This window comes from Terrapene carolina, unplaced genomic scaffold (assembly GCF_002925995.2).
Source record: "Terrapene carolina triunguis isolate 2854851 unplaced genomic scaffold, T_m_triunguis-2.0 Scaffold88, whole genome shotgun sequence".
NCBI lineage: Eukaryota > Metazoa > Chordata > Testudines > Emydidae > Terrapene > Terrapene triunguis.
In genome coordinates this window covers 47,635,859-47,780,037 of record NW_020664439.1, presented here as the reverse complement: position 1 = coordinate 47,780,037, position 144,179 = coordinate 47,635,859, and the positions used below count along the sequence as shown (strand labels likewise).

The window sequence follows — 144,179 nt, the reverse complement described above, 5'->3', positions numbered from 1 at the left end:
AGATCCTGGAAGGGGGACCTAGCAGGATGTTTCTTCCTTATAAAACTTTTGTTAGCTGAACCCAGGAGACTGGGAGGGGTGATAAAGGGGAGGGAAGTACCCCGTTGTCAGCACCACTGGGCTGATCGGCTATTGCTCCCCACTCAGAATTATCACCCATTTCCTACCGTACGTGAAAGAAGCTGATGAGCAATATGTCGTATGCTGGTAAATTCCAAAATCTTGGTGACAACTTCCTCTAGGTTTCAGTAACTGAGGGAGTTCGAATACCACCACCCAGCCAAGCAAACTGAGCAACGCATGCTGCAATGGCTATCAGCACAAGCTAAAAACTACTAGCAGTCTAGTGTTTTAGTATTAGTAACCTAGTAATAGTGAAGAATTCTGTGCTCAGGTCTAGGAGAGACGGGCCAAAGCCATCTGTAGCAAACTGGCCCTGGAAGGGAGATAAGAGATGGCACACTTGGTTATTCATGAAATTCCAGATTCCCGGAAATGTACAAATGCGTTAACACTTCTGAAATTCAGGAATTAATTTTCCATGGGTGTAACGACATGCCGCTTATCTGCTTCTGAATTTAATGAGCACAAAATGATGTTTATTATAGTTAGGAGGATGGGGCGGGGGAGAAAACACTTTAAGGCCCTTGGGTGAACAGAGCTATATAAAGCGCTTTACAAACCTTGATTAATTACCAGTCGGTTTCACATCACCTTGCTCTCGGCTTCATCCCGCCATCACTGACGCCCAGACAGAGGCCCTCGGAGCTCAGTGGGACTCTGTGCAAGAGGAATTACACTTGGGAGGGTGTCTGGGCAACTACCGGTGAGATCACACACTAGGTTGGTTTGGCTATAGGCACGTTACTGATGGGGAAACCGAGGCACAGAAAAGTGACACAGCTTTCCGAAAGGTCATACGGGGAGTCAGCGACAGACAGGCCCCGCCGACAGCAATTCCGGGCCCCAGGGCAGAACAGTCAATGGTCTCCCACGCACGCACAAGCCGCGCCCCCGCGGACATGGTCCGCCTGACATGTGGGCGGTGCTGCGCCTGCCCTGCTGGTGCCCAGCGAGCTGCCAGCTACGCTGCTGGGCACGCTTTTCCGGCACAGCCAGAGCTTCCACATGCCCGCCTGGTAGGGTTGCCAACTGTAATTGCACAAACTCAAAGACCATTGCCCCACCCCCTGCCCTGCCCCTTCCTTGAGGCCACACCCCTGTCTTGCCCCTTCTCTGAGGCCCCCCCGATCATTCCATCCCCACTCCCTCCCTCTGTCTCTTGCTCTCCCCCTCCCTCCCTCACTTTCACCAGGCTGGGGCAGAGAGTTTGGGTGCTGGGTGCAGGCTTTGGGCTGGGGTAGGGGGTTGGGGTGCAGGAGGGAGTTAGGGGGGTCAGCGCTTATCTCAGGTGGCTTTCGAAAGCGACCAGAACACCCCTCTGGCAGCAGCTCCTAGGCGGGGGGCCCAGGGGGGTCTCTGCGCACCGCTGCCAGCAGGCACTGCCCCTGCAGCACCCATTGGCTGCAGTTCTCGGCCAATGGCAGCTGTGGAGTCGGTGCTCGTGGCGGGGGCAGCACCCGGAGAACCCCCTGTTCCCCCAGCGGCCATAGGGTCATTCTGGCCACTTCTGGGAGCGACGTGGAGTGAGGGCGGGCAGGAAGCCGCCTTAGCCCTGCTTGGGGGCCCCCGGGCCCTTTTAAATCACCTGGGCCCCTGGGCAATTGCCCCCTTTACACCCCCTCCCCCCCCGCCTCGGTGGGCCTGGCGACAGAGATGGAAATAGAATCCAGGAGTCCCAGCTCTCTGCTCTGACCACACTTCCTTCGGGTTTTCCTTTGAGGAATGCAGCCCGTGGCTCCTTGGAAACGCGGATTCTTCCCAGCGAATAGCAATCCTGTAGCCTGTTCTGACTGCTGAGGATTGCCATGTATGCTAGAGATAGCACAGGGACTGCCATTGCAAGCACGCTGGTTAGAATACAAGAATAAGCAGGTTCGACATCCATCAAAGGGAGTCTCTCCGATCATAGCACATTACACCCGTCCCTTCTCTTCTCATTTAGAAGCTTTAGAGGATTTGGTGTTTGATTTTTTGGTTGAAAGGAAAATTCAACTAAAATGGGAGTGTTACAATAAGAAGTTATATTTAGAGAGCAACTTTCATCCAAGGGTCTCCAGATAATTCAGAGTACATAGGCACAAGGGAATCACTCATTCCCCATGGAAATGCAGCCACCTCTGGGGTGGAATGTGGCAGCCATTGTGCACACAATAATTTTTAGGAAGGGACTAATAGCTTCCCCAGCTGAAACCACAGGGTGAATTTAGTAATTATACCAGCGCTGACACCTTTCCTTTTCCAAAAGGAGCTAAAGGATCTTTAGTGACCATGAATGGTCAGGATTTTGGTTTTATAGATCCTGTGAACAGCAGCTGCTCCGACAAGGCACTGTCTCCTAGCACCAAGTTCATAGGTGCTGCAGATGCTCTACTCTTCTGAAAAATTGGGCCACCTATATTTAGGCTTCATTGGACACCCACCCTTTGAAAATTTCAGTCTAAATGTAGGGTCTGATCTACTTGGTATCATCTCTCTAAAAATCAAACACGAAGCAAAGTTTAGGTGAAAGAACCAGTCATTCCCATGCAGCAAGGGAACACTCCGCTGTCCTGCCTTCTGCGCGGTGCAATTTTCTGCTTGTACCACAGTAAACTTCACCCTCATTTTAGTCTCCACCCTTTTTTCTGGTCATATTTAAGAAGAGTCTAGTTCTTAGGAAGAGGCAACATGCTCGAACATTCATATCCAGTGCGTCACTAACTAGACTTATGGAGTCTGGAAAACACTGGGGGTGGACTCGCCCCGGTAGAAGGAATAATGTTTTTCCTAATTCGCACTAACAATTCCTTGGCTTTACGCTCACTACCTAGGCTCCACCTCAGGGCTTTCTGCTTCAAAAATACATAGAAGTTAAAATCTCCCTTAGGCAATGTCTACACGACGAGCTAGGGGTGTGATTCCCCGGCTCGCGTACACGTCCTCATGCACGGCAGCCTGGGAAAGGACAGAGAAGTGCCAGCTTGGCCACGCTGAGTGGGTCTGTACTCGGCCTGGCTCAGCCATGCCCCCACTGCTAGTACCCAGACCGCTCCAGCTATACTGCTATTTACATTCATGATAGATCAGTGAGCGCTAGTGCGAGGACGCGTACACCAGCAAGGGAATCACACCCCTAGCTTGTAGTGTAGACGTGGCCGTAGTAGTAGTAGTAATAGGGCTTACCGCCTGTATAGGTTGCAGCCACTAGGGGGCGAAAGGTACTCCAATTTGACACTCCATCCAGTAGAGGGCAGTAGGACACCCCCAGCCTGTACATACGGCACGTTAAAATTGCAATTTTGAATGGAAGGCGCTCCCAATAGTGTGCTGCAGCTACAGGCATAGGGTGAACTGCTCTCGCAGCAGATGGGGCAGCTTCGGAGACCCTGAATGCCCTCTGCTATTAACCAAGATGTCTGGCTTCCCGTGGGCCCACTGTCATGGAGGGGATAGCTAGCGCATGCATCAGCAAGATACAGATGAGCAGTATGCACGGACTAGGTCAGAAAAATATCTGCTTCACGCTAAGCATGCAAGTCATAACAGAAAACCATCTTGCAAAGTCTTGCATCTGAAGAAGTGAGGTTCTTACCCACGAAAGCTTATGCTCCCAATACTTCTGTTAGTCTTAAAGGTGCCACAGGACCCTCTGTTGCTTTTAACAGAAAACCAGACACCCTCAAACGCTACTAGACCCTAAACTAGTCTGAACTTTGCAGCTCGGGCCCCTCCCTTGATCAGTTTTGGATCTGCATGTGCTGCAAAGCTTTCCTGTCCTCCCTCTGTGAAGTCTGGGGTTTGGCTTGGAGCCACGCTTCGTTTGATCACTAGTAAAATACGAGCCACTGGGCCGTCTTTATTTTAAATTTGCATTACATCAAAACCTTTAAAAAGAAGGTGTCGTTAGGCCAGAGAAGTTGGCTCAGCAACATGCCTCTTAGGTAACAATATCTTTCATATTCTGTAACTTCTGAAATATAGTGATGACATAAACCCCCAGAGTCTCATATTCAGTCACCAAGATACTGCTAGCTGCCATCCCGCAGCCGCCCTGATTGGGCAGAGAGGGAAGACCCTGTGGCCAATGGCACTCCAATAGTAAGCAAAGATGCTATGTTCAGAAGTCCAGCTTGGATCCATATCCTGCCTTCCGTAACGCTAGAAAGGGTACCCTGGCAGTTTGGGCACTAGATACATTATAAAAATATCCCACCTAATAAATACAGAGCTATGATCCCTGCACAAAGGACACGGAGGGCGGAAGTGAAGCCCTCGCTCTGCTCTGCAGAGGACGTTGGGTCAAAACCGAAGTCAGTACAGCATATGGAAACAGGCCGATGGCAGGGTGGGAGGAAGGACAGAGTAGCCTAGGAGCTGGCGACCTGCATTCAGATCCCTGCTTTGCTATGGACTTCCTTTGGGACCTCTGGCAAGTCACCTCAGCTCAGCTCCCCACCTTACCATGGGGATAAAAACCCTTCCCTAGCTCAGAGGGACGTTGCAAGGGGAAACACATGACAGACTCTGTGGTGTTCAGATACGACAATAAAGGGGGGGGGGGCGGCCCTAGACACCCCCATAAGTGCTGGAACTAGGAATGCTGGGTGTGTGGCCGCATCCCCCAACTTGAAGTGGTTTCCGGCATACGCAGGTTTACAGTTTGGTTCAATGGCTCTCAGCACCCCCACTATACACCTTGTTCCAACCCCGGCACACCACTGCAATAATATTTGTACAAAACATGCCCTGTGAGGTACCACATGAAAGCTAACATGCCCAGGCCTTTCGTATCACTGTAAAATTCACGGGTAAATCTTATAGGTGAAGTTCTGAATTCCCTGTGCATGAGGTTACTCGAACTGTGTCTTAAACATGACAGCCAAGCCTAGGTAAAGGGGATCAGTTGGTCTGTCCTAGACAAAGGAATGGGGGGTTACCTCAGTTCACATAAACAAAGCTATCAAGGGTCATCTTGAGTCTGAACTTGAGAGACAGGGAATTAACATGGCTCCTGCACCGCGGAGAGACACAGGAGACTGAATCTCCAAGGAGGCCTTTTAGGACAAAGCCAATTCCCTTGGGAATATAGAGGGGCAGAGAGAAACTCCACCTTTGTCTTTCTCCAGAGACGACAAGGGAAACCAGCACCTCATACTTCTGTGGAAAGTCCTGACTAAGAGACAGTCAGCTGGACTGCTTGAAGACCAATTGGTGGGAGAAACCATCTTAAACCAAGACCGCACCTTGCTAGATTAAGTTTTGGTATTTAGAGGTGTGTTTTCACTTTTATTTGCTTGTAACCATCTCTACCTTTATTTCTTTTACTTGGCATCGCTTACCCTACATCCTTTCATTAACCAACTTCTTTCACTTTTAATCTAAACCAATCCGGTGCTGTGCTTGAATGGAAGTAACTGTTAACGCCGGTTAATATGGCAAGCTGCTGGGTATTGTCTCTTTAAAGGAGCAAACAAACCTTAGGATTTCCCTGCGTGGGCCAGGAGGGGCCTGGACACTTCAGGACAGATGGTTTGGGGGAAATGCAGGACTGGGGGTGTGTTGGGGCCACTTGGCCAGTAGTAACCAAGCCTGGTGGAAACCAGAGTGGAGCTGCGATGCAACAAGCAGGCTGCTGGGGTCAGAATCGCTGAACGAGGGCTGCTTAACATGCAGACACGCAGCGCAGGCTTGGACGCCGGCTTGGAGCATCCAGACAGGAAGCAACAGCAGCAAAGCATTTTAAGGCACCCAGGGTTACAGGACAAGCACAACGCAGCCCCCGACTGGTCTGGTTGCACCCCAGAACGTGACAGGAGGCACAAAAGGATCAAAGAGAGGTAGATGGTCTATTTATTTCCTGAAATGGCCAATACTTCATGATTCAGTCTTTAAAAAAATAACTATAAGAAAGCACAGACCACAAGCAAGGTGGCAGGTCTAGACTGGACAGCTATTCCAATTCTAGAAAACGTATGGATGCTGCTTACTTTGTGCCAGGGCTCAGCCCTGGCACCTCTAGGGTTGGCATGTGAGCTATTAAAGTAAAAAAATTACTTGAGCCCCGGCACCTCTTTCCTTCCAAATTAAGCCCTGTGTACAGACCAAACATCCCTGTGTTGGGACATTAAAGCAACCAAAGCAGGCTGGGAAAAGAGTTGCTCTGTTTGATTTTGAAAAGGGAAGTTCTCTTTAGACCCTTTCAGCTAGAGACCTTCTGAAAACTGTATCCGGTGAAAGTCTTTTTGAATTACACATACCAGCATCTTTCCCAATCATTCTGGCATTGGGGTTGTAGGTCTAGTGATTAGAGCTTCGAACGGGGAGCCAGGCAAGGGGTTTGTTGTAACTCCAGCTGAGTTGCTGAGTCTGTGTGTGACCTTGAGCAAAGGAACACGACTTCCAGGAAGCTGAGTCAAGACCATCTGGAAAGCTGGGTATGTAACAGCAGGCTAGGACATCCAGCTGCAGCTCCTCCCCCAAGTTAATACAGGTAGTTATAACACTAAAGACTCCCTCAAAATTTAAAACCGAGAATGAACAAAATGGAGTGATATTTCTAACACAGGCAGCCCCAGAGCAGACCACAACACAGATCCAGCTAGTCTGCAATTTTGTCTCCTGCTGTGGCAAGTCCCTGGTGTTTCAGAAGAAGAAACCACAGAGTTCAGTGCTAACAACCCGCAGAGGCACTTTGGTAAATCCGACTCGACACTGTTCTGCATTGTTAGCTACCTAAAGAGCTTTGAAATCCTGTCCAAGGTGGAATCGTGCAAAAATAATAATGGTGAACACTTGCTGGAGGATTCTCTGCACTTTGAGGTCTTTAAACCACAATTTGAGGACTTCAATAACTCAGACATAGGTTAGGGGTTTGTTACAGGAGAGAGTGGGTGAGATTCTGTGGCCTGCGTTGTGCAGGAGGTCAGACTAGATGATCATAATGGTCCCTTCTGATCTTAAAGTCTATGAGTCTATGATCAAGCCACAGCTCTGGTGCAACGGTATTTGAGACCCCTGGGCATTTTCTTTGAGTGAGCATTTGGTAAGTGAGGTTTTCTCTTGCAAAACCAGTGGGGGAAGAGAGGAAAGGTCACAAAACACTCATGCCATGATGCATTCATACCGAAAGTGTTTTTGCGGCAATCCTAAAAACTGTGTCGACTTGGGCGTCAGGCAGTCAGAGAGCAGAAACAATCCCATGTGAGGTAGGTGACCAGTCATATACATCTCTAGCAGCAGCTTCGGACTAGTGAACACTCAAAACCAGAGTTGTGGCGAGCAGTTTATGAGTAACCAGCAGGCTGGGGTTTGCCCAACAAAGGCTTTGATGAATAATTTCAAACAAAACACATTTGTAAAACTCAGTCTGCCACAGGTGATTCGTGAAGAGATAAAGGGGCTAAATTAGACTTTTTTCCCCCCCCCCCCCGGGACTAGCTGACCCAACTGGAGAGGACCGTCCATGATGGAGGCTTCCAGAGCTTCTCCAGCCTGCGGCCTACACCTTAAAAGAAACGGGGAGAGATCTCATCTCATGGGTTCAGCATCCCAGAGTTCTCAGCACGTTTTTTCCTGCCCACCTCCAGGACGTGCAGACCACTAGCAGTCCACGGACCACAGAAGAACCACCGCGTGCTTCATCATATAAAACGGGGCAATGATATACCACTCAGGGTGCTTCAGAGTTGGTGCAGCTTGGACTGTGTTGCAGTGCATTGGTTCTGCCACAGAGCAAGGCAAATTTCCCTTTACGCAGCCTTAGCAGGACCTGGGAAATGCCTCTTGAGCAGATCCAAAAAAATCCTACGAACTTCATGGAAATTCTGGATCTAGATCCAGATCTCACTGCTCGTCCTAAGCCCAGAGGAGGTCAAGGATCCAAATACTCACAAACTCTGTAGCTGACTCTGGATCCAGACTTTGTGGCTCACACCATTATACCATTAGGTGGGTTGTGAAGCTTGATTTAATGCTGTTTGTATTATTAATCATTATTATACACTATTTGCCTTTTGGGAGCACCTAGTGGCATCACTTATGGACCAGGACTTCATTGTGCTAGGCTCTGTACAGACACAGAACAAAAAGATGGTCCCTCCCCCAAAGAGCTGACGATGGATGAATAAGACAAGAGACAGCCAGACAGATGGAAAGAACGCACGGAAGCAAGGAGACAGACCAGCTTAGCAGGATCAGCAGTGGCCATTGTAGCAGTTTGTAGAAACATGCTGTGTAAGAAAGGCTACATACACAACTCAGACATTGCGCCGTGTGAAATAAAAACTCGTAAGCAGGGAAGAACTTTTCCCTGTATCAGGTCTATAAGTGCTAGGGTGACCCTCACGCTTACACTCGGGGGTAGCAGTAAGGAAGGGCAGCTTTGAGTGCAGTAACCACTGGCAGCTTAATGATTCGTTTGTAATGGTTTGTATTCCCTTCCGTTGGTCTGAATATCACCAGTCTATTTTCCCACTTGTCAGCTTCTGTAAACTCCCCGGGGGGGATATTTCCCCTTCACCGTGTTTGGGTGTTAGGTGCAATCCCTTAAAGCTCCTTCCAGGTGGTTATTATTAATTATTGTTGTTGTTTCCTCCCCAGATGATTAAAAAAATCGGTTTTCACCTTAGACAAAAGCCCCCTCCCAAGCCTGTGGCTGGCAGGGGGCTGGCCCCTGCTCTCACACAGTAAAGTTTTCCAGCCTTGACATTTATAAAAAACCCCAAACCTGTTCACAAAGACAATAGATGCAGCTGCTTTATCCTCCTCTGCTGGGTGCCAGAAGAAACACAATTAGCAAAGAAGTCACTAACTGCTCAACAGCATAGTAAACAACAAAAAGACAGCTACAATGGACCTCTATCACTTGCGCCAAAGGAGCAACTCCCATTAGCTAGCAGCAATGGTAGGTTGTTAACTTCTATGTGGTGCAACCACTGTGGGGGCACACAAAACATTGGTATTGTGTTACATTTGAAGACATGGAAAGTCCAAACAAAATCTCACTAACCCTACTGCCTTACCTAGACTCTGCTGACAAAAGTTAACCCATCTACAAAACGTTACACACAGCCAAAATGGGGCAGCTGAAAACTACAATCCTCAAGGCTGAGCATTTCTTCTGGGCTGTGGGCGATTTTCTGCCCACTGGGTGAATTGCATTGACTAGGACTGAGTACCTGTAAGAGAGACACCCTCTCTTTTTCCACGTAGGTGGAAGTAAACCTCCAAAACTTTACAGCCAAGGAGGTCTCCACAGCCAGTTTAGAATCAGACACAGACAGCAATACAAAAGGTTAACTATCAAAGATTTGTTAAGTCTTCCCCCCACCCATCATCACTCTGCACCCCACAATGTAACATACAGAGCTAGATTTTAAAGTGAAACAAAAACAGGCATTGGACTTGGAACCCAGCTCTGGATTTTGAACAGATCAGACTTTGGGAGTGTTCGTAACCCAGGGCTCAGGTGGGCCAGATGTAAAACCAGGGCTGGATGGGAGAGAGAGTACTTGCAAAATTTAGATCTGGGCTGGGACGTCAAACACCCCCTACCTTCACGATCATTTAGATCCATGGCTTTGGTTTAGGTTAGTCTCTAACAGACACATAATCCAGCCACATCTCAGTGATGAAGAAAGAAAGTTACAGAAGACCTGACACAAAAGACCAAAGGGGAAATAAATCTGTGCACTTCCTACAAACTCATAGTCAGCCCCTGGGGACCAGGAGCAGGAGCGTCAATCAGAAGCGGCCCTTTGGAGAGGGAACCTTGGCCGAAGGCTGCGCTGCCTTTTGGTGACTGCACTGTAATCTGTGCATCTTCTGCTGTTGTTTTATCCCTAACCCCAGAAACCACCAACTCTCGGATCCTGCAACTTTGCCCCCCTGAGCCGCAATAGGAGACACGTTACAGCCCTGGAGCGCCTTGCACGGTCACATAGAGTGAGAGGACGGATGCATGGAGAGGCGACCAGCCGAGGGGCTACATGCCCAAACCAGGGCAGCTGCTCACGGCCCTCCAGCCGGTGCTGCAAGCAGAACCGTGACACGCCACCGAGCAGCAGCTAAAGGAGCATGCCGCCAGCAGGAGAAACACACTCCATGCTCCCCCGGCAGCCTGGTGTTAATTACATCAGTATCTTTTACTGTCCAGCAGCCTCCCAACCTCTTTAACGAGCTTGTAAAAAAAGCACCCGAGCCAGGAAATGTGAATTCTGGAGGGAGGCAGGTTTCACCGGGGCCAACAGGCCTTTTCGCACGCCGAAGAGTGACTGTAACGGCTTCACTGGCTCTTTTGCCAAGGCTGCTGTTTCCAGGAGGGTCATGCAGGGAACACGTGCAGTGACAGCAGGGGGTGAAAGATGAGAGGAAGGGGAGGAGGGTACGTGGAGGTGCCTGGGCAAGATTGCCATCTGTCAGTCAAGGGGAACAGCTGCAGTTCCCCCCCCACCTACCCCTCCCCCCCGAGTGCAAATGAAAGGGAGCTTGGGTAATTCGTTTGTGTTGCTCTCACCACATTCCTCGTGCAGGCTGTCATGGGCCTAGGATTGTGGTGCCCTCATCACCAGGGAGTTCGTTCGCCAGCGCGTCCCGAGTCCCTGCTTCCAGGCGGCTTTGTCCCTTCCGCCCCCCCTCAGGGGGACGGATTCAGAGCACCCCTCGCAGCAACACAAACACCCATAGGAGCCTCTGGCCAGGCCTGGCGGGAGGAGAGCCATGGAGACCCTGGGGAGGGGTCAGCTTTACTAATGGACTCACTGTACCATGCCAACAACACTGCCTGGCTCTTCTTGGACGCAGAGGATCCCAGCGTGCCTTTAAACGGGGGCCTGATCCTGCAGCCCTTGCAGTCAATGAGTTGAGTTAGAGAAGTACCATGGGGCTGCAGGATTGGGTGCATCACGCATACAGCTCCGGGGGCAGGAGGAGGGAATCAGCTGGTTCATACCACACTGAACAAAAAGAGGAAGGGGAGGAAATGGGGTCCAAGGAGACAAGGGCTTTTCTGGAAAGGGTCATAGGGACAGATTGCCTCCTTCCATGCCAAGACCTACGGAAGGGTGGGAAAACTCAGCAAGGGAGGAAATGCTGATCATAGGGGTGGGGTTTGCCTCCCGTGCAATCATAGGACTGGAAGGAATCTCAAGAGGTCATCTAGTCCAGTCCCCTGCACTCATGGCAGGACTAAGTATTATCTAGACCATCCCTGACGGGTGTTTGTCCAACCTGCTCTTAAAAATCTCCAATGATGGAGATTCCACAACCTCCCCAGGCAATTTATTCCAGTGCTTAACCACCCTGAGTTAGAAAAATGTTCCTAATGTCCAACCTAAACCTCCCTTGCTGCAATTTAAGCCCATTGCTTCTTGTGCCATCCTCAGAGGTTAATAACAATTTTTCTCCCTCCTCCTTGTAACAACAGTTTTCAAGTACATAAAAGATTATGTCCCTTCTCGGTCTTCTCTTTTCCAGACTAAACAAACCAATTTTTTCAATCTTCCCTCATAGGTCAAGTTTTCTAGACCTTGAATCATTTTTGTTGCTCTTCTCTGGACTTTCTCCAATTTGTCCACCTCTTTCCTGAAATGTGGCGCCCAGAACTGGATACAATATTCCAGTTGAGGGGGTTCCACCTTAAAGCTAGATAGATTCCCCAGAGACTTCAGGCCAGCGCCATTGGCACAGAGGCCAGCTTGGTGGCTAGAGCCATCAGAGATACACAGGGCCACGTTCAGAAGGGATGTGCCAGGTGGTCTGAGTTGTAGGTGAAAGCGAAGACTCAGAGATACACCCAACAGCTGGGAGGAAGGAAAGGCACAGTGGTCAGGCATGTTTTAATTTGCACCTCATTACGCCCCGCCTTCTATGCTTTTCCAGTTCCACTTTTCTCCTTGGGCTTTTTGAGATTTTGGGCCAGTGCTCAGGGCAGATTTCCAAGCGCTCAGCACTCACAGACTTTCCAGAGATCTCAACGTGCGCGCTCGGCTGAAATATCCGGCCACTTAGTTAGGTGTCTAACGAGCCGAGCTCTGGAAAAGTGCGACAGCAGGTCAGATGCTCTCCCTTAGGCCTGCGTACCGCTGGGTGCACGACCCATCACCTCGGAGTCTGGTACTCTTCATCTGTCAGTTAGCATGGGGGAAGAAGGAGAAATCTCCCCTCTGCCCCTTTAGATGAATCCAGACGCATGTACTGCACACGTATCCTTTTCTACTCCCAGACTCTGGTCCTTAGTCCCCTCCCATAACCCTTCCTGAAGCCAGGTAACTCAGCAAAGCAGGAAATGCCTCAGGGTTAGGAGCTGGGGCTGTCAAGCAAGAGAAAATCCATGTTTTGTTCTAGGGACCATAAGAGCTGTGAAATGGTCACTGGTCACCATTTTCCTCTCCCTGCTCCCTGCCAGGTTCTGCCCACAGACCTCCCACGAACCTCTCCAGGAGTCCCTGAGGTGGGATGGCCCCAGCTTGCAGTCAGTCTGGAGCTGGCCCGTGTTTCTTCTTATCGCAGCTAGCGTAACTGCAGGGGCTATTCTTACAGAAAGCCACAAACAAGGTTTGCAGAAGAACTTGGTGTCGATCTCCTGGAATCGATGGGGCTTTTATCAGTCATCAATGGGAGAGAGTGAAACCCACACTTAACTCCACCTTAAACATTTTTTAAGCACTCTGAGCCATTCGCCTCGTGTCCTGCATCGGGCTATATAGTTCCACAGGCTAGTCATGCTGGGCCAGATGCTGTGCCCTGCCCCACAAGTGGCCCCACTGGCTATTCATGGAATAAAGCCCTATTCGCCATGAGTCAGTGCATCAGAATCCAGCCCCACTGTACAGGCTCAAGCATTTCCTTTGATCTGTATGAAATGTGTTGCCTTTCAGTTCACCAAGTAGCCTTTTATTCTTGTATTACGCCACTTCCACCCAGACTGATTCCTTGGGCGATACAAGAAACAGGAAATGATTTGCGTACGTGGGCAGAGACAGGACAAGACAGACAACCAAGCTGTAGGTGGGAGTTTTCCCATCTATGCCACAGGGGAGCACCAGCATTCCCATTTTCACGTTCCAGATGCTGAAGCATCGCAGTCCCCCAGCACCTCCGCTCCCCCCAAAGTTACTGATCTCACCAGCCCGCTGCAGCCTTCAGCATGGAACTTCCAGAGACTGAGAACTGAGAGCTACCAGGGGCTGAAAGCACAGTGGGGCCCCTCCTGTTATGACTAGAGCTGGTTGGGAATTTCTCAATGACCCCCTCCTCCCCCGTTGGAAAATGCTGATTCGCCAAACCAAACTTTGTGCACAAATGTAGCTCTTTGGATTACACTTTTGTCTGGAAGGTTTCTTAGGTCCAGGATGGAATTTCTGGTCAAAACCAGGGTTGTGGGGGGAAAAGAGATACCCCTCCCCCCATAGCCAATAGTTTGGCAGCGATGCTAATCAGATGGGATACAGAAAACCCCCACTGCTACTCCTGCTCTGCATCAAGCAGTTTAGGATTTGAACTGGGGGCTTCCACAACCCAGCAGGTGTCCTACCCACCAGGCCCTACAGACAGCCTCTCTCAGCCTCTCCTGTTGGAACTGTTCCACTTCATATACATATTCATTGGGCCAGCAATCGCAAGGCAGGCTCCATAGCCTGGGGCTTAAAGCATTTACCCGGCACATGGGAAGAAAAGAGGCTTGAACCTGGGTTTCCCGAGAGCCTGTGTCTTGCATTCCTCCCCCGCCACCAAAAGACATTTTTGGAAGGTCTCGTTTTTTGTTCCCCTGAGGAGCAAAAACAGATTTTGAAACCTTGACATTTTCCCCAAACCTGAATTCTTGTTTCCTAGCCAGCCCCAGTTGTGGCTGGATTCCAGGAAAACACTGAATTCCCAAGGGGTGCGGTAGTAGTGATGAGTCCATGGTACATCCTTTAATCTAAAATGGAGATATACCTATCTTGTTGAACTGAAAGGGACCTTGAAAGGTCATTGAGTCAAGTCTAGTCCCCTGACTTCATAGCAGGACCAAGTACCATCCCTGACAGATTTTTGCCCCATATCCCTAAATGGCCCCCTCAAGGATTGAGCTCACAACCCTGGGTTTAGCCAGCCAATGTTCAAACCACTGAGCTATCCCTCCCACCAGCAAAAGCAGCAGCAGCAGCAGAAGCAGGTAAATTACACAGCTGTCCTAAGCTAGGGCAGCTGGTAACCACGGCACAGAAGACTGTTTGCTAAATACTGGCCGTGGAAGGGAAAGTAAATGTGAGAAGCTCACAGAATGCAGGATATGGTACACATTGCTAGGTATCATAGACCAGTAACGCGTTATGTACTGCATGGCGGTGATGGCATAGGCCACAACGGGCATGTGACTCAGATCCTTACCATGAAAACAGAGAGAGCGAGAGAGCGCACACACTGCACATGAGAAATAGCCCTTGAAGGCAGGTAAAATAGCTTTTAAAGAGCTTTCCCCACTTGTTAGGACTAAATTTGAACTGAACCTTTTAAAATGTGTTGCTCCATTTCCTCCCCACACCACTTCTGGGTCATGCCAGAAAATATACTTCAATTGAATTCAATTCAGAAGGAGAGAGGGGGAGAAGGGACTGTTCTCAGGAGATGGGTCAACCTCACTTTACAAGTTGAGGATGCTTGGCCACATGGAACCAGGAATTTTTGAGTCTGCCCATCACTAGGTACCATTATTATTATCTGTAGTAATATAATAATAATACTAATACCACCACCCAGCTCTGGTATAACTAGTTCTTTTTATCAGCAGCTCGCAAAATGATTTACAAACAGGGTCAGAGTCATTCTCTTCAGTTCACAGATGGGGAAACTGAGGCACAGAGAGGGGAAGTGACTTGCTCAAGATCACCCAGAATCCCAGTGGGAGAGCTGGGACTAGAACCTGGGGCTCCTGCACCCCAGTTACTAGTATTATTAAGATCCCAGTGGGATCAGGGTCCCATTGTGATAGACACTGTACAAACACACAGTAAGGCTGGCCCTAGGTAAAATGGACAACAGTGCTTCAGGAGTCTAAATCTCATTGATTTTCAATATGACCTAGGCTCCTAAGTCACTTGGGTGCTTTGAAAATTTTACAAATCCCCTCCCCCCTTTCCATTCCAAAGAATTTACAATCTGAATGGACGAAAGGTGAGAGGAGAAGCAGTGGAAAAGGAAGTGACCTGGCCAATGTTATACAGCAGGTCAACGGCCAAGCCAGGAAAAGAACCCAGGCCTACCGAAGTGCTACCCCAGGGGCCGAGCCACTGGCCCACGCTCCCTCTCTAAACTCGATGACTTGCATAGCCTTTCCCTGCTCTACGCCCTTCTTTCCTTCCATGGCACCCCACCGCTGTACTCCGTGCGCTGAGGAGTGCTGCAGAGCCCTGTATGCATTTGCAGCCACTAAGCCACGCGTGTGGTTGTTACACAACGTCGCCATTTACCCATGGCGAGCGACTAGCGGGATGGACAGACACACCAGTCGGGTTAGGGTGCATGGACGCATCCTGCCAAATTATTTTAAATCGGCAGATACCGGCTGCCTGGGCTCACTTGCCCCATCTGAACGGAGACAAGTGGCTGTTGTGAAAACAAGGGAGGACCTAGAAAGAATATGATCAGACCTGTGATCCTGGCAGGTTTAGCCTGGCAGATGCTAAGGCTGCCCCTGAAACGCCTGCGCACCCTTGCAGCCCTCTTGTTTGTGGCTGGCCCCTGCACTGGTGCATGAGGGGGAGAAAGCACATGGAAAGCTCACCCTCCCCTCCCCCCAAGTTGTGCTTCCTCCACCCCTGCCTGTCCACACTCAGGGGCTGGCCAGAACCGGAGTCTTTGCATTCCCTTGAGTGCAAGGCTACTGCCTAGCGGGGTCTGCCCGTCTGCCAGCTGCAAACACAGACCTCTCTGGGCCTTCCCCACCAGTGCCCCGTACTCCAGAATTGGCCTCCTTGAACTGAGCAGAAAGGCCCTTCCCCTCCCTTCTTTCTAGTCTCTCCTCAGGGCCTAGCTCTGCCAGGATGCCTATGAGAAGCCGGCCAGTTAACCAGGGCTTGAGGGGCAAATGGGGACAGGTGGCACTTACTGTACGTGTGCATGTGAAAACTGGCTATATGTCAGTGCCTCTCTCTCCCCCCTCCATCACCCTGGGTACATCACTTGTCTTCTTTGACCGCAAGATCTTGGGGGCAGGGCCTCAGCCTGGGGGCCCAGCACAATGGTGGCCCAATCCTGGCGCGACCACGATATCTAACAACAAATGCCCTGACAATAGAGATTATTGGATCCAACCCTGCTTGGGTTCTCCACTGAAGTCAATGGGAGCTTGGCCAGGCTCTGGCCCGAACACAGTACATTTTTCTTTATCCACGCAAGCTCTTCTAAAAAGCATCCTACACGAGGCAGCACACGACAAGCTCACTGTGTCACCTTGTTTGAGATCTGTTCGGCTAATCCTTCTGGAAAGTCCCCTCCAGTCCCCTGAAGTCACTGCAACATACACGTGAGCATGTGTGTGTGTGTGTGTGTGTGTATAAATAAAAAAATGCGTCATTGATCTCAGCCACCACATAGGGCCTTATTTGTCAGCGTTCCCCTCCCAGCAGCCTTTTCTAGCCTTGACATGGTGGAGAGGGGAAAGGCATCACCTGTTGGTGCCCTTGACAGACGTAAGTGCGGGCACACGTGGGTGGGAAGAGGGAAGGAGGGGGGGGAGTTGCTTTCTCGGCAGTGGTGAAGTCTCCTTAAGAGTAGGGTGACCAGAGAGCAAGTGTGAAAAATCGGGACAGGGAATGGCGCCTATAAAAGACAAAGCCCCAAATATCAGGACTGTCCCTATAAAAATGGGGACATCTGGTCACCCTACTTAAGAGCCGTCGCAACCCCCCTTGACGAAGAGCCTGCCACTGAGCTGGCATTAGACAAAAATAAAGCCGCTTTGGCTGAAAGAGGAATGGAGACATGGGAGGAACTGCGCTGAGCAACAATGCGGTGACATCAGTTGTGCGCATAGCTAGTCTCCATGGAAACCTGCTTGTATTAACAGGCTCTAGAGCTGGCTGAAATCTCTTCATCAAAGCACAAAGAACAAGGACTTTTTGACCTCCCAATTTTTTCCCCTATGGAAAATGTGAAATATTTCAAAGGGACAATTTTCAATTTTCCAATTTTTTAATTAAAAAAAAAAAAAAAAAATCAAAAAATGTTTCAGGTAAGAATTTGTGGTTAAAATTTTCAGTTTGGGTTTTCTGAGACACTGAAAATTTCTGTTGAAAAATAGTTTTTTTGTTTCAATTTTTCTATTGAAAATCTGAAAATTTTCCTACTAGAAATTTTGAAAAGAAAAAATTTTTTTTTTTAAAATTCTGGCACGTTTCTATCATCTCTACCATGAGCTCCGTCTGCTTCTCCACCATCTAGACCCCCGACACCCATTTCATCCACTTCTTGTTAGCGTCGATCGAGAACTCCTTAAAGCCAGTGCAGTCTCTTTACCACTTGTGGCATCAAGCACAAAAAAGGCCCCAATATGTGCTCTAGACACTGCTGCAATACAAATAAATACTACTACTAAATGTGGTTGAACATCTGATGCAGCCTCTATTCAGGACACCAGACTGGTCTGGCAAGGGGGAGTGAATCTATGACTTAACATAGAAACATAGAAAATACCTACTATCCTCTAAAAAACCAACAAGGAGTCTGGTGGCACCTTAAAGACTAACAGATTTATTTGGGCATAAGCTTTCGTGGGTAAAAACCTCAGTTCTTCAGATGCTATCCTCTAGTTACTGTGATCCTACAACTTCACTTCTCAGGCAAGAACTAATCTTTTTAAGCGCAATTGAAGGGGAATTGAGAGGATATATAAAAATGTGTGCGTGTATACACAGTTATTTGCATCGAAGGCCTTTCTAACTTATCTACAGAAAAAACGGAGCTGCCAGAGTTGCTAGGAGGCCAGAAGTGAGACAGGTTTTCCAGTCTTTGAGGGAGCAGCTTCCAGGATCTGACATCATCATTTCCGCAGTCAGCTCGGGCAACTTCTGACAGTTTTACAGTGGCAACGTCCGATGGCCAATTCCGAGCCGACAGAAGCTCTCTTTGGACTTTTATGGAGGCTGCTTATGGGCCGTACTGGAACTGCATTTCAGAATTTGAGCTGTGTCACCGTTTGTTGGCATTTTTGCAGGATAGGGACATTTTGCAGGCTGGCAGCTCTTCCTGCAAAGTGCTACTTCCAAAGACTTCAAAGGGAGCCCTGAGCACTGAAAAGAGTAGTCAATTGTTGTTGGTCAAACCGTGGTTCTTCTTTGAACAGTGGCTCTGTCACAGAGTTCTGATTCCTGGGGTTTCACGTGTCGGTTTCTCAACAGCTTCTAAGTTCTGCAGACCAACGAGGCCTCCCACAGTCTTCAAATTATGCCCTCAGTGACACTCCCCTGCCTCATTACGATCAAAGGGATTGCACAGCTGTAACCGGGCCCATGTTGGGCGCTTCATAAAGAGTTCTGTGGATGATGCGCAAGGAGGCATAGAATCCAATCCAATTCACTCTATCTCCACTGTGTTAGCAATGGGGGTGGGGATAGCTTCTATAAAACCTTGGATCTGCCTAGACCCCACTGCTCAGTGGAGGAGCTATCTCCATTGACCAGCCTAAGCTTAAGCAGCCGGCCACTGGTGCAGCTCTGTTTGGGGGGCTGCCTTCTTCCAGCCAGGCACAAAACCTCTCCGAGAAGCATGCAGCAAACAGGTAATGAGAGCGAGGAACAATGTATAGATAGGACAGGGCACAGCTATGGAACAGCTTCAGGGCAAAAGCCCTCGGGAAGTTCTGCAGTGACACCTGCATTGGCAACTCCTAGCAAACTGGAGAACAGGGAAACAAGAGAAGGGGTTAGATGTGGAGGGATGGAGGCCTGGAAGCGGCCACCAGGGGACAGAGAAGAGGAGCATCTATTTCTGTCTCAGAAGCAGGGGGGCGCTCCGAAGCGCCTAATACCTTATTATTGACTAGAGCTCTTAGGCCAGTCTGCCTGGTGCGTTTCACAGGGAGCAAGCTTACACAGGAGAGTGCTAAGTTATCCCAATACAAGGGACGCCTCTCTCTCTGTTAGCATGTAGCTGCACTCCTAAGGCCGTATAAGGGGGGGGGGGGGGGGGGAATCATAACATATTAATGAGGCACGTCTGAGAGTACAGTTTAGCTTTCTGTCGTGCACTGATGGAGGGGTAAGAGAGGAGGAGGAAGATGACAACAGATGAAAAGAACTTGCTTGGCCAATTCTCTGTTGCCTGTAGCTACTGCAATGGTCCTGAAAGGAAAGATGCAGTTTAGCAAGTTAACCTGCCTGAAATTGGAAGGTTTCAGTTTAAAGGGGACCCTGCCAAGTAGCATGCGGCCTAAAGTGTTTAAAAAACTCTACGGCATCGTGGGATGTAGTACACCTCTACCGCGATATAACGCTGTCCTCGGGAGCCAAAGAATCTTACCGCGTTATAGGTGAAACCGCGTTATATCGAACTTGCTTTGATCCACCGGAGTGCGCAGCCCCGCCCCCCTGGAGCACTGCTTTACCGCATTATATCCGAATTTGTGTTATATCGGGTCGCGTTATATTGGGGTAGAGGTGTATTTGTTCATCAAAATGTTCAAAAAAGTTTCAGCTAGGGATTTTCACCTGGCTCAGAAAACTGAACAAAGAAGCAAATCTGGCCAGTCTAGTTTCACCATCCAATAACATGCAAACAGACCCTTAAAAATCTAATTCACAATTCCCCATTATGCAGGAGATCAGATGAGCTGAGCACACTGCTCTCTTCTGGCCTTAAAATGCAAGGGGCCATTTCTAGGAAGTGCTGATCCCCCTCTCAGAATAGAAATCGCCACATCTTCCAGAAAGTTACATTTCTTTGCAAAGAGGGGGTTTTTTTTTGGGGCGGGGGGGGAGGAAGGGGGGGTGAAAAATATCTCTCAAAAACAAAAAACTTTTGGCAAAAACTCATCAACATCTTCTGAAAAGATGTCCAGGACATGTTTGAAATTAATGATTTCAATTAAAAAAAAAAAACAAAAAAAAAAAACAATCATAATAATCTTTGCTTATTTAACAAAAACTCAATTTTTAGTAAGAAAAATGTGGTTTTTGGTAAAGTAAAAATTCCAATAATTTCAACAATTTCAGTTAAAAATTTCACAAACTCTGTTCATTTTGAACCCTCTGACATGGCAACAGCTTGAAATATTTCACAAAATCTTTCCCCATTTTTCATCCCGCTCCTATTATATTCTTAACTGCGCAGCAAAGCAAACAAAACAAAAACAAAAAAAACCTGCCCCCAAACCCCCAGAATCAGAACAATTACACAGCAACATACATCATACTAAATTCCTACGGAAACCTGTGCGCCTAGGGCACAAATCCAAGGTTTTAATTATTTGCATCTCACCAGTGTCCCTTTAGGAGATTTCCAAATTCCACAATGGGCCCAACTCCCCTTGTAAGTCAACATGAGTTGGGGGCTAAATTCCCATTTCTAATGTTGTCAGCGTTGTAACTTGAAATGCCAGGAGTCACTTCAGCATGTTCTAAGGCCAGGCCTGTGTCTGTGTGCAGGTCTACACTGCCGCTGGGAGGTGTCATTTGCAGCTCAGATGTACGTGTCCTAGCCCTGCTCAAGCTAGGGCGAGCGCTAAAATAGCATCTAGGATCTTGTTCTCTGAAGGCCAGCCCGAGCCACACCGCTATTTTTAGCGCACGGAGCTAGCACATGCCATTCATCTGCTTTTAAACCGGACAGTCCTTTTTTGGAGTGGTTTGTTCCTTGTCTGATAACGAGACAAAACAGACGTGGTTCTGTCTAGTATCAGAGGGGGGGGGGGGGGGGGGGGGGGAGGGAGAGAATCATTTTGCTCCACAGTGCAGGCAAGGTGACGCCGGCCGGGACGAAGCAGCACAATCTTCAATATGGCATCCGCCACGCATGCCAGGTCCCGCTGGTGGGCCCACACCATTCCCAGGAATAGCTGAGGGCATGCACAATAGCCAGACTGGTGCTGTAGTGCTGCCACAAGACATGGAAAGTATTAGACCAATTCACGCTGGCTTCTGACAGGCGAATCATCTGACCTTTCCCTTCGGAGGCCTCTGGTTCAAGCCCTCCTGCTGTCCACAGGGCCAGTGTTTTGTCTGCGATGTTGATCGGAGCCGACCCCTGCCGACATATCCCTAGCAAGACACGGTCAGTGTCCTTGCTGACTAGGCAGAGGAGCAGGGACAGTCAATCTATTGCATGGTGTAACAAATGAGTTATGGCTAAATCCAACACAGCCGTTGTTCCAGTGCGCCCTCGCTAGCCGGGCCGACAGGAATTCCAGTGCGTTGAGTCAAAGAGAAGGAGTGGGGGATGGGTTTTTTTTTTTTTTTTTAAATAAAGTCTCCTGTTCGGGAAGCATATTAAGATTTACAATTCTGTAGAAATTTGTTAAGGTAAGAACAAGAAATACCGCCCTAGCCAGCCCTCGAGGCAACCAACCAATCAATCTTCACTGCATTGGCTGCTTCTCAATCCCATTTTAGCCTTCAGCAATTTTAAAGATCTAAGCAACACAGCAGCCGTAACTTCCTCCCTGCCTGGCCCACTGATAACCCTGGCGGGGGGGGGGGGGGAAGGCTGAGAACAGCGCTGGATGGGGACCCAGGTGTTTCCCAGGGCCTGATTCTCTTCTGACTTAAGGTCTGATCTTCACTAAGTCCAGAGGGAGCCGTAGATAAATTATCCAGTCCTCATCAGCCAATCCCAAAGCACTTTACAAAGGAGGTCAGTATCATTATCCCCATTTTACAGATAGGGAAACTGAGGCACCGAGTGGGGACATGACTTGCCCAAGGTCACCAAGGAGACTACTGGCAGAGCTGGGACAAGAACCCAGCCCTCCTGAGCCCCAGGCCAATGTGCTATCCACTAGGTTACACTGCATCTCGTCACCTTCTTACTTCAATGTAACTCCATGGAGTCACTCGCGATTTACACTAAGGTGCATGAGGACAACCCGGCCCAGTGGTTTTTTTTTTTATTAACAACTATAATTTTAAAATTACAAAATACAAGTGTGTTGTCTAACAGAGCTGGTCAGGGAAGATGTCTCCCCCATAAAAAAAATCTTGACACAATTTCAATGAAACTGACAAATTTAGTGTTTTTTTTTTTATTAAATACTGAGTTTCAGCCAATCAGATGAAAGCTTTCAATTAAAAAAAAAAAAAAAAAAAAAATTTTTTGCCCAGCCAGTAAAAATTTTTTATTGCCCATTGCCTAAAAATTCTCTCAAAAATTACTATTTCAACAAAATAGCCTTTATTTATTACTAAGCTCTGTTGCTTAGTAACTATTAGACTTTAATGTGCTAAGCTGTTCAGTGTATTTAATGAAAAGAAATGGTTTAGGATAGCTGTGTATTTTTCTAGGACACCTGCAAGCACTCAGCACCTCTGAAAATCTGGAGAAAACTATTTCAAGTTGGGCACCCCAAAAGTAATCGGATCTCAAAAATGGGTGTCCATTTGGAAAATTTTGGCCCAGATCCACTGGATTTTAAAATCTTCCGCAACTGTACATGTCACCACAAAGTTGGACTGGCTCCTGAATGGCATATGAAAGAGGAAATATAGATTGCAGCAGGTTCTTCGGAGAAATCAAAGCCAAGTCTCATTGAGCAATTAAGGAAAACACCTATGGTACATTCCATAATGTACATCAGTTAACATATTAAAAGAGAGAGAGAGACACACACACACACACTCCACACAATGTCTCGCTTTTCATCCTGAATGAACTTCCCAACTTTCGGAAGGTCCCTGAGATGCAGAGTTTGCATCTAGAGTCTAGCTTCAACGTCAGCGTATTGGAGGCGTTTGAACCAGAGGCTTGGATTCATCCGATCGGCTGGATTCGAAGCAGACTGGTCTTAATGCTTAAAATGATCAAAGGTGGCTCTCTCTGCCTGTCTGGTAAATGGCCTGTATCTTTGTCTAGCTGAGCTCACTTTTTAATGATATGCAATCAACTAGCCAAAAAAAGTTCATGAAGCAGCACATGAAGAGACTAGAACGGGTGGTGGTGAGGGGGAACCTATTGGAGAGGAGGTGGGTTTGGGGCAAAAGTACAATCGGCACAGAGGACATACGGCTCATGACACAGCTGTTGACGATCCCTAAAGTACAGAGGTGTTTGACTCTGGAATATTGGGTTGGGCCAGTCGTTAGGCTTTCCTCCTTGCAGGGGTAACCGTAGAGGCAATTCCTCTTCAAAAGACAGGACTAAGGATAATAAAAACACAGGTGCTTGCACCACTAAACACACTGCTGCCAAGTCACCCAGGATAGCAAACGCATGCTTTTCAGCCTCAGAGCTCCCTTTGCTTACACTGCTGTAGAAGCCAGCTGAGACCTGCGCGTGAACAGCACACACGTCCTACAGCAGCTTGTATAAATGCCGGCATCCAAAGTTTGGCAGTTTGAGCTACACTCAGGAGGAAATTTTCTGCAACGCCATCCTTGCAGCCATTGGAGCTGAGCTCTCATTGTTGAACCTGGGAGTTTCCAGGGCCTGTGCCTCGAAAGCCTGTCCAAAAAGCAGCAAATTCACATGATACAAAGGGAAGAGAGTACCCCCAGGGACTTACATTTAGAGCCTCGTGACAGAGCAACAGCCTGCAGCAAAGTAAGGGCCTGATCCTCAGCTGATGTAAACAGGCACAGTTTAATTGCAGTCAATGTATGCCGGCCGACACCCACTGAATACCTAGCCCTCAATATTTGTCAGAAGTGGCACTACATTGAAGTGTGCTATGGAACGTCCAGTGCTTGGTAGCAGGGTCCAGACGGTGCACGGCCAGTGAGTGCGCTGCAGATTCGCACCTTGGCTCGTTGCCCCCAAAATCTCCATGCCCGTAGAGCAGGGGTGGGCAACCTTTCAGAAGTGGTGTGCCAAGTCTTCATTTATTCACTCTAATTTAAGGTTTTGCGTGCCAGTCATACATTTTAACGTTTTTAGAAGGTCTCTTTCTAGAAGTCTAGAATATATAACTAAACTATTGTTGTCTGTAAAGTAAATAAGGTTTTTAAAATGTTTAAGAAGCTTCATTTAAAATTAAATTAAAATGCAGAGCCCCCTGGACCGGTGGCCAGGACCTGGGCAGTGTGAGCGCCACTGAAAATCAGCTCGTGTGCCGCCTTTGGCACGCGTGCCATAGGTTGCCTACCCCTGCCGTAGAGGATCCTGGCAGAACCCCTGCAAAGAGGGCTTTGTTCCACCCCTCGTTTCAGCATGAGAGAGGCAGATCTGAACCCCACGGAGCCCATTACAGAGGCCGGGGTCACTGAGCTCAAGTGGCTAAGTGCCCCTCACGGACATCAGAGGGATGTCACCGCCCTGCAGAATCAGGCCCTGAATTACTTACATTAATTCAAGGGAAACAATTGGATTTAAAATAATAACTGCCATAGGAAAGGACACCCATTCAGGAATCTGCCCCTCGTCGGATGCTATCCCTCGTCCTCGGGTCTCTCTGGGAACCTTACACAATAGCAAGCACTGTAGCTGATTCACAGAAGCTAGAGCTGGAAAGTGATAGCGTTGGATTTATTGGTTTTAGAGGAAGTGATATACCAAGATTTATGGGGAGAGATTTAAAAATGGCTTGGTGTCAGATTTCTGGTGGGAAAACAAAACAAAGATACCAAGGTCTTCAACACACAAGAAAGGAACTCAGAGATGCTACAGAAAGGGGAGCCATATAAATACCTAGATAGTGTGTGTGTGTGTGTGTGTGTGTGTGTGTGTGTGGTCGGAGTGAGCACACACGTCTATTCTCCACAAAGCTTGTCCCACGAGAGGAATTGCCACATTGCATTAAACCAAATGGTACATCTGGGTCCAACAGTGGCCAGCAACAGCTGCTTCAGAGGAAGGTACAAGGCAGCCCCATAATGATGCCTAATTATGGAATAACCTGCCTAGCAGGGACAAGTGTTCTCAAAACTCCCCACCCCCCAACAGTTCGAGATTGCCTTTTGCCCTGAAGCACAAGGATTTGTAACCCTTAGGATTCTCTCATACCATCCAGTTTTACTGTGGCTGTAGCTCTAATTCATATCAATACAAATTATTTGTTGTCAATCCTGCTAAGCTCTTGGCCTTATTCAAATCCTGTGGCCAAGAGTTCCATGGGTTAACTGAGGCTAAAGAAATCAGGTTTCCTTGGGCAATCAAAGGCAGTTTGAAGAACCTACTATTAGCAGGGTGTGGACCTTCCAAGAGTAATGTTTGTAGAGTTTGGTAAGTCTCAAGAGCGGGTATGTGGATTCCTTTCTGCTAACTGTGGCTCTGCCCTACATCCGGGTAAGAGGAGGATGAAAGATCTGAGATCCTGCTTAGAGCCTTGAATTTAAGGAACATGGGGTTTTTCTCCTGGATCTCCCTTTGGTTGCGTTGATCTCTTCTTCTTCTTCTACACATTGCAGGACATCCTCCATTAGTGCAATGTCTGTCGCTTGGGAGGCAGGGCAGGCAGCTTGCCCTCTGCTGGGCACGTTCCCTCCATTCTGGTGTGTACAGCATTCCCAGCCTCCCCAGTTCAGCTCCTACTGCTCCCCGTTGTTGCAGAATCACCCTGGTTCTTTTCTCAGCATTTGTTTTGTGCGCCCCGTTTCTGAGTCCAGTGCTCCTTCTGCAGCCTCCTCTGGGACTTCATTGCATGCCACACTTAGGGACTGGGTTGGTTTGTACTGTGCCTTTCAGATTCAGTCTCAACATATTTTAGCTGCTGCTTCTCAGAGCCTGAGCTGCATTTCCCATGGGGCCTTTAACCACATCGGCCCCCCAAAAAGTCAGTGTGCATTTTGGCATTGCTTTATTCTCAGCATGGAGCTGACCTCAGGACAAGCCCTTGGCTCTGCTCTATGCAGGGGTGCTTTGCCCAGCCAAGCAGCCACAGATCCCCTTGTCTCAACCCCTCCCCGGGGCATTGCCATGGAAAGGACCTTGTAGATCACAACTCTACAGGTGCGTTTTGCAGCTGCCGTGTACGTTCTCCCACCCTGCCAGGTTCTTTGCGGCTTGCCTCTGCCTGTGTTCTCTTACGGGTGGTCCAGGTCTGTAGGGAGAGGGCAGGGATGGCAGAAACTGCCCTACAGCAAATAGAAATCTGTATGAAAACAGAGAAACAAGACTCCAACTCAAAGGCCTTCCGATATCTGAGAGAAACCCTGCTGAGTTCACCCGAAGGGGGCGCCGCTCCACAAGTCACGCCAGTGAACACGAGCCCCTGGTGACAACTTAGGGCTTTGCACTCAATCGCCATGTGGACGGATGAATACACTCAGCAGTTTGGATGGCATTTTGGAGTCCGTTTGAACCACTGACTCCCAGGGCAGCTTGGGTTGGGCCAGCCCAGAGGACGTTTCCTCACATGCTCCGTCAGACTGAGCCGACAGTTTCATATGGCTCTGATTAGCCTTTCGGAAGCAGAGAGGAGGCCACAAACCAGATTTGACCAGCTCTGAACTTTATAGGGCTCTCTGCCTCGGGCCCATCTCTATGAAATCACTACCCTCTTTAACTCAAATGCCAACATTTATGGTATTAACTAGACCAAGCCAACAACCTCAGGATTCAGTTCCTCCCACTGGCTGCAGGTGTCTCTGCTAATTGCCCCAAGACCTCATCTGTGCTGTAAACGTAACCAAGCGTGGGTAACCAGAGCGCGCTCTCATCTGAGCAGCTCACCACAGATCAGTGGAGTTGTGTCCACAAAGCAGCTTTCCTCACAGCGCACTCAGGTTTGCACACCCACACCTATCACCCGGCCTCCCCCGCCATTGCATTCTGGGAAAACTCCGGCCAGCAATCCCACAGTAGCCCAGCACAAGACATTCTTGGGGCAGCATAGGCTAAACCAGCAGGATGTGGAGCAATGCACTGCAGGATACCCTATGCAGAAACAGCTGGGAAGGAAGACGACCAACCACCCTACTGCCCCGGACACTCCTCAGGGGTCTTGTCTTCCCTGATGTAACAACCTCTTTACAGGATCATGCGTTAGTTTAGGTTGCTGGGGAAAGATGGCATGTGGTTAGTTGCCGTAATTACTAATTGACTATGCGTGGATACCAGCTAGGTTTTGACCCAGCCATGCTGGTTACACACAGACACAGTAAAAAGGGACCGTGGACAAGCCCTTAGGGCAGCGAATACTAGTTCCAGAGCTTTGATACAGGCTGGCAGAGGAAGTGTATGCACCGCCCCACTCTGGTTCTCCTGATCTTATGCCAAGGCATTTGGGAAACTAAAATATTTGCTTCTCAGGCAAGTTTGAACAGTAGCCATTGTGGTCTGGCTTCTTGCGGTAACTGAGTGTCTTTAAGCCACTGACAACATTTAGATGGAGCTTCTTGAAGTTGCTAAGGGGTTAAAGCTGGGACATCTGGTGAAATACAAGACTCAGCTGTTGCTCAAATGACATCTTCTTGGGTCAAATTGATCTCTTCTTGCCAGTCCGTCTGCTCGCAGCTTGTCAACGGTAAACACTGGAGAGTTGCAAAGCAAGAGAGAGAACACACAGCAGGAAAGGACAGCATCTTAGAGTTCACCTAGATCATGAGACGCAAGCAAAAGTAGCCCCTCCCTCCTTAACCCCACCATCCTCTTCCTCCCTCTGTGGATCACAGCTACATTCCCCTGCCAGGGTCAGACCAGGGCTAGGAACCCACAGCTACCACTGACGTAGAGCGGTTATGAAGCAGGCCGCCCAAGGGCTAAGCAGCATGGAGTTATTTGTTCCCTCGGGCAATAAGAAAAAAAAAAAAAAACAAAAACACACACCGACAACTTGCTACTGTACTTGCTCATGTTTCGAATGCCCCGGGGGAGCGGCTCACACCCTTATTGCCATCTGGTGAATGGACATTTCTTTCAGCAAGGGACAAGCTTCAATTCCTGCTCTTCCCTTTCACTTCTTTTGCAGCTGGGATAGCGTAACCCCTCTCCCGACTCGACTGTTTGTTAGCGCTGTACAGGGAGTCCCTGCCCCCAAAGAGGGGACAGCCAAAGAGTTGGGTGTTTAAAGGACGGGGAGCTTACCGCCTGGCTCTCCGAGGTGCTGAGCAGCCCAGAAAAAACAGCATCAGGCAGGCAGCGTATTTAACATTTAACGAGACATTTGCTGAGCACAAATCCGTGTTCCTAGCACACTGGGTATCCCTAGCCTCACACTTGCAGTTCCTGCAATGAGCTTTCATGACACCAGGAGATTGTTCTTGTGAACTATGTTATCCACCTGATTTGCAGATCCCCTGGGTTTGCAGCCCATGCTGGGTAACCTGAGAGCAGATGGAGCGCTCTATGCCCCGGCTTCTCTAACCATCTGAAGCAGAGATCCTTTTTCCAGTTCTTTATTGGAGGCTCATGGCAAACCAAACACACCGAGCACAAAGTCAGGGGAAATCCAGGCTTTCTGGAAACCCACCCGAACGTATTCTGCAGACTTAGATGTGCAACCAGCAAGGCCACAGGTTCCCCCATGGGCTGTTAGCAAGGGGAGGTTTCAGGATTTAAACACCACCCTCTGCTGTTGCCTTTTGTTATCGCAGAGGCCAATGCGCTGATAGCTTGTAATTAAAGAGGCTGTTTTGAGTTGGCTCATTTCCCCAGGAAGACAAATCCCTACAATGCGTCACCAGGGCACTTGCACGACCATGTTATGGCATTGTATCAGAGCATCCCGGAGCATCCCGCCCATGGGCTGATGCCACATTAAATTAAAACACTGAGTCACAACTTGATGCTGTTTCAGGGGCTTTCTACGAACAGTCTAGAAGAAAAAACCCCTAACACATAACTGATGCTCTGGAATTGTTACAGCCTTTACACCAGCCGTCGGACTACGGTAAAAGCATTTGCAAGTATTTGCTTTCTTGCCTCCAGACCAACCCTCACCTCCAGTTGAAATATTTTAGCACAATAAACAAACGCCCCTGCAGCATACTGGCGATTGGCACAACACACGGTGCAAGACGTATTTGACGCATGGCTGTTCAAAGGATCAGGAGAAAGGAAGGTCGGCCTGCGCCCCCCCCCCCCCCCCCATTTCCCTCTCCTACAGCCTGGTCCTGACGGCGTGCTCATGGCAGAGCCGAGAGCGCAGCTGTAGTTTTCGGTGTCAAACATTAAGGCGCTGTCCTGACGGGACTGTGCTCAGGAGAGGACAGCTCTGGGCTCATCTTTGGCTCCAGAAGTATGCTTTAAAATCAGAACCTTTGCTTCTTGAGGGACATGGCCCTAGTTTCTCTCCATTCATACATTGGAAGATCGGTAAGACCTTGTCACTCACATTACAAAGTTACTGGCTGCCTGTGGTCATGGCACCCTGTACAAGCTGGCAAAGGCCATGAAAGGATGTTTAACCCGAGAACTCTTGGTTGGATGGATTAGTCTAGAAAACAGACAGAGAAAGGGCATTGCATCCCTGGGTACGATGGATTGGGCCGGGGAACAGCTGGAGGACCGAACAGGGATGGGCAATCTATAGAGGTCTTCATTCATGAAGTGATGTTAGACTCCATTCTGCAGCCCATGTAGCCAAAATCGGGTCCTTGAGTTTGGGCTCTATATTACGTCCGGGAGCGGGGAGAGATAAAGAATGAACTAGTGAGTGAGCTTGTGAACACTGTCCAGGATCAGGAGAGGCACCATGGTACAGAGGGCATCCAACAGGCAGTCCGGAGGGGGCTGGATGATATTCCCAGCTCTGGCACTGACCTCGAGTAAGTCCCTTCCTCTCTCTGCACCTCTGTTTTCTCACCCACCCTTTGTCTGCCTCGGCCAGTCAGTCCAGACGTTCTGGGGGGCAGCGAGCGTGTGTGACTATCTGTTTGTACAGCGCCCAGCAGAACAGGACTCCGATCTCAGCGGGTGCTACCCTCAGACAAGTCAATCATTATAACCCTCTCCGCCACTGGAAGGAATCAGATTGGCTCATATTTTTAATTGTGCTGCCCTCTAGTGGCTAACTCTGTTCTATTTAAGTTCAGATACCATTCTCTTCACTGTGCAGTCTTACTGATGATTGGCCTTTATACAGGTAACAGAGATTGCTACTGCATGAAAGCTATTTTAAAATATTAATGTGCATTAGTATAGGGAGTTGAGCAGTGGACTGGGCCACCCAAAGATTAGACACAACATAGAGAACGCTGCAGTTGTCAGTCTCCAGTTTGATCCCAGCCTAGGCTGGCATTAACAAAGACATTCCACCTCCCCTGCTCCCCTTAGCCGCGGTTCACCAGCACTGTCCGTTTAGTCACGGAACCGGAACGCTCTTCCATGTGGCCATAAAAATCGTTAGCATTCAAGGTACGTCCAAGTAATTACAGAGGTAATTGCTACATTTCAGAACCAAATGTTACTTAAAAGCACTCAATTATCTCGTGGCCGAGCCAGCGTTGGCAGCAACTAATTGCTTAACTAAAGACTTTCTTGTTTCCAACCTGTGTCGGCATGTGAAGGGTAAGCCACCAGTGAGGGGATGGAGCAAGGTATCTTTTACATGAAGAAGGGCCAACTGGCAGCCCATGGCGGTTCGTGGCACATCAGGACAGGACAGTTTGATCTAGATGTTGTAAACATGGGAAATGGAGGCTGCTGGGGCCAGGAAGGAGAGAGAGCAAGGAGAGAGTTACCTGGATACAGTCATTGCTTCCTGCCTTTGAATCAGAGCCCCAAATAGTTGCATAGCATCACCAGTGCCATTGTAACCACTGCCACATTCCCTCCCCAGATTCAGCTGCATTTCAGTGGGGGGTGAAGTGACCTGTATATACGTACATCTTGTCATTCTGGAAAACACCCGGATGCTTGTAAAAAGGGCAGTATACATCAGGGATAACAGTGAATCTGCACCATAAAGAAGGACCATGGAAGTAGAAAATATTTCTTGGGAAATGCCATTCCACAGCAGAATAGTGTCTCTGTAGTCCAGTACCTCGTCTCTTAAAGGGGCAAGGAACAGCTGCTTCAGAGGAAGTTGCAAGACACTCCCTGCTGCCCAGTTGTGGAATAATCAGCCTCGAGCAGAAATTTCAGCCTACCTCTAAACCAAGAGATTAGCTTGTGTGAGACAGCAGACGAATTTATGTCCCTTTGTCTCTAAGGCTTTATAGTTCTTGCCACAATTGTGCTAAGCATCCTCATTATCCAATAAAATGTGTGAGCCTTTTTTATTCCTACTAAAATCTCAGACTCAATATCTAGTGGCAGAGAGTTCCACAAATTAATTATTTTGAATCTTAAAAAAAAAAAAAAAAAAAAAGGATTCCTTTGACCAGCTTTAAGTAATGCCTTTTACCCATAAGACAAAGGGCAAACAGGAGTACTCTCCCCCCCTTCTCTAGACCGCTGATTAGCATTCACACCTTCATCACATCCCTCTCATTTGTCTCTCCATAAGACAAACTGGCCCAGTCTTTCCAGGCTTCCGATCATTTCAGCACTTGTCTCTGGCCCCTTTCGATTTCTGATGCATCACTCTATCTCCGGGGCGGGCTCAGTATTCCAGACAGGGGCACGCCCTTCATTTCTGTAATGGCATGATATTGCCACTATATTTTCCTATCCCATTCTTTATTCATACTGACAGGTTGTTGGCTTTCCTGACCACCCCACAGCACACATATGCACCGAGCTGGCTCCAGGTCTTTTTCTTGAGTGCCCACGCTTCCTTTAGAAGTGTGTGTGTGTGGGGGGGGGGTGTATTTTTTTTCTTATCCTTTCCGCTGTGTTCTACCTTACATTTGTCAACTCTGAATGTCATCAGCTCGTCATGTTGCCGATTAACTAGCTTGGTCAGGTCCCTTTGAAGTCCCTTGCAGTTTTCTTTCATCTCCTCTAACTTATCTGCACATTTTCCTTCCTCACAGTTCATCTTTTTTTCAGAGCACTCTTAAATAGCACCAGATCCAGTGCAGAACCCAGTTCACCTCCCAGGCAGCCTGTTGCTTTGTTGAGAACGGTTTATTCTTACTCTTTTCTGTCTCTCCACCAGTTTCAAATGCCAGGCAGCCCTTGACCACGTTATTCACTATTTTGTTGACACACAAAGAAAACTAGTAGATTGAAGGGGAACAACTTTTCCCTACAGAAGCTCTGCTGGTTTATTCTCCTCACACCAGATTTTGCTCCCTATCACATAAACGAACGTCTCTTGCTTTAGAGCCACGTTTCAAGCATGAACACGTGGGAGTTTAGGATTTGTAGGCTTGCTCGCTAACAAGATCCAGACCTCAGGCAGGCTATCAACCACTCCTTAAAGCGGAGCAAGGGGGTTCAGATCTGAGGCCTGGGTTTGGTACTGCCACCACATTTCTATTTCACATACACCATTTCTGTTCATTATTCCCCTCACCTACAATTATCCACCATTTCAAACCTTTGATCTTTACAACCCTCTGGAAAACAGTCAGGTTCCCACATAAAAGCATGTTATTAATTGCTGAGAATGACACCATATTCCTTTCTACTGCTTTGAAATACTTACCTGATCTCAGCGATTCACTGCCAGGCTGCAGGAGCTAGGGGAGAGAGGCTATGTTTGGAGGGCTAGTTCTACCAGCTCTCGCCAGCTGCAGACATTTAGGAACCACACCTCAGCCCTGTTCATTGGTAATAAGACAATCTGCTGCAGCTGCTGTCTAAGCAACTAGATTGTTCCAGGGATCTAGGCCCAGAGCCTCCCTGAAATCAGTGGAAGTTAGGAGCCTAAAAATACCATCGTGCATCTGGGCCCTACCCTTTTAGTACTGTAAAGTGGGGGGCAGTTCTGGGGTGCTCCATGTCTTGCTGATTCAGCCCCTAGCTCAGGGGGTCCAGCTGGGGGTCCAAGGGATGATTCTGTTCAGCCCCTGAATGATTTTCAGGCGCACTGGGACATGTCCCGGACGGTACCTGCACAGGGCACAGCCCAGAGCGTGCCGAGGAAGCCAGGCCCCATGAAAAGCCCCAGCGTCCAGACACCAGCTGCCCTGCCTGGGGCCAGAGGAAGTGCCCAGGCCTCTTGTCCCCTCCCAGTCCACAGCACCGGGATGCCGGCAGGGCTCTCCCAAGGGGCAGGGACGCAGGCACCCTAGCGAGTGGCAGGCAGCGGGTCCCCGGCCACGGGGCTGCCCATGCCGCTGTCTCGGGCCTGGCCAGGAGAGGTGGCAGCAGCTGCTGCATCTCGGCAGCCTTTCTCACTAAGCGGTGAGCTAGTCCGTGACTGCAACGTTAGTACTTGTTAATCCCCTTAATGGCGAAATCCTAAAATCCGGAGTCCAGAGCCTCGAATTATGTTTCTGTGAGGGGTCCAAGGAAGTGCCCCAAAACAAGCATCCGGCCTACGGTGCTGAAAAGGTTGGACAACGCTGGCTCTTTACCGTGGCCCCAAATCCTTTGAAATATAGAAGGATTTATTTCAATTTTAAAAAAAAAGGTTTTGAAAGAAAAGAAAAAAAAAAAAAAGAAAGCCGAGGAGCCCAGTGTTTCCAAGGCCTGTGATTTTTCTTGGAAGACCCATAACATTTCTATAAGCAAGGAAGATAGACTAGCTCAGATACTAGAGCTGCGTTCTTCTGACCCAATATCTGTGCCATGAGACCAGGGCGAGGACACAAAGAACATTTGGCTGATGAAGATCCTTTTGCTGGGTTTTCTTTGGCTGTTTTGCAGGACAAAATCTGGGACAGGGTTGGGATGGGTCATAGGAGGCTATCCAGGCTGGGACACGTTCCATGTTCCAGCCCAAAAGAAAACAAAGCTTGAAGGCCCCAGGGGTTTGTAATCAACTTTATTACAGTGATAATCGAGGCCAGCCCTGCCTCTTGGGAATGGAAAAAACCCTCCTGTGTAACAAGCCCATCAAGGCACGGGGTTGGGATGGGGATATTTTCACCCACTGTCATTGTTCTGAGGACACCGTGAGAGTGAAAGGGAAGAGAGGAGAAAAAAAGCAAGATCTGGGACCCTCTGGTTCCGTATGTGTATTTTGAGCACAATTTGAAAAGCAGAATGGAGCGGAGGGACTTGTGTGACATGCTGTTAGCTTTCAATGTGTAGCTTTTGGAATTCACAAAGGTGGATTTAGATTCTCTCTCCTTCATGGTTCACTTGTTCCCAGGAAAATACCCCCTAGCCACTTCCTCTGGGTCATTTTGCTATCCGATTTGGTTATTACTGAGTTTTCTCAGCATTGTCACCAGAGGAACTAATGGTCTTTGCTAGGAGAGTTAGCATCACCTCTCCACTCCTGTCTGATAATGGCCAGCTCTCTCATCGTGCAGGGATAAAGCCCTGGAGACAGGCCAGGGATGCACTTGGATCCGCATCGGTCAAAGCGAATTGCAGAAGTACTGAGTGGCTGAGATATGGGGATCACAAAATGATCAGGGTTCATTCCTGCCACAGCTTTATCTGTCAGCTTGTAGTGCAACCTCAGATATTTGATGTACAATGATCCTACCTGTATAGAGGAGCGGCTGTGTTCATTCACACTGGGAAAACACAGTACACTCCTTATTCAAACTCTCTTACCCCTGCTGCCTGGAAAAGATATGGGGAGTGCAAACAGTTCTTCATATTACACAGGCACTGTTTCCATAGGTCTAATATCTGCATATCACCATGGATGGGGGCTGATTTTATCCCCCAGGCTCCTATGCACCCCTCAGGGGGTGTAAAAGTGCCTCAGTGGATTGGGGGAGAAATCCCCCTATTCAGGAACAGGGTAGGACTGAAGTAAGTGCCCCTACGCTCCCCCACTTTGTAGGGGGTGTACTGGGACTGGGGCTGGGAGGTAGGACATGCCGGGATCACTGCCAGGAATGGAGATTTTGGACTGCAGTACAGTAGCGGGGAAAAGGCTGCTCTAACTTGTGACGGGGCCCATTTTGTCTCCCGCTGCAGCTCACAATCTGGGGGGCAAAGATGACTTAAAGCCACCTTTTTCCTCCTTCCTCTCAGGCTGCACCTTCTGTCCTGTGTCTTTCAGGGGGGCCAGCACTGAATCTGGCCCATGCTATTTATTTTTGCACTTGAGAGGGGGAAACTTGGATCTGGATCCTGCGTGCACTGGCGCAGATGCTTAGCATAAGGCACTACTGTGAGTAGGCTTGTCGTGCCCCAGTGTTTGCAGGATCAGGGCTTAGGCGGCTGCTTTCACTGTCTAGTTGTCTACTAGTGCAGGGCTATTGTGTTTTGGTTACCAACACTGCAGCTGCATGTCACTGAGCTTAACAGATCCAAGCCTACCAGGAACAGATTTCTATTTGTATTCAGGGTTCTGCTTTTATTTTCTTCTGCGATTGCCAAACCTACATTTGAAACTGACAACGGACGCTGTAACTAACGAGACTATTTCAATGTCACCCTGCACTACTGACAACCCCGACCCTTCAAAAATCATGAGTCAGCCCCCCCACCCACCCCCCAAATCACCAGTTTGGCTTAAAATTCATCAGATTTTTTTTTTTAAATGGATCACGAGCTCTCTCTCTCTCTTGACTTTCTGGTTTCTCAGCTTTTAGGGCACAATTGCTTCACATTTGCAAGCTTTTCTCCAGCAACCACGAGGGTTAGAAAGAAACTGTTTTTTTTTTTTTTAATGAAAACCAAGAGTCTCACCTGATCACATGCCTCCTAGAGCTGGGGCTTTAAGAAAAACACCAAATATTATGGGTCTTCCAAGAAAAATCACAGGACTTGGAGACACTGGGCTCCTCCGCATTCTTCCTTTTTTTTAGCTTTGCTTGCAAAACCTGTGTTTTTAAAATGGATCTAGAAAATGAAACTGACCATCCTATTGCATCAGTGAAGTGCAAAAAACATGAAGCCCGTAGCAGAGGTGGCGAAAAGTCAATTGCATTTGGAAGTCTTTCTGTTTACCGTGTGGTGTTACTGTAACTTTAGCAAAGGGCAGGAGTTTATTTATCCATAACATCTCCCCTCGCTCTCCCTTTCCTCTGGCTGCCCCTTGACATATCCTTTGCAAGCAACTGGAGAGACACAATATCAGTTTCAAAGCGTGGGCTGTGCTTCCCCAATACCTGTGGGTAGCATTCGATAACAGGGATTTTGATCGCGGGCGCTGCTCCCACCCCAACCTGCTGCCAAAAGCCTGTCAAGCGGTTATGCTGTCTGAACTGTGACCTGTTTAACGGGGCATTGCTTCCCCCACTCCTTCTGGGAGCTCATATTTCTCCCCTCCCCCTCCACCACTTATCGCAGAGCGTATCCGTCACCCCTGCCTCTGGGTCCCTTTCCCTGGACTGGAAAGCCACAGATGATGGGGGAAGTGGCTGGCATCTTGTTCTCAGTTCATCAATCTATCATCTGTGCCAAGGCCCTTTGCAGAGTCAAGCTGGCTCCAGCCCTCATTGATTTTTAAGAGCCGAGGATGTTTGTGTTTTAGCTGGTAGGCTGGAGAAATGATTTCAGCAATGGGTTTCCTTGCGGAGAATACCGGTGCGCTGAGTGAGTTCGCTAGAACCGTTGCATTCGGGCCCATGGTAAATGAACGACCCCACAAGGCAAGTCAAAATGGGATGCATGGGCACTGGTATTATTCAAGGGCACAACTTGGCTCCCTGCCTATGTTGTGAGCACGTAATATGTTCATGTCGATACATCTGAAGAGCAACGCTTTTCCTGCGTTACGAATAGCTCTTCATCATTTAAAGCAGAAACAACATTTAATGCCAGTGTTACCAACCCCCAAAAGTTAAAAAAAAAAAATCACAGGTCAGACCCCAAAACCTTGAGATTGCCCCCGAAAATCATGGGATTTTTTTTAATAAAAGATATCAGGATTTTTGGTCTGTCTTTTGCTTTTTGAACTCCCCTCTGGGAGGGTGCATGGGGCATCTACAGTGTTGCAAACACTCCCAGGTGCACAGAGCAAGGGGATTCTGGCCTCACTGCAGGGCTCTGATGCCAGCCTGGTGGGGCGGAGCCTCCAGCTTCCCCCCAATCGCCACCAGTCTCATTCGTTCATTCTCTCCCCCCGGCCCTCCCCTGGCCTGCCAATTAATTATGCAACCCTCCAACTCCCACATCAACGTTGTCCCTCGCAACCCTCACCTCTGCTCCCCTTCCGCCCAGCCACACCTCTGCTTCCCCTGCTTTTCCAGGGGTTATTCACTCCCCTACCTTCTTCCCAGGCCTGGTGCTGGGGGTACGGAGAGGGGAGATGCAGAAGATCTAACAGGGAACGGTAGGAGGTCTATGCAAATCTAATAAATGTAGTGAAGTCCCAGCACCTTCAGTGAGCAGGGCATGCAGTTAGCATGATGGAAGACGGACCAGCTAGGCCTCTTCTGGACAGACAGCCTTATGGTCTCTGGTCTCATGACCGGCCAAGAAGATGGAGGCGTCATACTGAGCAAGACCTAACAGTTCCTTCATGTGAATTACCATTGATGGGAAAAATGTGGCCTTGACAGAAAATGGTGAGGGAAAATTGTGAGCACGGCCAAGGACCTCCATGGTCCCGGGGGGACCTGTAGTGAATTTCCATGATTACAAGGTGAAGGTTACTTCTAAACATTCAGCAGCGGTGCTGGAAACCCAGACACTAGGACATTGGGCAAGTGGATAAGAGAACTGGAAAGCGAAACTGATTACTAATGGAGCGTTTCATACTCGCACCTGTGAGCTGAAGGATTTGATGGTGGCCGGGTTCTCTGGCCAGCTCTTGAGCGAGCAGTAACGTTTGAGTAAGTTTCCTAAATCAGACATGACACACCCGGGAGGAGCAGGGGAAGAGGGAGGAATATGGAGGACAACGGGGAAAGATCATGAGCTGTGATTGTTATTGTACCATAAAGACACTTAAAAAAAAAAATCCCTTCATCAAACTGTATCTGAGTCTAGCAACCTGATGCTGTTTCTCACTGAATAGCACCTGCTCTAAGGCTCCTCCCCAGCTAACCCATCTTGCCGTTCCCTGCACATTTCGCAGACAGAAGGGAAGTTCAGCAAAGAGGTCACTTTTGCCCCAGCTATACTGCAGTAGCGGCTCCTCTGGGCAGGCGGCGTGGGTGCTGCCTTCGACACCGACGCATGGTAATCGCCTAGAACCTAGCTCCCAGTGACACCGGCACACGTCTCCATCACCTACCTCCAGACGTCACCGGTCTCCAGTGCCTAATGTCTGAAGCTCAAAGCTAGGGTAGAGGCTTCCAGGTTCTAAGCCAGACACTGGAGACTGGCCAGAGGGTGCACTGGGTGGGGGTGGGGTAACTCTTCAAGAAGCATCCTGCTGCCTAGCGGGAGATCAGGATGTGCAAGAGCTGGAGCACAGATCACTGCCAACTCCCTGATAGGGAAGTTAGTGTGTATATGGGGTGGGGGAATAGGCTGGGAGAGGGCAACAGTGACTCTGAAAAAGATTTGGTTGGGGGAGGTTGATAAGCATCTGAACCTGAGCTCCTAGTGCAGCACTGTGGCCAAAAGAGCTAATGCAATCCTTGGATGCATAAACAGGGGAATTTCGAGTAAGGGTAAAGAGGTTATTTCACCTCTATATTTGGCACTGGTGCAACTGCTGCTGGAATCCTGTGGCCAGTTCTGGTGTCCACAACTCAAGAAAGATTAACCAGGATGGGTAAGGAATGGTGTCCCTAGCCTCTGTTTGTCAGAGGGTGGAGATGGATGGCAGGAGAGAGATCACTTGATCATTACCTGTTAGGTTCACTCCCTCTGGGGCACCTGGCATTGGCCACTGTCGGTAGACAGGATACTGGGCTGGATGGACCTTTGGTCTGACCCGGTACGGCCGTTCTTATCTTCTTATGTTCAGGATGGTGATCAATTGCAAAGGGTTCAGAGAAGAGCCACGAGAATGATTAAAGGATTGGAAAACACGTCTTATAGCCATGGACTCAGGGAGCTCCATCTGTGGAGTTTAACAAAGAGAAGGTTAAGGGGTGATTTGATCAGTGTCTGTAAGTCCCACATAGGAAACAAATATTTAACAATAGGCTCTTCGGTCTAGCAGAGACAGGTCTAACACGATCCAATGGCTGGAAGTTGAAGCTAGAGAAATTCAGACTGGAAATAAGACAGATTTTTTTTTTAAACCAAGAGTAATTAACCGGTGGGACAATTTATCAAGAGCCGTGGTGGATTCTCCATCACTGGCAATGTTTAAATCAAGATTGGATGTTTTCCTACCAGACCTGCTCTGGGAATAACTTTGGGGTTGCTGTCTGGCCTGTGCTCTGCAGGAGGTCAGACTAGGTCTTCACAGTGGTCTCTGCTGGCCTAGGAGTCTCTGAATCTAGGCAAGTCGCCATGTGCTGCTGCCAACGGCTGGTTTGGCCAATGGCTTTGAAATGTCAGTGGGCTCAGGACTAGTAATGATTATTGTTGAGCCAGGTGCTCTCGCAGCCTTGCGGCCTCTGGTAATGCCTGAGCCCTTCACCCTGCCCAACGCTTGGCCCGGAGGAGAGGGGAGGAGTTAGCAAAGGAGACACGCCTTTCTTTCCATTCGTTATGCACGCCTGCCAAAGGGCAGGCGCTCTGTATGTGAAGCCCTGAGAAAGAGCTCAGGAAGTCCATTCCACATAGACGGGGACTGACGTGAACGAGGATCTGCGCTATTCCCAAGTGTGGGAACGTTCAGCTCCAGGGTCTGAGCAGCAAGACTTCACTATCTACTGTGGCAAAGTTCCTCCTCTACCTTGGTGGGTCCTGCGGCTTATTGGTGGATTTGCTCACCTCAGGGATCTTCCCCTCTGGTGGAACCCACAGTCTGGGTCAACTCCTCCTGTGTTTGATCAGGAGTTGGGAGGTTTGGGGGGAACCCGGGCCCGCCCTCTACTCCGGGTTCCAGCCCAGGGCCCTGTGGATTGCAGCTGTCTATAGTGTCTCCTGTAACAGCTGCATGACAGCTACAACTCCCTGGGCTACTTCCCCATGGCCTCCTCCAAACACCTTCTTTATTCTCACCACAGGACCTTCCTCCTGGTGTCTGATAACGCTTGTGCTCCTCAGTCCTCCAGCAGCACACCCTCTCAGCTCCTTGCACCTCTTGCTCCCAGCTCCTCACACGCGCGCCTCACTGACTAACTGGGAGGCTTTTAACTAGTTCCAGCCAGCCCTTGATTGGCTTCAGGTGTCCCAATCAATGTAGCTATCTCCACTGCCTTCTAGAAGGATCTTAATTGGCCCCCAGGTGTCTTGATTAACCTGGAGCAACTGCCATTTGGTTACCATGGTACCAGGGATTTGTTTAGCCTGGGGCTAACATACCTGTTCCTCACTACTTTACTGTAGCCATCTGGCCTTGCCCCACCACACTACCCTCCTGGTACCAGGGTGTGGGACCCGTCGTTTGTACGACCCCAGATGAGGGCTCTGGAAGAACGAATGCAGAGACAGCCTCCAAAGAATCCCTCCAGATCGCTCATGAAATCCTGCTCCTGCTGGGAGCTTGGTTAGCTTCCGACTGACCTCCAAATGCCAGATGGGTCCAAGAGAGCTGCTGGCTCTTTAGTTCTGCATGGATATTCTCCAGGCCCCAATTACTGTTCCATCCGTCACACCGGTGCAAATGGAGTAAAACGCTACCATTTGGATTCTGTGGGATTCGACACCCAATCGGCACTGGTGTCAATGGCGTGGCACTGAGGAATCAGCTCAGAGGGGTAAGCAGAGGTCCCTAACCGGGGGTGCACACAAGCCCCTATACCTGGATGGTTCAGCAATCAAGCATCCCTCCTCAGTGTTGGTGGCATGAAGGCTAAGACCCTCAAAGCTTTTTATGCGCCTAACTCCCCTAGATTTCAACCAGTCCAGATGCATTTCTAACATGCCAATGGCTGTGAAACCTCGACTGCTCGGGGCCCAATTCCCCTTTACCATGCACCTTCTATTGCCATGACCACCTGGAGCAAAGGGAGTGTTTAAATGCTAATGAAGCAGGACGGTTCCTATGGGAATTAGGTGCCTAAACACCTTCGAGGATCTGGGCCTAAGCGTGTAATTTTAAGTGAGTCATATCCCCCTCTTAGAGCCCCTGTTTTAAAGCAGAGCCAGTCACACGATTACGGTTTGCATTCCCTTGCACACGATAGCAGATGGTTCAGTGTGGGATGTGCTGTGCACTAGATAGCCCAGCCCCCACCCCAGCGTTCCAGCTACATGGTCTGGGAGGCAGCCACCAACGTGTGCCCTCCACGGACTGGCAGGTGTAACAAGGAAGGGGCAGAGGATTTAGGATCTTTGGCCAATGGAAGTAGTTGCACCCGGGAAGCTGATTCCCCTTGCAGTGCACCCAATGTCCTCACTGACGCCTGTGCTGGGTGAGGGTCAAATGCTACCGTTCTGATCCATGCGTCATAAACATGCACTTTACTGCAGCTGTAAGCGGTGATAGAAGGTGCAAGGCAAAAAGTCTAGCTATTACATCCAGGGGCATATTGGAAATGCAGCTGCAGCGGATTAAATTCGATTGATCTAACCAGAGCGGTTGTTGTGGGGTTTCCCCGCCACCTTGTTAGCCACAAAACATGGGCTACACAGAAAACCTAAAACTATTTAGTCTGAATTTTTCCCCTGGGGGGCACATCTGAAAAACAAAAAGTCCCATGAGATCTAAACAGAGATAGAAAAGTATCTGTTTGGTGTGAGGAACTCTAACTTGCTGAGTATTAAAGTGAGTCACCCAATCATGGTCAAACTGCTTAATTTCAGTTTTACTGTCTCATGGCTTTGTCTGTGTGTGGTTTTTGCAAAGGCCATTGTGAATGCAATCACACTCATTGTGCAGCCGCTGGTGGATACAGGGGCTGGGCCTCTCCCCTCACCTTTTCCAGAAGGTCGCAGCCATGGGTGGACTTCAGAAGGTGTGTGGGGTCCAGGTGGGAGTCCCATCTTAGGTGAATGTTCATGTCGGTTCTTATTTTATCCAACTGGCATATGCAGCCCAACTAAATATTTCATCTCTCTGTCCCCTCTGCTGCATGGTGGAATATGATTCCTCACACTCTGGTATCATTAACTCAGATCATATCGTACATTTTTATAGTGCCTTTCATTCTAAAGGATCTTAAAAGTGCTTCACACTCTACTGTGTATCTAGACATGCAGCCACTTCTGGGGTGGAGGACAGCGATAAACCCATGAATTGCACTGGAGGAGGGGGATTTTGTCTTAGGAGAAGTGCTTTTGCAAAAAAGGCCATGGGATTTTTAATATCCTCACAGGAGACCTCATCAGAAAGACCGCCTTGCTTGGGACTCAATTTAACTACCTCGTAAGGATTGAATCAACTGAACCTGCAATTCCAGGGCATCTAGTTACCCCAGCCCGCTAAGCCTCCACTCTGGCATCACTGTAGCAATGTCATTTCCTGAGGCACTGTCCTTGCGCAGGGATGGGGCAGAAAGGGTGATAAATGTTCTGGTGTGATGCCATTCAGAAAGGCAACCACCGCACCAGTGGGAAGGAGGTGGGGTTGACAAAATACTTCCTTTCCTCCCACACAGAATCATAGGGACCGGAAGGGCCCTCGAGTGGTTATCTAGTCCTGTCCCTGCTCTCAAGGCAGGACGAAGTATTTGTATATGTCCCATCACCGGAAGCACAGTTGGAATTCGGCGGCCAGACCTAGCAGGGCTCCCCCGTGTTATGTGGTTCAGACACGTAGGCAGGGCTTGACCTAAATGTGGAAGAGGAATGGAAGCCTGTGCGGAGAGTCCACAAAGGTAGAGACAAGGCAGAGCAGCAGGGAAGAAAGGGTTACTTTATATATTGGGGGATGCTGTTAGGAAGCCATTTTAGCTGCCAGGGACGGATGCCCAAGGCCCAGTCAGTGTGTGGGGAGCGTTGTTTTCCTAATGCACCGTGCATCCCCTCCGACCCTGCAGATCCGTTCGTTCTCTTCTGGCGCACAGGGGCTGTTGCAAGTGAATGCGCTGCTGGAATCCTGGTTTGGTGCCTGAAACTGGAATGTCCCCATCGAATGCCCTGTTCTAATTATGTCCCGTGTTTCTATTCCCAGCGTTGATTTCCAGACAGCAGTTATCCTGCAGCTTCAGTAAACAGCTACCTTTACAGCCATTCTCCAGAGCTGCGCTCTCCTCCCTCCACCGGGACAGGAGCTCATCCCCGCACAGCTAAAAGGAGATGCTCGGGCAGCCTCAGAATGTGTGTACAAGCCCTTCGGGTGATGCCCTTCTAAAGAAGTGTGGTCAGGGGTTACAGCCCGGCCTGGGAGCCATGACTCCTGGGTTCTGTGCCCAGCTGGGCCACCGACTCACTCAGTGACTATGCCTCTGTTTACTTATTTGACAGCAAAGCTGGCTTCATGATTTCAGAAGGGCCCACCCCTTGGCTATTCTTGGGGGCAAGGAATCGCTCCTCCCGGTCTCTCTCAACCCCCACCCCCTTTGTACCATGGACTTTCCCTCCATGGGCAAGTGGGAGTAGGGTGACCAGATGTCTCGATTTTATAGGGACAGTCCCGATTTGGGGGATTTTTCTTATATAGGCTCCTATTAACCCCCACCCCCATCCCGATTTTTTACATTTGCCCTCTGGTCACGCTAAGTGGGAGGGGGATCCCCCCCAATATGGCTCAAAGACGGGGCCTGCCCCGCTCAGCCCAGCCAGGGCCGGCTTTAGCAGGTGCGGGGCACCACGCCAGGACATGAATTGTCTCGCGCCCCCCCCCCCGCCCCGGCCCTGCCCCGACTCCGCCCCCTCCCTGCCCCATTGGATCCCTCCCCAAATCCCCACCATGGCCCCGCCACCAGCCCAGCCCAGCCCCCTCGGATCCCTCCCCAAATCCCCGCCCTGGCCCCGCGTCTTCCCCAAGCACGCCGCATTCCTCCTCCTCACCCCTCCCTCCCAGGCTTGCGCTGATCAGCTGTATGGCGGCGCAAGCGCTGAAGGGAGGGGGGAGAAGCAGGACGCGGCTTTTTTTTTTTTTCTCCCTGCTCCGCCCGCAGCCCCGGACGTTGCGGGGCCCCATTCCGGGGAATCGGCCAAATCGGCTTAAAGCCGGCTCTGAGCCCAGCCCAATGGTTCTCAGGGCTGGGGAGGCCTGGTTTGACTGCTGCTTGCCTGGCTCACACAATGCATGTTACATTTCTGCCTGGATTGCAGTTGCAGAGGCGATTTAACACACAGCCGTGTAGACAGGGTTTGCAGTGGGAATGCTGCCTTCAGCTGTAGGAGGAGCTGTAGTCAGTGCAGGGAAAATCCAGCTCTTTGGTGTAAGAAATCACAAGCACCATTTTGGTGTTGCCACTAGGAGTGGGCACATCACAGCATGTCTGAGCACGCTGCATCCGGGGGAGACTATTGCAGCTCTTTTCTGAGAAGTTTGCATTTGGATGGCATAGAGGATGGGAAGTGATGGGGTAAGAACCAGCAGTTTGGCCTAGTGGATTGAGCAAGCCCTTAATTCCTGATTTCTAATCCAAGCTCTGCCTCTCACCTTCCCAGTGGCCTTAGGCGAGTAACTTCTCCTCGTGGTTTTTCCTTGGGTGAAAAGGTCTGATGTGCACGACTGTAGTGCTAAGGGCACCAGTCGCAGATCAGCGCCCCACTGTGCTAGGTGCAGCACAGGCATGGGACAAGAAGCCAGCTCCTGGCCCAGAGAGCTCCCAATCCAGGGACTCACAAGATGTTATAGGGGGCTGCAACAAACCACGGGCCAGGGGAGAATGCGGGGACAGAAATTCACATGCCTGTCATTTACACAACTGAGGCTAATGGAAAAATAAAGATATTTTACTCATTTGCCCCCAAACAAACCTATTCACCGTAGATTATTGGGGCAGTCACATTTTGCAAGCCTGGGATATTGTCTTTGCTTTCACAGAGGTTAAAATCTGTTCAGAGCTTTGGAAAAGCGGCCTATCCACTAGACTGGGTGGGAGGCCTGGGTTTGATTCCTGGCTTGGCCGCTGGTGTGCTGAGAGACCTCTTTACCTGCCCACTCTTTGATGGTCTTGTCTATTTAGATTGTAAACTCTTATACTCAATCTAGCAGAGAAAGGGCTAACCCACTCCAATGGCTCGAGTGAAGCAAGACCAATTCAGACTGAAAAATAAGGCAGACATTTTTAACAGTGAGAGTAATTAACCATTGGAGCAACTTACCAAGGATCGCGCAGCATTCTCCATTAGTGATCATTTTAAAATCAAGCAGGATGTTTTTCCAAACAAAAAAAAAATCTGCTCCAGGAATAACTTTTGGGGATGTTCTATGGCGAGTGTTATGCAGGAGGTCAGACTAGATTCTCACTATCGTCCCTTCTGGCCTTGGAATCTATGAGTGTATGGGACAGGGGTTGTTGTAGAGGGTGTGTGGGTGTGTGTAGCACCTAGAACAACAGGCCCCTAATCTTGTTTGGGTGTTACTATCACACTGCAGCTGCTAAAAATCATCAAGCAGGTATGGTTACATCCAGGTCAGTACACAGGTGAGTGAACGGAGACACAGAGAAGTAAAGTGACTTTGCCACCAACTCATTTTGGAGCTGTGGGCAACTCAGGAGCAGATCCCTGGAGTTCTGACTTGCAGTCCTATGCTCTAGCACTAGACAGCCCTTCTATGTCTGTGCAGTCTTTGGCCACTTCCCTCAGACTGCCAACTGGAGCTGGACAAATACCTTCCAAAAACATTAATGAACCGTGAGCGCATTCCCTTAAACCCCACTCAGCACCCCATTAATTCATTTCCCTCAAGCATCCAGATGAGCAACACCTTTGTTTGTGGAGAACAAGAGCCTCGTGAGTACTCACATGAACATACGTTGGCAGGGAGAGTGTTTGCATGGAGATGCCTTTATGGCCCTCCTCCTGTTTATAAGAGTGTCAGTCATCCCACCAGCAAGTAGAAATGATGCCATGGGATAGACCCAATAAGGGGAGTGAGCCTCCACATGACCAATCATGGATTGTGGTGGGGCCAACTCATTCCTACCTCTTTTCATCTCGACACACAGCTCAGAGACCTTTTGCTGGTGAAACACCTGGGCAGTTTATTCACAATATTGGCTTCTGCCACCCTTATATACGATACAGCCTTCCTCCTACGGAGCCCTCCGCTTTTCTCCGCTTACCTCGGGAGCTACTTGCTTCTTTCTATCCTACTTCCTTCCCGTGCCTTTTGCACCATCAGCCTAATGGCTTCATTAGCCTGGTAGTTCTTCTCAGCCTATCAATTGGGGACAGCTCTTCTTAATGGGGTCTGCTCTGGAGAAATTAGTTTGAGCTGCAGTGACCAGAGGGCTTGTGCCCGCCCAACCTCAGATTCCCACCAGGTGCAGTTTCCCAGCCCTCTGTCACACAGAGGAGAGGCCAAGGCAGAGACTGCTACTCAGACATAGCAAGATTCGAACCTGCAACCCTCTGAATTCTGAGACTACTGATCTAACCCCCCTGAGCTATGTCACATAGAGATTGAGTTATCAAAGACACAGTCCAACGGAACAGTTTGCAAGCAATCCAGGGGCTGCAAGAGGTTTGTGCAAAGGGTTTGTCTAGTCATTTTAAATAATGACAATACCTCGGAAAATCCAAGTCTGTATGCAGATAATTCATGACCAGAAAAAAAGGAACAGATTCAAAGAATAAATGAATGAGTGCCTAGCTCAATGGGGGGCTGCTCCAGGACTAGGGCTACTCTGCTCTATGTAATAATAATAATAATAAAAAAAATCATAATTAATAATGTCAAAGAATAGTTCATCCCCCTCCCCTCCTAGCAAGGGCAGTCAGACAGATGCCTGCCTGTTGCAAACCGGACATAGCCTGCAACCTCAATTCACACAGAGCACGGCACCGCCATCCAAAGATGTTTTGTTACTCCCCACTGGGGCTAGGTTTGAACTAGGGAACCTCAAGTGAAAGACCCGTCTTCTTCCGCCTCTTTATTTCTCGTGCCAAAATATCTTTACAGACAGGGGGAGCAGTCCAGCATCACTAGTCAATCATCTTCCTTTTAGAATGAAAGACCCATATTCCAGTTAAAATCTCTGGGTTCAGTCAGGCCCTCTGGAGCCCTCTGACTAAACTCATGGCCAAATTCCTCACTTAGGGTCTGACCCTGCTCCACTGAAGTCAGTGGGCGTCTTGTCTTCGATTTCAATGAAAGCAGCAGCAAGTAAAGGCAAAGGCATCATTCAGAAACCATCTACTGTTATTGTCCCTTCCTTTGTAGGTCATTTAATCTTTCTCCCCCTCCCCCACAATATTAGATTGAATCGCTCTACTTAGTAGCACTTTCCATCCGTAGATCTCAAAGCATTTTGCACAGGGAAGTATTCTTATCCCCATTGTACAGATGGGGACATGGAGGCAGGAAACAGTTCAGTTACTTGCCCGAGATCACACCGTGAATGAGAGGTGCTGCCGTATCACAGCAATGAATGGGATATCAAGAGCAAACTAGAAAGAGCTGTGCATTTCTGAACGGGCCGTCACCCTTGTCTCTGGGCTCCCATAGCTACACATGGTCCCAGGACACGGAGTTATTAAAGGCAGAAGTTTAAAACCAGCAGTCAACAGTGTCTCCTCTTACGTTGCCCAGGTCCATTGTTTTCAAAGGAGCAGGGGATGTTTGTTGACTGTGTATGTTGGTTACTACCAGTTTTGAGGATTTTCCATGTATCGCATGTCCCTCCAAGCCGCAGTGCACTGACCCAGACACAACACTGACAGCTGCGGAGTAAATAAATAAAAACAGAGTATTTTGATCTTGGTGGGGAAGTGTTGGGGGTGGGATCAGACAGACAGAACAGGAGGGCCACAGCTGTGAAAGGAACAGATGCAGCACAGGGAGCGTGAACGTAGGGAGCGGGGACTAAAGTTCCGCAAATGTAAGCAATGTTGGAAAGTCTTGGAGAGAGGCATGCATATTTGGGACAGGTGGGAAGTGTTTACATTAAAACAAGAAGGGCGATCGGCTGAAAGAATGCTGGTCACATTACCTGTGACCCAAACTGACCCAAGAAAAAGCCCAGCGCTTTGACATCTCTTCTGTGCAGCTTGTTTCTCTTCCACACCAAGAAGGCCATTTAGTACAGGCCCAGTCCCGAGCACTCTTTATCTTCAGTGACCTCAGTGGCAGTTGTGAGCACTGTTTGGGGTTTGGGGATCTGGACCTCAGAACCTTGCTGGAGTCGGCTCTAAATCACGCTTCGTGGATACACAAAAGCATTCCCCAGGCACATTCACAGAATCATAGGAATGTTGGTCTGGAAGGGACCTCAAGAAGTCATCAAGTCCAGCTCCCTGTGCTGAGGCAGGACCAAGTAAAGGTAGACCATCCCTGACAGGCGTTTGTTCGTCTTGTTCTTAAAAACCTCCAATGACGGGGATTCCACAACCTCCCTTGGAAGCCTGTTCCGGAGATTAACTGCCCTTAGGGTTGGAAAGTTTTTGCTAATATTTAACCTACCTCATTGTCCTACCTGGCCATGGAGAACGATTGATCACCATCCTCTTTATAACAACCCTTAACACATTTGGAGACTGTTATCAGCTCTCCCTTCAGTCTGCTTTTCTCAGGAGTAAACGGGTCCAGGTTTTTTTAACCTTTCCTCCTAGGTCAGGTTTTTGTCCACATCTGTCCTCAAGTGCGGTGCCCAGAACTGGACACAATACTCCAGCTGTGACCTCACCAGTGCCAAGGAGAGCGGAACAATTGCCTCCCCTGTCTCACATATGGCACATTGTAGTTTTCAGTCCTGGCGGGGTTTTCATCAGAACACAGGACTGAAATGGCCCTCCTGGGTCATGGACTCCAGCCCTGTCTTATAATCAATCCGTAATATAATTTTCACCTAGCAGAAGTCAATTCTCCACTCATGTATAAACTGTACTGTGTGAAGAGTCACATACAGCTTTCTCCAGCCTCTATAAAATGGGCCACCTTTGCCAAACAGAAGTCATGCTGCTGTTGGCCTATGTTACAGTGCAGGTAATCTTCGGCCAGCCAACTCCAGCAGTCCTGGAACTTCCTGGCTAGCTCAGCTGTTCCTCCTGCGATAATGACCCAGTCAGCTATTGTGCCGTGCGTGTGTTCTCTAGATCAGCGGCAATGAAAGATCATTGATCTGTATGGTTCTTTGTTCCAGGGCTCCCTTTAGAATTCAGGCACCTTTACCCATTTAGAAATACAGTCCCAGCTGGCAATTTGGGCAATATGTTGTCCTTTCATCCAAGGAGCTCAAAGAGCTTTATGTAAACAGTAAGGGGGGGCGTTTTCAAAGGAGCCTATAGACGTTAGGTGCCCAAGTCCTGTTGAATTTCCAGGGGGCTTGGGAAGCTGACCCCCCCCACTCTAATTAACTAACCCTCACAAATCAGACCAGTTTGCACAGCACCTCGTACAGTGTTCGCTCCACCCTGCTTGGCCTCTTGCTGGCGCCACAACACATATGTTTAATAATAGTAAAAGAGAGAACAATGATGAGAGCAGAGCAGGGCAGTGATTGGCCCAAGGTCACACAGCGGGTCAGTGTCAGAGCCAGGAACAGAAGCCAGGAGCTCCAGCTCCTAGCCCTGGGCTGGCCCTCTGAGCTCTAAGTCCACACTCTCCTCCAGGCATTTACTGCCCGACATGACTTAGGACTGGCTCCAGGTGGAAACTTTCGTCACTGCACGTATTTCACTAGAGGATGCTCCGAGGCGACTTGTGGGGGAGGGGAGGTTGATCCTTTCAGCCAAGTTAGAGGAAGAATTATAAACATAAGGTCAGGCTGAGAAACATTCTCTGAATTTATTCACACCCTTTTCCCTAGATAAAAATAACTTTATATGTTAAGTTTAGGACCACAGAAAGCCCAGAGGATAGCAGGGGATTATCGGAAAAGGGCAGCGGGGCAGTCCAAAAGAGTCAGGTGGGACATCTTGAATGGTTTCCATAAGGAGTATCATTAATGCAAACTTTATATACAGCCCATTCTGGAGCATCTATAGACCACTCTATAGATGTTCAAAGAGTCATTAGCCTTTCTGGTATCACTTTAAATCCAGGGTCCTAAAAGCACGTAAACTATGCCTTCCATTTTAGTTATACAGGGTATATAAATACCAGTGGATCATAAAAAATGTGTCTGTTACAGGGCTGAAAGTCTTTAATGAGGCACATAGTGATAACAAAAGTGTTGAATCACAAAAAATAATCTCAACCATTTGCAATTAGTATCAAATATATTCCTTACTATAAAATGCTCAAGTATAATGGTGCTGGATACTAAAGAAAAAATGATAGATAGATAGATAGATAGATAGATATCTTTTCTCACGGCATCAGTGCACAGATCTCCTGGGGTGGCTTTGGAGGGGTTTGTTGGAGTCATATCCAGCAGCAATAGCCATTTATCACTCATATCATATTGCTTCCAAGATGGAGTCTAACAAGCCCTTAATCCTAGTCTGCCAACTTCCCAAAGTCCATGTCCAGGTGGGGTGGACTCTGGTCACACACATCTCATTGGCTCATGAACAGTGAGCCTGGTCCAGAGCATAAGTCTGAAACTAACCTGCCAATGTCCCTAAATCCTAGACACACACACCTGTCTTTGGTGAGAACAATAAAATAGAACAAGTCTGGAGATCACTCCCAGCCATTTATAGATAGAAGGTGGCCAAAACAAAAGGGGGGTGAAGGACTTTAGGAACATCTAACAACCTGTACTGCTACAGACTAGGGACCGAATGGCTAGGCAGCAGTGCTGCAGAAAAGGACCTAGGGGTTACAGTGGATGAGAAGCTGGATATGAGTCGACAGTGTGCCCTTGTTGCCAAGAAGGCTAACGGCATTTTGGGCTGTATAAGTAGGGGCATTGCCAGCAGAACGAGGGACGTGATCGTTCCCCTCTATTCGACATTGGTGAGGCCTCATCTGGAGTAGCGGGTCCAGTTTTGGGCCCCACACTACAAGAAGGATGTGGAAAAATTGGAAAGAGTCCAGCGGAGGACAACAAAAATGATTAGGGGGCTGGAGCACATGACTTATGAGGAGAGGCTGAGGGAACTGGGATTGTTTAGTCTGCAGAAGAGAAGAATGAGGGCGGATTTGATAGCTGCTTTCAACTACCTGAAAGGGGGTTCCAAAGAGGATGGATCTAGACTGTTCTCAGTGGTACCAGATGACAGAACAAGGAGCAATGGTCTCAAGTTGCAGTGGGGGAGGTTTAGGTTGGATATTAGGAAAAACTATTTCACTAGGAGGGTGGTGAAGCACTGGAATGGGTTACCTAGGGAGGTGGTGGATTCTCCTTCCTTAGAGGTTTTTAAGGTCAGGCTTGACAAAGCCCTGGCTGGGATGATTTAGTTGGGAATTGGTCCTGCTTTGAGCAGGGGGTTGGACTAGATGACCTCCTGAGGTCCCTTCCAACCCTGATATTCTATGATTCTATGATTCAACCGTTGTTACTTATAAACTCGTGTCTTCCATGTGCATCGTTCAATTAACTTCAAACTTGCAGCTCCCACAAGTCCTGACCACCCCAAGTCCAGGGCAATGTATTAATGGGGAATAAAGTCTCCATCACGCAGCTGAGAAACAGGAAACCAGACAATGACCAACTGGCCATGTGACCTGAGGCTCCACCTTCAATGCACTGTCCTTTGGTGCTCCCTCCTCACCAATCAAATGTACAGGGTTATCATGGAGACCTTCTATTTGGTCACTGATCTTAAGTCCATTCCAAATTACTGAGGCCCTGTGGACTTTGTCTGGGGGAACCATGCTGGAGGCAACTTTCTTACAAGAGCTGTGTTTAAGCACAGATTCATTTTCAAAAGCAGTGTGTGGATCCCAAAGCATCTGACCTTCATCTTCACTGGAAATTGGGTCAACATGGGAAGAAATTGAAAGCCAGCATTTTAACTCTAGCGTATTTCTAAACCATTGTCCCTTTCACTCAGGAAACTCAACTTCAATCCTCTTAGAGCCAGTCAAGTTCAAGGTCTCTGTCTTTATCTTCAAGACATTTGAGTACTTGGACCCAGCATATCTACGAGAGCCTAAAGCCCTGGGATGAAGACCATGATCAATAACTTCATTTCTCTGTCCCCATAGAGCTCAATAAGAGTCAACCTCATCTGTGTCGGAGACAGAGCATTCTCAGAGGCTGGTTCTAGGCTGTAGAATGAAATCCCACAGGGACTAAGGACCATCCTAAACCTCCCCACCTTCTGCTCCCCATACCAGGTACACTTCTGCCATCTGTCTTTGCTAACAAACACAGAGCAGCGTCAACATTTTAAAAAAAACCTTCCTTCCGCCCAAGAAAACCCTATTGAAAGAAAACACACCACTGCACACACAATTATCCCACATGTGACAGATGTTAATCACTTAGTTTTATGTGCTGTTGGAAGGTGCTCAGATGCTACAGTGCTGAGGGTGGTGTAGGAACCTATAGAGAATAGACTAGAATAAGAACATACGAACATAAGAACGGCCGTACCGGGTCAGACCAAAGGTCCATCCAGCCCAGTATCCTGTCTACTGACAATGGCCAATGCCAGGTGCCCCAGAGGGAGTGAACCTAACAGGTAATGATCAAGTGATCTCTCTCCTGCCATCCATCTCCACCCTCTGACAAACAGAGGCTAGGGACACCATTCCTTACCCAGCCTGGCTAATAGCCATTAATGGACTTAACCTCCATGAATTTATCTAGTTCTCTTTTAAACCCTGTTATAGTCCTAGCCTTCACAACCTCCTCAGGCAAGGAGTTCCACAGGTTGACTGTGCGCTGTGTGAAGAAGAACTTCCTTTTATTTGTTTTAAACCTGCTGCCCATTAATTTCATTTGGTGGCCCCTACTTCTTATATTATGGGAACAAGTAAAATAACTTTTCCTTATTCACTTTCACCACACCACTCATGATTTTATATACCTCTATCATATCCCCCCTTAGCCTCCTCTTTTCCAAGCTGAAAAGTCCTAGCCTCTTTAATCTCTCCTCATATGGGACCTGTTCCAAACCCCTAATTATTTTAGTTGCCCTTTTCTGAACTTTTTCTAATGCCAGTATATCTTTTTTGAGAAGAGGAGACCACATCTGTACGCAGTATTCAAGATGTGGGCGTACCATGGATTTATATAAGGGCAATAAGATATTCTCCGTCTTATTCTCTATCCCCTTTTTAATGATCCCTAACATCCTGTTTGCTTTTTTGACTGCCGCTGCACACTGCGTGGATGTCTTCAGAGAACTATTCACGATGACTCCAAGATCTCTTTCCTGATTAGTTGTAGCTAAATTAGCCCAATAGAATAGGTTTCTACCCCTATTTTCATCCCATTCCCCATTACACTCACTCACTATGCTCCTCACGCTTGAGTTCCCATATCACTGCTATCACCCTTCTGGCCAAAGGAAATGGGACAACCTGTGGAGTTGTCAATGCAGCTCCTTAATCAGCAGAGGGGAAGTGTTGAGCGATGCTGAGCACTCCCTACTGTAGTGGAAGCAGGGGATGGAAAGGAAAACACCATCCTTCCTGCTGCAGTCGGCAGCAGTAGCTGCTGCTCGGTAGCTACCAAGGGTTGGCCAATAGTTCTAGTATTATCCTGCTCTATAATTCTCAAATTTCAGCCCGATGGCATATGAAACGCCCAAAATATCCATCAACCAACAGCCAGGGGCATCCTCTTTAGGAATTCCTTTGTGCTTGGAAATGTGGATACAAATGTCACTATCTAAGGGTTAAACTACACAGATCTGGGGGATTTTAATGGAAGGAACTAGTGGTGCGTATTAATCCATCCCATTGTCTGAGTTTCCTGGGCTGCATGCACCATGCCCCATTACTCCGGCATGTCACAGCCTGCACTGTTACAAGACATTCTGTACTCACAGCCAGCCATAGCCTGGCAGCTCAGTGAACCTACAGATCCAAGAACTTAAGGGAAGGAAAAAGAATGGCATTGGAAACAAACATTTCTAACCCGGTGTTCAAGCCGCATCTTTCAAATAAAGCCAGTTAAAAACAAATGCATTTAAACTAGAGATGGACCAGAACCACAACCTTGAACCCAAACCACTTCAGGGACACAGGATTGAATTGAAATAGCTGAATCTAAATCCGCCCTCTAGTTTTGGTTCTGAGTCTTATCTAATCCCCCAAAAGGCCTATTTTCCCAGTTCTGTTATTATTTATTATTTGTATTACCGGAGCACCTAGGTCATGTACAGAAACACCCTGCCCCAGAGAGCAGACAATCTATGACACAAGACAAGAGCTGAATACAGACAGTGGGGGAGGTCTAGGTTGGGTATTAAGAAAAACTATTTCACTAGGAGGGTGGTGAAGCACTGGAATGGGTTACCTAGGGAGGTGGTGGAATCTCCTTCCTTAGAGGTTTTTAAGGCCCGGCTTGACAAAGCCCTGGCTGGGATGATTTAGTTGGGAATTGGTCCTGCTTTGAGCAGGGGGTTGGACTAGATGACCTCCTGAGGTCCCTTCCAACCCTGATATTCTATGATTCTAAGACAGGGGAGCACAAGGAAACAATAATGACAGAGGGTCCTCTCATGCAAGGCATAAAAAGGGTCCAAAGAGCCTGTGACGTACACGATTAAGACCAGAGTCAAAGAAAGCTGGAGAAATAGCATCTCAGCCTTCTTAGGGGGAGAAGACACTCACACAGGGCATCTAAATGGCTCACTCCTAGTGAGCTGAAACACAAAGAAACCTGAACCCATATTAAAAGGTGGTCAGTCAGCACATGCATGAAAAAGGCCCCACACGTCCTATGACTGAGATGGCTGTGACCTCACACCCTGGTTACAGGGCAGTTCTAGTCTGAATGTGGCTGAAAAGTGGCAGCGATCTCACTGGAACAGCTGATCTCACCCACCCAGCCACCGCGGTTCCACATCTACATGGAATAAAATGAACAGGTTAGTGGTGGGTGCTGTAAGTGGGGCATGGCTGTGTTACTGAGGAGTGGCACGGAACCAGGTAGACCAAATTACACAGGAGGTCCGCCGGTCCCGCGGCTTCTGCGGCAATTTGGCGGCGGGACCAGTGGACCGCCCGCAGGCGCGCCGCCGAAGCCTGCCTCACTGCTGTGCTTGGGGCGGCAAAATACATAGAGCCGCCCCTGATGCTGGGCCCCAGATGATAGGGAAACCTGGACTGCAAACTCCCAAGGGTCCTTCTTTTCATCATGTACAGCACCTAGCAAAGCAGGGTCCTGCTCTCTGACCAGGGCACTACTGCAATATAGATACAGACCAACAACGGCAGCTTGTCAGCCCTTTCCTGCGTAAACACCCCTGCAGCACTGGGCCTCTTCGGCTCAGACTTTGCAAGAGTCAATGCTGCCATAATAAATACGTCCACTAAGAGACAATCAGTGCACATGGCAGAGTTGTGCTGCCGCTGAAGGTAACTCACAGAACCATCAAATGGCAGCAGAAATATGAAATAGTGAAATCTCTCCAGCATCCCTAGGGTAACTGCTGGAATGTTGTTTGTCTTAGAGTCTTAAGAACTAGTGTTTCTCAACAGGAAGGCCTGTCTGGAACCCAGACAAAGAGGGCTCTGGAACACAAGCCCTTGAATAACCCCATCGCTGGGTCACGGTGACCCTTACACATTCAAGAAAAGTAACAGCCAATGTTACTGCACAGCAGTTAACTTAATTCCCTTGTTGAGATGCCAGCTGAGCTGAGCCAGGGTGGATTCTCTTGAGGTAACAAGAATGCCCTGAATTTTATTTCCCTTTTAGCTTCTTATTCCAAGATTCACGTCACTGAACAAGCTCGACTGTTTTAAGATTCTATCACATTCCTCTCCATGTCCAAACCGTTCTTCCAGTATCGTTTTAAATTGGCTGCTTGTTTCCAATGAGTGGATTGTGAAAAACATGAAAAACTCTGCAAGAGAAATTGTCCTCTTGCTTATAGAACTTACTTTAAAGAGGAGAACAGGAATTTTTGGAATTCAAGGTATTCCTCCCCACCTCTTTAATAAATATATACAGGATAGATAGATAGATAGATAGAGGGGGTGGATGGGGATAGATAGATAGATAGATAGATAGATAGATAGATAGATGGGGTGGATGGGGATAGATAGATAGATAGATAGATAGATTCTTTGCTAGTTGCAATCAAGAAGCCTTTTAAAGTACAACCTGAAATGATAGTGGCTAAATTATAAGGGGATACAAACATAGCCCCATGTCTTCTGGCCATTTTCTAGTTGTAACATGGATTTACTGCTAGCCTGTTTTTTTCTAGGTTCTGGGCAAGGAGTGGTGAGAACTCAGGATGCCAGCTCTGCTACTGAAAAGTTGCTTCGGACCAGATCCACAAAGGTATTCAGGCACTCAACGCCCATTGATTTCAATGGAGTTAGTCCCCTAAATACCTGTGAGGCTCTGGGCCTTAGAGCCTGATTCAGCAAACCAAGAATCCACCTGCTTCAGTGCCTTGCTGAATAGGTGCCTTATCTTGTCTGGTCCACAGCTTACCCCTTGTTCCTGCACTGATATCCAAGCTGCCTTAGGAGGTGTGATGCATTCGTGTGCTCAAACTCTTTGAGATCCTTGGAGAAAAGAAGTTCTATATAAGTTATTCCTGCAGATCACCACCCACAATATTCTTTTTAGTCTATTTATAGAGAACCAAAAGTGTGGTAGATGTCCTGAAAAGCTTACAGTCTAAACAGCAGAGATGGAGCAAAGGAGTGCACCGCAAAGCCAAGGAAATGCAGAGTGAAGTTTAGTACTGTGAGTGTTGTCATGCATGGAGTATGTGTGTGTAACTGCACAGTGATAAAACTACCATTATACACGGTGGGTTTAAAGATGGCACATTGCTCACGCCTGCACCCGACTGGCTACATTTACTGCTCAGGGGCACCTTGCAGGAGCATGTAGGTTCTTCCCACCTCAACGTGTGTGGCTCAACGAGAGCATCTGTAAAAACAGGAAACTTATGAAGATCCATCACAAGACACTTACTAAATACACGCAGCTCCCACCTCACCCCCAGGGACTAGCAAAACCAGGGAGTGAAGAAAAGAGTGCTGAACGCAGGTGCTTTTTAATCTGCCGTAAGTATTTATGTGGCCTCCATCACAGTGGTATCTGAGTACCTTCCACTCTCTTAATGCAGTTATCCTTGCAGTGCCCCTGTGCGGCAGGGCAGGCTGGAGGCCCATTGTACAGATGGAGAACTGAGGCACTGAGAGGCGAAGTGAATTGCCCAAGGTCACACAGGTGCACGAAATTGAATCTGGGTCTTCAAGATCTCATGCTAATCAATGGGGCCCCTTCCCCCCTTTTCCTGGCCACTCTGCTGCTCCCTTCTGGGTATCTGGAGAGAGAAAGCAGCTTTGGTAGGGACTGCAGCTATTCCCCCTGCACCTGAGAATTAACCAGCATGACAAAGGAATCTGCAAGCAACACCCAACACCTCCATCCCAACAGACAAGAGTCGTCATCGCAACTGCTGTGGTCTCCAGGGAAATTCCCGTGTTTGTATGAAACAATCAGGTAACTACTTGCCCTTAGTTGAAAACCGTCATATTTTTTTCCCTGGGCATCTGGCTCAGTGAGATAGATGGGACCAGTGTGAAAATCGACACCATGCTGGTATAACAGGCATAACCCTTCACAGCCACTTTTAAGAACAACCATACACATGCACACCTGGCACACACATGCACACATGCGCGCACACACATCATATATGTATATAGAGTTCATTATCCCCTTGTACAAGACCACTCTATTATATGCATATTGTTGGTGTGACTGAATTTGCTCTAAAAAAAGGGGGGCGGGGGAGAAAATATGAAATTTAAATCAAAGTGCAGCCCTAGATACCATCCTGCTTCTTACCTGTTTTGTCAGCTACCCAATTTCCAGTCCAAAAGATGCCTTCTTACAGAACAGGACCAGGAATTTCTTATGCCCATCTTTTGGGGGGCAGAGTCCTGTGGGTTTGAGCGGAGCACTGACAAGTGAATAGTTCCCTTAATATTGCTTAATGTTTCCTAATCGGAAGGGCGATGAGGAGTCCAACCCTGCTCCCGTTGCAGCGGACACGTTCAATGGTAAAACTCTTGGTGTCTTCAGTGGGAGAAGGATTGGGGCCCAGCGCAAACTGTCGACATGCCCCACATGCATCAGCACCTACAAGGCAAAGGATTTCATACAAAGGGTTGTCCTGTCACACTGTGGGAAATTCACACTGAAATCTCCCTTCAGTCTGAACCGGTCTCATCAATTTCGCAGCATTCCTGCGTTAGCTAATCCACTGGTTCCCAAACTATGGTCAACAGACCATCTGTGGCCCAGGGATGAAATAGGGGATTGTAGTATTGGAGGGGAACTGAATGCAGGATGGAGTCGATGTCTTACAAAGCACTGTACAGAATGGAAACTTCAAAGAACGCTGTGCTAATGCTCTCCGGTCACACACACCCTTCTTTTAGCATAGCACTTTCTCCAGCCCCTGTGAAGCCTCACTGAGAGTCTTATTTGATTCTCATTGCTGGTGAAAGGTTTTAAGTTGCTGCACTCCCTTTGCTGAGAGCCTGTCAGGAATAATCACTTGAATTGCTACAATTAAAGCAGTTTTCTTTTTCTCTTTCTTAGCAGCAGGAGTCTCGGTATTCATATGCTGCGGAGATGCAATACAGATTCTCATGACAATAGGTAAGTAGGTAGGAAGTGGTATGTGAGAGAGAGCGAGATGCATTCATCTCTTTCCTTGAGGCAACGTCTTTACTTTTTCAGACTGGCACGCGACTCTATTTTGGATAATAGAGGTAATTATAGCTGGAGTGTTCCTACTGTAAATCCAGCATGCAATTACAGAAATCTTATTGCACAGAACCAGAAAATGTAAGGGTGGATTATGGACAGACTATGAAAATCACACTCCTTGTCTTCCATTGCTGAAGTCAAAGACTCAGCCAGCCTTCTGCTCTCCCCAAGGACTTATTTTCCTACACGAGATATGAGCGACTGACACTGATTGCAGGGGTAGTCACTAGTATCCTGTGGTGTGAGAAAAGAAACACCCGAGAGCAGTTCATCGAGATACCTCAAACCTTTCTGACACCAAGCAAAAGCTTGTGGCATTTTCTAAATCCTGGACAATTAAATTTTTCTAAAACCACAGATTTGGATGCAGAACATCTTATGAAACGTGGATGAGATATTCCCCGCCCCCCCAGTGTAATTACTCAGAAATCTATTATTATATTTTATGATGAAGCCTAAAATGTACAGCCCTTAGCCAGTTAAAAATATAGATGATCCAATGTAGTCCAATCCCCTTCCATCTTTTACCGCCTGTGTTTTTTTTAAAAATGTGAAGTATAACTCCTGGGATGTTAATGAATGTTGCACATGGGCAAATAAACAGAAACTAGCCCCAGATTCAGTTTACAAGCCAAACAATTTTAAGGGTGAAATTTACTTCTGTGAGGAAAGCCAGCCTAAGGCTTATGCATCTCTTATGAACTACAAGACCTAGCAGAGTTACAGCGCCAACAGTTACAGTACCGCTTACAGAGCGCTGAAGGGAAACCGCTGTTGTGTGTTCACACTGTCAGCTGCCTGTGCAATAACGTGTTCACACTTGCAGCGGTATTCGGAGCGGTGCACTCTGGGCAGCTATCCCACAGAGCATCTCTGCCTCTTCTGCCGCTAAGAGTTGTGGGAAGGCAGAGGGGGTCGTGGGGCATCCTGGGTCCTGTCCCGATGTCCCATGATGCATTGCTTTGCACCCCAGCAACCCCTGGTCTTCCGTCTGCATTTGGCGCCATCTTTCAATGGTTTGTGTACTGCGCGCTCTGCCTCTTTGGTCTGCAGGAATGGATCCCGCACTGTTGAGCAATGTGCTGCTCACTCCCACTAACACGTCATGAGTGGCAGTGGAGTTATTCCTTAAACTACAAAGGCAAGAGGAATTCGACATTGATCTCGCCACACGTAGTAGCTATGACACGAGATTGCTTGTGGCATTCACGAAGGTGCTGACCACAGTAGAACGCTGCTTTTGGGCTCAGGAAACAAGCACTTGAATGGTGGAATCACATCGTCATGCACGTCTGGGATGATGAGCAGTGGCTGCAGAACTTTTGGATGAGGAAAGCCACATTCATGGGACTGTGTGATGAGCTCGCCCCAGCCCTCCGGTGCAAGGACACGAGATTGAGAGCTGCCCTGTCATTGGAGAAGCGCGTGGCGATTGCACTGTGGAAGCTGGCTACTCCAGACTGCTACCGATCGGTCGCTAACCAGTTCGGAGTGGGAAAGTCGACCGTTGGACTCGTGTTGACAGAAGTGTGCAGGGCATTAATCGCATCCTGCTCCGAAAGACCGTGACCCTGGGCAACGTGCGTGACGTTGTGGATAGCTTTGCACAAATGTGCTTCCCTAACTGCGGAGGGGCGATAGATGGGACACATATTCCAATTCTGGCACCAGCCCACCTAGCCTTCGAGAATGTTAATTGGAAGGGGTATTTCTCTATGGTTCTCCAGGCGCTTGTGGATCACCGTGGGCATTTCACAGACATTAACGCAGGCTGGTCTGGAAAGGTGCAAGACACACACATCTTTCGGAACACTGGCCTGTTCAGGAAACTGCAAGCAGGGACTTTCTTCCCGGACCAGAAGATCAGCGTAGGGGAAGTCAGAATGCTCATTGTGATCCCGGGAGACGCTGCCTACCCCTTAATGCTGTGGCTTATGAAGCCATACATGGGGCACCTTGGCAGCAGCAAGGAGCAGTTCAACAACAGGCTGAGCAAGTGCAGGATAACGGAGTGTGCTTTTGGCCGTTTAAAGGCCCGCTGGTGCTGCCTATATGGGAGGCTGGACCTGGCCAATGACAATATCCCTGTGCTTATAGCCACATGCTGTACGCTCCATAATATTTGTTAAAAGAAGGGTGAAAGCTTCACTCAGGGTTGGACGGCTGAGCTCAGCGCCTGGAGGCTGAGTTTGAGCAGCCAGAGACCAGGGCTATTAGAGGGGCCCAGCACAGGGCCAGAAGGAACAGGGAGCAATTGAGGCAGCAATTTGAAGCTGAAAGCCACTAATATTTGTTGCTATGCTCGAGAGTGCAGTGCTCGTAATGCTAGGAGATGATTATGATTGGTGCAGACAATGCACTGTGAAGGTTTAAGAAAATTGCCTGTTGCTTTGCAGGGTTCTGTTTGCTTTCAGTTAATGGAATAAAGATTGCTTTCAAATCAAAACAATTATTTTATTAAAACAACTGGAGGAGAGAGACAAACAAAAAAAACACATCAGCACTGTGGGGTATGGGGGAAGGAAGGGTCCCAGGAGGAGGTGGGGTCCCGGGACGGTTAAAGATTTGTGTATGTCCAGGGATCGTATCCAACCTTCTCCTTTGGAGTATAGTGCAGCGGGTACTGTACTTCAGCAGGGCTAAACTGCAGAGGGACGGGTGTTGAGTGCAGGGGGTACTGGGAGGTCTGCAGGGCTGGACTGAGACAGGGCAGAAGTGGAATGCCACGGGTACAGACTGGAGCCAGGAGGTTGATAAGAGTGTGTTGGTCGTGTCTGGGGGGCACATGGGAAAGAGTTTTGCGACAGCGGCTGCAGGGGAGGGCGGGCGCAGAGCTGCTCGGTTTGCAGTGCTAGTAGCGCTGGAGTGTGTCCGTGTGGCGCTCCGTAACTGTTAAGAGCCGCTCCGTGGCTTCGTTCTGGTGCACCGTGTTCTCCTTTCTGTCCCTCTTCTCGCTGTCCCGCCACTCCTTCAATTCTTGTTTTCCGGCCGCGGAGTGCATCATGACGTCACGCAGAAAGTCCTCTTTAGTTCTTCGTGGCCGCTTCCTAATTCTGCGCAGCCGTTCAGCCGGCGATAATAAGGAGGGAGACTGGGCTCCCAAGGTCATATCTGTGAAGCTAAAATGCAACATTTTACAGAAGCAGTATTGTTTGCAACACACAGACCACTGATTTAAAACACAGCCACTATTCACATACCTGTCACTAACTGGCTGACCCCAGGCAAGCACACATGAGCCACAAGACCCCCAAAATGGTGAGTAACCACAGGGGCAGGGGAATTCAGTGTTCCAGGACCGTACTGTACACTGGGCTCTCTTGAGGAGAGCCAGCACTGGGGGTGGGGTGGGGCCTTATAATCATTCCTGTCCCCACATTTTCCACAGGCTGTGTTCATTGTGGAAGATATCTTGCTGCTGAGGGTGAGCAGGGAATCAAGGGAGGGTTTTCTCCAAGACTCTGGCTTCCACCCTGGCCCTTATGCAGCTCGCCTGTGTGCAACAATGGTTCCCCCCCCATGATCGCACAATGACGTGGGAAAGTTACCCTTAATGGGGCAAGAAACAAAGCAGCTCTGCTAAAGAACCTGCGGCAGTGGATTGCCCAGTATCTCCATGAGAGTTTCGTGGAGATCTCTGAGGCAGATGCCTGTGAAGTGAAGGAGTCAATCCACACCCTGTTCCGCCGCTCAGACTAGGCATGTGGTGGTACATGCATCATACAGACACAAGCCTGCTTTCTGCAACCCCCCTACCCTCAACAACTCCCCTCAGCGATTCCCAAAATCAAAGCCATTTACCGGGGGCCTCCTCTCCTGTTTGTGCTTCACCAAGATCCAACGGCTGTGACTGGCTACCCTCCTCAAGGGTAGAAAAGAGCTCCCGGCTGCATGCATCTCTGACCTCCGAGTCATCCTCTGCCTCTGGGTCCCCCACCCCCTCCCGCTCCTCACCCAAGATTTCCTTCTTCTGGCTCGGTCCACTCTCGACTGGCACGTGAGCCACCAAAGTATCCACAGTGGCCTTCGCAGTGGAGGTGGGGTCGCCACCGATATCACGTCCAGCTCTTTGTAGAACTGGCAGCTCGTGGGCGCAGCACCGGAGGGGCGGTTTGCCTCCCGCACCTTGTGGCAGGCGTTCTGCAGCTCCTTCACTTTGGCCCTGCACTGCAGTGTGTCCCGGTCACGGCCCCTTTCTGTCATGCATCTAGAAATCTGGCCATAGGTATCATAATTCCCACAACTGGAGCACAGCTGGGGCTGGACAGCCTCCTCTCCCCAAATGCTGACGAGGTCCAGCAGCTCAGCATTGCTCCAAACAGGGGATCGCCTGGTGCGTGGAGCAGGGGTGGTCACCTGGAAAGATGCACCGAGACCACTGCACGCGTCACCGAGCAAACAGGAAGGGGACTTTCAACATTCCCCAGGAATTTGAGGGGTGGGGATGATGGTTGGTCACTTGAGGGCAGGGCAGTAGAGTTCAAACCGATGATCAGAGTGGCGAGAACAGGCATTGTGGGACACCTCTCGGAGGCCAATCGCAGCACTGTAATCGACCTGGGTGTCTACACTGGCACTGCGGCGTTGTAGTCCCGGCGCAGGAAGCTCTATGCCTCTCGTCAGGGTGGTTTTTTTACAGCGCTGCAAATGTGCAGTTTCTGTGCACTACACGGCTTGGCAGTGTGTACCCCTCGGGAGTTACAATGCAGAAAGCTGCTTTACTGCGCAGAAATGTGCCAGTGTAGACAAGGCCCTAGGCACCACTGAAGTCCTGCATCAGTCCCTAGGTGCTGTGCCGGCTCTGTGCCCAGAGGTGACTTCCACCCTGAGTTAAGCTCGGATAATCATTTGGCATTTCTAGACAAGCAGTTCTTTCCAAATATGCGTTGAACCCAGATCTCTCGAGACCGAGTCCAGTGTTTCCTTTTAGTGGTCTTTGGATCACAGCCCTGTCACCTGGGATCATTGTATTATTGACATCATTTGGAGTCATGCAAGCTTAGTCAAGAGTCATGAGATCTTTTGCTTCGGGTCATCTGCATCTAATAAGCAGAATTGCTTATTCCAAAGTCATGAGTCAGGCCTTCGACAATCATGAGATTGGCTTGACAACTCTGAGATTTTTAAGCAGTCATTCATTCGGGGTCCTTTTTACTTGCCTTTTGGTTTTGGAGCCTCTTGGGGGGAACGTGGGTCCCATTTCCAAGCTTTTGTTTATAACAGTGAGGACTAGAAACTTGCTCCTTTTACATAGATGAGAGCTGAAAGCCTCACATACTCACAGAGTCCAGGAATAGGGTGTAAAAGGGTATGGCTGCCCTGTCGCACTCGCTGCAGTGCCCTGCCTCAGTTTCCTCTTCTCTCAGGGCATAAGGTATGAGACAAAATTTCCCCAGCCTTTTCTACTTTATTAAGTCCAGAAACATTTGAAATAAATTCCACCCTTCCACCCTCACTCAGAATAAAGTCTCCCGGGCCTGCCGTCTCTCCGCTGGGGTCCTGGGGGCTGCACAACCCTCTTTCTTGGGTCTGTGTTTCTGGGCTCTCAGCAGCTTCCCCAGGCGCTTCCTTCGAGAACCTTGCAGCTCTTTCCCTCACCTCCCTGGGCTAAGAGAGAGATCCCTAGGTCGCAGCCTTCCCCCTGCTGCTGTCCCTTTATAGGGCTGAGGAGCCTTTCCTTAAGCCTAGGTGTGCAGCAGGGAATCAGACACAGGTGCACGGGAGCCCGCTCTCTCTTAAAGGGGCCAGTCACCCTGTGACAACGGGGAACTCTGAAAAATACCAAACATGGTCAGATTCACGATATAACGGTGAGCGCTGGCAACATTGCAAGAGTGACTCGTCCCCCTTCGCCCATAGACAGCAGATGGCTAGCAGAATGACAAATCCACAACAGGATTCCAGTCTCCAAAATTGGATTCGTAAGTAAACCAAATCTCAGCGTGCTCTGAGTCTCACCCATCCTTAAACGAAGCATTTTGGCTGGCCTGGGTTTGTTTCTCAGCTGGAATGACTAGGATGAGCACTCCACCCCTTCTTTTTTAAATAGATTTAAGCCACACCATTTAAATTACTCAGAACACGGTGCAAAGGCCATCAAGGGAGGATTAAGTGTAACAGAATCTCTGCCGAGGTTAAAATCTGGACAAACTGCCCCTTTAACTCGATGGTGGGCCATGGGCCTTTAGCAAATCAACCTGCCCAAATGAAAGGACTTAATTATGTATGTCTGTATTAAAGGTGATGTGGGAGGACTTCAGTCATTATTGGAAGAGGTCCCAATGGAAATGCCTCCATTAAGCTGGTAGGAAGCCACTGACTCTGGCTGGAATGGACAAGCGAGCTACTACAGACACAGGGTTTAATTAGCGGGAGGCGTGAAAAGCCAGCGATCCAGCCCAGCATTCTCTGGATTTTGTCTCTGGCACATTAAGGGTTTGCCTGTTCCCCACGAGCGCATTCTATTTTGGAATGTGTTCATTGTTTGGATGCTTTGACACAGCTGTGTCCGTTCATTAACCGCCCAACGTGTCACTCAACTGAAGCGAAGGGCTTTAGGGGAGTGTGTTCCAAAGGTCGGAGAGGGACGGGTGGCATGAGCAGGCCCAGGTGGAAGGGAGCGGGGGAAAGGAGGCATCAATGTGAAAGGTCTTTGGGAATGTCAGGTGATACAGGAGATCGAAAATCAGACAGGAGGAATCAGGAATGGGGCAGTTTTTCACAGCACAAAGGCTGCCACTTGAGCAGAGATGTCAAGAATAATCCCCAGCCATCCTAACCGTCACCACGTTGGTCAATAATCCAAGATCTTGGACCAACAGCTGCCCTTGTGCTAGAGTAAACTGTGAGCATCCCCAAGCAGCAAGCTGATCGCTCCCTCAAGCCTGACACATCGGCGGTACCCAGGCAGGGTGGTGGGCAGAGATCTAGAACGAGGGAAATGGACCCACTGCAGTCCCACCTTCCCTCTGCTTCTGCGTTTAGGGCTTCCTGCAGTTAGTCAACAGCCACATGTGCAACTGAAGGGCCATCGAGCCTTGCCCCGCAATGGGTTAGTCCGTAGGTGCCCTGCCCTACTCCGGAAGCTGTGTCAGAGCTGAGCTGAGCCCTGCAGCTGCTGGGGCAAGGCCCCATTTCCAGGGAAACAAGGTCCTCGCGGTGCTGGGAGTGACTCACACGGAGATCATTCCTGTAAGAGAAAGAGGGAAGGAGTGGGTCCCCCGCCTCTTCCTCAGGGAAGGATCGGCTGACTGCACAGTGGGGAGGGTAAAGCAGGTGTTTGGGCTACACCCATTGATTTGAATGGGAACCATCCCTGCAGCTTTTCTCCCTGGCTCTTCCATTTCCTGAGGCTAGCAGGCTGGGAATGTGGCGGGGACGTTCTGTTCCCTGACGCACGCATTCTGCTGCCTGGAAACCACAGCAAATGCAATCTCACCCATGGGGACGCCGATCGGCCTCCACGCCATGGCATCAGAATGACGATGCTTTGCTGGGAACACACCAAGGCAACATGGCAGCAAAGGAAGAGCATTTTGTCTCATGTATCTGGCATATCAAGCCGCACCAATTCCCCGTTCTAGAGCCCCGCCGCGCTTTGGATACAGATCTTGCCTTTGAAGCTTCACATCTGGGAGCAGCTAAACCCGTCAGATGGCGGAAGCCATAACATCCCCAAATTCACAGTCCTGAGCCAAATGTCGCAAACAGCCTGCAAACTCAGGTAGGGTTTCGTTGGGCTGCTAGTGAGATTCAAAAAATGTTTTCCTCTTTAGCAGAACCGAATCTCCAGTGTTGAATACTCATTGAGGTGCTGCCTGGCCAGAGCAAAGGAGGAGTTAGGCTCCGAGAGTCTGGCATATATCAGGGCCTAGGAAGGGCAACCTAGCAGTGTCAGAGAGTCGCATGATCTACACATCCTTCTGAAAATGCCAAATCAAATCTCAACAGTCAAGGGCTGAAGGACGTTCAGGCAGCAAGGGCTGCAGAATAGAAGCGCATGTCACCAGAAAAGAGGGACTCTGGTAAACCCATACCACACCCTGTGAGGTGCCTGAGGTACTCATTGTGACCCCTGTTTTAGAGCTGGGGACTGCAAGGCAGAAAGTGGTGCCTCTGTTTTTGGGTGTTCATCTGTAGATTCCCAAGGCCTGGTTTGCAGCCGTACTGAGCCCCTGTGGTTCCCACTGTCCCCCGTCAGAGTGTAGGGGGCTCAGTATTTAGAAGCCCCTTGTGAAAATCTGGCCCTAAGCATTTTGCCCAGGTTCACACAGCAAGACAGGAAGAAAACCCAACAGCCCCAGCTGTAATCACTAAACATCGCTCTCTCGTTAATTTATACCCACATTGTGCTAGACACTTGTGCACATTTGTTTAATAGGTGTCTGAAGCAGCAGCTAAAATTCCAGGATCAAATCTGCATCAGAAACAAAGGAGTCCCCAAGGAAACTCCTGTGGTCATTTTCACTAAGACGCACCAGTTTGCAACTGTGCTGTTACGGCTCACTCCTAATGACGCTGCCTGCTGAGGAGGTGTAATGAACCTGCTTCCCCTCCCCCCCACAGTATGCAAGCTACTTACGCTTTTTCCCCCTGAGGTGGTTATTAATATTCTAATCAGACATTAGAAACCAAAGTGGGCTTGAAAACAAAAAACTTGACAACAATATTTTTTTTTTGCAGTTCCCTTGAACTCATTGAAGTTGAATTGTTGAACTCATGAAAGAGATCTGAGGTTAGTGTGTAATACACAAACCACATAAAAGGCACGTTTCCAGAAACGGGTTGAAACTTATCCAGTTCTTGCACTGAAATCGTGAAGTACAGCATTTAGGTCATTGCGTGAGGCATCTCTATCAGCACTCTGACGTCAATAAGAAAGGAGACGAACATCAGGAAAAAGCTTCCTGACAGTGAAATGCACTGAGCCATGGATGGCTTCCCAAGTGGTATTACAATATCCAAAGGACAAATAGGATGAAACCAAAGTCCAGACTTTGTGACTGTCCCCCCCATCCCCTCTCTCCCCTAGGACCTGTTAAAAAGTCGAGCCAACATGCCAGATCTGAACTCTCTCAGGGTTGGGTAAAATCAGAACAAGATCTGAATGTCATGGCTTGGAAGAATCTAGGCCCCATTGAAGTGAATCGACGTTTACCATCAACTTCAACCGTGGCCAAAACAGTCCCACTGGCGATAGCGCTGTGTTTTTCCATTCCACTAGGCTATGGAACGCTCTCCTTAATCTTTCAGCCCTCTCCCTCGGCATTTTAGTGTAACGTGCCCCGAAGATGGATGTCAGTGAGCCAAAATCTACATATAATAAGCAAGAGTAGCTGCAGTACAAACGTCCCAAGAGTGCCCCTTCGAAAAGTCTCTGCACCCTGATCCGGTGGGACCCTCTCCGGGGGGGCGTCTCCAAGCACTGTTAAGTCTTTAGGCTGCAAATGGGTGAAAGTCCGTAGCAATTGTGGTGGGTATACTTTTGCTATGTGAACACCTGTCTCAGGTAACCGTAGGCCCTGCCTCACACAGGTCCTCAAGAAACCCAGTGTTAATAATAATAATCCTGGGGAGGATTCAAGCAAGCCACCTACATTTTGGAGGCTCTGAAGCCCAGTAACTCTGTCTGAATCAGAAACAAAAACAAGTTAAAAATATTCTCGACGAGGTGGAGTTTAGCAAATAAAGCTGGGCTTGTGTCTTTAAAAGCACCTTGGCAATGGAATGGCGGGGGTTACTTTGAAAGTTAGCTTGGTATGAAAGAGCTACACAAGCAGAATGTTAAATCCCAATAGGGAACAGCATGAAATAAAAGCAGATATTTATTTTCCTAACACCGTCTCAGCAAGATCCCAGTTTCCTAGGCAAGGTGTTTTGTTTTTTTTCTTGTGAAAAATTATTGTGCTAAGTTGCCAATGATGCCTGCCTAAGAACAATTGCCAAAGATTTCTCATCCCACCTCTTCCAACATTGCAACATTTCCTCTTGCAGGCTGAATAGAAAGTTCTTGCCTTGAGGAGGGCAATGCTAACTGACATAACAAATTAAAGGGGGAGAGGAATCTGTAACGGATGCAGAGAAGAAAAATAAAACACATTTGCTTCATTCCTGGCTTGGAACTTCAACTGCTGCCCAGGCTGGAGTCAGAGAAGGTGGTTAGATTTGAAAACATGTTTGTTATATTTTGGGTTGAAATGGATTCATTAAGGGGAACACAGAATAAAAAAATTCAAGAATCTGTAGAGTCCTGGGTGCTGACAACCCTTCTGGTGGGACCAGTGGTCTCGCCCACTTTCTGGTTTTGGTGGCATGCCAAGCAAACAGGATGCTGCAACTTATATGGTACGTTTGTGGTTTGCATTCGATATTCCATGGGCTTTTGATGAACAGTCCTTAAAGGATGGCTGATATGAATCAACACAGGTTATTAAATGCAACCACTGAGGACATGCCCAGGGTGTAGGCCACCAGTGAAGACTACAGGAAATAGATTTTATATCCTGTTCTCATCTCTTTCTTCACCACCCCAGCAGCCTGATGGTTCTTTCTGGCCTTGAACTCTCTGATGCTGCAAAGACATCAGATACTGAGTAAGATGGAGAACATCCCATCAGTCTCTAATGACCCTCTCTAGATGACAGAACTGTTTGGCTCGGGAAGATTTCACTGTAGTACAGAGCCAGGGCGTAGAGAAGAAAAGCAACATGTTGCAGGGCTTGTAGGTGAGGAAAATGGAGAGCCTCGGAGACAACCTTCCCCCCCCCCAAAAAAATAACTGTGACGTTGTGCAGTCTATATGGTTTTTATAAAAACATGATAATAAGTGAATATAATGTAACTGGGATAGTTTTAGAAAAATATGGTAATAAGTGAATATAATATAACTGGAATATGCTTCATGCAAAAGGTCTCTTGTAAGGTATCATTACAAAGCTTATAATCTACTGAGTGTGATCATCCGATTTGTATAAATGTATCATTCTTGTATCTAAAACTAGAAATATGAAGTATAACTCTGAGGGCCTATTGTAATTATGTAAAGTGTGGGCCATTAATGATGGTTTGGAATCTTGATGACTCCCATTGTCGGCTGTGTTTACCTGTGAGTCTTCCTGTATATGTGTGTGCTAGCAAGTGGGTAATGAAGTCTTGCAGTGACATGTGATCATGTCACCTGAACTGGAATCCATCTTTAACCTGGTGCTTTTCCAGTGAGGGGGGGTGGAAACCCAGAGGTACAAAGGGTTCCCGCCTTATGCAAAAGATATATAAAGGGGTGGAACAGAACAAAGAGAGGAGCCATCATGAAGAATCCCCTAGCTATCACCTGAGCTGCAACAAGAGCTGTACCGGAGAAAGAATTGTGCCCAGGCCTGGAAGGTGTCCAGTCTGAGAAAAAGCTTACTGAAGCATCTCTGAGGGTGAGATTATCTGTATTCAGTTTGATTAGACATAGATTTGTGCATTTTATTTTATTTTGCTTGGTGACTTACTTTGTTCTGTCTGTTACTACTTGGAACCACTTAAATCCTATTTTCTGTATTTAATAAAATCACTTTTTATTTAGTAATTTACTATGTTAATACCTGGGGGAGCAAACAACTGTGCATATCTCTCTATCAGTGTTATAGAGGGCGAACAATTTATGAGTTTGCCCTGCATAAGCTTTATGCAGGGTAAAATGGATTTATTTGGGTTTAGACCCCATAGGGAGTTGGGCATCTGAGTGCTAAAGACAAGCTGTTTTCAGGTAAACTTGCAGCTTTGGGGCAAGTGATTCAGACCCTGGGTCTGTGTTGGAGCAGACGGGAGTGTCTGGCTCAGCAAGACAGGGTGCTGGAGTCCTGAGCTGGCAGGGAAAACAGGAATAGAAGTAGTCTTGGCACATCAGGTGGCAGCTCCCAAGGGGGTTTCTGTGATCCAACCCGTCACAATAACATTGTCCACTCACTCATTGGCCACCTGGAACCTAAAAGAAACACAACCACTGTGGAGATTATTTTATTAAAATCTCAAATGACAATATACTGTGATTCTGATCCTTAAAAACAAACAAACTCTGAGATCCAATTATACTATCCACTTATCTATTTAGCTAAAATATTCTGAAAAGTCTAGAAAATAATGTCTCTGGTTTTGTTGGATTTCCCCCCATTCCAACATCTTATGCAGAATATGAAAAGTTTATAAGTAAACATATTTTTTTATCCTTTAAGATTTGTTTCAAGATATTTCACTGCTGTCTTTTGCCCTGGGTTTGATCTGAAGAGAGTTCAGAGCAATGCGAGTCTTTCCAATGACTCTGAAAGGCTTTGGACCAGGTGTCATGTGACCAGAGAAAATTCCTTTCCAGCCGTGTCACTGGGTTGCTCCAGAGATTCTCCAAGTGATCCAAACAGAATTTCAAACACGGCAGCTCTTTAAAAAAACAAGAGATCTTAAAGGGCAAGACTGAGCATAGTGTAGGATGTCATTTCCAGGCACGGATCGGCAGAGATAGATGCAAGCACCAAATACTATATCCGGCATGGGAGAGAGTGCAGATAGCTAAATGCTCGTATCAATTCCGGGCCATGTTAGTAAACCTCCAGAGATCAGTTAAGGAACTATTTCTCTGCCGTGTGAATGTTAGGCCTGACATTTGAAGCAAGCACCTACTTACTGTGCCGCAAAGTTCCTAGAACCCTGAGATGGGAAACAGACTTCAGAACAACATGGTCATTGAAGAGGCAATGGGTAGCCGCAGGTCTTGCACTGCAGATTTCCAGGGGCACTTAGGGTATGTCCACACCGCCCACCTTACAGCCCGGCTGCAGCTGTGCTGTGACGTGGGCAGTGTAGTCACGCTTTATCGCCGGGGGAGAGCTCTCCCAGTGACAAAAAATAACCACCCTGAACGAGCGGTGGGAGCTTTATCGCCGGGAGCACTGTCTGTACTGGCGCTTTTCAGCGCTAAAACTTTTGTCGCTTGGGGTGTGTTTTTTCACACCCCTGAATGACTAAAGCTTTAGCACGGAAAGTGTCAGTGTAGACACAAGCAGTGCAGCCACTGCATTGACATTAGCAATGGGGAGGCTGGACTAGACAGGTTAGTTTGCGGTAGAGTTTTTACACAAGAGATGGGTCAACTTCAGAGCGGAACTTCCCCCAAAGTTTGGCATGGTTCAGGTTTGGAGTCCTGGTTTTGATTCATTTCTAATGCACACACCGTAAAGAGTTAACACATCCATATTCATACACAATAGAGGCTGAAAGGCCCAGGGAAAACTTTGCAAAGGGAAGGAAATTTGCCCCTGGGCAGAGGGCCAGCACAAGACCTATGCATCACTTAACCTTTGCATCTTTTTAACCTCTAAAAGAAATGGGGCTATATGCAGAATTTAAAGGACAGTGACATTAACAAACAAAGCACGCCCCACCATGGAGAGCTTCAAAAGCCAACACTCCCACGGGCAAGGGAATAACCAAGTTTGTTTCGGTTCCCAATGAAAGACATAAAACCCATGTAGGTGTCGATCAGGAGGGGTTGATTCAGGACCACAACACCGCTGGTTTTGCCTGGCGCCGGGTTCTTGCTCTGGGCGGTCTGAACGGCCCGGACCAACTGAGCAGCGAACTCGGACATCTGTGGAAGGAAGGAGGAGATGACAAGAGTGAGAATTATGTGAAGTTCTAAGGAATGAGCTGCATGTTGTGTTTGGCTTCCTTTCTCTAAGCTTCAGTTGCTGAAAGGAAATCAACCTGTCTCGTCCATGCAGTGAGCGCTCAACTGTCTGCAGTAAATAACCCGTGTAACTGAATCCTCCTCAGTTTGCTATGGATGCATATATACAAGCACCCCTCTCCCTCCTCCGCCCCCAAATAACATTCCTCTGTCCACCCCAGTGGAAAAATGGCAGAGGCCCAAGGGTTAAAGATTTTAATACCAACGTCTGGGTCTCTGGGCTGCCCAGACCTGCAGAAGAGCTCTGTGGAAGCTCGGAAGCTGGTCTCTCTCACCAATAGAAGTTGGTCCCATAACAAATAATACCTCCCCCACCCACCTTGTCTCTCTAAGCTCTAGGGATCCACTTCTTATGCATGCAAGGCAGGGACTTTTTGTAGAGGATCAAGGACCAGAGAGATCAGGAAGTGACCTCCAGCCCTTAAAGCCATCCAGAGAATGTGAAGGAGCCAAGCAAGGTGCATAAAAAACAAGACAGACTGTGTGGAAAGCTGACACGGGAAGCCGAAATAGGTGAGAAAGTGGTGACAATGGAGACAAGGAAGAGGGAGAAAGTTTGTCCAGTGCGAATGGAACTGAACACCAGGCGTATAGGCTCATTAATCACAGTCAGAGCTGCCAGGAAGGAGCTTTGAAGAAAGTAGATTTGTGTAAAAGTGAGCTGAGAATCCTCCAAGCGAAACATCTGTGGTATAACAGAAAGAGAGAGAAGGCTCCTTGCCTCATAGCCAGAGCGACAAGAACGCCAGTGAGCCAAGTGAGGCCCAGCGTTGTCTCGATTTGGAGAGACTATGATTTAGGAATGAAGAGGGCAAATAGTAAAGTGGGGGGAAACTACAAATGTTAAAAAAGAAGGGGGAAAAGATTTCAAAGTGGACCCACGACTAGAACCCCAGGTTGGGAGCTTGTCTCTCTAGAATGGGCAAAACCAAAACCCAGGATCCAAACATTCCCAGACTTGGGGCTTGGGCTCCGGATCCCAAAGTTGGAAGAGCGTTTGGATTCAGTGCTCAGATTAGACCCACAGCAATAGGTTCAAGCAATGAGCTCGGATCCAGACTCAGGTTCTGATCCGGGCCTCTGTTTCAGGCCCATTTCTCTTTTTAAGCAAACGCAGGGCTGGTGAGGCATTCCGGGCCGACGGCGCTGGAGACCGATGTGTTGTTTCTCCACAGGACTGGTACAGCCTGGGATGTGTCAGAACAACGCACCGCCACCCCTGTGCTTCATCGCTGACCTGGAGGGGAGGGGAGGGGAGGGGAGGCCAGGCCCCAAAGCCATTGCTTGCTCTGTTCAGACTCCCAGTTAGCGACAATTGGAGCGGTGGATTTTCTTAAATGGACACCTCTCCGGGAGCAACTGGACTCAGACGGCCCCCTCACTGAACCCTTCTCACACAGACAGCAACTTCCAGCTGCTGCAGACGTCAGCCTCACCCCAAGCCCTAGATCTGAACCCCCCCCCCCACCCCCAGCATTTGTGTATATGGGGGCAGGTCAGCAACTGAACCTGGATCCAAAATTGACAGCTGTGCCCTATCCCCATCGTCAGCTGAACCAATACCTAGCATCCAAACAAGTCCACCCCCGCCCAGTGCTGGAGTCCTAACCCAAGATGTGTGGGAATGCCCTTCCGGTACTGTCACTCGTGAATGAAGGTAACGCAAACCGGGACAGCTTCTCCTGCCTGCAGGGAGCCCCATGCACCCAGTGACAGGAGCTGCCACACTTGCCCTGAGTGCCTTTGCACCGCTCGCCGGGGACTACGCCACACTCCAACACCTCCACGGGCTCCCCTTAGCACTGAGTGATCCATCAGCAGCACCAATCTCCGGATGAGCCCCTGGAACCCCCTGGCAGTGGGCAGAGATCTCTCCCCACTATCAGCATGGAGCAGCGAGCAAGCCGCACCGATCCCGGCATGCTGCTAAATACAGCTCCACCCGGCACCAGTTCTCTCAGTGTATTGTGGGGACAATTAAGAAATTTGGGCCCCAAACAAACATGCCTTTCACCTTCCAGACATTCCACAACTATGCATTTCACCTGCTATCCGAAGAACCCATGCTCCATACCTGGCAGATGGCACTGAACCTTTCGCTGCTGTTCTTCACTGGATGTTCTGTGAAAGTTGCATAAGGGATATCCGTGGCCCATGGATTCCAACGGGACAGGGCAGATGGCTCTTTCAGATTATCCCAGTAGATTCTCAGGCCTTCTCCCTCCCTCCTGGAGAACGAGCAATTGAGACAGAGAAAGGTGCATTACATCAGGCAACTCGTAACAGAAAGGTTATCAATCATTCTGAACAGGTAGCTTTTTTGGAAAAGGGGTGATTTGATCACAGTCTATAGGTATCTACATGGGGAATAAATATTTTATAATGGGCTCTTCTCTCTAGCAGAGAAAGGTCTAACACGACCTTATGGCTGGAAGTTGAAGCTAGACAAATTCAGACTGAAAATAAGGCATGCCTTTTTGACAGCAAGAGCAATTAACCAGTGGAACAATTTACCAAGGCTTATTCATAGAGTCTAGGGCTGGAAGGGACCTCGAGAGGATTCTCCATCACAGACAATTTTAAAATTAAAACGGGATGTTTTCCTAAAAGCTCTGCTCTAGGAATTATTATGGGGAAGTTCTCCGGACTGTGTTCTACAGGAGGTCAGACTAGATGATCACAATGGTCCCTTCTGGCCTGGGAATCTCTGACTCTGTGAATCATATTCTCGGGCAGCAGACTGTGAGTGCAATTTGAGTAGAAAAGTGCATGATATGAACGACCTGATTCTCCAAGGAGTTTTAAATATCACCAAGTACTGATGCCTTTGGTTTTCTTTTACTTTCAAACTTGATAGAGTTACAGAGCCCTAAATGCAAAGTTAGGTGCTAAATTTTTGTAGGGACGAGGACTGGGAGTCATAGAACCCTGGGTTCTAATCCCTGCTGAGAGGCAATCATGACCATATCTGGGGTGGACAGTCCCATCTTTCAAACAAGAAAGTTAGTGCTTTCTGCTGCATTCCTCCAAAAAGCTCTCCAACGTCACTACATTTCAGTGCAGTTAAAAGTTGTCTCCCCCTTTTCTTCTCACATATTGTCTCTGTTCATGGCGTGAGGGCACCCCAGTGCTATAAACCACTGGATAGGGTTGGTGATTAGCTTTCAGAACATGAGTGTTGGTAGTTATAGACCTCATCCTGGGCAAATTGGTCACTTGATCAGTGGAGTTAAAAAAGAACGTCTCTTAAAAACGATGGGCCCAAAACACAAGCAGTCACACAAACTCCCTCCAATTCCAGGATATGAAATACCTTGTTTTGCAAAACCAGAACATCCTAAAACCAAATCCTACATCGGAGCTGAAGTCACTGGAGTTCCACCAGCATAAAACCAGAGCAGTCCAGTGGAGAATCAGGCCGATTGTTAATTATAGCTCTATTTGTAAATGTCAAAGCACTTGCCCGAGGTCAAAGCGTGTACTTAAAGTTAATAATGTGCTTAAATGTGTCGCTGAATCAGGGCTTCTAGGGATACCGTGTTATGTACAGTTTAGCCTGCAATGTGCCCTCATGGCCAGCAGTGCCTCTGCCGTGCCCTGCTAATGATTTCTCCCTCAACAGGCTTCCGTGACAAACTCCACACCGGCTTTTCTTGCCCATTCCCCAGCCCTTCCCCGGGGTCCGAATTGATTCACATAAATAAAGCTCCAAGATTAAGTCTTAAGTCCCTAGACACCGTCCACTGGTTTTACTCTCATGTTGGCTCAGTCCCAGGCCTGTAATCTCACTAGGGAAAATAATCATCCTAGGTCTTTCGGCTGGAGTCTGCTCACTCCCAACACTCTCCGATTCACCCTACTCCCAGGCCTTCCCGCCTGGGCCTTGCCTGCTAGAGCCTCATGTTTCCAGCCCCCAGGTAACAGGGTCTTTCTTACTTCCTGCAGTTTCCTGAGCTTCCCCCTTCACTGCAGCCACCTGCTGCCCTTCAAAGGGAATTACCAGATCCAGTCCCAGTGTGCCTCGGGGGTAATCAGAGTTGGCTAGCCCCAAGCCCTGCAGCCCTTAAGGGGCGAGCCGGCCTGCTATGTACATATATAAAAGGAAACATATGGTGGTGAGGAGTGGGTTTGCAGGCCCAAGTTTTGGTCTGGCCCCCTTACAAGTATGCCAGTGGAAGCTGAGGGCAGTCGTGACCTCACACAATCAGGTCCTTGGTTTGTAGGTACCACGGCACAGGCACAATAATGTGCCCAGGTAATCTCGTGTTCCCAGGACAAGATTACAATCCCCTGGCTGGAGAGTGACTGTGAGCAGACACCAAGGTGGGAAATACAATGAGAAGTTCACCCGGCCCAACCGTTCTGAAAGGTGAGTTTATGGTTTCATTCGTGGTTCTTAATTCAAACGGCGGCCAGCAATTCAGCCAACCCTTTTTAACCAGATCCCTTCTACGTGTTCGTTAGCTATACAATATGTAGGTAATGGAACCGGAAGGCGTATTGTTCTAAACCTCTGAAACCAGCCCAGAACAGGAGAAGGTCTTTCTATTCAGCTATAAATTAAAACCTGGGCTTTCAGGAAAGAAAAGCTAGTACCTACCTGCTCTGCCACCGCAGTGCTTCAGAGTTTCCTGTCTTTAGGAACCCTAGCCCTCTGCTGAGGAGTACAGCCCCTTTGGGGATGTTATTGTGGTTTCTGCACTTACTACTATGTAAAAAAAAGACTGATCCAGGGTTTTATTTGTAGAGTGCACACTGCAAAATATCGTAAGGATCTTGGCACAAATAGCAGAGGTACTTTCAGACTTTGGACAATTATATTGGAAATTTGAAACTCAATAATTTTTGCATCTAATCCTTTTTTGTTTCTGAAGATTAGAGAGCTTTCTCTAAAAAAAAAGTTTTTTTAAAGGAAAAGATTTCAGTATGTACCTTCAACACTGACATTTTTTTCTCTATATACAGCACTTTTCCCCACTCCCCAGCCTGGCAACAAAACCCAAGCTCAGTGAACATTTTATGTGTGCAGTTAATGGAGCATTAAGGTTCAGTCCATTCAGAGATCTTGCACAATGGAATATTAGCTGCTTCACATGTCAATTTGTATGCAGATTTCATTCTGTCCAAAAGGGATGTACATTTGCCAATTCCTCTTGCCAGGTCAGCTCCCGAGTTAGGTTCATAAGCAGGGTCCCAAGTACCCTCACCTACAGCACACTGTCAGTTTCATAATTATGGTAACGTACAGAGCATGGAGCTGAGCTAAACCTCTGTTTCTTCTAAATGTTGAGGTCTGCATGCATGTCTCAGCCCTGATGGGGAGCAGTGGCAATCTTTTCCGCTGCAGAGAGAGATGTACATGGGATAAGCAACCACATCAGAAACGAAAGCATGAGGAACAGTGAAACAGTTAGGCTGAGACTTTTAAAGTTAATTTTAATGGGAATCGGGCATCCAAATCCTGTAGGCAGCTTTGAAAACATGAGCCTTAAAGTCCACACGCTAGTGGTGGAGGAATAAACTGCTCCTGATGGCAGAGTCCTGGCTAACAAATTGTCACCACAATGGTAGGCGTGGCACAGAATTTACCACTTTCTGGCTCCAAATGTCTCCACCACCCTTGAACTAAAGGAGAATCTCCATGGGCAAGACACAACCACCACCAAAAGCCCGATTGAGATTGAGATGAGCATTGATTGCCATCTTTATTATGAGCTGTGGATTGCGGTGTGACATTACAGTCAGCCTTAACATGCCTCACCTGAATTATAAGTTCTAAAAGCTACGAGTGAGCTGAAATCCCTGGCAGAGACTCAGCTGCCTCTAGGTGGGACGATACAAAAAAATATGTTGATCTTTAAGAGAGGAAGAACGGAGGCCCATTTTCCCCATCCCAGTAAGTGGGTAGAGCTTAGTTTTAAACGGCAAATTCTGTCCACGGTTTCACATTATTGTTCGCGGCACTGCAAATGTATGTGATGATTTACAGAGGAACGGTGCTTTAAAACAACTGAACACGGGCCATATGCATACGGTACTCAGACACTGTGCTGATGTCTGTGGAAGAAGGACCTGGAGAGACCCCTACATGCTACGAATTGTATTGCTCATGATGCTCTCATCGGCTCCTAGAGATCGTCTGGTCTGCAAGCGCCTCTTCCCCCTCACTAAGGGCTTGGCTACGCTTGCGAGTTACAGCGCAATAAAGCAGCCCCAGGCGCACTAGCTCACTCCCTGTCCACACTGGCAAGGCATGTAGAGCGCTCTGACTCCACGCTGCTGGTACTCCACCTCAGCGAGAGGAATAACGTTTGCTGCCCCCCCCCGCCGCTGGAGCGCCCCGGCGCCAGTGTGAACACGATGTTGCATTACTGCGCTCTGATCGGCCTCCGGAAACATCCCATAATCCCCATAAGTCAAGTGGCCACTCTTGTAATTGTTTTGAACTCACTGTAGAAATGCGGAAATGCCCTTTCAAAGCTCCGTTTCTGACAGCCTGGCATGCAAGCCGTTACTGTGGAATGCTGTGTGTGAGAGAGAGAGGCGGGGGGCATGGGGAGGTCTGTTGCTGTCTGAACTTACAAGACAGCATGCTGACATGCCCTCAGGCCCCCAAAAACCCACTCTCTCTCCCCCCACATACACACAACACGCTCCCTGTCACACTCCACTTCACCCCTCCCATTTGAAAAGCACGTGGCAGCCACTTGCATGCTGGGATAGCTGCCCATAATGCACCGCTCCCAATGCCGCTGCAAGTGCCGCAAATGTGGCCACGCCAGTGCGCTTGCAGCTGTCAGTGTGGACAGACCGCAGCGCTTTCCCTACGGCGCTCTCCAAAGGCTGGTTTAACTCAAAGCGCTCTACAGCTGCAAGTGTAGCCATGCCCTTAGCCATAGTTTTGGAGAGAGTGGACGAGTTTCCCCAGGGGAACTGGTGGAAGGCCTACTGCTAGAATTATCATGCTTGAGACTGGACAAAAGCAACAGCAATATACCAAAGGGAACAAACTGCACTGATCAGAGGGTCAATCGCTTTGAATTCTGTTCTAAAGCCATGCTGTTTCTCTATCCCCAGGGTACAAGTAGTGACTAGCCCACCTTACGCCCCTCCTCAGATCTCTCAGTCCCGCACCCCCTCGATCTGCCATGCCAGAGCAAATCCATCTTTAATGGAAATTTTTAATAATTAGCTGAAGCCGCCTCATTGACTAAGGGAGGGAAATGGCACCTCTCCCCTACTCATCTCAAAGCTCAGCACGGGAATTACAAACATAGCCCGGGGCCGCATGCACAGAGTTACAAGGAAGCACAGACATTTGTTCTTGCTCCGAAGGTTGGGTGTGTGCATGTGGCCAAAAGGAGCAGAGCAGAAATTCACAGAGTCCATGCATTTAAAAGGGGGAGGAAGAAGAAAAACGTAAACCCTTCCCATTAAAACAAAGGTATTGGCAACGCAAAATGCGACCCCACTTTGTTTATTTATCGACACAAAGGAAGAAGCGAGTTGGCACCTAATATTATGGGTATTCAGTGCTGGTTTCCTACTCACTGAATGACCTCAGCCAGAATATTTTCCATTACAAGAGCCCAGAAGACGCTGGCACAGAGTCAGACAGTAAGATTTTCAGAGTGTGTTTACATTCTATCTATGGCCCCAGGCTGTTCCAAACCCATAGGCAGGTGCTGCCTTTATCTGCTCTTTGCTCACCTGGCTCCTAACCAGACCATTCGGAGGCTTCGGGCTCAGACAGGTTAACTATTTGCTGACTCTGGCAGTCAGAGGGGCAAGGAACCGCAGGGACATTTATAACCCCAGGGGGAGAGATGGCAACACCAGGCTGTCATGTCTCCCCCGGCATAGACCATGAATACATTGACTAGCAGAGAGCTCTTTAAATTAGCAGACGAAGAGCCAGTGGCTGGGAGCTGAAGCGAGACAAATTCAAACTGGAGATAAGGTGCACTTTTTCAACAGGGGGTAATTAACCATTGGCACAGCTCACCAAGGGATGTGGCGGATTCTTTACCACTTGGAGTCCTAGGAGCGAGACTGCATGTCTATCGAAAAGATACACTCAAGCACACATTATTGGGCTGTTGGCAGGAATCACTGGGTGACATTCTCTGGGCTGTCCCCTGGAAGCTCTGACAAACTCCACCCAAAGCTAACCCTGGGGGCAATCACCAGGTCAGATTATGAGATCAGTGGCCAAAGGGATGCACTAGGGAAAACAGCGGAGAGTCCCAGAATCGTGTATTATAAGCAGAGGTGGGTACATTTAACAGGTTCCTTACCCCACATCCATTTAGTATTTCCCCTATGCCTCATCCTGACCCTCTTAGGGACTGCAGTGGAGTCTCCATGGCCCAGCTTTGAGAAAATAGTCTCTTTAAGAGCTGGAATATCTGTGGTTCAAACCCTCTGTTCTTTGCTCAGCTTAATTGGGCCTATAATGCGCTGGCTCATCTCTCTTGGGTAATATGCCTCCAAGAGATGCTGTGAGAGGTTACGCCCTTTATACCACACAACCTGGAAGAATGATAATTACACACTTAACAGCGCTATTTACAAGGCTATTACCACAGCCTAGGAAGCGTGAATTAACGATGGGGTATAAAGAAGGGGCTTTACCAACAACCCAGTGAGGGGTTCGTCATGCTTTCGGAAGGCTTGGTTGCGGAGGAAGGTAAAGATAGATTTAAGGGGACTCACAAGCAACTGCGCTTGGAAACGGCGGCCCTGCCTATCATCCTGGAGCTCACTCACCAGTTCTGGACTCCACCTCCGTCTCCTTCTTCCTAATTCCCTCTTTACTCTGCCCCCTCTGCCCAGCCTGACAGAGCGCATTGAATCCTGAGTGAAACACATCCTCACCTGTGACTTTGTCCCGGCCTACACACCACCCAGTCTCATTTCTTAGCACGGAATCCCATCTCCTCTTCCCCTTCATCTCCTTCTCCCTATCTTGTCCCCATGGCCTTCTCCCTGCCGCCCCCTATGCCTGGAATTCCCTCCACCCTGCGTGCCAGTCCTCTCTTCCTTCACATCCCTCCTCCATACTCACTCCTGCTGTTAAGACTGCAAATCCCCCCCAGGTCAGTTAAAATACAGTCACCTGCTCATTGTATTGAATGAGAAGGAACTAAGACAGAACCTTCTCCTGGGTCTCTCAGTGCATTTAGCTCTGTCTCCCTGGCATTTAGCATTGTAAGCTCCTTGGGATGAATCTCATATTATACCAAGCGCAGTGTCAGTGCACATGTAATGAAAGAGCAGGCACAAGTTCCTCTAGATGTCTATAGTAGGCCTCTCAGCATGCTTGGGAATATCACATCAGCCGCAGACTTCCCCACGGCTGCCCGGGAGTCTAAAGTCTGTTATATTCATGGCCAGGCCAATCCTTAAGGGAGTTTTCACCCTTTAGTATGCAGTTAGTTCTCTACACACCAAAACTCTGTCTACACAGAAACTCGCTGAAGGAGAGCTCTGTGTAAACTCAAAAGCTTGTCTCTCTCAGCAACAGAAGTTGGTCCAATAAAAGATATTTCAGAAACAGGCCGGGTGAGGTGATAGAGTGACCATCCAGCCTTTTGCACTAACAGTTTTAACTAACCCGGTTTAAAATCACACCTTAAACCGAACCAGCGCAATTCTGCAGTTAGATAAGCCCTTGCTCTCAACACCATAGATTCCAGCCTCTCGTATGTCAAGATTTCCTCACCCCACTTAAGCCAAAGGGCCCGATCCGAACTTTTTGCCTAGCCACCCTTTCCATGAGGAAGCAAAAATGAATGTTTCATTTGTATTTTAATCTCACGATTAAAAAAAAAAAAAGTAAAGTAAAGTTCCTTTGTCGTTTGGACCAAAGACAACGGAAGACTTTAACCTCCTTCCTAGAGCAATTTGGCCACAGCTCCTTTCCATAGTTTTACATTGTGCTTTCATCTTGTCTCATCAGCTATAAAAATTCACAAGGATCTTGGTTCAATACATCTCTGGTTAGTCTGGTGACGCATTTCCCCTGTACGCTGTAATAGCACAGCATTACGAAAAGAATAGACATCGAAACAGACCCCAGTCATAGAGCAGAGCGTGGTATCCTGCCCCAGGCAATTTAGGAAGGAAAATTCCATCCCATAATGCACCATCGGCCAGATTTTCAAAGGCATTTAGGCTCCTAAAGATACAGATAGGTGCCTAGTGGGGTGTTCAAAAGGTTTTAAGCAAGTTAGGTGCCTTAATCTCATTGAAATCAATGAGAATCAGTTGTTGTTGCAGGATAGGGGTTTATTTAGTTTCTAGCTGGATTCCTTGCTGAGGTTCTCAAGGGAGCATAGTCCAGCTCCTGTGGTAGATGTAACCACAGTACAACTACAGCAAGAAACTCCTTCAAGTGAGTGGAGAATGGATGCAGAAGACAATTTTCACAATGAAGTCTCTCTCCCCCTCCTGTGCACTTTCTGTGACAGATATAACAATATCCTGTAATATCCCGGACAAACCTTATTGAATTGAGTTTAATACCTTTAGAGTTCATTGTATCGAAAATGCAACTGTTTATATTTTACTGTGAGATTGTATGCAATTTAGGAGGAGGGGGATGCTAATGCAATTCCCCTGGTTATCAGCCCTTTCAAGCCACGCCCTGGAGACGTTCGCATATACTAGTTCAAACTGGCTTCTCCAGGGACCCACAGACAAAGAAAGGATTTTTGGATCAATAGCCTGGTTTTACACAGCCTCAGGCCCTTCTTCCTGATCCAGCAAATGCACAGGACTCCTGCTTCATAGAGGGCCCCAATCTTTAGGGAAGGATTGGAAGGACAGGGCCTACTGAGGCCCCATAAGATTGTGTGCTTGTTCTGAGCCAAGGCTGTTATGCACTTGTGACCACAAAAGAAACCTCTTTAGTGGCTTGAAGGACACACCCGCCAGAACCTCTGTTGGAGATAGTTTGGGGTGGGGAGGAGGGGGGATGTCCGGTAATCTTATAGCAGGCATGTAGGTCCTTTTATTCTTTTAATGTTTCCTCTATAGTGCTTTTACCTTAGGAATAAAACAGACTTGCCCAGGAAGCGTCGTGTGGTAACGTATAACTGTTGGCCATCACTCCGTTACTCTCTGAACTGAAGAGAAAGCAAGGAGGCCTATTTAGGCAGACTGTCTTTGGCTGGCAATAACACAGTGAAGGCAGGGAACTGCCACCTGGAACCACCCCGGTCAGAAGGAAGAGAGACACGAGTCTCCACCCAAGAAAAGCAACCAGTGGGGAGCCAGGAGACTGAGAGTGGGTGCCCTCGCTGAACCACAGAGGGGAAATACAGGTGCCATTGCCCTGAACTGTGATACTTACAACCCAGCATCATTAATTGACTCGTAGAGTTGCCGATTTAAAAACCGGACACTCCAGCAGGAGTGCTGGAACCTCCCCTGCCCTGCCTCTTCCCCCCGAGGCTCCACCCTGTCCATTCCTCTTCCCCCCTCCTCCCTGACATTCGCTGCTTTTCCCGTCCCACCCCTCACCCCCCAGGTCAGGAGGGACTCACCTGCTTTGCCAGGTCTGGGAGCTACAGCTGCCCTATGCAGGTAGAAAATGGCCCCAGCTGAATAGGGGCTGGCATGGGTGATGACCCAGCGCCTCCCCACCTCCCTCGCCTCTAGTAACCGGACTTTGGGTGTCCAGTCAGTAGAGCTGACCAGACACAGTCAGGTCACCTTTTCGACCAGAAACCAGGTACCTGGACATCCTATAAGTGAGTGATTTAAAAAACAGCCCAAAGTCTAGCTGCAGCACCAGCACGCCCCCTCTTGGAAGGGGTTGCAGATATGAAGAGCTCCTACCAGGAATGAAACCAGAAGGAAATACCGGAGTCATCAGGTACTGTACATGGTGTCTGAAATCTGCCCACTCCTGGCAGGACAGGAACGCCCTGGAGAATGCCTGCACAATAGAGTGCTGCTGCTGTGCAATCCAAGGACATCTCTTTAGACAATGCCTCGCTGCTGCCTTGCTGCGATAATCCTGCAAGGATTTGCAGCTCTGTCTTTTATAGTACGTTAATTACTCTCCCTGTTCCAGGAGCGAAGTCACTTACGGAAGGTATTTTCATCCCGATAATGGTACGTTTCCTGGAGGTCTCAGTAGGGTACTTCACATCCTCTGTTTTATTAAATGCTTTAGCAAAATATCCCAACTTCCAAATGTTGAGTGTTTTTTCCGGGTTTTTTTGCATCTTAAAGTTTAGCAAAAGAACTCGGAACTTCTGGTTTGATCATTCATCATTTGTATTACCGGACCACTCGGAGTCCGAGTCATGGATCAGGAGCTCACTGTACTAGACGCGGTGCAGACACAGAACAAAAAGACGGTTCATGCCACAAAGAGCTTATAATCTAAATATAAGACAAGAGACAACAAATGGAGCGTGACAGTCGGGGGAGCACAAGGAAACCTGACAGTATTGGTCAGCACGGTAGGCTGTAGTCTCAGCACACCGGCATTGTCAACATTGTCAAGTTTTTTATAGACGCCACAGCCAAGGAGTTGTAAGGAGGGATGTGAAGGACAATGAGGTAGTTTTCTTCAGGGCTACAGGGAGCTCCTCTGAGTGAGACAAGCAGCATGGGAGAAAGCATGGAGGTGCCTGTCTGGAACTGTAACAAGAGGGCAATGAAGGCTGGGACCATGGACTAACTGGAGGCAGGAAGGGGGGAGCCAGTGGAGGGGTTTGTAAGGACCAGATGCCGAGTTTGGGTCTGAGTTCAGACTCAATTATCTCCAGGGTGCAGGTCCAGGGATTTTGTTCCGGCTCATTTCTAGTGACTGCATGTTACAAATGGCCCAGTCTGACTCTGGATGGTTACCAATCCATTGCAAGTGGATCCAACCATTGGCTCCCACATGCTTCTAGGCCCCTTGGATCTGGGTAGTGACTAATTATTGTTCCTAGCTCTGGGGTCTCATGCATACCCATAGGTGCAGACCCTGGGTCTGACACTCATCTTGGGCAGCAGTACCTGCAGTCCAGCCAGCTAGAACCCAGAACCAATGTCACAGCCCTCCTGAGCCCCCAGGCCCCTCAGCATCCACCTGGCTGTGGGGGGTCTGATTTTCTAGTTACATCCTTCAAGGACCATGTGGCTGTAAAGCAAGGAAACAACCTCACCAAAGGAATTTCTTAATCACAAACACTTTTAAAAAGCACAAAGCAGTTACAGACCTATGAAAAATGACACGCTCCTGAACTCAAACCCTCTCAACATCCTCAGCACCCCTGTGAATTCTGGGGTTAGTCCAACTCCTTTAGGCCAGGTAACCCTTCTGGCCCTCTTGCTTCTGGTGGTGGAATGGCCTCCTTTGATTCGGGCTACACTTAAAGGTTTTACTAGGAGAGCTACATCAGTTAGAATATGAAAAAACAAAACAAAAATCACACCCCTATGCCAGTGAAAGCCCTCGTGAAGACACAGTTATATCGGCAAAACAGTCATTTTGCCGGTACAGCTTATTTCATTCAGGGAACTAGTATAAGCTAGGCTGGCAAATGCACTCTTTAGTCAGTATACGCCGTGTCTTCACTCGGAAGCTTTGCTGATATAGCTATACTGGCAAACCTTTTCTAGTGTAGACGAGGCCTAGGAAACCATTCCTCTTAAAACCGCCTGCGTCCCTGTGCTTCTACTGAGGAATTTCCAGGCTCCAACCCCCTGTCAATGTCTAGGTAGAAAATCATTCCAAGTCAATGGCCCTGCTGGTCTCAAACCCATTGCTTCACTAAGGCAGAGCCATTCCACGTAGCTAGTCTTGGATTGCTCTATCACCTTTTCCCAGACATAGTCTGTCCACTAGGTGTCCAGTGCCTGCTACAATATGAATATTAGAGACACACTCAAGGTGACATTCAAAATGGAGGCTGAAATACAAGATGGCATTCACCAAACCAAAATGGAATTCTTACGCCAATGTGGACATCTCCCCCAAACCATCACACTGGATGCTGGACCACCTGCCTTCACCACTCACCCAGAAAGGCACTGCTGGGTCATCACACATGGTTACATTCACCTCTGCGTGGAGATAAAGTGTTGGTCACGGATTGGAGATGTGCTGCGGTCAAAGCGTGAGCTCCCTTGTGTTTTGTGAACCCCTTTTTGAACCAGTCTACTCTTGACAAGGCCAGTCTATTCTAAACACCTCAGAGAAGGCAGCGAATGAGAGAACCATCGTCCCTGCTGGAACAATGGGTTTTCTCCTGGTTGGGCCATCGTCTCAGAAGCTGACAAGGAGGCTGGAGCCTGGAATTCCCCCAGCTGAAGTACATGAGCAAAAAGCTGGACAGAGACTGGCTTAAAAGGTGGGTGCTGCTCTGAGCAAAGCAGCCAGACCACCGCCACGGGCCAGGAAATGAGGCTAAGGAAAGAAAAGGTAAGAAGGACTGCATACTCTGAGGATGCTGAGCAGACCTCAGACACATAGGAGGGGAGAGATCAGACTCAGAGGGAGCGCATTCAGGATTTTGCTGTTGGTGAAAGATCTGTAACCTTCTAGTGCTGTAAGCGTAAAAGTGTATGTGGTCCAGAAATTCCTTTGCTAAGCTGGTAGCTCTTTGCTTTCCTGACGCATTGTCCCTGAAGGGTTTGTCTAGAAACCAGAGCTCCCACAGCCAGGGGGACACTGGGGGAACATATCTAAGCAACTAGGAAGTCCGGAGGGCTGCGGCACAGGTTTATGAGTCGCAGGCTGCCGCTGCCCAAGAAGGGTGTCGGACATGGGGCATGCATCTGGAAATGCACATGAGAGACAGAGAGCTAGAAACAGCTCTCAGTCACTCTTCAGCTCCAGGGGCATTAGGAGAATGTGGGGCCCAGGATTTGGGTCCATTTACAACAGACTGGTGTCTGCCGAGATGGAGAACAGGCCCAAGTTATAACAGCAATAAACAGCTTAACTCCTCCAAACATGACACAGGTGGTACATAGACCTTCAGCTGGTCCCCACTGCACAGGAGGGAGTTTTACCCATAGACAGAATTAACACACGTGCTGCGTATAACACAGTCCTGGACTACACTGGTACTGATGCCTGGCATATCTGACTGGGGTGGGCCAAAAGGTATTTCAGAGAGGGAATAAACCTACATGGCCTGCAGGTCTAAAAGGCACAGCGCAAATGCCATGACTCAGACGCTGCCTGAAACATGTAATGAGGATATTTAACTAGATCATCATTTTATACGTTGCTTTATTTTCAATTGGAAAAAAAAAATCCCACCAACCATCCTACCTATTTAGCCTTCAGAGGCATTTTTGGTGTTACATGTCAGCTCTTTTCCCCCCACACTTAGAGATTTGCATAGTACGCATGTCAAGACCCAACATGCAAGGGAAGGAATATACAAAAGGCAGAGCTAAGTTTTGGAGACACCCTCTCCCTGCCTGCACTGCCAGGAGAGCAGAGATCTGCAGGGGGGGCTTCTGAGAACAGACCCTAGATCTGCATCTGGCATCATTGGTGGAAGGCCTTCAGCTCAAGGGTTCGTGCCTTCTCCTGGTCTGACACAGCTTACATTCAGGGCATAGGTTCTGTTCACCCTGTGCTTTTCCCCAAGGGGATGGCGTGTCGGGGACTGTGTTTGCTTTGTTTTGGGTGAGGTTTTTTAATTCACATCCAAGCATTCACAAAGTCGAGAGGGAATGTTAGTTACACATCAGGGAACGGGTGCACGGCAGAACATCAGTACTGTAGCAAAGGCCATATGGACACTTATTTCAATTTCAACCAGGCTGTCGTAAGGCAGGGCTCCCCCACCCAGCTCCCAAAGGACCCATTGCAACACCCACTGCTCTTTTAGACAATTTTATTATCCAAACTTAACAAACATATCACAGTTCCTCAGTCCACTCTGGGCTATGGTTCCTGGGGCATTTTCCCCTCCCCTCCCAGGAGGCTCTGGCAGCCTTAGCTCTCCAGGTCTCCCTATTCAGAGAGAGCCCCACATCCAGTCTCTCTGCCCCTTTCCTGACTGGCTTTCAGCCTCACTCACCCAGGTTTTCCCGCACCAGGGCTCACTTCGCCTGTAGGCCCAGATGCTCTCTTTGAAAGTTCATTTGGGTCAGCTGATGCAGAGGAGGGGCACTGGCCCTGCTCCCCCTCAAGGGGCCAGTGGCACCTTGTGAGTCCAACCCCTGTACAGCCATGCCCACCCCTAGGCAAAGCCTTCACTGTCCATACCCTTCCCAGGGCACCGACCATAAACCTTCAGCTCCTTCTCCAGGACTTCGAGGTCTCTGCCCGCAGCATCTCCCTCAAGCTTACTGGCCACAAGGATCAGGCCACCCGCTCCTCCTGAGTGGCCCAATGCTCTTTCGGCCAGCTGCTCTTTTTCTCGCCACGTCAGCTGTAGCGGGCGTTCTGCGGCCGCCTGTTGCTGTGGCAGGTCCCCGGTCCTCATGACGGGACCCATAAAACCGGAATCCTCTGTCTCTCCTCCCACAAAGGACCCTGCTTTTGCCCCGGGCTCTAATCGGAGTCCCGGTGTACTGATGAGGTCCTCTCTGTGTCCCCTTTGTACTGTGTTTGGCCTTTGCCATGAGCTTCTGCTCCCCGGTACCCTTTTCTGCCTTGGTGCCTCCACCTGGGCAGGTATTTCCTTTGCTCTGCAGGACTCTCCCCTACTCACAGATGCCATTCTTCCCAAGCTCCCTCTTCAACAGGCAGAACTGCCTGATGCGTCCCATAAACTCTCAGGCCATCTCCTACCCGTCCGGTCCAAACCTCCCAGTAATCACACCACCACCTGGGCACCCAAATCTTCAGCATCCAGGTTTCCCACCCTCTGAGCTCTTAGTGGGGCAATACCTTCCAATGTGCCCCATCTCCCCACAGCAAAAGCATACAACCCCTTTGAACCCCCCTGTGCTTGCCCGTTTTTGGGCCACAGTACCAGAGTCTCCTCCGTTTCTTCTGCATTCGCTGCACAGTCTTTAAAACACAATTCACACAGGGGCAAATGCTTTTTATATGCCCTAGTCACCCACACCTCATGGTCCTCAAGCCCCTTTCCTGCTTTATACCTGCACCCACCGGTCCTTTCCCGGTGTGGGATCTCCAGGAGCTACCACTGCTGCTCCCCGAGCATGGTCAGTCACATCTATAGCTGCAGCTGCCCCTCCTGCTGCTTCTGTCGTCTGGCTGCCTGCTGGCACTAGAGCAGGAACTCCTGCAGTTCCCGCCATCGCCCCATGCACCATCTTGGGAGGATGGAGCTTCTTTCAGCAAAGCCAGCTTCCACACGCTCGACTCCTGGTCACCCGAACTGGGCAGAGTATCTGTCAAACTCAGGCTTCAATTTCCCCTCGATTCCAGGAGCCAATCACTGGCCCACATTCTCCACCAGGTGCAACAAGGCAGGACTTCTCCCCAACTCCCACAATCTCACAGAGCCAGTTTTATTGTCCAACTTAAAACCAAAACTGTTTCTCTGCCCACCCTGGGCTACGGTTCCTGGGGAATTTTCCCCTTGTCCTTTCAGCTGCCTCCCTCCCAGGTGACTTTGGCAGCCCTAGCTCTCCAGGTCTCCCTATTCCCAGGGAGCCGGCTGTGAGAGCCCCACATCTGCTCTCTCTGCCCCTTTCCCGGCTGGCTCTCAGCCGGACCCACCCGGGCTCCCCCTCACCGTGTCTCTCTTCGTCTATAGGCCCTGGCGCCCTCTTTGAAAGCTCATGCAGGTCAGCTGATGCGGCAGAGGTGCCCTGGTCCTGCTCCTTCTCAAAAGGACCCTCCAACATGGGCTCGTTCAGGCTAAGTCAATTAGGAACAGGTTTAAGCTAAACCGAAATAGGGGCATCCACACACAAGAGTACTTAGATACACCGGAGCAAATGTATGTATAGACAAGGGCAAAGCAATGCGTCTCCTTCCAGTGACCCATCCCCATGTTTCATCCGATGTCCTCCTGTTGGTTGCATTTCCTGCTTCAAGCCTGCCTTCCAACCACTCAATACATAAATTATGGCACTCTGGTAAATCACACATTGCACCAATGAATTTGGCCCAGGTATCCACCTAGGTGCATTTAGAAATGTAGAAAAATCGTTAAGCAAACCCTTTATGCCTCGTTGGGCTGGGGCGGTTGTATTGCCGCACTTCCATCTGCCTTGAGAGCACCAGGATACGCTGAAGGCCTGCATGTAACATGCCGATCGGCATGGGGCTTCCATTCATATACACAGGATTCTTTATAAGTGGTTATTCCTCAGGCTTTGCCCTACAAATGTTGTCAGAAATGTCCTACGTGCAGCGAAATATCTTACACGTCTATAAAACCTTTCACATACCTAGGTCACCTGTCAATGAAATGCTGTCACCTCTGGAGTGGAGTAGAGCAGCTTTTCAGCCAGCACAGAATACTAGAAAACAAGACGCAACGTACGCTGTGTGTCCATTTGAAACAACAGTGGGGATTGAATCTACAGAATGCGATTATCGCTGATGGAATTTGGCCAGGGCGAACACCCTGAGTCACGTGATCGTCAATGTCAAGTGGTCAGGACATTGGTTTTGCCTCTCTTCTGAAAGGCAATGATCCAAGCAGCACAGCACCGCCTAACACCCACCTGGGACCACACTCCAAACTTTATTCCAAGGGAACAGCACCACCTACTGAATCAGCCAGTCAAATCTGCTGTAGCAACTGAATTTTCCTTGCAGGTCTCCCGACCAAAAGCTAACCAGGCCCAACCCTGCTTAGCTTATGAGATCACAGCCCCCGGCATTATGACTGTTCTGGGACATTACTGCCTCCTCCATAAACTCTGAATAACAAAAGACGATGGGTGGTACGGCTCTCCTCACACAAGCTGGCTTTAAATCCTTTCAGATTTTAAATATGCAAAACTCGTTGATGAATGGCATCAGTCAATTAGCAATCTGCCAGCAGTGAACTCACAGCTCCAAGGTATTGGGCAACATCCTACCAAGCAGAGCAATGGAAAGGAGGCCAGACACTGCACAAAGTCCTACCCTATCCTGGCCACTGAATAACTCTTGCATAGGCAGCTGTTGCTGTCAAGACAGAGGGCATCTTTCCTAAAACAATGCTGCGCCATGGCCTTGCTGCATGCAGTGTAGCATGTTAATCACTAGCCTCACTTCAGAACCTATTAGCATCACTAAATCGCTTAAGGGAAATAGTTTTTTCTTGATATCAGACATTAAAGCCACTGGAGTTAGTTTATCTAGATTGTGTTACATTTGAGGTTTGTTAAGGTATATTTCATACCCTCTAGACTTTCTCAAAACAAAACATGTTCTCCCATATTTTACTGCTCGGAACTGAAGGCTTGATCCCAAGGAAAGGCTGTGACATAGCATCACCCCTCTGAAGACCCCAAGGTTTTCACAGCCACATTTGGAGGCCCAGTAGGTAACTGCTAGCCCCATTTTACAGATATGATTACACTTAGGTACAGGGAAGTGACGTGATTTGCCCACGGTCAGGCCATGACTCAGTTGCAAAGCAGAGAAAAGCAGTCAGGACACCTGAAGCCAAGTCCCTGCTCTAACCACTAGCTAATGCTGCCTCCCTAGATGCTATAATGCATTGAGAATCACAAAGCATAGAAATCAGAGAAGGAAAGTAGCAGTTAGCCTAGCTAGTCTACCTCCTGGCCTGGGCATGATGATTTCCTACAGTATGCAGTGCGATTTTATCATGAGTCCCATGATATTGAGTGTTTTATTTAAAGCCCCTGCTCTGGGAGTCATGTTATATCACAATAATCTCGGCTTTCATTTTAAAGAAGTAAGTTTCTAGCCCTCATGGTTGGAGAAAGGTGTTAAAATGTGACCTGATTGTAACCTAAAGGTTCAGTAACTTGAAACTAAAGAGAAAAACCTCTTGAGTGTTAGCACTTAAGAAAGAGATCTTGGAGTCATTGTGGATAGTTCTCTGAAAACATCCACTCAATGTGCAGTGGCAGTCAAAAAAGCGAACAGAATGTTGGAAATCATTAGGAAAGGGATAGATAATAACACAGAAAATATCATATTGTCGCTATATAAATGTATGGTGCGCCCACATTTTGAATATTGCGTGCAGATGTGGTCACTCGATCTCAAAAAAAGATATATTGGAATTGGAAAAGGTTCAGAAAAGGGCAACAAAATTGATTAGGGTATGGAACTGCTTCCATATGAGAGATTAATAATACTGGGTCTTTTCAGCTTGGAAAAGAGACGACTAAGGGGGGATATGATAGAGGTCTATAAAATCATGACTGGTGTGGAGAAAGTAAATAAGGAAATGTTATTTACTCCTCCTCATAACACAAGATCACCAATTCAAATTAATAGGCAGCAGGCTTAAAAGAAAACAAAAGGAAGTATTTCTTCACATAACGCAGTATTTCTTCACAGTCAATCTGTGGAACTCCTTGCCAGAGGATGTTATAAAGGCCAAGACCATAACAGGGTTAAAAAAAGAACTAGATAAGCTCATGGAGGATAGGTCCATCAATGGCTATTAGCCAGGATGGGCAGGGATGGTGTCCCTAGCATCTGTTTGCCAGAAGCTCAGAATCAGTGACAGGGGATGAATCATTTGATGATTATCTGTTCTGTTCATTCCCTCTGAATCACCTGGCATTGGCTACGGTCAGAAGACAGGATGCTGGGCTACTCGAACATTTGGTCTGACTCAGTGTGGCTGTTCTTATATTCATAAAATGTATTGTTTTGGGTATGTGGGGGTTAATCCAATGATTTTTAAGCTAATCTCACGATTTTGGGGGGCCTGACTCACGGATTTTTGAACACATGAGGTTGGCAATATGGAGTTTGTTCCTGATAGGGTTTTGAAATGTACCAATCAAATGCCTTCCACAAGTTAAACTCCCTCCAATTTGTCAATATCTCTAGTGATAGCAGTATGTCCAGGTTTTAGTGTAATGGTCCAGGTGCAGGCACATTGCATAGCTCTGGAGAACATCGGTTACCTCTTTGCATGACTCATGCAGCTCAAAACTACATTGGTCTTTATTGCTATGTACAATTCCGCAAATTTCCATCTGATTTGTTATCCACTGTCACCCCTAGGTCTTTCACCATTATTGTTTCCCAGATTTCCCTCTCCTTTCCCATTAAGTGTGAGCGTAACACACACTCACCAGCATCTTGGTGGCTATCATATAAGCATTCCAGCTGACATTTCCCTAACGGTATTAGCTTGGCTTTCTCTCAGATGAATCTCATTTTGTTATATTATTCCACACTCACACTTCCTTAACAAAATGCATAACTTCTATAAACAGAAGAAGAGAGTCCAAACAGTACGATATCTAATCAATCTTTTTAGTGGTCTCCTAAAGCAGATCTCCAGTTTCTCTATAGACTCAGCTCTATCATCCAACTAAACACAGGTGCAGGCAAGAACATTAGATGCAACAATATGTCACATTTTCCTGTTATCAGATCCTTCTAGACAACAGAAACAGCCATTCACATTTCGACCGTATACATAAAATCTAAGATAATTAGCCCTTTAGTTGCTAGATTAAACACTGTGCAAAACATATGGCTAACAGCTAAAATTAATTTTAAACTTTTGCTTCATACTGTGTCAGCTAGGTGCCTCAATATGGGTAGGACTATCTAAAGCTCTCAGCCATTTCAGCTAGGAGAGGACAAGTGAGTTCTCTGAGATGCTCTCAAGGGCCCCCGTTGGCTAAAGCCCAAAACAGCACTGACTAGCGCCACAGGGAGTCATTTCCAAGTTGTTCATGGACAAAGAATATCTGGTGTGCCAGTCCAGAAAAAAATATATATATTAGTGAAGCTCAGAAAGCCTCACTTTCTTCAATTCCGAGAATCCTCTTTAAAATGGTAAGTATAGGAACAAGGGGTGGTGAAGGCATTACCTGCAAAATAAAATGTTGAAATGACCAGTCTGCACTGTGTATCCATGTGCAAGGTTACACACCACTGCCCTATACGACGTAAAAATCAAAACTACTGACCTGCATGTCATATGCCCTATACTGCTAACAGCTAATGGATGACTTCCCTTTCATTCAAAAATGTTCTGAACGGCCTTAGTGAAAATTGTGACGGACTAGACAGCCATGCATTTATTGCACTGTGAAAAACAATGACTTGATTCTTTTCTCTTACACCTGCTTGGCACTCACTTTGACTTGTGTAAGCGACTGCACAAGGTGCAGGGCAATGCAGAAGCAATGCCCTTGCTGCTAACTGTTTGGTGGGAGGATTTTTGGTGGTTTTTGTTTTTTTTTAAAGAAAACAAATATGACTCTTTAGAATGTCATGCTACATAAAATAAATGTGATTAGAAATACAGCTACATACCCCCCCCACACACAAATAGATGACTGAAGGATACAAACAGCAGAGTAAAAGTTAAGTAATTAATTTCTTCGCTGCATCAGACTGCCCTTGTAAAGTTTAATTTACTCCAGCATCTCACTACAGTGTATAGTATTTAGGGCTCCAAAGTATGGTCAGATGATTTCCCATGCAGTTCCACACTGCCATAATGCACCAAGCTGGAGGGCCGCTGAGCTGATGTGTGGTATCTGCTCATGTATTTTCTGTGACGCTTGTACCTGTGATCAGGGGAGTTACTTGTCTCCCTAAGGAAAAGGCTGCTGCAGCATCTTGCAGATCCAGTTCAAACCAGGCCTTTTCTTTTTTCAATTTAAAACATATCTGTCTGCATTGCTATTCCTCAGCATCATCTGTGCCACGGACAGGAACACACCCTTTAAGGGGTGTTGGGAAGCAGCTTAGGATTCAAAATTTAGGGGGGTGAGGGTGGAAATTATATTAGCTAACATACCTAGAAACGGTTTTGTCATGAAAAGGACATATTTCAACTACATTAGTTTGGGTCTTTTCCCACCTGCAGTGCTAGAAACCCAGATACAACAGTGAATGAGAGCCCGAAAGGAAACGGGTGATAAACAGAATGCAAAACTGAGCAGCCCAGTTTCAGAGTGGCAGCTGAGTGAAATTCAGAAGGTAAACACACATCACAAATGGCAAAAAGGAAAGGAGACCTTTAGCCTTCATGTGGAGTCAATAATCTAGGGGGTTCTGACTTGCCCACCTCCCTGTCCTGAGCTGTACGGTTAGTTAATATTTGCACTGCACTTTGAAGACGGCAAGCAAGAAAGAAAATGCTAGGTGGCAGCAGGCAGCTAAGAGTTGTGATGAAAAAGAAAAATTCTTTTTCTTTACTGTGCGCCCTCAACTCAGTGTGAAACAAAGATGCCTTTGCTGCTAGAGGAGAGTTTACACGTGTGAGAGTGACGGCCTTGGCATTGCCAACCCCCACGGTTCAAAAATCCTCAGTCAAACCAATCAGACTGGCTGAAAAATTATGAGATTTCTAAAACACACACACACACACACACACACACACACACACACTTTGAGTAATTTTATTTGCCTGTTGGTCTTTGAGCCTTTAGGTCGCCCTTGGGCCACATTTTCAGGCTTTCCTCCTCAACCACAAGGGCTAAAACTTCCTTTTGTTTCTGGAAGCTGCGATTCTCCCATAATCCACTGCTCCCAGGAGCTAGGGCTTTCAGAAAAACAGTCCATATTGTGCAACTGGTCATCCAATTGCGAGAGATGGCGACACTGCAGTCAGTGAACAATTTCCCCATGATTCCCATTTTCCAGGATTCACTGGGGGCTCAATCCTGCCACATGGTCAGCATCCTCAACACACACACACACACCCCAAAGTGGACAGGAGTCAAGGACTCTGAGCGTCCCATGGGACTCCTAGTACCTCGTAAGGTCTGGTCCTAGATCAATGTTATCTTTTGCTGTGGGTTTAAAACAAACCAAGCCACACAGGAGAGCATGAACAGATACCGTGTTCATCTTGAGGAACTGAAGTTTCCCTGGCCTTTCAGATCATGCTTATTAAGTGTCCATCAAGAGCTGATAGGAACACATTGTACTCCAGTTGCTGCAAAGAATTCCTAAGAAAAACACCAACCGAGCAGGCAGCCACTATGAGCCGCTTGACATTTCAGGAAATGAAGCTACACTGTGGTCCCACTTTATAAATTCACCAAGACCCAAGGGGGAATTCTTGAGAGACTTGCTGCACTTTTATTTCAAATGGGACTTCCGTGTGGGCTAATTGAGGGCAGCAGCCTTATTCTGTCGATTGCATCCATCCTTCCTCCTCGCTTGCGCCGCTTTCACCCTCTCCTGCTGGATGGCTCAACGCCTGCCCACACCGAGCAGTCTGACCCTCAGACATTGAAAGCGCTGCGTTAGGGGTTAGGGTCTGGAAGATCAAGAGTATGAAAGCAAGAGAGTTTCAGAGCATCTTCCCCCGCAGCTAGGTTCAAATCCATGACCAAGTTAGTAGGCACTGAAAGCTGTTCCCAGTTCTGTTGGAGGCTCATGTCAAACAAGTTGATGCTTTCTCAGCCCCGTTCTCAGTGGGTAATTGTTACCATCAGAGTCCCCCCTGTTAACTGACACATGAGTCTCAGGAGAGGCCACAGAGTGAATTGCCCATGGACAACACACATGCTTCTTCACTAGAGACGATCTCTCAGGCTTGTTAGTGAAATGTGGCAAACCGCCCTATACCACCCCCAGTATCTAATCAGGAACGTCTGTACCCAGGGGCTGCCAGTCCATCACTTTTCAGGTCACGTAGGTGGAATATGGAGGCAGCCACATGGTCTAATGGATAGAGCCCCAGACCGGGCACCAGGGTTCTGTTCCTGGCTCTGCCACAGGCCATGGGCTAAATTCAGATCAGATCTGGATCAAGACCCAAAATGTTCCATCTCCCTTTACAGATCCTCCAGGTCTTTGAATCCTTCAGGGAAAAAATGGTTCCATCTACTGCGTCATTGGCAATGCTTTCAAATAAGGCCGTCAAGACCAGCTAAAGTGTTCATTAAACTCATTCCCAAAGCATTCATCTCCAGGCGGGTGTGGGAAGCATAAAGCTTCCTCTTTATTGTATGGCCAGGTTCCTTCTTTTCATTAGAACAATAGCAAATAGCCACAAAAATTCCACACGTACGACATCAGCCCTCGCAACCAGCCTAGACACGCAGGGCGTTGGGAGTAAAACTCAGAGCTACAGCGGGCGAGTGCTTTGGCTGGAGCTCGGCTGGTCGACCAAGGCAGGACTTCCACCCTTCAGACACAGAAAATATTATGTCCTCATGCCGCCTCTCCCTGAGCCGAGAGGAAAGGAACCTTTCGTTGAGTGGATTGTTGTGTTGTGTGAAAGAAAAGGGCCAGCGGTGTGTACCTGCCCTGAGAAATCAAATACAAACTTTGGAAAGGGTTTCCCTTGGGGTGCCCAGGAGAAACTCAAGGGAATAGTCTGTTATGAAATCAGCAGTTACACATACTCCCTCACACATACACTATATACCACCCTCTCGCTCTCTCCTCCATACAAATCTTTTTCTTCTTTCATATGGCTTCAAAACAGCACGTCAGATGTCCAAGTCTAGGTTGACAACCCAACTGGTTGCTTCAGTTGACGTAGAGTGGATGGCAGAGATATGCTCGTTTGAGACCTTTGATTGACGAGGTATTCCACCGTTTGAAGTCCATTCCTGCAGTCCCAATAGCATTGAGTCTCATTCCTCATTTCTGGAGCAGGTAGATGCAGCTGCTATGTGATGTGCAGATGTGGTTCATAGTGGACCATATTTTGACGTGGTCTGCATTTGGGACGTTGGCGTCCCTCACCTTGCTCACCACTGATCTTCCCAGGAAGGGGATAACAACCTACTTGTGTATCAGAGGGTAGCCGTGTTAGTCTGTATCCACAAAAACAACGAGGAGTCCGGTGGCACCTTAAAGACTAACAGATTTATTTGGGCAAAAGCTTTCGTGGGTAAAAAACCCACTTCTTCAGATGCATGGAGAATACCACCTACTTATGGTATTCCCTATGCTAAGGCACAACCAGTGTAATCAAATCAGCAGCCGCGCTTTGCTCAGAGAAGTCCTGGATTGACCAGCCATGGAAACAGTTACACAAAAGCCCCTCCTTCTCCTCTCTCTCTCTCTCTCTCTCTCTCTCTCTCTCTCTCACACACACACACACACACACACACAGAGGTGGGCAAAGAGTTGGAAACAATCTTTCAAGTGAAATCAAAGCAAGATCAACAGCTCTAGAGACCCTAGATTCTCCATTTATCCATGTGACATGCATCATCAGTGGATATTTCGCCCCCATACAACCCCCATCAGTGGGTCTCCCATCCTGTTGTGCAGGGGCCTCATCTAGGCGTGAGAGGAAGTCCAGGCGCCATGGGTCATTCAGATCATGGTCTCTCAGCTGAGGCTTACAACATGGTGCTGGCTGGTGACAGAGGGGGATCGGTACCGTGAATACTTAGCCATAGGGAATTGAAACCATCAACTCAGTTCACGCAGATTAGCTCACTGAATAACTATACAGCGGTGTGATCACTACTGACCCAGAGGCAGAGCACTGTAGGAGGCAGCACTGGGCTCCAGCTTGGAAAACAGCTAATGATACTTAACCTAGAGCATTATTTAGGACTGGCACCAGCACTGGCACCCTTCAGGTTGTGCTCAGCTTTCCATCTAGCTGCACCCCTTTCATAACATGGTGCCCAAAGCTCAACCCAGGGACACATCCTGCCTATTTTCATACCCCCTGCTCTTTCAAATGGATGCATCATTCTTCAAAGCGTTATATGGGGTTGCTGCAGTGTTCCACCCCAGAAGTAGCTGCATTTATGGGGTTGGTAAAGTTTGTGTTTCAGGCTTTTGTCCATTTCCCCTCGGACACCTCCACTCTTGCATCCATGCAGGGAAAAACTCCCCATCAAAATTTGTAAAGCCACCATCTTATCCGCTCTTAAATTCTCCTTCAAAACCTCCCTCCACCGGGACGCCTATGGATCGCTCCTATCTGGCACTGGTTAAACAAGCCGAACACTGTGATTCCTGCTTTGCTGCTAAACTCCCAGGTCACTCCATCCCATTTGTCTGCTCCGGTCGCCTCATGCATCCCGTGTGGCAGGTTGATTGTGAGCTCCCTGGGTCTGGGACAGGGTCTTTTGTCTTTGTTACATGTGCAATGGAGCCCTGATCCATGACCGGGGTTCTTAGGTGTCACTGGAATACTAATGGGCAATTACTCCACTAACTGCAGAAGAGGGCCCTGACAACTTGGAGAGGATCCAGGAGAATGGGGATGAAAATGCTGATACGCCTGTTCTCTTCCTTTTATTCCCGTGTGGAAGAGTTTACATCCTTCACAGGCTGGGCCCAGCGATTCAGCGGGCACACCATGTGTTCTGCTCTGTCCCGGCTCAGCCAGGAGACCTAGAGAGGTCAGGAAGAGCTGAGACTCCAGGGAAAGCTGTTAAGCAAGACGCCGCTTGGATGCATGCTGCACACAGATCAGAGTTCCAGCTGCCAAACTGCTCCCACTGCGATCACTGCGCCTGGTGCGTCAGTCTGATCCAGGAGGACAATTACAGCGGAGACGGGGCTGGGCTGAGCTGCTGATTGAAAAGGGAGGAGAGGACAAATGACTCGCTCGCAAGGAGCTGGGATTAGGTGGAAAACCCATGGCCTGAGAGTTTAATTTTCACCTTCAATGCTGGGTACTTTAAAAAAAAACAACTACAAATGGGGGAGGCTGATTTTTCCCTTGCCTCGCACCTCACGTTGTGGCATCTGACACTCACGTCCAAGGCACGGCAGAGTCAGGCCCGTGGTGCCCTGGGAGGGGCAGGGGGACGAGACATCAGTTCGGTAACCTGGGGCTGCATTGTGCCTGGCAGAATGCCGCCCAGAGCTGCCTGGGGAGCGGAAGAGTGTGCAAACAGCTACACCCCTTGAACATACTTGTCACCCATCCCCCTCCATGCAGTTGGTCAGTGTATGACAAGGTGCAGCCTCCACCTACTCCCCACCAACTTGGGGGACCCTGTACCCCAGGGGAGGAATTAGGGAGCAGTCCCTGTACTCAGTGATGTGCGCGCGCACACACACTCACACTCTCTCTCTCTCTCTAGTCCTAAGGGGAGAAGAATGGTCTTGTGGTTAAGGCACAGACTTAGGGTGTGTCTACACTGCAAGGTGGGAGAGTCCCAGAGCTCAGCCGGCAGATTGAGCCCAAACATCTACATTGCAATTCAACAGCCCCTTAGTTCGAGCCCCTTGAGCCTGAGTCGGCTGGCACAGGCCAGCCCCAGGTTTTTAATTGCCGTGTAGACATACACTCAGAATCAAGAAATGTGGGTTTTAAGCCCATCTCTGCCCCGACTCGCTGTGTGATCTGGGGCAAGTTGCGCCAGTTCCTTGTGCCTCAGTTTACCCATCTGTATTTCCCCGGGATAAACACACCAACATTCCTTCTTGAAGCCCTTGGAGATGTACAAATGGAAAGAGCTAAATAATTGCTACTTATCAATACGCTTGTTCATTTCCCATCTGCTCTGGGAGCGGCTGCTCATGTACAGGCGGGAGCTGGCTAGCCTGCAATGTGAAAAACCGACAGGCAGACACAGCCTGTTGACCTGTACCTCCATCACCATGGTTACTAGGCTTAGGTGGCATTCACCGTATGTTTTGAAAACTGAAGAGCTGGGTGAGGCTGTATAAAGGGGACCTATGTATGTCCGTGGGGGGAGGCTTCATGATACGAAGGGTGGCCAAAACCCAGCCCTGGAGCTCTGGGATGTGATACTTCAATATAGGAGCTTTACATATTGGGGACCAGAGCTCCAGGGCCCAAAGATGGAGGACAGCATCTGCCATTGGCTCCATGTTGGGTACATTTCAGTCCCTCGGGTAAGTTACTAGTTAAGTCCCAGCTGGGCAGACCCCGAGTGATAGCAAAATATTCCTGTCGAGGACATAAAATGGACGAAGCTGTGACAGGTTTGGCTCTGTCTCCCTCCTTTGCCCGAAATAACAGGAGTGTGGCATTTGGGATACTCCCCCCTCAGGACCGCCAGCGCCTGCCCTGGCAATCCCGGCGTGCATTCAGCCCTGTCATCACGCCTCGCTGGGCATCAGTGGTGGACAGCACCCCACCCTGAGAAAACATGGGGTATGCTTGGCACGTCGCCCCCCGAGGCAAGGTCATCAGAAACTATGAAGAATTCTTTGCCTGCCCTATTGGCCGTGCTATGCAGGGGAACATGATCCCCTTCGGAGCAGGAGCTGAACTCGGTGAGGGCTGATCATTGCACGAGCCCTTCTTGGCAGGGTCCAGATGCAAGAGGGAGTCACGGGGTGGCCACGAGTCAAGGTGCACAGGTGGGACTCAGTCAAACCTCATGAGAAGAGCCACTGGGCTTCAGCCAGGCATACTACGGGATCAGGTCCTCTCCTGACATCCTGCACTCCCACGAATAGAAGAGACACTGCAGAGCCTGCCGGGAGGCCCTGCTCCAGCTCGGTTCTGCATAGGAATGATGGAACAGAGACCCCCCTCACCACTGCCAGCGCGCTTTGCCCACCGGTGGCCAGGGCGCTGGGCTGAGGCGACATGGGGTCTGTTCCCAGCTCAGCCACCAACACCCCTGTGTGATGCCAGGCAGGTCACGTCCCCTCTCCGAGCCTCAATTCCCTCTCTGCAAAGCGGGGACAGTGACCCTTCCCCACCCATGAGGAGATGGTCACAAACGCTGACAAGGTGTCCTGGTACCAGGGCAATGGCTCTGCCCCCTCTACCAGGAGAAGAACGGGACGGTTCGCTCATGACGTCCCCCCGCTGTTCTCTTCGGGGGGTTGCAGATCCCCTCAGACCATGCCGCTATGGGGGAGGCAAAGACGCCACATCGCCACCCTGGCTCTGTGACTGCCTCAGCCCCACGACTGGGGATCGTCGCTGGGGCGGGGGCCCGGTGGGAAAGATAACACGGGCCCAAGTTGTAGTGAATCACTGAGGCGGGGTGCGGGGGACACACCGATGTGTGTTGCCCCATCCCTAGCCCCTCTCCCTACACAGGCCCTGGCTCCACAGCGTCCTTCCAGGGGGCCCGAAGGAAGGGGGAACCGTGCCATGGAACTGCTCGGGCCCTGCCTCCATGACACAACCTGCGGGCATGATCCCCCGGAGCAATGAGTGGTCTCTCTCAAGCAGTACAGCCAGCTGGGATGACCTGCTGCCTCGCTGGACCCCTCGGCTCCGCTTCGGAGAAAAGCTCCCCAAAGCGGGGAAGGCCAGGGGGAGCCCCACAGTGAAAACGGCAGCTTCTTATTTGATACCCTGCTAGTGTATAGGAATGGCCACACCACAGTCTGCCAACGGCCAAGGTAATCCACTCACCTGCTACAATACTGGCCAAAACCCAATGGATTCAGGGAAGCCATAGCCCTCCTCTTATGCAATTTGTGTAACCCACACACCTCCTGGGTGTGGTGTTCTGTCCCGTCTAGTGGCACCGAGACAGAGGGAGGGAGAGAGAAGATTAATGAGTCTGCTCTACAGCCTCAGCTAACAGCCAGTTGGCTTTTAGCTCATGGTAGAGGCTCATGCACTAAGCTCCAGAGGTCCCCGGTTTGATCCCCCCGCCGATAACCGGGGTCTGTCAGTGTTAAATTTGCACAACTCCCAGTCTCCATGGCAGGATCGTGGCCTAGGAGTAAGAGCAGAGCAATGCTCTGAAGGTTTGGGTTCTGCCCCTGACTCTGTGTGACTTGCAACAAGTCACTGATTCCTGTTGTGCCTCAGTTTCCCCATAAGCAGGTGGAGTCTGACCATACCTAGTATTCCCCACCTTTGTAAAGCACTTGGATGAAGAGTGGTAGCTCGGTAACCATTATCCTTTTGTCTTCATAACGAGTGCAACATGCTCAAGAACCTTATGTGATCTCTAACCTCTTCTTAGCCTCCGTCCACCTGTCCTTCTGCCAAAAAGCAAAGCGGGGGGCAGAGGCGTCCAATACACCGCATCCCCCCTTTGCCACTGAAACAACTCCCCCTTCCCAGCACTGCCCCTTTGCAAACGCAAAATGCAGCACTCCGTGGCTCTTTGTTAGCTACATTCTTTGCACCACCAAAAGATCCACGGGGCCCGTGGCCAAAGAAAATAGCCTCATGGCTAATTGAGAAGGGAAAGAAGCACTACCGAATTTCATTGTCGCCAAGAGAACAACAAGAAGTAGCTTCGCTGCTTGTCACATTTCACTGAGCAGCAGCTCCCCCAGCACTGACCCCCTAGCAGCATCTTCCAGACTCTCCGGCTCCGAGCTTCACATTCTTATCTCAAACACAGCTCAGGTCTAGTCCTCGCCCGGCTGTCTGCCACTCCGGTCCTTCTCCTCAGGAGTTAACAAACCAGCCCGCTGGGCAGATGCTTTTTTTTCCTGCCTGTTCTGGTTTCATGTTTAACAACTGTGCAACCTGGTAGCAATTGCCCAGCTCTGTGGGGATCTAGGAATGCATGGCCCAAACACCCTGTTGTGTGGGTGACTTGGCCGTGGTCTGAGGGAAAGCCGCCGGCAGGGCACAACACGGTGCTAATGGGGTGTCGGTGCGCCCACACGTGGTGATGCAACGGAGCAGCGGCAGAGCGGCCTTGGTCTGGAGCTCAGCAACTCTTGGTGTTTTCAGTTCCCACAGAGAACAGAACCTCTTATCGCCCTCTTCCCCTCATTGCCTCAATCAGTTTCACGTTGCAAGCCTTGAATTCCGGGTCTCGAGCAACCCCAAAGTAACTCAATGCAGAATTCACTGCTAACCACCAAATGTGCCCCGACTGAGAATCAAACCACACGACAGAACATCTCATGTTTCAATCTGAAACCCGAAACTGGCCCAGGACAGCTTGACTTTAGCAAAGCTTTTGATACGGTCTCCCACAGTATTCTTACCAGCAAGTTAAAAAAGTACGGATTGGATGAATGGACTATAAGGTGGATAGAAAGCTGGCTAGATTGTCAGGCTCAGTGGGTAGTGATCAATGGCTCAAAGTCTAGTTGACAACTGGTATCAAGCGGAGTGCCCCAGGGGTCGCTCCAGGGGCCAGTTTTGTTCAACATCTTTATTAATGATCTGGATGATGGGATTAATTGCACCCTCAGCAAGTTCAAGGATGACACTAAGCTGGGGGGAGAGGTAGATATTCTGGAGGGTAGGGATAGGGTCCAGAGTGACCTAGACAAATTGGAGGATTGGGCCAAAAGAAGTCTGATGGGGTTCAACAAGGACAAATGCACTGGAAGAATCGGAAGAATCCCATGCACTGCTACAGACTGGGGACCGACTGGCTAAGCGGCAGTTCTGCAGAAAAGGACCTGGGAATTAAAGTGGACGAGAAGCTGGATATGAGTCAACAGTGTGCCCTTGTTATCAAGAAGGCTAATGACATATTGGGCTGTGTTAGTAGGAGCATTGCCAGCAGATCCAGGGAAGTGATTATTCCCCTCTATTCGGCACTGGTGAGGCCACATCTGGAGTACTGTGTCCAGTTTTGGGCCCCCCCCACTACAAAAGGATGTGGACAAATTGCAGAGAGTCCAGCGGAGGGCAACGAAAATGATCAGGGGGTTGGGGCACATGACTTATGAGGAGAGGCTGAGGGAACTGGGCTTATTTAGTCTGAAGAAAAGAAGAGTGAGGGGGGATTTGATAGCAGCCTTCAACTACCTGAAGGGGGGTTCCAAAGAGGATGGAGCTCGGCTGTTCTCAGTTGTGGCAGATGACAGAACAAGGAGCAATGGTCTCAAGTTGCAGTGGGGGAGGTCTAGGTTGGATATTAGGAAAAACTATTTCTCTAGGAGGGTGGCGAAGCACTGGAATAGGTTACCTAGGGAGGTAGTGGAATCTCCATCCTTACAGGTTTTTAAGGCCCGGCTTGACAAAGCCCTGGCCAGGATGATTTAGTTGGGGTTGGTCCTGCCTTGAGCAGGGGGTTGGGCTAGATAACCTCCTGAGGTCTCTTCCAACTCTAATCCCCTATGAGTCTATGAAGGCTCAGGAGGAAAATGGTCTCTTCTTGGGACATTCATTGTATCCACAGTTCCAGTCTGAATCTCAGCTAAGAACCAGACTGTAATTCCCTGAAGTCAAACCAGGACACAGCATTGTTCAGGGTGAAGTTCTGGCTTCTTTGAAGGGAGTTTTGCCTTTGGCTTCAATGGGGCCAGGATTTCACCCTAGCTCCCTGAGGGTTTCCTGTTCAAACTCAGGCCTTGTCTACATAGGACATTTGGGCTGGTTTAACCTAAGGCATGAATTTAAGCGGCTTTAGTTCAAGTGCTGCAAACCCATGCTTGGACACGTATCTCAGTTTCAGAAGGGCCTATATGAGTGTCGTTTAAATTGATCGGGAAGAGGATTAAGCTAAATTAAAGTGAAATAAGAGTGTCCACGCAGGGGGGTTGCATTGGTTTAAATTGGATTTCAGTTAAACAGGTGCAACTTTCCCATGTAGAGCAGGCCTCTGAAATGTGCAGTTGCCGATTTACAGCCCATTTTCTGCAAATAAAAGAATACTACATTGGGGATTCTGACTGGCGGCTGTGCAGTCTTCTTTCAAGTCCTCCTATTCCGGATGTTTTTCTTTCGCCCTCAACTTGCAGCACAAATGTCCTCTGGTCCAGCCAAACTTTAAACAACTGAAAGATGGAGGGTTAGGACCACGCAAACCACCAGATACAAGTGTGATCTCACCAATCAAACCTGAAACCATTGCAAAAAGGTAACGTTTTTCACTGACCCAAAGCATATCTGCTCCGCTCCGCCACCTAGTGGCACTGATTGGTGCATATTGTAAAACTTCTGTGGTGAAAAATGGGTTACACGTATTACTTGAAGTCCCATTGATTTGGAATCAAAAGCCAAAGAGCAGACTTCTCTCACCCACCACAACTTTATAGAGCTGTATAAACCCCAGGGAAGTCCCGGAAGTGGTGCAGTGGCAGAGAATATCCCAATCCCCGAATGCCCTGCTAAAATCCACAGACAATCCTTGGGTATAAATTACAGCTAAAATATTGGCAAAGCCAGTTCGGCAGGGGACAAGGGAAGGGATGGAACCAGCCCGTTGTTTTCCTTGGAGTTGTCCACGCACCCTGCTGTATGCTGCCTGCTTCTCATAATTAGAGCGTCTGGACGGGAGATGCCGCTGCTGAAGCAGCCGGGAAAAGGGTTTTGCGAGCGTTTCAGACCAGCACAGTTGGAGCGGTGATTAGAACACAGACAAGCCCCGTGGAATCCACCCGAGATGAAAGCCCATTTCGACCCGAGGAAAGGTGCTTGTGTAACCCCTTGCAGTCTGACAGAGCTGCCAGAGGAGAGCAGTGATGGAACACACTGCCCAGGTCTCAGGCCTTCTGATCCCGCCTCAGACTGGAAGCGTCATTAAAAGCCAATGCAGTCAGGTCTGAGCTACTCTGCTTCCTCCATACACTGACATTTAGCAGCCTCATTTGGCCATATCCTCAGCTGGTGCGCACCAGCCAGGTTCCATTGACGTCAATGCCGATTTGCACCAGCTGAGGATCTGGCCCACTGTCTGCTTTAAATGTAGTCCAAAAGAAACAGAGCTACAGGAAGTCAGCCAAATTCATTTCCTCCGTGGTCCCAAGGGAGCGAATTCGAAGACTGGTGGTTATTTTAATTGAGCCTCAGTGACGTTATTTCTAATGACAACATTAGCTTGTATTTATTGTAGCACCATTCATCCACACAGATCTCAAAGTGCTTTCTAAACGTCCCTAACATACATAGAGACACATAGAAAGCACTTTGCACAACACCAAAATGCAGCCACCTCTGGGCCGCAGCAGTGCACAGCAACACGGCCGCAGACATGAGTCGACAGAGGGGACCCAACCAGTGAACTTCAGCACCGTAAGCACAGGCCTCTGCCACTTGACTCGGGAGAAAACACCGTCAGCAAGCTCCTGTCCTCACACAGGGTGACCACGGCGTGGCACAGCCACGTGAACATGGAAGACCAGAGCCCAGACAATGGAGGGGGCCATTATTACACGGTAACTCTGCAGCCGTCATTCGAGGGGAAGTGTAGCGAGGACCACGGTCACCCTGGAGGAGAGACCAGATATGACTGGCCTCTCTGGGAGGAGGAGCAGCCAGCCCAGGGGAACTGTAGTTCAACCAACCCAGCCCCCCTCCCACTTCACTGTCCCCCTGGGCGGGCATGTCACAGCCACACAGAACTTCACCGCAACAGCTGGGACCGAACCCAGAGTCACATGCTCCAGGGACACAAGCGCTTCCTACCAGGGCCGAGCCAGAATCGCCTGCAGTGCTAGCAGGATTGGGGTGGTGAGGGAAGCGGTTTCATTCCCTCCTCCCTCTTGCACACAGAGCCAGGCACCAGCTCAGCCTGGATGGATAATGGTGCTGAACACAGAGTCCCGCTCTTTGCCGTGAATCGGGAGCCGTGTCCCTTTCTCCTTAGTGCCGGCCCCTCTAGCTACCCTGCCAGGACCTAGTCTGAGCTATGGACCCCCCTGAGGGTGTCTGCCTGCCAAGGGCCTTGCTGCTCTCAGCTGGGGGGAGATCAGCAACAGCCCCTGCAAAAGAAAGGAGCAGAGCAGGTCTACGGAGCGGTAAGGAGTCATTGGAGGGCAGCCTGGCATGCTGTGGTTAGCCACAGCTACGCCCCAGGGCCGGGAAACAGGCAGTGACTGGTGGCTGTGAATGCTGCCATAGGACAATGACGGAGGGTTTGGAGATTGGCTGCAGAGAAGCACCGAAAAGCTCAGTGGTCCAGCGCCCCAGGTTATTCAACGGGCTGGGGACACTGGGAAAAATGTTGGAAAAAACCCTCATTGTGTAACTCAGCAAGGCTGCACTGGACTCAGTAGAGTGAGCTGAGGCTCTCGGGCACATTTTCTCGACTCAGAACAGGGACTCATCACCGGATCACAGATGGTCCCATGCCGTAATTGCTGGAAAGGGCTCCCTTTAATCCGTCCAGCAGCAATGGAAACAGAGTGAATCAAAGCCACCATCCCAGCCCAAACTCTGCATCAAAGACCTGAACTCTGGCCTTTGCAAAAACAAACACCCAACAGAGCCAGGGAAGAAAAACAAGGCGCAAGGCAACGAGCCATTGGAACAAATAAAACAGAGGCTGTTAAATGCCTGGTATGCACAATGTGTTGGGACTTGCTGCTGTCAGCAGCGTGAGCAGACATTCACATGCAGCCATTCATAAGACGCACGGTAATTACCTTCTGCAGAGGCTGTATTGTGATGAGTTCTTGAAGCAGAGCATGATATCTCTAGCAACAGAATATCATTACAGTGGAGGATACAGGCTTAACCCTCACAAAGCTCAGGGAAGGTGCTGGAGGGGGTGCTCTGCTGGGAGCTCTCCCATTGTTAGTTATACTCATTTTACAGGGAGCCAAATGCTCATTTCACGTGAGATTATGGCAGGATTGTTCCCAGCAGGACTCTGACCTTTTCCCCCTGAGCTCAGGGAGAAAAGCTCGGAGCATCGCATAACTCTCCCCCAGTTGGCACCATCCTATAGGCCACCTGAGTTCAGCACAGCCAACCTATGTTGGATTGACAGCTCGGGGATAAAAACTAGAGATCAACTTGAAAGTGGAACAGCGGGGGGAGTCCGGCGATGCTCCGGCAGAGTTCAGATGTTGATCCAAATTTCACGGCTCAGGCCCATCTCCACAAGGGTTTGACTCTCAGCATACTGGACCCGAACACCTTGCCTCTAAGTCACAGTCAATCTCAGCAGCTCTACCAATTCTGTACTGGTGGAGGGTAGTGCCATGTCCAGCTGTAGGTGCCTCTGAACCAGGCATGCCTCCTCCTGGTAGTTAGGTTGTGGGGCCTCCCTGTGCTACCAGGATAAGCTAAAGTCTTTGGCATGCTGTTCACTGCCTGTGGGTCTGATTACTCTGTTCTGTGTAGGGTCTTATACTGCCCTTATCGCTGCAGTATCTGAGTCCCTTCCAGTCATGCACGCAGTGATGTGACTAACATCCGTCACCTGGGGTTCATTCTCTCTCAGCCTCTCCCCAACTTCTGTCTTTGGGGTGTGGAGGGGGGAGCAACAGGAGAGCTGGACTTCCCCCACCCATATTCCTAGGATGAGGCTTCATGGGATCAGCTTGCCTGCCTCCTTCCCCTCCGCTCATTTGGTAACAGCATCACCCCAAACGTTCCATCAAGTCCTACTGCTGCAACCTTTGCTCACCCCACCCACCACATGCTGTGCCAGGAGGGATCTCCCTAGCTCACTGCCCTGGAGAGATCCCAGAACATCAGGAGGACGCAGGAAACGACAAGGAGACAACAGCTTTCAGCTAAGCAAAGGGGCTTCAATTCCCCCCCAAGCCCTGCCTCTGGCTGCTGTTGGTACTCACTTGTCCAGGGACCTCTCAGGAAAGGTGAACTGGCCATGGCAGATACGGTCGATGTAGCTCAGGGGGATCCGCTGCACCTGGAGACAGCTGAGCATTATGAAGTCATATTTGCAGACCAGGAGGTTGGCATCTGTGATCACCATGACACGCTCCCTCTCGTTGTTCCAGTGATCTATCCTGGGGACAAAGCAGAGAGTTCAGGCAGCGACCCTCCACGCCACTGAGGGAGGAGAGCAGGTTGTGCTGATTACTGAAGATCAGAGCAGGAATCCAACCTTGGTTTGCATAAATAACCAGCACTGAAATTTGAAATGGCCCAGATATGTCTACACCAGTGCCTAAGGGTGGATGGGTCCCTAGGCTTTCAGCAGGGCTGGCTCCAGCTTTTTTAGCAGCGAAGAAAAAAAAAGATAAAGTTGCGATCGGCGGCACTTGGGCAGCAGCTCTACCGCGCCGCTTCATTCTTCGGCGGCAATTCGGCAGCCGGTCCTTCCCTCCGAGAGGGACTGAGGGACCCGCCGCCGAATTGCTGCTGAAGACCTGGATGTGCCGCCCCTTCCCATTGGCTGCCCCAAGCACCTGCTTCCTGTGCTGGTGCCTAGAGCCGGCCCTGGCTTTCAGAGCAATTCCTATAGGCCCCTGGTAGTTTAATCCCTATTCCGTTCTGTAGGACTTTCCCATGTGGGAAAATAGAAAGCTGCTTTTTTTTCTAATTTGAAATAATAATTAAAATAAAAAGAAGAACAGTCTGCTTCCTGGCTTGGAAACCCCAGGGATCAGCTTGGGGCACGTTTGCAATCGTTACATCTCTCGAGCATATTGTTCACTAACTTTTACAGAAGGAATGCATTTTCTATCCAGTAGGTGGCAGTGCAGAGAGATTCCCCCCCCCACCATTTGAAGCCTCTCCGAAAAGTGATTACAACATTTCACGGCTTATTAAGATCTTGCTACATCTGGACCAGGGGAAAACCACTTGTGTAATTCGTAAACTAGCTTTAAGGATCTGTGTCTTGAGAATCCCAGTTAGCCACGATCACTCACTAAAACATGTCTTTTGTCCGACAAAAACGAACGACTGGTTGGAAGGAAGCTCGGAGCGTTTAGAATATTCAATTCCGAGTTCAAAACCCCAAAGGACTGTCTGTGAATGGTTTTAAGTCCGTGCTCTGCAACTTCGTATGTCAGCCACTTTACAGACTGGCAGGGAAAAGGCCTTGCCACTCAAACACGTCTGTCAGCTGGTGCGCTAATCATAGAACTGGAAGGGACCTCGAGAGGCCATCTAGTCCAGCCCCCTGCAGCCTTCTTATAGGGCCCAGCCTAGCCCTGATTGGCTGCTTTCAAGCCTCCACTTGAGTGGCTCCCAATAAGCCCTTTCATGATTGGCTGGGGCTCTGCGCAGCCTCTCTGACTTGCTCTAACCCCTTCCATGCCAGAGTGGGGCAGCTGCCCCACTAGTCTCTTTGAAAAACTGCCAACGGTCTTTTGTTTTTCCCCTTAGACTTGCTTCCTGTGGGATCTTACCTACCGAGTCCCCGCGTTTGCTAAAGTCTGCCTTCTTGAAATCCCTTGTCTTTATTTTGCTGTTCTCCCTCCTACCGTTCCTTAGAATCATGAACTCGACCATTTCATGATCACTTTCACCCAAGCTGCCTTCCACTTTCAAATTCTCAACCAGTTCCTCCCTATTTGTCCAAACCAAATCTAGAACAGCCTCTCCCCTGGTAGAAGTCTCCACCTTCTGAATTAAAACATTGTCTCGAATACATTCCAAGAACATATTAGATAATCTGTGCCCTGTTGTGTTATTTTCCCAACAGACGTCTGGGTAATTGAAGTCCCCCATCACCACCAAGTCCTGTGATTTTGTTAGTGATTATGGTGATTTTAGTTTGGATGATTTTGTAGCAGATTCTCTTTCTAGTACAGAATAAAGATGAGCTTTTAAAAAAATCCCATGAAGGGATGTCACTGAAGTGCATCCACTCCAGGTTGTGGGTCCCCCAGGATTATAATAACCAGAGGCAGGTCTAAATTAGTAGAGGAGAATTTAAGGAGACTGAGCCAAACTACATTGTGCTGCCACCAACTGGCCACAGTAAGCAACAAAAAACTTTGCAAAGAGAAGTGTGCTGCAAGAAGCTGACTGCATTGATCTAGTTGCAATTACTGAGCCAGACCTAGTTGCTTCCCAGTGAGCTTTGATCCTGGGTAACACTGCCGACTCGCCGGGTGTCAAATACACACACCGAGGTGCTAAGACACACTCTCATACAACCTATTCTACTCTGTATCGATTATCACCATGGTATCTGAGAGCTTAAGGGTGAGCAAATGTGCACACACAAAAAACCCATTCATATACTACACACAAGAGTATCTGTTCCCTGAGCTCTCAGGAGCTCTGGAGCGGACAGGTACCCTTCTTCCCCCCGTGGGACAATCCTGATTTTTGATTCATCAGGGTTAACTGACAGCATAGGCGCCGACTCCGTGGGTGCTCCAGGGCTGGAGCACCCACGGGGAAAAATTAGCAGGTGCTCCGCACCCACCGACAGCCAAGCTCCCCGCTTCTCATCTCCTTCTCCCCCACCCAGCATGCCGCGTTCCTGCTCCTCCCCCTCGCAGTGCTTCCCACACACACACCCCCACGGCCTAACAGCTGTTTGGTGGCGCTTAGGACTTTCCTGGAGGGAGGGGGAGGAGCAGGGACATGGCGCGCTCGGGGGAGGAGGCAGAGAAGAGGTAGGGCAGGGGCGAGGACTTGGGGGTGGAATGGGGGTGGGAAGGGGGCAGGGCTGGGGTGGGAAAAGGCAGGAAGAGAGCAGGGACTTTGGGGAAGGGGTGGAATGGGGGTGGGGTGAGGACGGTGCAGGGTCAGGAAGAGGTGGGGCAGGGGCGGAGCCAGGGGCGGAAGGGGGGGGGTCAAGCACCCACCGGGCAGAGGGGAAGTCAGCGCCTATGATTGACACAATAAATGGAGAGATGTTTTTGGTCTATCAACTAAATAACTAGCCCTGGCCAGAACCACTTTTAAAGATGTGTATTTAAGCTTCAGACAGAGGCCACTGATGGTCGGCAGATACTGCACTTGATGGACAACTGGTCCAATAGAACACATCATTTGCCTTGAGGCCTTTCAGTGAGACACTTAAGGAGCTCAATCTCTTTAGCTTCCTGAAGAGAAGGATATGAGGTGACTTGATCCCAGTCTATAAATACCTCTAGCGGGAGACGGGACCGGAGGTTTGAAAGGCTCCATGGCCTAGCAGACAAAGGCAGAACTGCAGTGGTTAGAAGCTAAAGTTAGACAAATTCAAACGGGAAATGAGATGTAGATAGACAAGATTAAGATTAGATAAAATAGACAGACAGCGATTGATTTTTAACCCTGTGGGTAATTAACTATGGGCACAACTTACCTAGGGATGTGTTGAATTCTCCATCAGTTGGAATTGTTAAATCAAAATTAGGTGTCTGTCCAAAATAGACACTCTAGCTCCACCACAAGTGGGTGAAGTTCTCTAGCCTATGTTACACAGGAGGTCAGACTAGATAATCACAACGGTCCCTTCTGGGCTTAGAAAATGAGCATCTAGGTCGCTATTGTATATAATCTCTCTACATGCTCATCTGCCCTGGGAAACCATGTAATAAAGACCAGGGTAGCCATTAGCTCAGTGCACACGTTTCCATCATAGGGAGCTCATAGAAAAATGATGCATTTAATTGTTATCAGAGCCACACACCCACTATATATTCATTCTGGCCACAGGAGGTATTCCCTGGATGCTGTCACGGCCCAGCCAACAGACGTTAACATCACGTCTGACACCGGGGCACCAGCAGGCCAGTGTGTTGGTCCCTGGGCTAGGAGAGCTGGGAATGGCCACAGGGGAGGTGACAGAGGTGGAGGACTCAAGTGTGGGGGTGAGGTGGTGAGGTGCCAGGAACCCCCAAAGAGAGGTCAGTCACCCACAGGGCAGGATTAGGAGCTGAGAAAACCTGGGGATTCATGTGCCCCCCCCCAGATACAGGGTTCTTACAGGCACAAAGAGACGCTGACTCTTGGGGGCAAAGGACAGCGCTAACACCCGGATGCAGACTCTGAGGAGTTGTAGATGGGGATGGCTATAGCTCGATTACAGAGACGCTGCTCAGTTATCCAAACGCACACTCCGGAGGCCTGGAAAGGGCCAGTCCAACTCCCCCGGCCGTCAAAGGAAAGGCGGCCGCTGCCCTCAGTGAATGCCTCTAACACAGGGACACGGGCGCCGGAGCAGAGCTCCATTTGCACCTGCCCGGTTCCCTGAGATGGTCTCTGCTGACGGGTCAGAAGCGTTTGCGATTTCCACAGTAGTTAAGGGAAGGGGGCGGGGGAGGGGGATACTGACTGGTATAATAAGGCCACCTCGTGGACTGCACTTAGCAAGCTCAGGCCAGCACCTCTGCCAGGCCAGCGCTGGGCCCTGCCGAGCTGAAGGGGGTGAGGAGGGACCGTAGCATCATTCTGCAACTGCCCCCACCAGGCCCACATTGCCTGGCAGAGTTTGCTGGAGCGCAGCAGCCTTGGGCCACGTCCCAGACAGAGAAGGATAGCCCAGGGGCAGCGAGGGGGTGATGTCAAGGTGCTATGCCAGCTCTATGCCATGCGGCAGTGCCTCCCCGCACTGGGGTGCATCCCCCCCGTGTCAGATCCAGCAGCCACCCCGCCCGTGGCTGCTGCAAGAAGGGACAGGCCAAGAGCAGACATCGCGCACGATGCAGCTGCGGCAGCCCGGGAGCTATTCTGTGCACACTTTGCGGCCTGAGCAAAACGGAGTCGGTGCAGGAGTAAGGTAGGGACAGGTGGCGAGCCCATCGTGGGCAGGTTGGGAATCCAGAGCCTCGGCACAGCTTAACTCCGGTGCTCCGGATAGCAGGGAACTAGGAGCGTTTCACCCAGGCGCTGTCAGCAACTCCTCATGACCGACAGCGCTTTCTGGGCACAGGACCAGTAAGCGTGGTGGGCTGGGGGAGGGGAAGGGAGGTGCGGCACAGCTGTCTAGTTAGGCACAATGGGCACAGGTGACCCACTCCCTGGCAAACCGCCTGCCCGCTACAGTGACAGGAGAGGGAGATGGGAAGCACAGCACATGGATCTGACGGCTGGATTTCATGGATGGAAAAAAGCAAGAGGCTCTCTCTGAAACACGAAGAAGAGCGGTGGGGGCGGAGGGACAGAGAGGTTTGCAAGTTACTTGCTGCCTTTTTTGTGTGGAGGACAGCGAACGTGTGTGGTTATGGGGAGTGTGTCTCCCCGTCAGCCCTCCGTAGGCCAGCCCCTAACTGACACAGTCTGCCCACAAATGTGTGTGAACGTCACTGCTGTCTGCTACTGGCTAGAACGTCAGGCCTGCTCATGATTGTGGTCGAATCATCCTCTAGCAGCTGCAGACTGCAGAGGAACAGGAACCTGAACATTACCACAGCGAACAGCGATTCCTCTGCAGCCCAAGTATGACTGGGACCAAGCCTGAGGCCGCTGTTTTGTTGTTTAGCCACTATCCACACTACCTGCCTGCAGCCACGGATTTGTTCCTAGGAGTGCCACTTTGTGGTGCTTCTCTAATTAATGATGGGCCGGATTTGAGAGTGGATCAGGTGGGCAAAAGCATCAGATCTAGGGGTCAGTTCCTCTAACATTCCTCCAGGATGAAGAGTATCTGTGAGATACTGATTGCCCTCCCCTGGGTGCATGCCTAAACATATACACCTAAACAAGGTCAAAACGCAGAACACAATTCTTGTACTACGGAACTAAGCAGCAACAAAACAGCTCCCCCTCGCTCTCTCTTACCAGTTGTAGGGTGCAAAAAAGAGGAGGCGAGGGGTGGTTGGATGCATGGAGGGTAATGCAGACAGCTGGCTCGTGAGACTGCAGGGATATCGCAGAGGGATGCAGGAAAGCGAAAGCGTCTGGGTGGGAGTGCACAGCCGAATCTGGGGTCATAGGGCTAAGAGAAGAGACCCATTAATCATCACCACCATGGCTTGGGCATAAGAAACATTTGGAGCTAAATTGTCACAACTCAACAGCCCCCTCCCTCCCGTAGATCCCCTGGGGAGGCAGATTAGCATTGTATATTGCTAACGCTGTTGCAAGCATTGCAAGGCATTTTGGGGAAGGGTTAAAGGTTTGAGTGTGGAATGGAAGATTCCTTTGCAGGCTGCAGAGGGGGAAGGAGGAAGAAAGCAGAGAACGGGTTAACTCGACACTCCATCTTGCTCAGTCAGAAGATAAGGCACTGACTCCAGCCCAAGGCCGCAGCTCACAGCCGACACTTGGCTGCCTGCCGAGAAAGACGGGGGCCTGGAATCCAGCTACCAGCCATGAGAAGGGAAGATGCAGCTGGACAGACCTGCAGAGGCAGCCCATAACGAGCGAGACAAGCGAAGGCCAGCACAGAGGACAACAAAGAGGACAACAAAGTCTAGTCGGTGTGTTTTGGGAAAAGTTGCGGAAACCACAGAAGGCTGGCTTTGACTGGTACAAAAAGCAGCAGGAGCAGAGGTCCCTGAACGGAACACCCCCAAAGGAACCCAGGACTTGAAACCCTCCTGAGAGCTGGAGCACCTCGGAGATCACAGCGGACCCCGGACGACCTGGGCCCAGGACAAAACTCCCGCCCACCCCTCCCCCTCTTCTTCTTCTTACGTTACACCCAGGCTTGGCCAGCCTCGGGTAGTGCGGGTGTGAGTATGAAAGTGGGTTAGGGCTTGGGCAGGGCCGGCTCCAGGCACCAGCCGAGCAAGCTGGTGCTCGGGGCGGCAGCTTGTAGGAGGCGGCATCCGCCCAATCCTAGGGCGGCACGGCCGCTTTTGTTGTTGTTGTTGTTCCGCTCCGGCTGCCCTGCAGGGGGCAGTGGCGTGGAGGACGGGAGCGCCCTGCAGCAAGCCCGGCAGGGCAGTCCTCGTCCTTCCCTCCCCGCCGACCGGAGCGGTGCGGAGCCCTCCCGGCAGGGGGCACGGCGGGAGGGGCCGCGTGGCAGCGCCCCGCTGAAGCCCTGGCCGCCCCCCTTCTCTCTCTGCCCCCGCTCCCTCCCCCCCGCTAGCCGGGGCACATCTGCAGGGCAGGGAGTCCCCCTGCACCCTGGCTCCGGCCGCGCCACAGGTTGTTTTTTTGCTTTGCTGTTCTGGCCGCCGCGGGGTTTTTTTGCGCTTGGGGCGGCCAGAAAGCCAGAGCCGGCCCTGGGCTTGGGGCACTAACACTTCCTTCCTTCCTCTGCGTGATGTGGGGGGGGGGAACCCCAGCCCCCCAGCACTCTCCTCTGTTATTTTATTATTTTATTAATAAAGCTTTAAAACTTAGACACTTGGCATGTTTTTGTCATCTCCTCCCCAAACGATCCTGCGGCCTCGGCCTGATCACCCGACGCCTCAGGCAGATTGGTAACAGAACTCTGTCACAAAATGAAAGGGAGGGCAGGACAACGCCCTAGAGAAAGCGACAGCGCAGCAGTTCGGCCGAGCCTACGAACCTCCGTGCTTGGAGGACATTGGGGTGAGAGGAGTATCACTCAGCCTCAGAAACGGGAGGGTGTGACCCCCTTTTGCAAGCCTGGCAGCAGTGGGCAAGAAGGAGAGGGATAACACACCCCCATCATGGGTCGGGGCTGAACAGACCCAGTGCCATGTCAGAAATAAAAAGCCAGTGGCTGATATTGGATAGCCCCCGAAAATATACTGCAGGCTACAGAATTGGGATCAGGAACCAAACTCCAAAGGCTGAGCTGGCTCTCAACGGGCTCCAAACTACAGCAGCTCAACAGACTTGACAGGACAAAGTTCCAGGTCATAAGAAAGGCCAGGTGGGTGAGCTCAGATAGTGTATTGGACCAGTTTCTGTTGGTGAGAGAGACAAGCGTTCAAGTTTACCCACAGCTTCTGGTCTGGAAAAGGTACTCAGAGTGTCATGGCAAAATACAAGGTGGAAGAGATTGTTTAGCACAGTGGCTCTCAACCTTTCCAGATAACTGCAACCCTTTCAGGAGTCTGATTTGTCTTCTGTACCCTCCGCCTCCCCCCCAAGGTTTCACTTCACCTCAAAACGACTTGCTTACAAAATGCAACAGAGGGTCCTGTGGCACCTTTAAGACTAACAGAAGTATTGGGAGCATAAGCTTTCGTGGGTAAGAACCTCACTTCTTCAGATGCAAGTCATTTGTTGCTTACAAAATGTGACATAAAAATACAAGTGTCACAGCACACTGTTACTGAAAATTGCTGACTTCCTTATTTTTACCACATAATTATAAAATAAATCAATTGAAATATACATATTGTACTTACATTTCAGTGTATAGTAGTATATAGAGCCATACAAACAAGTCATTGTCTGAATGAAATTTTACTTCGTACTGACTTTGTTAGTGCTTTTTATGGAGCCTGTTGTAAAACTAGGCAAATATCTAGGTGAGTTGATGTACCCCCGGAAGACCTCTGCGTACCCCAGGGGTACACATGTACCCCTGGTTGAGAAGCACTGCATGATCTAGACCATCCGTGACAGGTGTTTGTCCAACCTGCTCTTAAAAATCTCCAATGATGAAGATTCCACAACCTCCCTAGGCAATTTATTCCAGTGCTTAACCACCCTGACAGTTAGGAAGTTTTTCCTAATGTCCAACCTAAACCTCCCTTGCTGCAATTTAAGCCCATTGCTTCTTGTCCTGTCCTCAGAGGTTAAGAAGAACAATTCTTCTCCTTCCTCCTTGTATCAACCTTTTAGGTACTTGAAAACTGTTATCATGTCCCCTCTCAGTCTTCTCTTTTCCAGACTAAACAAACCCAATTTTTTCAATCTTCCTTCACAGGTCAGGTTTTCTAGACCTTGAATCATTTTGGTTGCTCTTCTCTGGACTTTCTCCAATTTGTCCACATCTTTCCTGAAATGTGGCGCCCAGAACTGGACACAATACTCCAGTTGAGGCCTAATCAGTAGAGCGGAAGAATTACTTCTCGTGTCTTGCTTACAACACGCCTGCTAATACATCCCAGAATGATGTTCGCTTTTTTTGCAACAGTGTTACACTGTTGACTCATATTTAGCTTGTGGTCCACTATGACCCCAGATCCCTTTCCGCAGTACTCCCTCCTAGGCAGTCATTTCCCATTGTGTGTGTGTGCAACTGATTGTTCCTTCCTAACTGGAGTACTTTGCATTTGTCTTTATTGAATTTCATCCAGTTTACTTCAAACCATTTCTTCAGTTTGTCCAGATCATTTTGAATTTTAATCATAGAATCACAGAATATCAGGGTTGGAAGGGACCTCAGGAGGTCATCTAGTCCAACCCCCTGCTCAAAGCAGGACCAATTCCCAACTAAATCATCCCAGCCAGGACTTTGTCAAGCCTGACCTTAAAAACCTCTAAGGAAGGAGAGGTTTCAGAGTAGCAGCTGTGTTAGTCTGTATCTGTAAAAACGAACAGGAGTACTTGTGGCACCTTAGAGACTAACAAATTTATTAGAGCATAAGCTTTCGGAAGAAGTGGGTTGTAGCCCACGAAAGCTTATGCTCTAATAAATTTGTTAGTCTTCCTGTTCGTTTTTAAGGAAGGAGATTCCACCACCACCTCCCATTCCAGTGCTTCACCACCCTCTTAGTGAAAAAGTTTTTCCTAATATCCAATCTAAACCTCCCCCACTGCAACTTGAGACCATTACTCCTTGTTCTGTCATCTGGTACCACTGAGAACAGTCTAGATCCATCCTCTTTGGAACCCCCTTTCAGGTAGTTGAAAGCAGCTATCAAATCCCCCCTCATTCTTCTCTTCTGCAGACTAAACAATCCCAGTTCCCTCAACCTCTCCTCATAAGTCATGTGTTCCAGCCCCCTAATCATTTTTGTTGCCCTTCGCTGGACTCTTTCCAATTTTTCCACATCCTTCTTGTAGTGTGGGGCCCAAAACTGGACACAGTACTCCAGATGAGGCCTCACCAATGTCAAATAGAGGGGAACGATCACATCCCTCGATCTGCTGGCAATGCCCCTACTTATACAGCCCAAAATGCCGTTAGCCTCCTTGGCAACAAGGGCACACTGTTGACTCATATCCAGCTTCTCGTCCACTGTAACCCCTAGGTCCTTTTCTGCAGATCTGCTTCCTAGCCATTCGGTCCCTAGTCTGTAACAGTGAATGGGATTCTTCCGTCCTAAGTGCAGGATTCTGCACTTGTCTTTGTTGAACCTCATCAGGTTTCTTTTGCCCCAATCCTCTAATTTGTCTAGGTCCCTCTGTATCTTATCCCTACCCTCCAGCGTATCTACCACTCCTCCCAGCTTAGTGTCATCTGCAAACTTGCTGAGAGTGCAGTCCACACCATCCTCCAGATCATTAATGAAGATATTGAACAAAACCGGCCCCAGGACCAACCCCTGGAGCACTCCGCTTGATACTGGCTGCCAACTAGACATGGAGCCATTGATCACTACCCGTTGAGCCCGACGATCTAGCCAGCTATCCTCAATCTATCCTCAAAAGCAGTTGCAACCCCTCCCAGCTTGGTATCATCTGCAAACTTTATAACTTTTGTCATAGGACAAAAAAAGGGGGAGGGAAGGTTAGCGGGTTACAGATTGTTGTAATGAGCCATAAATCCAGTGTCTCTGTTCAGTCCATGATTTTTAGTGTCTAGCAATGTTATGAATTTAAGCTCCCAGGCTTGTCTTTTGAAGGTGTTGTGCGGGTTTCCTTTGAGGATGAGGACTGATAGGTCACATATGGAGTAATCTGTTGCACAAACTGTTCCCCCCGGGTGATGTGGTGATTTTTGTCTTTTATCATTTTCCTGTGTGAGTTCATTCAAGAACGTAGGATTGTCTTGTTTCACCCACGTTGTCATTAGTGGGGCATTTAGTGCACTGGGCGAGGTACAGGGGCACAACAACACTGCAAAGTCCAGGGGTCATTGGACAAATCCTTCAATGGTCTGATTTAGGGCTTAAATAGATTCAGCTAGAAAAAAAAAAGGTTTTCGGATCTTGTTGTTGGCTTTTTTCTGAAATGTAGGGCACGTTTTTCAAAAGGGCCTACGTGACTTAGGAACCTAAGTCCCATTTTCAAAAGTGACGGGCATTTAGGAGCCTAAATCTCATTGAAGGGCAGCGGGTTTTAGGTTCCAAAGTGCTCAAATTATTTTTGAAAATGGGACTTGGACTCTTGAAATTTTTACCCAAAGTCTCATCTTGGACAGCTGGAAACAAAATCTAGAAAGAACATGTGCTTGGTTTTGATGCGCTAAGGCCCCAGCCCTGCAAACCCTTATGCAAGATCAGGTCCCATGCTTGTAAAGTGCCTTTGACCCATCAGGATAAACTGCCCTGTAGAAATTCAGGTGATTAAATATAAAACTAGGGATGGAATTTCCACAGCCACCTAAAAGATTCATACATTCAAAGGCCAGAAGGGACCATCTAGTCCAGGGGTAGGCAACCTATGGCACATGTGCCGAAGGCAGCACACGAGCTGATTTTCAGTGGCACTCACGCTGCCCGGGGCCTGACCTCCGGTCCGGGGGGCTCTGCATTTTAATTTCATTTTAAATGAAGCTTCTTAAACATTTTAAAAACCTTATTTACTTTACATACAACAATAGTTCAGTTACATATTATAGACTTATAGAAAGAGCCCTTCTAAAAACGTTAAAATGTATGACTGGCACGCAAAACCTTAAATTAGAGTGAATAAATGAAGACTCGGCACACCACTTCTGAAAGGTTGCCGACCCCTGATCTAGTCAGACCTCGTGTGTAACACAGGACATCCCCAAAATATTCCTACTGCAGATCCTTTAGAAAAACATCCAATCTTAATTTAAACATTGCCAGTGATGGAGGATCCACCATGACCTTTGGTAAATTGTTCTAGTGGTACCCGGTTGCCACTCATTTTAATGCACGCTGGGAATCCATTTGCAGTAGGCAGCTTTCAATGCCAGCATGCAGAAATTGAAACACCGAGGGCTGGGATATTTCGGCCTGTCTTTAGAAGGAATGGACGTGGGGTGCCTTTAAATCTCACACACCCGCCAGCCCCAGCACTGCTGAAGTAGCTTAAAAGAAACTCACTGACACATCTTCACAATCAGCAATGAAATACTGTACCTGGACTACAGCAGCCGCCCCTCCCAGCAGCCTCATTATACAGGATGAGTCAGCGAGCCCGGCTTCACAGAGAGAAGAGCAACTCGCATCACAGCTGGTCTGTGCAAACCCTCCCGCGCAGGAATGGAGCTTTTAAAAACATAGCAAATATACACAAGCTCCTGGAGAGGCCAAAGAAAACAGCAGCCCTGCGAAATGGGTTCCCGAACTCCCGACAGCTGAGCACAGGCAGACTTGACTAGCTACTTGCCAACCAGGTCACAGGACCACAGCATGGCATCATTAGTGCAAGTAAGCGTGCCCCTAACCACTGATTGCCAAGCAATCTGCTGCATTGGCCGTGTACATACACCGCCACAGCAATATTTACCCCGTCATTAAAAGGCCATTTCACTATCGTTACCAATACACGAGAGGTTTTAGACTGTGGAACGTTGCCCCAGGGCTGCTACCTACCAGTCCGTCTCCGCTATTGAGATGCAGATTCTTGGGCATTTTGTCCTATAACTTTTTTTTTTTTTTTTTTTGCACAGTGTGGGGAGGGAGGGAGGGACAGGAGAGAAGGGGAAGGATGGTCCCGTGCTGAAGGGACTCAGGAGTGCAAGTCCAGAATTCCCATGTAACCGCCCTATGCAACCTGTCCTGTGTCTCAGTTTCCGGTCTGTAAAATGGGGATAAATACTGCTCCTTTTCAGCCACTCTTTGTCATGTCTATTTAGGCTGGAAGCTCTTTGGAGGAGAGACCGACACATACTGTGTGTCTGTGGAGCACCCAGCACAACAGGGCTCTGATCCTGGTTTGGGGCCTCTAGGTTTTGCCTTACTAAAAATAATAGATGATCATCACATTCACCTGGGCACTAAAGGGGGGAAGGAGACAGGTGGCAGGAGGGTGAGAGAGCTTTTGTCAACGTTCTCCAGGCATTTGGGGCAAGTGAAAGGTGCTGACAACTGGGAGACTGGCAACATCTAGCGGCAGACCAGTACAGCCCCAACAGCTGCTCTTTCCCTCCATCCGCCCCACTGTCCTGTCCACCTGCTGCGGTGCTGTTCTAAAGGGACCACTCCAGGTTGCTGGTTCCAATCCAGCCCTAGCCAGCGGTGAGTGAAACTCACTGCTGCCGGGTGGAGCTGGGGAGCTCAGCCTCATTTCCAGTCACGACAGCAGGTGCGTTACAATAATCCTCACGCCACCTCCTCTCCCGCACTGAAGTGGTGTTTCAAGGACGTTACACATCGTGCAGCAAGTGGGAGACAGTGAATAAACTGTCCTATGGTCCACAGCCTCTCAAGGGTGTGAGCCACTCCAATGTCCCTCAGGGAGATGCCAAGCTGGTCCCTGGCTGGTGTCAATGGAAGTGACTCCCTCGAGTTCCCTGGAGCTGAATCCATTCACACCCACTGAGGGTCGGGCATGATGTCTTGTCTGCTCCTTTCCCGGGTGGCAGTCCTAGCAGACTTTTAGAAAGCACCAGGAGGCGACACCACCAGTCTTGGGAAATAGTTTGTGTCTCGGCAGGAGAGGCTGTGATGTCTGGTGCTGTTCTGGAGCCCATAATGGCTGTCAAATCCACCTATGTAACCCTGGCCCTACCAGCCTCTTTCTCTGTACTTTCGAAATGGCTCAACTATGTCAGGAGCCACATTAAATGCTGTTCTCGTCTCGGATAAACCCAGGGTGCCACCTGCAAAGATCCTTAACTGCAGAACATATCCACTCCCGGGCTTGAATGACGTGTCATCTGTGAGACTGAGGAGTTGTCATTTGCCCACTGCTGGGATCCTGTTAACTAGAAATAAACACAACAGAGAAGGCAATTTCCAAGTTTCAGCAAAGAGACGAGCTCTGGCATCAACCTTTTTCTTTTCCTTAAAAGAAACTGCTCACAGAGCCCTTCAAAGCAAGACTGGCGATGATTCGGTTTCCCAGTCCCTGCACTAGCTCTTAGAAAATGACAAAAGAGGCCCAGATGACCCCAGAATTAACAGTTACATTTACATTGTTTATTCTTTGGTCTGATGATGATGACGACGACACCACCACCACCTACCTCTTATCTAGCACTTTTCATCAGCAGATCTCAAAGCACGTGACCCATTTCACAGATGGGGAAACTGAGGCACAGAGCAGGACAGTTACTTGCCCAGCGTCACCCAGCAGGCCCATGACAGTGCCAGGAACTGAATGCAGGTCTCCTGAGTCCCAGTCCAGTGCTCCATACACTGTTGCCAATATAATAAATAACACTTACACAGCACTTACCGTCAACATGATTTACAAAACACTAACAAAGGGATCATCGATATTAAGAGACTCCACACAGCTCTTTATAGCACTACACTGGAGGCATAGGCCCACTTTGTTCTGTGTCTGGAATTCCTCTCCCTACAGTTTCCCTTTCAACAGGAAGTCGTGCTACTGGCTGATGTACCTATGCAATCACTTCTAAAAGCAGGACCCAGAGAGCTTAACCTAGTGTCGCGACGTGACACCCCTTCCCTCCCATTGTTGCTTTATTTCTGACAGCCCATAACAAAGCCACCGCCTCAGCCAGTGCCCCATACATCATGGCTACTCACTCGGACAAAAGCCAGAAGCTCTGAGCAGTTTCCCCCGAATTCTTGACCACATGGATTCTTAGATCTTCTATGGCTTGGTCAAATGCTCCTGGCTAGAAAGGGAGAATATCAGAAAAGAATAGTAAGATAAACATGATGGAAAGAAATTACAGCTCAAACACACACGCTCCTCTTATTCTAACCCAAGGCACTGGAGCAACGCTAAATGCACACAGGTGTCGCCTTCAAAGAAAAGTATCACATCTCAAGCCTCAGAACTATGGGATCTATTCGTAACATGGTTTTTATTTGGAAATGACTCCGTCATCTGCCCTCTGTCTGCCTTCCAGGGGGTGGGGGTTCATCTTATATATACAAGCTAATTGTGGCATCCTTATTGTCCAGTTGTTTGAGGGTCCATCATGAGGTGACAATTGTTCCTGCTCTGAAAAAAAAAACCAGAATATTGTTCAGACAAGAACAGGGCTTTCAAAACGACCAAAGTAACCACCCAGATGCGTGTGGAGGGAATCCAAGATGGCAGCTGGTGTTGGGGCGGTCTCCCGGGTTAATACAAAGGCCGTCCGTTGGTTTATGGAAGTACCGCACATTTCAGTCGATTCGTTCGTTTGTGGGAGCATGTGTCCGTCTGCCTGTGTGATTCCATTGACTTCAGTGGAGGTACTTCACATTTACACGGGTGTAAACACGATCACATCCGGCCTATATTACATGGGTCTTTAATATTTGTGATGGGGACACAACAGAAACGGAGGAAGGTGGTCGAGACCTGGTATTTCATCACTGGGCGTGTGAGGCCGCAAATGGAAACTCATAACACGAGTTCCATCTTTTCTTCTTTAAAATGAACAGGAAACTGCCACTTTCACATGGTTTCAATATAAGCCCATAAACCAGCCCTGGTCCACTTGAAAAGTCCCTGAGCATCAGCAAACCTTAGCTGTGTATCACGCACCACCAGGAGAGTCTCACATGGTTTCACCTTTCCTAACTTAGCTTTTTCACAGCACTGGTCACCTACCTCTGCAGGGCTGTTGTTACTTTGGAAAGGAAGCAGCACAGGGGACCAGAGAGGACAGGGGGTCTGATCGTAGGCACCAACTCCATGGATGCTCTGGGGATAGAGCACCCAGGGGAAAAAATGGTGGGTGCTCAGCACCCACCGGCAGCCCTCCCGATCAGCTCCTCTCCCTCCCCCCAGCACCTCCAGTACACCGCAAGCAGCTGTTCAGCGGCGTGCAGAAGGCGCTGGGGGGAGGGGGAGGAGTGGGGGCAGGGCCTGGGATGGAGCAGGGGTTGAGCACGCCTCCAGCAACTCATAAAGACGGCATCTATGGGTCTGATGCAACTGAGTTTGACTGGCAAAGCCAGCTGGTCCTTCTACTGAAAGCGCATTATCTGTAAAGGTGCTCGGTGCCCTCACCCCTGAAATCGCTTTCCAGGATCAGGCTCCAAGGATCTGATCTAAAGTGCAGTGAAGTCAATGGGAATCTTTCAATGAGCCTCAGCCAGTGCTTAATTTGTAATGAAAGACGTGCCAGGGCTCAAGCAATTTTTTTACATTCATAATCGATGCAGTCAGCTCAGAGGTGCTGGGACTCTGAACCGCCAGGCCCAGAGGTGCCAGGGCTCTGAACCGCCAGGCCCAGAGGCCTGGCCTTAGTACCAGGGAGGCTTAGACCATCTGCACTCTAGGGAGGCTTAGAGCATCTGCATTATTCTGAAATAAACGCCTGCTCAAGATGGCAGCATGAAAAGCCAACTTGCTCTATGAGCTACCTGGATTCCATAGGATATCAGGGTTGGAAGGGAGGTCATCTAGTCCAACCCCCTGCTCAAAGCAGGGCCAATCCCCCGACAGGGTTTTTTTTTCTTTTTTACTCCAGCTCCTTAAATGGCCCCCTCAAGGATTGAACTCATAACCCTGGGTTTAGCAGGCCAATGCTCAAACCACGGAGCTATCCCTCCGGGAGATGTGCCCCCAGGGAGCACCGTGCCTGGTTCAGACCTCGCCGGGGAGGGGAAGGGGTTGACAGCATGCAGGGAAGCTTGGTGTCTATATGAGCCAAACCAGTGTCATACAGGCAACTGCGTCTCAGAACACAATGCGGTGCCCAGAGCCTGCTTATTAGAGTCCTGCTGCCTACAATAGACTGCAAGTTATAAAAAGGCAACAGGGAACCGTTAATTAAATAGTAAACGATCAAATGGTTTCAGCTCCTTTCATCTGCATATAATTTACATTCTTAAGTTTAAATTTAGAGAGAATTTCTCCCCTCCCCTTCCGGCTTTCGGGTACGATAGCTCGTGGATGGCAATCTGAGGGGAACTTATAAATACATAGTCAGTGGAGATGAAGTATTGTTCCTTTGGTAAGACACTGCTTTGGATCAGCGGTCTCCGCCACCGAAACAATGGTCCTACTCACAGCATACCTCAAGTTATTAGCCCTGAGTGCTACTTTTCCATCCAGGAAGACTCTGCATTAAATAGGTATAAGAATTAAGGGCTCAATTAAGCCCAGTGGGAGCTTAAAGCGGTCAGCACCTCCAGGAGCTGCTTAGGATCAGGGGCTAATAGCAAATGCGCTAAACAGTGGGTCGGAGATGGCCGAGGAAATATATTCCGCAGAGTGTATGCGCACTCCGACTTTGTAGCTACTAACGTTAAGGAAAGGGCTTGTCAGGTGCTTTAGTTGGTGCCTCCTGCATCAGTGAATGATAATTTTCTAACTTTTCCACTTAGTGGGTTCCTAGACTGAAGGGTGACGGGCCCTCCACAAATACAATAAATTCGATGGAGGCCTTCTCGCCTTTGGGAATTTACTCCCTTTCCAGCCCATCGGTGGCTAGCGAAAGGAGCTTCACCAATGCAAATCTCAAGTGTAGAAAAGCAAAGCCATAATTTGCACTGATGCAGGTTACCCAGGGTTCAGACAGGGGACCAGCTACCTTGGTACAAATTGTGGGTTTGTCTGCAAAGAGTTGTGGCCGCTGACTGATAGAACTGAGGCAAAGTCCTGCATTAGACAAGGCCTTTGATTGGATAAAGCCCTCTCATAAGCTATTACTTCTCAGTTATCCTTGGGGATGTCACACAGTTGGTTACATCAAATTGAATTCCAGACTATACCCTCCAAACACTGAGGAAGTTCCGGTGTGAGCTATACCCCATGCCCATGTGCAGGGAAGATAGTGAACACAGCTTATGGTGTGTGGGAGTGTGTGGGAGTTTCAGGTGGAAATCACGCATGCCCGTAGGAGACTAGACTCACATGCAGGTTTTTTCCCAATGAACCTAAATCATAGAGGGTCTGACTCGACTCCTAGCCACATAAAGGTAGATCACTCCAGATCCTCTTGGCAATTCGGGGACTGAATATCCAGGAGGAGAACCCAGGAGCCAAGCCATTCCGTGGGCAGTCTGTTAACTAAGGGACGCAAACAGGGGTGGGGTTTGCTTACCCTTGTAACAAAGAATTTCCTCATGGCATGCTGGTTGACGTAAGAATTTGGGAAGGGAGTAGACTCAGAAGTCACAGATGGGGACCCCTTGCGTCCACTTGGGTTGGACTCTGGACCTTTTCCATCGCCAGCTTTTCTTTCGCCCGTCTCTTCCATTTGCTCCACCGTCTGGAAGTCTTGGTTGTGCTCACTGTTAGACATTTCAGCCGCCTAAAAATCAAGCAAGACAGAACAACCAGAACGTCTGATCAAATCCTTTGTATTACTGCTAAATGAAATGCAAGCGCACGCCAACTGGACAAAACCAAATGAATGCTTAATCCCTGCATGCTTTTCCATATCTATGGCCTTCAAAATATCATTCAGCTGCATTAGTAAATGGCATTAACCTCACCTTCCTCATTTGTAGCAACTTTCATCCAAAGATCTCAAAGTGCTCTGTAAATATTAGTAGGTCTCATAACCCTCCCTTTGAGGAGAGTACATGTTATCCCCATTTCAAACACAGAAAGATGACCTAGGCCACCCAGGAGTGTTGTGGAAAAGCTGGGAACTGAAGCTTGGTTAGCTCAGTCCTATAATTTAACCACTGTGGACAATACTTCCGCTCAAGACGTGCCAAGACCATCGTCCAAACCTTCTTGTGAAAGAGTGGATTCACAGCTGCAGCACCTCCTTATGGCCAGACCTGGTGTAGCAGCTATACCTCTCTAGCACCCCCTGCTGATGGTGGGTCAGGTTCTGCGGTGGTCTATCTTCCTGTAACTTGGCCCTCTGGTCAGGTGACAATTTGTTCTCACCATTCTGCGATCACAAAGTCCAAAAGTCCTAAGCACAAGGTCTTCAGCCTCAACTCCAGACCCTGTTGTCCTCACACCCTTTTCTCAGGTCTCTGTCATTCTTGTCCCCTTCTCTGGACTCATGCCATCTTGCCGCTGGCTAGTAGGAGAACCCAGGCACAACCACTCTTCTGGGCTCCAGCCCAGGGATCCTATAACCAACAGCCAAAGACCGCCCCATCCAGCACCCTGGACTTTTTCCTACTCAGCATCTCTCAGGTCTTCTCCCCCCAAACCTGCCGAGGTTAACCCTTCTCTCAGGAGCCTGGACTCACAGGACTTTCCCTTGGAATCCCGTAACAAGCTCCCAAACCGCCAGCAATAAACCCACTTCCGCCCTCCTTGGACTTGACATTACGTCCCTCTCAATAGCCTCCCCGGCCTCTCTCCATGGAGGTCATGGAATCATTGGATAAGGAAGGGACCAGAAAGGTCATCTAACCTCAGGTCCAGTTCCTGCCCTGGGTCAGAGCTTCCCACCAGAGCCTGTTCCCCTCCAGTGGCTGCTCTGTAGCAGTCCAGGACGTTTGCCAGACTTCCCTGTTCCAGAGAAGATCCCAGTGCCAGCTCACCCCACCCTCTCTAGTTCCAGAAAGTGACTGCAGTGTTCCTCGCTCGCTACCTACAGCCCCCTTCTAGTCTCAAAAACTCCTTCTGTGTGCAGTCCTCTCCGAGCCCCTCCCCAGCTGCACTTCCTCATCCTGAAGCCTGGCCTACCCTCCAGGTGCAGCCTGGTATGCTCCCTGGTCTCCGTCTCTGGCCCACATTAGCCCTTTCCTGGCCTGCCTGGGGCATACACCCCCTGTAGCAGGGTAGACACCCGCTCCTGCCCTGAGGAGCTTAAAGTCATCCCTGGGAGAGGGCTGAGAGAAACGCTGGGCTGATTGGGAGACAGCCTCAGCTGGAGGACATGCCCCAAACAGACCCAGCTGGCCCTATAAAGGTCAGGGCAGCCAGGAGCTCAGAGGCTCTCTCTGGTCTGAGAGGAAGCAGGGCCTGGCTGCCTAGCAGAAAGGGTACTAGGAGTGAAGCAGGGATGAGGAAAGCCAGAGGAGCAGGGGAGCTCCTGGCTGGCAACTCCCCAGGCTGCAAGGCCTGGCTTAAGGCCTAAAAGGGTACTGGGTGGTAGAGGAAGGCAGCAGGTCCGAACCCCCTTGCCTGTGATGAGTGGCTTATTCAGCAGTCTGCCCCAGGGAGTGGGGCTAGATGGTGACTGGCAGTAGCCCAGACTGAGGCGAGGTGGGGTTAGTGGGTGGAGGTTCCCCTGGGTGGGGAGACCCAGAACCTGAGAGTGTGGGGGTATTACCAGGGGGGCAGCAACCCAGAGAAAGGGGCACCGAGGTCCAGGAGGGACACGGGGGCCCAGCAGTAATGGATCACCGGCTGACAGAGGGCGCTCCAGAGGGCTGGTGAGCTAATTCCCACGGACAACCAGCAGGAGGCGCCGCCGGGTGAGTCTACGCCCGCTTACACCCCCTCACACTCCTGAAATCTTTGAAGGTTAGAATAACGCCGGACCCAGTTCCAAAACAAATCTAGTTTTGATTTTACAGGGGAAAACCTGGCCTGCCGAACCCGAAGCCCACATGAGAAGTTCTGCAAACACAAAATCCCCGGTCTCTCCCACCACACAAAAATCAAGGTTATGTTGTCTCTATTAATTTACTTAGGTCCTTTTTTGATGACAACATATAGGACTTCCCAATCATCCCCCTTTCTAGAGAGTATGTTCCAGGGGCCAGCATTTGCAGGGGAATAAATGAGGAACGCAGGCCACATTCAACAGTCAGTGTCCAGCAAATGGCATAGCTGCATGAAAGCCAACCTCAGGCATAGAAAAGGCAAGCAGCAATTTGCACCAGTTGGTAGCAATTAACATACAATATGTGGAAAATCACAGGACGAGCACTCAGATTTTGTTCCCATTTATTTCTGTGGCGTCTCCTGCAGTCCTTAGCATGGACACTTGTTTACCCCAATGATTCACTGAATGGGCATCGTTTCAAGCACTTGTCAGAGCTATAATCCAGGGTCTTGGGCTCCTCTGCACCTTCCTCTGATCAGAAGATAGGAATGCAGTCACTGCATCTTGATCTGGGCAATGCCAAACCTGTTCTGTGTTCATTTCACTTAGCAGGTGTGTGACTAGGAACAAGAGACCCTTGTGGGACCTTTTAGGGTTGGGTTGCCAAACAAAGGGAAGTTTGCAAACTTGTTTTTCCTGCCTCTAAACCAAATGCTCCTCCCAAAGGCGAGTCAATTTAAGAAGAAAAATCTTTCTTTCTACAGGGAGGACTTGGATATGTATTAAGGACAGAAGAACACACACAAAGGCGAGATGAGCAAGAATGGGTGCCCTCTCTATGGTTAGAGATAAGTTAATTTTTTCCATTAGCATCGTCTCTTTTCTATGTTTTTTTCCCCGCGTTTCACTGTTATCATTTTTTATTCTGCTCACTTATTCATCCACTTTGAATGCTCAGCCACCCAACTCCTGTTTTTCTGTCTCCCCCAGCGGAACACAAATCTAACAGCAGAGATAGTTGGGGTTTTTTCAACAAAATGCTGTTTTTGTTGGAAAATGCTGATTCTTCAATACAAAAGAGAGAGAGAGAGAGAGAGCACACCTCCACACCTGAGCACTCACCTCAGAGGTGGGACACCTGGGCTCAACTACCTACTGTGTCTGATTTTCTCAGGGTGGATGTGATTTCTCGCTCTGGTGTTTGTCAAAAAGCTTCGACCAGCCCCATGCAGAATGGGAAAAATTTCCAGAAAACCTCAACAATTTTTTCCTGAGACAGAAAAACTATTTCCCACCAACCCTCCCTGTCAGCGTTTGAGTTCAAAGCCATGTTTCAGCCTGTTCAAAATTAGGCAAAACAAATTGGCCGAGTCTCGAGCGAGTACTGTATTGTGCTTGGCAAAACACAGAATTGACACAGCTCTGTCCCCTGGGGGAGCTTGCCAGCTGAATGGGACGGAGATAGAAAGAGTTAAAGGATGAGGGTAGGAGCAAATAAAGTGATAGAGCTGATGGGGGTAGGACCCTAAATAAAACTTGTGTGTGTGGTTAGTTTATTGCTGGATAGAAGGCTGGTAACTATGGGTGGTGGCTCGTGGCATCTCTGCCTGTGAAGTTTACTCCTGGAGTACACGGTAAAAGTCACCCAGTGCTGACAACAGGTGTTAGCAAGGGGTCCTGAATGTGGTTCAACTGCAAAAAGATGATTGAGGGGGTGACTGCGTTACGGTGTCTAAGTACCATCCTGGGGAGAGAATAGCAGGTACTAACGGGCTCTTCAATCTAACAGAGAAAGGCAGAACATCAACCAGCGGCTGAACGCTGACACCAGACAAATGCAATCTAGAATTTAGGCCAGGCATTTTTAACAGTGAGGGTGGTTAGCCACTGGAACAAACTTCTACAGGTTGTGGTGGATTCTCCATCTCTTGGCTTCAACTCAAGCCCGGCCGGCCTTGCTGGAAGAGATGCTTTAGTCAAACCCAAGTGTGCCGGGGTACGTCACCTCTGCACCAGCACGGAAGGGTTAAGGAGCAGCGTGGGGCCAGGATGGCCCTGCCCCTCTGCACTTGCAGATCTGGAAAAAGCATTAAAGGAGACCTGGGCAACCATGGAGAGGGACCAGACTGTTGAGTCTCTCCAGCCCTGAAGAGAGGGCTGGCAGCCTGCCGAGGCCCTGCCCTCATAGAAGGAGGGTGCAGGACCCGGAGCAGAGGAGTCAGAGTCCCCCAGTGGACTCAGACATAGACAGTGACACTCCGAGGGCGCTCTGGAGTCAGAGGGGCCCATATCCCAGAGGAAGCTGCTGTCAGGTTTTTCTTTTCCTTTCTTTGGTTGAGCCCATTTGCTAACTGCGGGCAGTTTTGTGGTTTCGCCTGGGACCCCGAGAGGGGCCGTGGCTCCAGAGGCCTCGGCCAGAAGGTTGAGCGCCAGCCCGCTAGAAAGACGCCCCATAACACCTGCTGGGATGGGGGATAATTGGACTCGTGGATGAGCTCCGCGGGTGGTTCCTAGAGGGGGCGCTCTACCATGGACAGATTCGTGACCCCAAGTTCCGGGGTAACTGGGTGGGAGATCAGAGTAGAAGATCTGATGGTCCCTTCCGGGCTTAACCTCTGCAACTCTCTGTGCAGCCTGGGTGCAGACGCTAAGGTTACACCCCAGATTCTGAACTCGGCTGGTCCTTGGTATTGCACTTGCAATTAGCTTGCACTCAGCTGCGCCCAGAGACGATGCACACTCTCAGCAACTGGCCATCTCCGCGCTATCAACCAGGCTGCAGTGCAGACCCCACACAAATGAAGGGCTCGCTGGCTTTTTACACCATCAAGAGGAAACACGGAAAACAAGCTACCTTTTCAGTGCACTGTAACTGACGCTAAAAACTGCCCTCAAGTAGCCTGATTTTGTACTGGGACGCAGCCCTACTGCTCTGGTGCTGGGAGGCGGCTATAAAGCCAGTGGATCTACCCGGCTGGGGTTATCCTGGTTTGGTGGAATCCCTCGGTGGGTGAAAGCTAATGAAGCCAGCTGCTGCACCACTCTCTTAGTGGCACTGGGTGTGGGGCCATGGCCAGGGGGAAAGGAGCGTGTCCGGAGCACCGTCCGAATCCCCAGCTGCCATTCCCACCCCAAACTGTTCTACACTCCGCTGGGGGCTGAGCTATCTCTGCCGGCCGTAGGGCTGGGAAGCTCGTTTGCAGAGTTCCCCCTCCCAGATACCTCGTTTTTATTCCAGAATGAGGTAGGGCCAAGAGGCCCCAGCTGAGATCAGATCCCTATTCTTCTGGGTGCAACACCCCCTCCCCCTCACACACTGCAAGACACTCCCAGCCTTGAACAGCTTACAGTTTAAGCAGACAAGATAGACAAAGGATCCGGAGAAGGAAGGCCCAACCGGCACACGGGTGCATCGGAGAACCTGGGCTTTCCTTACAGACCGTCGCAGGGTTTACCAGGAAGGCTGGCTACAGTGCAGAGGCTGTTGGATTTGCTAATAGACCTGCAGAGCCACAGTACATCTGGGATGTGATGCCTCCCGAAAAGATGGTGTGCACCCAAGGGAAGCCCTCAGTTCTAGGCCCCCAGCCTATAGGAACGTGTCAGAATTTGCAAGAGTTGTGTGTTTTGACACTGCACCAGGGATATATGCATCAGCTCAGGCCACAAGAGACTTCTTCTGAAGTTAGGGCAAAGACACGCTATTATTACCCCCGCTTTCCTGCTGCGCTATATACTGACCCATGAGGCGGATACATCTTCTCCAATAACTCCTTTGCAATCTACATACCGGTAGTTTGCTTTGGTTCATTTCAAAGGCGGCTCAGCCATTGTCCTCTCTTTAAACACAACTTCAGGGAACTTCTAACCTTGAAATTATGTTAAAGTCCTTTGAATGTTTGCTAATTAACCCGAAATTGACATTACTTCCTTTCAGCGTTTCTGGGTATCTGAACAAATAGACTTCTTCTGGAAATTTCAATTGCCTGGCCTTTTGCATTGTGAAAGATCTAAGCAACATCTTTCCTAGACAGCTCTTTGCATTTAAATTATGGACTCCCTTACTGGTAAGGTCATTCCCACACAGCATTGCTGAATTGTGTAATGGAGGCGTAAGGCTCAGAGAAGACCTACCACATAGCATGAATCAAATGAAGACATCAAAGAGCTGACGGCGTGACAGGTTTCTCAGAGCGTGCAACAGCTACCTCCGTGCAACGTGCGTGAGCTTAAATTGCTCTGAGAGCCACCAGCTACATTCCACTCTCACTCAGCCGCACGATGGGAATAATCCCGAGTAAAGCCACCGCTGCCATGGCAACCTGTAACGGGCCTTGGGCGCAGGAAGCCACCCCAGCGCGGTGTGGGTCAGCTCTGATCCACACTGGAGATTAGCCACGAGCCTGAGTCCAGCATGGGAGCCTAACCCCGGTGGCAGAGGTTGGAATTCACGCAAGGGCTGGGATAGAGAAGGTGCTACCCCAGGCTAACACAGCCAGCTACACGGAGATCGGGCTGGCACCAGCAAGTCCAGTGGCTGAGTTGGAATTCGGGTCCTTCCGCGCTAAAAGCTCTACTAGGTGTTGTACGGGGAGATGTCAGCAAAGCAGTAAAGTGCCTGAAACCACTACGGCTTATTGCTAAAAGCAGCCGCGTCAGCAGGCCGTAAAGTGGCCATGTAGCAAACTCAGCTTCACCAAGGCAGGAGGGGAGGGGGTTTGGGGTGCCACAGAAAGGGCAGCTTGACCCCGCGTCCTTCCTGATAAGAATGGTGTTGAAATTGCTGATACATGCATCTTAGAAGAGCAGGATGGGCCCTCAGGAATGTGTCTAACAGGGTCTCAAGGCTGCAAACTCTGGGGAAAACCCACACCTGGTTAATCAATAATCAGAAGGAAGCCTCTTGCTTGGCCATTGGAACTGCTTGCTTAACAGGTTTTCTTTAAGGGACATGTCATTCTAATACTAATGTATAAATAAGGGGGGAAAGTTTGAGGTAGTGGGACTCTTTGGGACTGGACTCTCCCTCTGGATGCATCTTGTGTTCCCCACTGGCAGACGGGCTGCCGCTGTGCCACTCGAGAGCCACGCTCAGCTTCGGTAATTATCGAGGGTTGGGGGTGTTTTACTAACCTGCTGCGGACGTGTGTGAGTGCTTGAGACTAAGTAAAGTGTAGCTTTAAGTGAAAGCTCTCTTGTGTTGTCCTGTTTGTGCCAGCCATCTATCGGTCGGACGGCCGCATCTCCCCTGATTTATTTCCTGACACCATCTCGCATAGAGTAAAAGTTACCAAGAGCTTTGGGCTGAAAGAACCCCGGGTAACAGTGTCACCTGTCACAAACTCACTGATCTCTTCTGCAGACCCGCCACTAGAGGGGGAGAAAGACCCACAGTCTCGTAGTGCAAGTTACAGTGACAGCACACCATGCTGATATTTAGTATTATTATTTGGATTATTGTAGTGCCAAAGAGCCCATTGTGCCTGGTGTTGAATAAACACAGAACAAAGAGACAGTCTTTGACCCAAGTTGTGTAAGACCAGCGGTGCTGGAACAATTTGTACAGTGGGGGAGCTGAGAGCCATTGAACCAAACTGTAAACCCTGCCTATGATGGAAACCACTTCAAGCCAGGGGGTACGGCAGTGCCTCCAGCACCCCTCGTTCCAGCACCGCTGTGTAGGACAACAGATGGAGACAGCCAGATCGAGGAAACAATGAGACAGCATTGGTCAACCTGATGAGCAGTGAGCTAAGCACACAAACAGCCTGCTGTCAAGTTTTTTTGTAGGCCTCACAGCAAAGGCGAGTTTTCAGGAGTTGTGTTTAAGGAAGACAACTGGGAGCTTTGGGGATGTTTACAGGGAGCTCCTCCCCGTTATGAGGGGCAGCATGGGGGAAAGGACAAAGGTGCTTGTTTGACAATTTAACACGTGGGCAACGGAGCCTGGAATCCCAGGAACTGGGAACGGCCTAGTGTGCTGGCAGCAATGCATTCACACCGTGACCTACCTATGGCTTTTGTTCCAGGGAGACAGGTCAAAAGACCAACCCCTGCATTAGTTCACAGCTTCGGGTGTAAAGCACCATAGTTCAGTGCAATGGCTGGGGAGGACAGTGTACACAAATATAGGGACTTTGTCCTTTTCACTAGCACTCCCATGATGCTTTTCATCAAGTGACCCCAGAGCCCTTTTTGTATACTGATAAAGAACTGAAATCCCCCTGTGAGGCAGGCAAGCTATTGTGATCCCACATTTTGCAGTTGGGGAAACTGAGGCAGAACACAGCTTTGGCACACCCAAGTCAAGTGACAGAGCCAGGAAGAGAAACCCAGGCCCTTGCCCTAAACCCCAGACAACAGTCCTTCCCAGAGGCTACTGAGCCAAATCGCTGGTTGAAGAGGAGGGAAGCTGCCGCCTGCTCAGAGGAATGGAGAGATCTGGAGTAAACGGTGAAAGAGACTTGAGATCGCGACACCTGGGTTCTACTGGCTCTGCCAGTAACTCACCGCGTGGCCTGTAATTAATCAACGTTTGCCTAGTGCTTTGGGATCCTCAGATGGAAGGCATCCCAGGAAGTAACAACAATGACACTTCGCTGGTCTACTGTGCTTTTCATGAGCAGATCTCAAAGTGCTAGTGGACCTGATCACCAGCCTGGGACAAACAATCGGCCACACCCAGTTCAGTCTATAGCCCTGCCCGCAGGGCCCTGTTTATTCTTCAGTGCAAATAAAATAAAAAGGAAATGTGTAACAACAGCAAAGAAATAACCCTGTTCCCAAACTCGATGGTGGGGCTCTCTGGCTGAATGGCTCAAGCTTCCTCGGCCCGGGGTGTGCGCAGAGCCTGCTTTCCCTCTGACAGCTTCTGCGGCAGCCATGGGACAGAGCACTCCCAGTCCTCTCCTGGTCCCAGGCTCTGCTTCACCATCCCTACCTGGGAACCCTCCCCAGGCCAGAAAGGGGCTGGCTGTTCCCCGCTGCCCCTGGTATACGGCTTTACGACGGCAGGCAAGTATCATTTTGGGACGAGACCAAAGCCACCATATTGATTGTCCTAGCGTAGACCTCTCACTCCCCTTCCCCAACCTGACGTCAGAGACCAGGTTTTGTTCTTAGCACAGCTCTGAGGTTCCATCCCCGGCCCCTGAGCATCCTGCAACACACGCCCTGGTTTTACCATGCAATGTTTCTTCCTGCAGCACCCCCGCCCCCCGCTCTGTATGCTCAAGGAGTTCACCTTCAGTAAACAAGCCTCACAAAGGGAGCCAGCGTTGGCGTGGCTGACTGCAGGGAGGGTTTGCCGCAATGTCAGGCTCACCTCTTCCGCCTGTGGCTGCCGCCGCGTGCTGGGAAGGAGTCCAGCCCCCCAAGGGGGGCCCTTCAGGATCCTGAGAGTGGAAAAGAATGTCACCTCCATTAGCTAATGTGAAATGTAGCGGATGTTCCAGAGCTTGGCAATCTAGCGTCCCCTCCTTGAAGGACGGGGTTCATGGAGGCGATCATTGTGGCGATAGAGAGTGGAATAGCAGGTATAGCAGGAGTGGGTTTTGGCCACATTCGAATAGAATGCTATTACTTCGTAAGGGACTGTGGTATTCAGTGTTCTGTCTAGACATGCTCCAGTTCAGGCCCAAGCTGTTGGGCCCAATACAGGAGTAAGCAGGTGATGCTCATAGCCTACGCAGGAAGTCAGGCAAGATTGATCAGAATGGTGGTTCTGTTCTTCAAAAGCAATGACTCTTCCAGACTCTGGGAAAACTTGGAGAAGCCAATGAATAAAAGGTCCGCCTGAGTCACAGACTTGCAGGAGCTGGGTAAACACAATCAAGCGAGGTCACAGACTGCCAGGGCGCTGAGCAACCGTCAAGAAGATGCATGGCAGAGAGCAGTTGATGAGTCCTGGGTGGAGAGAGCATGCATGCTCGGCAACCGGGAATCCTGTGCTCCCCAGCAGCTCAGAACAGGGCACTTAGCAGCTGGCAGTTCCAAGCAGCGGACTAACGGAGTGTGATTCCTGGACTTAGTCCATCAATTCCTTCTGAGCCAGTAGCACCACCAGGATGGTCCTGCTCAGCTGTGGAGTTGGTAGGTGGGGCAAAGAGGAGAGAGCATTAGCCTCAGGGCTCTCAAGAGCTGGAGCCCTAACAGAGCTTTACATAAGAGCAGCCACACTGGGTCAGACCAAAAGTCCATCTAGCCCAGTATCCTGTCTGCCGACAGTGGCCAGTGCCAGGTGCCCCAGAGGGAATGAACAGACAGGAATCATCAAGTGATCCATCCCCGTCGCCCAGATTCTGGCAAACAGAGGCTAGGGACACCATCCCTGCCCATCCTGGCTAATAGCCATTGATGGACCTATCCTCCATGAACTTATCTAGTTCTTTTTTGAATCCTGTTATAGTCTTGGCCTTCACAACATCCTCTGGCAAGGAGTTCCACAGGTTCACTGTGCGTTGTGTGAAAAAATACTTCCTTTTGTTTGTTTTAAACAAAAGCTTTCTAAAGAAAGCTTGGCCCGGGAAGATGGTAGTATTAGCATGAAACTTCACATGGGAAGATCAAGTGTATACAAGAGAACAACATGCCACCTGTGTGCAGATACTGGTTGGATTTAATCATCCCAGCACTGTGCTATGGGTTATTATATCTGACCCGCAGCAGGGACGCTCACCTCCTCACCAATATCTTCGAATGCTTCAAGGAGATGAAGATAGTCCAGAATACCTCTGTCAGTCCCAGTGCAAATGTCTGCAGACAAGCACAGCCATCATCTCCATAGCCCCAGTTATCTTATCCCAAGAAGAGGAGGCACTAAATTTAGAACCGTGCTCTGGAGAGCAAAATGTGCCCGATTGCAAAGACCAGATGCGCCATTCAGGTCTCCCAGCTTCTTTGTTGATTACTTCACCAGCTCCACGGGAATCAACTCTGTGTAAACTCCTCAAAGCAGTTAAGAGCTCCCAGGTGCTGCTGTCTGACAATGCCCATCCAGCATGGACATCAAACTGCACCCACAATGTGCCCTATAAAGTCATATTGAAGCTGGCACTGCCTATAAGCCAACCTCATACATAAGCAGCCCCTGCTTATTTCAATGAAGTCCTTAAAGCCCAGTGAGCCACCTCTAAACTGTCTTTTTTTATGAATAAAGGCAGGCCCAGAGGGCTACCGAAGACCTGCAGCCCCGCCAAGGAAGTCCAGTTGTTGTACAGTACGTGATGCTGGGAGCCCGACAATGCATGAGGAGCTGGGTGGGAAATCAGAGGTCAAAAGTGGTCTTGCAACTGAGGCGTACTTTTATTGGCTCACATACGAGTAGATATGCCAGCTCAGTGGTTCTCCAATCACGTTCTTTGGACTATCAGTGATCTGTGCAGCCCTGCCTGGAAGTCTGCAGAGTGAACCCAGATATGAAGATGGCTCCACATTGGCTGCCTCCTCATCTGGCTGGATACATCCTGCGGCCAACAGGAAGCTCCACTTTGCTGCAGCCAGCAGGGCTCTGATCCAAGGGTGCATTTGCCATGTGGCTTCTGCTGGCTGGGAGATGTGGAGCTGGTCCAGCAGCACTTGCATCTTAGTGACTGCTCATTTGAACAGCCACCAGGTGGCAGCGCATAGACAGGGACTGGAGAGCAGCACAGATCTACATAAAAATCTCCCAGATTTAGCCACAAGAAATTAATTGGTAGCCCAAAAAGTCATCAAGAATTTTTGTCACCAAGGCTTTTCAAAAGTAGAACTATTGGAGAAAAATTACCAAGATTGGCAACACCAGGCGCAGACTGACAGAACTGGAGAAGCACTGGGATATACAACACAAAATGCCACCTAGTGGCTGTTGTTGGCTATTGCAGATTTACAATTCATTTTGCATTCAGAAAGTTGAAATTGGGGAGTAGGGGAGTCAGCATGTGTGTATGCAAACATGCCTTGGAACCGCAATCCTGGCACTCCATCGTTTGCATGTGCCATTGATTAGCTCAGCATCACTAATTTACAGTTAAACCCACAGACAACCTTCCTCCTGCTGCTCAGAGACTCCATCTGACATGGCTGCAACTACTGGCCCACACACATCAGGGGAGGAGGACATTGCCCATTCAAGCGCCTCAAGATCCAGACCTCAACGCTGGGCACTTCAATGAGACCATGAATTGTCAGGCAGAGAGCACTTGGGAATGAGGTGCAATCGCAGTCCTGAATGCGTGTGCTGAGAAGGGAAGGTTCAGGTCAGCTTAAATTGATGTAATAGCTCAGTGCTGTTCACCCAGGAACAACTTATCCTCAGGGTCCTAGGGAGAACGACCGAGGGTGTCAAACCCACAGGACTTCCTGCTTCTCTCTTTGCTGCATAGCATGACCGCTTCGAAGTTCATGGCAGCAGATGAGATAGAACTCAAATTCTCCTGCTCTAAAAGCACAAGGCCCCCCCCACCTGAGCGAAAAGAGAATCATCAGAGGCAGTGTCTGGTATAGGGCCTAGGACACACAATTAAACAGTTCTGGTACCATCCAGGAGAATGTGGTGGTACAAATACACACCAGCCAGTTCATTTCAGTACAATGAAGAGGATAAAATAACCTGCCAAAACGATTTACCCAGCAGGGAATAATGACCCAGTATTTTATCATCGTCATGTAGTAACTTCACACACCCAACCTTCTCCAGATGAGAGTGTGAACGGAGGAGGTTTTGGATTACAGAAATACATGGAACAAGGTTCATCAGTTTCAGTCCCCCGGGGGGTCATTTTGCCTGGAACGTCCCCAAAATAAAGAAGGTCTTAGACACAGCTACCAAATCCAGCTCTGCTCCCCTATCTGAGGCGTGGAATCATGCAGTAGACTTTTGAGGCGTCTCTGAAACTCAGCACAAGCCTGAAAACCGGCCATTTGGATGGGATTTGTGGTGAAAGAATCTCACAGCACTGTCCCAGCATATCGTACTAACTCAGGGGCCTTCAGCACAAAGATCAGTATGATGAAGAACTAGACGGAAACCACCACACCTCATTTCACAGGAGCCACGGACCATGCAATCGGCTTTTAAACCAGGCTTTCCTGGGCCTGAGAATGGCAGTGTGGACTGCAATGGTGTTCAGAAGGCTGATATTAAAACAGTAGCCTGGGGGACCTGCATTCAACTTCTGGCTCTGCCGCAAACTCCCCGTGTAACCTTGGGTACACCATTTCCCCTCTCTGTGCCTCATTTCCCCACCTGTGTTTCCTTACCGCACAGGGTGTTGGGAGGATAAACATATTAATGATGGAGAGGGCAGATATGTCCCTAGATAGAAGGGGAAAAGTGTTTGTAAATCCAAGCACTCCTCAAGAAAAGGAGATTTTTCAAACAAAAGCTCGTGTCTAAAGAAAGAACTCCACGCAGATCACTACCAGCCTCTCTCTGCTGAATCGCCTGAGAAAGGCTTTGACGGCAGCACAGACTCTGGGAAGAGCAAAGGGTCAGGCGAGCGCCGCAAACAAGCATTTGTGGCAGAAAAAAAAAAAAAAAAGATGAAAACGTGTCTGAGAAGGGTCTGAAGGAGGAAGTTCTCTCTCTCCTCCCAGCCCCTTAGTGCCTATTCTTTCCCTCACCTCATTTCTTTAGTTAAGTCCCTTCAAATACCTTGTCTCCTTGGCATTTGGGGAACTGGGTTCTTCCTCCTTAACTGAAATGCTGCCTCCAGGCCTTGCTTGTGAATTTCACCCAGTCTGACAAAGTGGTTTGTCTAGTTTAAAACAAGGCTAAGGCTAGAAAGGTGTCGTGGCTTTTACAGGAATAAAGCGACTGTCCCGGTAAGGTGCAGCAGAGGAGAGATTAACCATAAAGGCCCTGCAACAATAAAGATGGCTTTCCCAGTCACACAGCAGCTGTGGCATCGAAGGCGAAGACTTCCTGGGTTTCGAGCTCTGCTGCTGGAAGCTCGCAGCACAGAAACTCCACAGTGGGGGCTTACCTGCCTCAGGTGAGCTGCTGCAGGAATCTCGCTCTCTCTCTCTCTGCCAGCCAGTAAGGGAAGGATTCAGATCGGATTTCAGGTAGACCGACCAGGAAGTTCAGCTGCTTCTGACTGAGAGGAACCGGGTTGGTGCTATTGTCCGTTTAGACACCCCAAAGCCAGCGAGGGGCGTTTGTCCTTCTCTCACTCTGTCTTTAGGGCTCTGGGGATTTGTCGGCTCATGCAGCTGCTACGTGGAAATGTTTTCTAAATGGACAGGGTAGGACTTGGGTGCAACTGGTTTCCCTCTGTTTACCTTAGAAGGAGTGGCCGCTTTGGGAGTGCTGCGCACACCCAGCCTGTAGCAGAGGAGATACTGGACATGTATCCCATGGATCAAAGTCAGTATATGCTAGTCACCCTGCCCTGCGCGCAAGCCACAGAAGGTAAGAGTTTGTCACAGCCCCAGCTACGCGGCCTGGCTCTTTAGTCCAAGCAGCAGAGACTCATGTTTTTAGTTCTAGAGGCTGACATTACAGCAGGCAGGACGGGGACAGCACACTTCCTGGGATTGGCAGCCATCACAAACTCCCCAGGTGACATTTGCCACAGCACTTAAGTGCCATTTTCAACGGTGGCTTTAGGCATGTCGGCACCTAACTCTCATTGAAAGTCAATGGGGCTCAGGGGGGTAACGATTTCAAAAAGTGCCTAAGTCCCTTCTGGAAATGGGCTCTAGGCTCATTTAGTCACTTCTACACACGTTAGCCTTCCTCCGGCGTTTTCCGCTGTGGTATTTTACTGTGCATTTCAAACAGACACAGGCCTGAAAGGAAACCCTGGATCCAAACGCCCCCAAAGTGCAAGGGGATTTGGAATCCAGCCAAAGGGGTTTGTTTCCTACCAGGCCCCAAAGCTCTTCCTCGGAAATACAGAAGGGGGAGGGGACAACATACAAAGCAAAACACCTGGAAAGGTCCTGAAATTTTATCCAAGCAGAATTCTGCTCCCTGGCTCAGCTGCGTCAACAGTCATAAATGCATCAATAAAGCAGCCCCATTTGTTGTCCTCACTAGGCGCTGCACATCCACTTAAAGTGCCAGCCCTACTTAGCTGGTGCCCGGTCTGGGAGGAGGATGGTACAAGGTGGGGTTGCGGACAGCCAGGTGCTCTGCTAGGAGAGAGACTGGACAGATGAGTGGAGCTGGTTGAAACATTTAGAAATGTTGATGAAAAAAATACAGGTCAAAATTGTCACAAAACTTTCACCCAAATTTCATTATTTTTTTAAAACCAGCTCTGTGGTTGGTTGAAAACTCTGACGTTTCAAAATTTCTTATCAAAATTGCACATTTCAGTTAAAAAATGAGTGACATTTTACAAACATTTTTATGAAAGATTCATCCTGTTTTTCATCCAGCTCCACCTATACCGAGGTCTAACAAGATCAGAAGGCTGGAAGCTAAAGCTAGACACATTCAGCCTGGGGAAAAAAGGTGCACATTCTTAAAAGAGAGAGTAATTAATCACGGGAACCACTTACCAAGCGCTGTAGTGGATTTCCATTATGGGCAATTTTGAAATCAAGCCTCAATGTTTTTC

General features: G+C 49.1%; 1 protein-coding gene across 1 annotated transcript; it reads right to left on the bottom strand.

Moving 5' to 3' along the window:
• Positions 1 to 72,393: 72,393 nt before the first annotated feature.
• TPRG1 (tumor protein p63 regulated 1) lies at positions 72,394 to 129,188 on the bottom strand. Its single transcript, XM_024202399.2, is given in 8 exon segments — positions 72,394 to 72,588; positions 74,762 to 74,915; positions 110,072 to 110,248; positions 124,802 to 124,893; positions 128,266 to 128,475; positions 128,927 to 128,968; positions 128,971 to 129,068; positions 129,071 to 129,188. Coding segments are annotated over 8 exon segments (1,086 nt in total).
• Between the last annotated feature and the right edge of the window lie 14,991 nt (positions 129,189 to 144,179).